The 142,875-nt window shown below is 43.9% G+C and overlaps 10 protein-coding genes, 1 long non-coding RNA gene, 1 other non-coding gene and 8 pseudogenes across 15 annotated transcripts; 15 read left to right on the top strand and 5 right to left on the bottom strand.

Moving 5' to 3' along the window:
• LOC8071302 (UDP-N-acetylglucosamine transferase subunit ALG14 homolog) lies at positions 14,315 to 18,718 on the bottom strand. The gene is made up of 7 exons (XM_002441706.2): positions 18,465 to 18,718; positions 16,935 to 17,033; positions 16,491 to 16,644; positions 15,300 to 15,436; positions 15,058 to 15,207; positions 14,922 to 14,981; positions 14,315 to 14,803 (listed from the first exon to the last, which is right to left on the bottom strand). The coding sequence occupies exons 3-7, from the start codon at positions 16,642 to 16,644 to the stop codon at positions 14,627 to 14,629; spliced, it is 678 nt and encodes a 225-aa protein (XP_002441751.1). The 5' UTR covers positions 16,935 to 17,033; positions 18,465 to 18,718; the 3' UTR covers positions 14,315 to 14,626.
• On the top strand, positions 21,208 to 23,148 carry LOC8071445 (cucumber peeling cupredoxin). Its single transcript, XM_002442678.2, has 2 exons — positions 21,208 to 21,560; positions 22,473 to 23,148. Exons 1-2 carry the CDS (start codon positions 21,323 to 21,325, stop codon positions 22,958 to 22,960), a joined length of 726 nt encoding a protein of 241 aa, XP_002442723.1. The 5' UTR covers positions 21,208 to 21,322; the 3' UTR covers positions 22,961 to 23,148.
• LOC110429665 (chitin-binding lectin 1-like) lies at positions 26,512 to 28,028 on the top strand. Its single transcript, XM_021445958.1, has one exon. The coding sequence runs from the start codon at positions 26,705 to 26,707 to the stop codon at positions 27,842 to 27,844; it is 1,140 nt and encodes a 379-aa protein (XP_021301633.1). The 5' UTR covers positions 26,512 to 26,704; the 3' UTR covers positions 27,845 to 28,028.
• On the top strand, positions 34,714 to 35,694 carry LOC8070391 (chitin-binding lectin 1). The gene has a single exon (XM_002442677.2). It carries the CDS (start codon positions 34,896 to 34,898, stop codon positions 35,523 to 35,525), a length of 630 nt encoding a protein of 209 aa, XP_002442722.2. The 5' UTR covers positions 34,714 to 34,895; the 3' UTR covers positions 35,526 to 35,694.
• LOC8070390 (classical arabinogalactan protein 9) lies at positions 43,575 to 44,765 on the top strand. The gene has a single exon (XM_002442676.2). The coding sequence runs from the start codon at positions 43,877 to 43,879 to the stop codon at positions 44,528 to 44,530; it is 654 nt and encodes a 217-aa protein (XP_002442721.1). The 5' UTR covers positions 43,575 to 43,876; the 3' UTR covers positions 44,531 to 44,765.
• LOC8071444 lies at positions 47,238 to 47,931 on the top strand. The gene has a single exon (XM_002442675.2). The coding sequence runs from the start codon at positions 47,323 to 47,325 to the stop codon at positions 47,806 to 47,808; it is 486 nt and encodes a 161-aa protein (XP_002442720.1). The 5' UTR covers positions 47,238 to 47,322; the 3' UTR covers positions 47,809 to 47,931.
• LOC8071443 (probable inactive serine/threonine-protein kinase bub1) lies at positions 48,071 to 52,072 on the bottom strand. Its single transcript, XM_021445763.1, has 7 exons — positions 51,827 to 52,072; positions 51,565 to 51,709; positions 50,988 to 51,145; positions 50,647 to 50,728; positions 50,497 to 50,551; positions 48,602 to 50,144; positions 48,071 to 48,377 (listed from the first exon to the last, which is right to left on the bottom strand). The coding sequence occupies exons 1-6, from the start codon at positions 52,048 to 52,050 to the stop codon at positions 48,733 to 48,735; spliced, it is 2,076 nt and encodes a 691-aa protein (XP_021301438.1). The 5' UTR covers positions 52,051 to 52,072; the 3' UTR covers positions 48,071 to 48,377; positions 48,602 to 48,732.
• On the bottom strand, positions 52,300 to 56,487 carry LOC8071442 (bifunctional aspartokinase/homoserine dehydrogenase 1). Its single transcript, XM_002441703.2, has 12 exons — positions 56,208 to 56,487; positions 55,971 to 56,121; positions 55,792 to 55,869; positions 55,451 to 55,566; positions 55,268 to 55,321; positions 54,818 to 54,905; positions 54,640 to 54,732; positions 54,457 to 54,497; positions 54,151 to 54,204; positions 53,346 to 53,509; positions 53,016 to 53,085; positions 52,300 to 52,934 (listed from the first exon to the last, which is right to left on the bottom strand). The coding sequence occupies exons 1-12, from the start codon at positions 56,316 to 56,318 to the stop codon at positions 52,800 to 52,802; spliced, it is 1,155 nt and encodes a 384-aa protein (XP_002441748.1). The 5' UTR covers positions 56,319 to 56,487; the 3' UTR covers positions 52,300 to 52,799.
• On the top strand, positions 56,600 to 60,147 carry LOC110429600. 2 transcript variants are annotated; one of them, XR_002446696.1, is made up of 3 exons: positions 56,600 to 56,796; positions 58,767 to 59,345; positions 59,491 to 60,147. It is a non-coding gene; the product is annotated as an uncharacterized LOC110429600 (long non-coding RNA). The 2 variants fall into 2 exon arrangements; XR_002446697.1 differs by having other exon boundaries at positions 56,629 to 56,796; positions 58,767 to 59,331.
• Positions 56,926 to 61,202, bottom strand: LOC8070389 (protein DETOXIFICATION 21). Its single transcript, XM_021445765.1, has 9 exons — positions 61,160 to 61,202; positions 60,719 to 61,090; positions 58,764 to 59,305; positions 58,494 to 58,580; positions 58,251 to 58,307; positions 57,926 to 58,164; positions 57,717 to 57,835; positions 57,535 to 57,621; positions 56,926 to 57,430 (listed from the first exon to the last, which is right to left on the bottom strand). Exons 2-9 carry the CDS (start codon positions 61,082 to 61,084, stop codon positions 57,350 to 57,352), a joined length of 1,578 nt encoding a protein of 525 aa, XP_021301440.1. The 5' UTR covers positions 61,085 to 61,090; positions 61,160 to 61,202; the 3' UTR covers positions 56,926 to 57,349.
• Positions 74,625 to 75,147, top strand: LOC8070388 (annotated as a pseudogene).
• LOC8070387 lies at positions 77,091 to 78,546 on the top strand (annotated as a pseudogene).
• On the top strand, positions 78,677 to 81,129 carry LOC8070386 (annotated as a pseudogene).
• Positions 83,379 to 91,703, top strand: LOC110429737 (annotated as a pseudogene).
• Positions 93,262 to 93,939, top strand: LOC8070385 (annotated as a pseudogene).
• On the top strand, positions 95,668 to 97,635 carry LOC8070383 (annotated as a pseudogene).
• Positions 102,727 to 104,732, top strand: LOC8070381 (annotated as a pseudogene).
• Positions 114,786 to 115,442, top strand: LOC110429735 (annotated as a pseudogene).
• TRNAY-GUA lies at positions 133,829 to 133,917 on the top strand. The gene is given in 2 exon segments: positions 133,829 to 133,865; positions 133,882 to 133,917. It is a non-coding gene; the product is annotated as a tRNA-Tyr (tRNA).
• On the bottom strand, positions 134,935 to 141,295 carry LOC8070380 (nucleobase-ascorbate transporter 2). Of its 3 annotated transcripts, XM_021445838.1 has the most exons (15): positions 141,150 to 141,295; positions 140,781 to 141,025; positions 138,733 to 138,846; positions 138,539 to 138,636; positions 137,743 to 137,919; positions 137,565 to 137,665; positions 137,149 to 137,224; positions 136,789 to 137,033; positions 136,594 to 136,690; positions 136,412 to 136,498; positions 136,217 to 136,275; positions 136,015 to 136,106; positions 135,827 to 135,904; positions 135,516 to 135,676; positions 134,935 to 135,403 (listed from the first exon to the last, which is right to left on the bottom strand). In XM_021445838.1, the coding sequence occupies exons 2-15, from the start codon at positions 140,983 to 140,985 to the stop codon at positions 135,191 to 135,193; spliced, it is 1,803 nt and encodes a 600-aa protein (XP_021301513.1). In that variant the 5' UTR covers positions 140,986 to 141,025; positions 141,150 to 141,295; the 3' UTR covers positions 134,935 to 135,190. The 3 variants fall into 3 exon arrangements, with proteins under 3 accessions (XP_021301513.1, XP_021301514.1, XP_002441746.2); XM_021445839.1 differs by lacking the exons at positions 140,781 to 141,025; positions 141,150 to 141,295 and adding an exon at positions 139,263 to 139,506 and having other exon boundaries at positions 135,191 to 135,403; positions 138,733 to 139,109; XM_002441701.2 differs by lacking the exons at positions 140,781 to 141,025; positions 141,150 to 141,295 and adding an exon at positions 139,263 to 139,506 and having other exon boundaries at positions 135,191 to 135,403.

The raw sequence follows: 142,875 nt of genomic DNA, 5'->3' as shown, positions 1-142,875 counted from the left end.
GGCTGCGCAAGGAGTTGGATGCTGAACGGACGCTGCTGCTGCGCTGCAATCCCGTCTGCAGAAGGCGGAGGCGGAGGCTGAGACGGTCGTTGGGATCTATGCCAACTCACTGGCACAGTTCGGAGGTAGCACCTCTGCCCCTCCGCCCAGCGGCGACGTTGGGGCTAGCCTTGCGTGGTTGAAGTCCCATATCTGCATGCTTCCTGACTTTGTTGGAGGGGCTGTTGATTTTGGGGCTCTGGCTGCGGTTAACTCCTTCGCTCGACTTTTGCGCCGCGGAGGTTGCTCTCACGCGGAGGGTGTCGTCAAGGAAGAATTTGTGGCAGCGGAGGATGTTGGCGAAGGCACCCCCAGCCAGCGCAAATCTGTTCGGAACTTTATCAGTTCCTTCTGGATTAGGTTTGGGCGGGCTGAGGCAAAGAAGATGGCGGAGGCTCGCCGTGCTGAGGTATGTGTGACTTGGTTTCTCTTTTGCATTCTGTTTTACTATGTTGCAACATTTCTTAGTCCTGTTGTTTTGCAGGAGATTGCCAAGAAGAAGGCTAGGGCTGACAAGGCCGGTCCTTCGTGTCCCTCTGGCGAAGTGCGTCCTTCGACTCAGGCTGAGACGGAGGTTCGCGACGCAGGTGTTAAAACTCCGGAGGAATCCGGTGCCAAGGCTTCAGAGCAACCCGAAGCTCCTGCTCCTTCTCCGCCTCAGGTGTGAGGTTTTATAGTTTGTAGGTTTTTTTAGTTTTTTGCGTCTGTTGCGCATGCGACGCTTTTTTGTAAGAAAAGTCGGAGGTCTTGACTTCAATTGTAAATACTTTACTGGTAATGTAATATATCGGGTTGTTTTTGGATAAACGTCTGTTTTACGCTTTTATCCTGCGCAGGTCTCTAGCGGAGGACCTGCGCAGGATTTTTGCGAGACTCCGCTTTCAATTTTCTACAAAGGAATTTATGTTTTTGGCGAGTTGTGGGATTATTGGCGGATTGCTTTCCCTAACATGAGATTGGTGGATATGTTTGAGTTTGTTGGATATGACATTGATGACGAAAGATCTGAATTTATCCGGTCGCTTGCGCGCCGAGGTTCATGGCCTCCGGCTTAGGTTGTGGTTTTTATTTCATGCTTTCTTTGTCGTAGGCTATTTGTATATTTTCTTTCATGACTTGGTTTGATGTGTTTATGCAGTTGTCTTATCCTATCCTTCGCATCTTTGGCGAGGAGGTGGAAGAATCTTTTTGGCTGGAGGATCGTGATGACATGTATGAGCGTTTTCTGCCTGAGCGTGCGGAGGTTTGGGACTTAGCTTTTCACGTATGTTTGTGTCCTTCGCTTGATTTAGTGGTTTTTTTGAACTGGTTTTTCTGCGCAGGTTATTCGTTCCTCTCCCAAACATGACGTTCTTCCTCTGGGTTTTGTCGAAGGAAGCTATGTGACTCCACAAACGTTCAAGAGGGGCGACTTGTATGCGAATGGTTGGTTGATAGATTGGTGGAGAGCTGCGCGACCTTCGCTTGATGTGGACGATTTGGTTGAGTATCTTGCACGAGATTATTGTAGTGATTTTAGGGTTTTTGGTGAATCGTGCGTGAGGTTTGTTCGTGACTCGTAGACGGAGGATTTGTTTTGCTCAAGATTCCTAGAACCTTCGTCTTTTTAGAAGTCGGAGGATGATTTTGTTGGGGCCTTCGACTTTGTGGAGGTTGGAGGATGATTTTGTTTTTTCATTGTAACTGGTGTTTTGTAATGTTTTCTTCATCATTAATAAAGTTTTGAAGCTTGTGAAGATTTTTGTTACAACCTTCGCGCTCATTTTCATTACAACCTTCGTGGTATTCTTCGATGCACGTCACGGCGGTGTTGATCTTGCGAAACTTTGTGTTGCTGTTGCGTGTTTGTTCTTGATGACCGATGTTGCGAAGGCTCTGGTGGTCGTTTCGCGTGCGTAGGATTGTTGCCCCTTCGCCTTAGGACCTTTGACTTTCTTGGTGCGAAGGAGCCTCTGATGAATTGTGCTATTTTTTTCCTTCGCTCAACTCCCGTGGTGTGTTGTCGAGGAGAACCTTCGTGTATATGAGTCGGAGGTTCTGAAAGGATGTTACGAGACTTCGTGCGATACCCTTCAGAGACCTCTGAGTCTGACTTCCATTGCTTCTGTTGTGGCTGTACACGACTTTGTGGTCGATGTTCATCACAACGCCGCAATTCTAGTATTACGAAGCTTCGTGCGATACCAACTTTTGTTGATGCTGTGAGGCTAACTCCTGCTTCCATGGTGGCCTAGGATTTTTCCTCTTTGGCTGCTAGGCTTGCACTCGATGCTTGGGTCTTTGTATAATGATCCTGACTGAGGGTGGGGGAAGGGTTATTCTGGTTTTATAGGCTTTCATGCATTTATTGCATATACTTTGCTAGGTTAAAATTTATTATCGAGTTATTGTTGGTTGTTGTGGTTGTTGGTATTTCTGTACCTGACTGAGGATTATTGTAGTTTTGTTTTATTTTCACACCTTGTGTGTTACGGGTCTGCTTAGATTAGCAGGATACCTTCGACCTTATCTTGGTGAAGATTTTTTTTTGAATGTGCAACCTTCGCCGCCTTTTGGCAGAAATAGTATAGCTCCTGATGCCTGATTGTCCTCAGGTCTTTGTCAGGTTTGAAGGTTTTGCCCCTTCTGGCCGTGTTGTGATGCCTGAGGAGGACATGACTTTTTCACTTTTGGCCATGTCGTCCTTGCTGCCCAGCTCTTGGCTAGGTCTTTTGCTAAGGAGTTCGGTGTTTTACCACCTTTGAGGACGTTCCGAGCTTTCTTAGACTTTGATTGAAAGCTGCGGAGGGTCCTTGTAATCACGTGATGTTTTGTCGAATGGTACAGCCTCGCTGCTGGCTGTTTTTCGACTTTTGAGTTTTGCTTTTGGGGTGAGTTCCTCTTTATATTTTAGAGGTTTTTACATAGGTTCTGCCTCGTCAAAAACCTCACCTCCTAGTAGGAGTACCCCTGTGAGGAAAAGAGTGCAGACCTTGGATTTGCAAAAAAGAAAACAAATTTATCTAAAGACATGGATGTCGCCGCTTATTTTGCAGGGGTTATCCTTACATTCAAATGTAAAACCTTCGTAAATTGTCGACGTTCCACGTGTGGGTGGAGGTTCTACCTTCGGTGTCTTTTAGGTAGAAGGATCCGAACCTTCCCGCTTGCATTGCTGTATAAAGTCCTTCCCACTTGGGTTGTAATTTTCCAGTGTTTGGGTGATCTCCTTTTTTCCTGAGTACCAGGTCCCCATCTTGTATGTTTTTTCGTACTACCTTGCGGTCTCTCTATTTTTTGGTTTCTTGTTGATACCTGGTAATGTTATCCACTGCCTCAAGCCTTATTGATTCTAAGGTTTCCTTGCAGTAGTCTTCATCTTCGGCCAACTGTTGCTTCATAGAACGCAGGCTTTGGTGTTTGATTTCTTCGGGCAACATTGCCTCTTCCCCATACAAGAGCTTGAATGGAGTGAACCCAGTTGTTCTTGAAACTGTGGTGTTATGAGACCACACAACTCTGGGTAGCTCGTTGACCCATTTCCCCTTTCGTAGGCTGAGTAGAGCTTTGGAGATTGCGGAGAATATTATTCTGTTTGCTCTCTCTACTGCCCCGTGTGACTCTGGGTGGTAGACGGATGCGAAGGCAATCTTGGTTCCTATGTGTTGGCAGAATTCCTTGAAATTATCTGAATCAAACTGCTTTTCGTTGTCAACTGTGAGCAGGCTTGGAACTCCGAATCTGCAGACTATGTTCTGCCAGAAAAATTTCCTGATTGTTTCAGAGGTTATGGTTGCCAGTGGCTTAGCTTCGATCCATCTTGTGAAGTATTCGATGGCCACGACGGCGAACTTGTTTCCCCCCTGGGCAGTTGGCATTGGTCCTACCAGGTCCATTCCCCATCTCTGCAACGGCCATGTTGCTGGTATAAGCTGAGTTGGCGCTGAAGGTCCTGACTGAATTGGTGAGAAGGTTTGGCACGCTTTGCACGTCTTCACTATTTCTTCAGCATCTTTGATGTGAGTTGGCCAGTAGAAGCCTTGTCTTAATGCTTTAGCAGATAATGCGCGAGGTCCAATGTGAGATCCGCACATCCCAGAGTGTATCTCTTGCAGGAGCTCTCTGCCCTCGGTTTGCGATATGCATTTTAGCAAAGGTTGGACTACACCTTTCTTGTACAGGGTTCCATCAATGATGGTGTAATTCCTTGCTCTTGCCTCCATCCTCTTGGCTAATGCTTCGTCATCTGCAGGTGTTTTGCCTTTGAGGGAATCAACTACTGCATGCCGCCAATCCTCGCCTTCTGCCAACAGGACTGAGCGGAAAGCTTTCGGCAACGATTCAGTTGCGGGTGCTGCGACGATTTGGTAGAAGGTTCCTTCTGGCAAGGGTGTGCCGTTGGCTGCCGCTTTTGCTAGCTCGTCTGCCTCGTAGTTCTCGGCTCTCGGAACGTACTGCAGAGTGAATCCCTTGAACCTTCTCTCCAGGCTTCTTACGACGGCCAGATATCTTGCCAGCTCCGAGTTGTGTGCTAGGTATTCCTTCTCCACTTGCCCTGCCACCACCTGGGAGTCTGTTTTGATGAGTAGGGTTTTTGCTCCCGAAGCCTTAGCTTTGTTCAGCCCGAGGATGAGCCCTTCATACTCAGCTATGTTGTTTGTTGCTTTGAATTCGAGTCGTACAGCAAACTTTAGTTTGAGTCCAGATGGTGCGATTAAAACGGCTGCTGCTCCTGCTCCTGCTTGACCCCAGGCGCCATCTGTATACAACGTCCACGGCTGGTCGACTACCTTCTCCTCTTCTTTGTTCGAAGGTGTCCAATCTGCCATGAAGTCAGCCAGGGCTTGAGATTTGATGGAGGTTCTGGGGACATAGGTGATGTCAAACTGTGATAGTTCGGCCGCCCATTTTCCTATACGTCCGGAAGCCTCTTTGTTCCTAAGGATATCACCCAATGGCTGTGAAGTGGGTACTTTAATCTCATGGCTTTGGAAGTAATGCTTGAGCTTTCTCGATGCACACAGGACCGCGTACGCGATTTTTTCTATCTCCGTGTATTTCAACTTTGCTCCTGACAGAGCTTCGGATACGTAGTAAACGGGTCTTTGCACCGTTCCCTTACTGTCGCTTGTCTCGTGCACCAGAACACCACTGACAGCGTGCTCGGAGGCAGCCACATACAACAGTAGTGGAGTGTCTGGCTCGGGCACTGTTACCACCAGGTTGGTCGCAATGTAATTCTTGAGCTGCCTGAAGGCCTCTGATTGTTCCGGACCCATTCTGTTTTACCTTCTCCTCTCAGCACTTTGAAGAATGGAAGGCTCCGCTCTGCCGATCTTGAAATGAATCTGTTGAGGGCTGCTATTCGGCCAGTCAGCCTTTGCACTTCTTTCTTGTTTCAAGGTTCTGCCATTGACATGATTGCTTTTGTCTTGTCTGGGTTAGCTCTAATTCCTTCGGAGCTGATGATATATCCCAACATTTTTCCCTTGCTGACCCCGAACACACACTTCTCCGGGTTAAGTTTCAGCCCGGCAGATCTAAGGTTGACAAAGGTTTCCTGCAGGTCCTTGATGTGGTCCTCCTTGCGCTTGCTCATGACGACAACATCGTCGACGTAGGCTATAATGTTTCTCCGTAGCTGACTTCCTAGAACCTTCCCCATCATTCTGGAGAAGGTTGCTCCAGCGTTTTTGAGGCCTTCTGGCATTCTGGTGTAGCAATACGTGCCGAATGGGGTTGTGAAGCTTGCCTTTCCTTCGTCTTCTTTTTTGAGCCAAATTTGGTGGTATCCGGAGAAACAGTCCAGTAGAGAGAATCTCTGACAACCAGCTGCTTTGTCCACAGAGGTATCTATCCTTGGCAAGGGGAAGGAGTCTTTGACACAAGCCTTGTTGAGATCCGTAAAATCTATGCACATTCTCATTTTGCCATTTTTCTTGGGGACCAGGACCACGTTCGCCAACCATTCTGGGTACATGACTTCTCTGATGACCTTTGTGTCCAGAAGTCTTTGTACTTCTGCCTTCGCAGCTAAGGTTCTTTCTTCAGACATTTTCCTTTGTCTCTGCTTCCTCGGCCTCATTCTCGGATCGATATCCAGCGAATGTTCTATGATGTCTCTGCTGACTCCTTGCAGGTCAGCGGCACTCCAGGCGAAGATATCTTGGTTCTTTTGCAACACGTCCAACAATTCGAGTTCCTCCTCTCTACTGAGGGTGGCGGAGATGGTGACCTTCTTATCTGGAACAGCCTCCTGCAGGGGGACACATTTCGTTTCCTCCTGATCAGCCAGGTCTGTTTTCCCCCTTGGCATGTCTGGTGGCTGGGAAGCTTCATGTTGCGTAGAGTCTACGGAGTTTATGTTCCGGAAGGACTTGTAGATTGTTTTCTCTATGTTCCTTGCCTCCTTTTGACTTCCGTGAACCGTTATCACTCCGTGCAGAGCCAGGATTTTCATGCACAGGTATCCCATATGAGCGGCCGCATTGAACTTGTTCAAGAATCCTCGCCTGAATATGGCATTGTATGGGTAGTGCAGGTCTACCACATCGAAGGTAACGTACTCTGTTCTTGCGTTCTCTGATGTGCCGAAGGATACGGGCAAGGCGACCTTCCCCAGAGCATGTATCTGCTTTCCTCCGAACCCGATCAAAGGTGATTCCGAAGGTTGGAGTTGGCTTCTGCTGAGCTTCATTTGGTCGAAGGTTCCAGCAAATATTATGTCTGCGGAACTACCTGAATCCACTAAGATCCTGCTTACTCCCCAACCCGCAACATTCGCTGTTATGACCAACGCATCTGTGTGAGGGTAGCTTTCCAACCTTAGATCTTCCTCGGTGAAGGTTATTGGGGTTCTGGACCAATCGGTGCATCTTACTGGCCCTTGAACTGCAACGTTGTTGACGAGCCGGAGGTGATCTTTCTTCTGCTTCTTTGTCTGGAACTCCATTGAGGACCCTCCAGCTATTGGTAAGATCATTCCAATCGTGGGCAGGGGTGTATGAGGGCCGATCTGATTATCGGGATGGGGTTCGGTTTTTGGTGGGGGTGGAGCTTGGAGTAGCTGCAGCTGGTTTGGGGGGGAGGTAGTGACTGCTGGCAGGGCTGCGGGGTTTCGATGTATGTAATATGTGGAGGTCGTGGAGGAGCATAGTTTGGTGGAAGGTTGTGATCCGCGGGTTGCTGGGCTGGGCGCCAAGCTGGTAGGAAGCTGGGATAGTAAGCGGAGGCTAGCGCGCTGGGCTGAATTGGAGTTGGGTGGCTCTGGCTTGATCCTCCGACATATGAATGGTAGAAGGTTTGAGGGAATGTGTGATTCACCTCCCGAGGTAGAGCGACTGGTGTCGGTGTTTGTGGAGTTGTCCTGCTCTTGATCCTCTCTTGAGTTTCCTTTGCATCCGGGCAATCTCTGGTGGAGTGACCCTTCTCCTCTCCATGGAAGAAACAATATTGCTTCCTCGGCCGCTGACTTTGATTTTTCTGCCATCTTGCGTTCCGACCCCCTCTTCCGGCTTGATTGGGTCTGCGTTCCGGGTTTCGCGTCTCCGCCGGTGGACGGTTGTGTTCTGGCCTGTCATTCTTTGGTTGCTCAATATTCATCATCTGTCCACTAGCCTCTCGCTGTGGCCGGCGTTCATCCTGGCTAAGGCCCTTCTTCTGCGAGTTTCTGTCATTGCCCTGCCTCTTCTGGGAGTTTTGATCTTCCAATCTCTTGCGGTAGTCGTTGTCCGACCTGCAGTATTTTTCGAACTCATGGTACAGCTCGTGCATGGATGCTGGTTTTTCTCTGGCGAAGTGAGCTGCGAAAGGTCCTATGCAGAGTCCTTTGATAGCTGCCTCAATGGCAACCTCTTCCGGCACGCCTGGTGCTTTGGCCTTGGTCTGCACGAATCTTTGGAAGTATTCCCGCAGTGCCTCTCCCTGACTTTGGCGACACTGGAACAGGTCCGTGGAGGTTAGTGATTCAACTGCGAACCCCTGGAAATTTGCTAAAATCTTGTCTCGAAGGTTCTCCCATGAATAGATCGACCCGGGCCTGAGCATCGAGTACCATGCCAAGGCATCTCCTTCGGCCGCAATCACGAAGGATTTCGCCATTACAGTGTCGTTCCCCCCAGCCGAGGCTACAGCTGCCTCGAAACTCATTAGGAATTGGCGGGGGTCAGCTTTTCCGTTGAACTTGGGGAGCGTGATTGGTTTGTAGGTTGCCGGCCAAGGTGAGGTTTGCCATCCTTCGGATAAGGGGGAACGAAGGTCCAATGTGCTCCTCAGCGCGCCACCGTAACTTGTTAGCTGCGCACTTACTGACAGTCCGGCGCCGGGTTGGACAGTGGGTTGGACCGTCGGCTGTGGAGGTTGCATGCTAAGGATCTCCGCCTGCAGGATTGAAAGCTGTTGCCTGATCTCAGCTGCCTGCGCTGCAGTCACTGCTGCCTCTTGGCTGGCGGCGTAGGCGGCAGCGATTCGGTCTCGCTCCTGCTGAAGGTTCTGCAGCTGCGTCTACAGTGTCTGGAGCTCTTGCGCGGCCGTGGGTTGTGCCGGGCCTGCGGCGGGAGAAGGTTCCTGGCTGGGATCCGGCTGCTCGTTTCCCGGCCTTCCCCCTCCACGGTCGCATACGTGCTCCGCACGGCCCTTCTCGGCCTTCCCCTCCTGGGGGGCTCTGCCCGAGGTCTTGCGGTGCTAGTTCTCTTTCCAGCCATCGTAGGTGATCCTTCGGGGCCCCACGGTGGGCGCCAATGTTGGGAAAATGCTCTCCGCACTCCCCAGCAGTACAGTAGATCGAGAACCTTCTCACTCGGTGCCGTGAGAGGCTTGAGCAGTAACGGACAGTGGGCTCAACAGTAGGTGAACCCAGTGAATGCTCTCCCCTCTTTATTAATGACGGCGTCCCCCCTTATATAGGGCTCGGAAACCGACCCAGTGATATTTACAAAAATGCCCCGTGACGGTGGGGGAATATCCCAGCATATTCTCCTATTACAGTCTATTGGCCCTAAGTCATCTGTGTAATTTCACACTATAAAAACCCCACGCGCGTCCTCTGCCTAGAGCTTCAGCTGGTCGGAGGTTCGGATCCTCCGCCCAACCTAGGATCCTTCGCCACTTCGCGTGTCGGAGGTTCCTCGGCTTGCTCGGTCGCCGATCCCTCGACGCGTCTCTGTCAGAGGTTCCTGGGCCTGGACGCGTCGGAGGTTCCTCGCAGCCTTCGCGTCCATCGCCATCCTCGGACTTGGGAGGGTCGGAGGCTGCTCCTCTCTCCGCGCGTGTGCCTTCGCCAGCATCAATCCCTGCGCACATCGTGATGAGACGAGTTACCAATATTAGTCTCTTTTCAGGGTCCTTCGCGGGCAATTGCACGGAGGTTCCCTGGGCGGAGGATAACCTCCGACGCTCCTGAGGTCGGAGGTTCCCGGGCTTAAAGGGCATCCTTAGACGACACCAGGGGAAAGGATGCGGCCATTCCCCAACAAATTAATAAAATTTTATCTAAATATATCCATGTGTGATCTTGTTTTGAAGGATTTGTTATGAGAAATTTAATGGTGTAATCGGAATTTAATTTATATCTTCGGTTTAAAAGTTATGACTTTTTTAAATTCGCCAAAACAATTTTACATGCATGGGTGAGTGGGGCCTAGGTTGATGGGATAGCCTATCATGGCTAAAAGGGATGGGAGTTGTGGCTTAGATGGGTCCTTTTCATAATTTTTAGTTGTAGAGATTTGAAATTGCTTCCAAAACCTCATATACTTCAAGGCTTTTTAAGAACTCAACACTCACTGGAATGATAAAAGTATTTTGATTAGAAAAAAGTTATACAAATGAGGTCTTGACCCTTAATTTTTCTTTTATATTATCATTTGCTAAAGAATCAGAATTATCCTAGTGGCATGTAAACACAAATCTATAGGTGCAAGTTTTATGTTCTAAACTTGTATGTAAGTAAGAGCATCTCCATTATTAAAAAAATATATATGAGTGAGGAGTATGTCATCTCCGGTTGTGAATGCCTTTGTGCATCGACTGAGGTGGACTGATCGATTGGATTGAAGAGAAAAGGGTTTATATACGGCTCGTTTGACACGGCTCAACTTTACGAGTGAAGTTGTTTTTTTACAAAATAGCTTTATGAGCAACTTTTTAGATAAAGCTGAACTGCAATAATTTTAAAAAATTATTTGGCAAAACAGCTTCACATGGTAGACTAAAACAGGTTTAGTCCTTGTTTAGTTCACCCCCAAAACCAAAAAGTTTTCAAGATTCCTCGTCACATCGAATCTTGTGGCACTTGCATGAAGCATTAAATATAGACGAAAACAAAAACTAATTACACAGTTTAGCTGTAAATCACGAGACAAATCTTTTGATCCTAGTTAGTCCATAATTGAATAATATTTGTTACAAACAAACAAAAGTGCTACAGTAGCGAAATCTAAAAAAATTTCGCATCTAAACATGGCCTTGGGATCAATTACTATAATACACTCAACTTTTTCTTTCTCTCTCTCCTCTTCTTCCTATGCATCACAACGGCGGTTGTGACGAGCCACCATGGCGGCGTTCGGAGTGGGTCCACGCCCCCACCCAAGGCGTTCTCTCCTAACGGTTTGCGTTCCTCCCCATATCTCGTGCCTAGCAGCCACTAGCAGTTTCCCTAGCGACCATGCTTGCATTACCTGTGCCCCCGGCAACAGCGACGGCTCGTGCCCCAGTGGCCGCCCTGGTAGCCTCGGGCACCGGCCGCACTTGCGAGCTCTGGTGACCGCAGCTCGGCTTCCCTCCATCCACGACTTTGTGCGACCGCGCCTAGGCAACTCCTAGCCATCCTCACGACTATGCCTCTCGGACACACCCAGTAGCTATTGGTGGCCGTGTTGCCCGTGCCCCGGCGGCCTACGGCTATGCCCGTGCCTGGTGGCGGCGCCACCCACACCTCCCCGCGCATCCCTCCGTGGCTGCAAACCTAAATCGGTGGGCTATGCCCCGACGATCGTGCCCCCAAAGGGCCACGCCCCGACGGTTATGACTCCGATGTGCCACGCCCTCAGCGGCGGCGGCGGCCCCCTCCCCCGAGCATGTGCTCTCTCTCTCTCTCTCTTTGTGCTAGTCTTACGTCTGTCCAATGAAACTGAAATAGACTACTTTTTTTCTAGCTCTATGCTATCCTATTCCTTCATGAGAGAAGGAGAAACAATTTCACCTATAAAACTGTTTTTGAAAAGAGGTGTTTGGCAAAAAAAATACTCACAGCTGTTGTAAGCCATGCCAAATAGGCTTTTGATATAGATGCAGAGGGGTATGGGCGTATGGCAGGCAGGAGTGTGTTGTGTGCGAACGATAAGTCGTATAAGCCTAGCTAGTACACTTAGCCAATTACTAATGTACATCTTGTCATCTCTGGTGCTACTCTCTATAATTAGAAACTGAGGCCTTGTTTATTTCACACCCCAAAATTTTAAACCTATCTCATTGAATGTTTGGGTACATGCATTGAGAATTAAATATAGATTAAAAAATAACTAATTTGACATATTGCAAGTAATTTTTGAGATGAATCTTTGAAGTCTAATTAGTTCATGATTAGACACTAAATGCTACAGTAATACATGTGCTAATGATGAATTAATTAGGCTTAATAAATCTACACATCTGATATAACACAAAACAAGCCCTGACTATTAGGGGGTGTGTTTAGTTCCCTATAGAATCTAAAATGCAAAATGCCAACTATTTTGGAGTGATGAAATACAAAATGCCAAAATTTTCAGAGTCATATTTAGTTCCATCCAAAATATAAAATTTATTGTCCTCATGAGAGCCTTTTGTGACTCATTTTGAGTTTTTTTCCCTCTCGAGGCCAAAATCCAAAATAGAGAATAACCACCTTTTTGCTAGAAAATTTACATGATATTTAGTTCCATTTTACAAAATAATAGAACAAAAACAAAGTTTTTTTCAGAAAAAAGGGAACTAAACACCCCTTAAATGAGAGAAAAGAAGTCTGATAAGCCCTCCATTTAATCGCGTGTCATCGACCGCCATACCCGTACTACCACTGCTGCTGCTGTTGGCAGAATTCGATTGCTGTTGTTGTTGACCCTATACATTGGCATAGATATCGTCAACTAGTAGCTACGTCATCGTGCAGGCTTGTGTTTAATCAATTTCTTCGTTTAATTAGACATGACTGCTGTGTTCTAAAAGTCCACATGAAATGAACTACCAATAATACAAGTCTACCTCTCTCTTTCAAAGTTTCAAGCGGCGCCTGGATATAGGATTATTAATTATAAAGTAAATCTCTTGTGACGTACTTCTAATTTGTGATTACATGTTTATATATTTAACTTAACTCTCCGGTTATTCTAGCACTAGGACAAAATATATATTTACACACGACCAATATGGATCAACACAGTCGGATGGCGGCTCTCGTCTGCCTTGAAGCCACTGTTAATTAGTCAGGAATAACAAAGGCAGCATCAGTAACTCCGAACAAAAGAACAGCTGGCCAACGTACAAAGCGTGACGAGCCTATTGTAAGGGCCTATCGAGCTCACCGGAGGCCCATGAAGCCAGCTCGTGCGCCACCGTTAGATCTAGACGGGGGTGTGGGAAAATCGTCATTGCAGGAGTAGTTGCATATACCTAATCTCATTTAATTTAGATTTCCACACTTATTTGTATTCCTTAATTAGGTCGTGTGACTTATCTTTATTAATCTAACTTGCTAGGTTAGTTGATAGAATTAACCAAGTGTACAAAACTATTTTGCGTTAATTAGAGACAAAAAAAAACACTAAGCAAAAATATAGTGCACATTTAGATAGAACCATGCATATAGGTTTTGATAAGCCTATAGGAGTTGTAGTAGTTGGATGAAGTGGCACATATGTAATTATGGTTGGTGAGTTTAGTACCACCTTGGAAGTTTATAAGGGTGAGAGCAAGTTTATAATCTTTGTCGTTCCAAACTAGCACCTCTAGGTTAACTGAAGTAATGACGAAAGTGTAAAGAGAGGTGTACGTGCATCACAATCTTGTGATTGCATCATCAACTATTCTTGCCCCTAACCTATTTTCATGAACTCCTATTGAAGCGAAACTCATTAAGCCCAAGCTCTTTGGACCAAATGTTCACCAATATTGCACCACCATGCACACTTGAACATTATTAGGATAAGCTTTAGCACACTTGACTCCCCTGTATTTTTTATCCTAACTATGTGGCTAACTCTTGGAAGGTCTTCAATTCTTGAGCCCTACCTTGCCGCACTTGACTCCTTCATGGATCTTTGTCATCAACCATTGGGGATGTCTTCATTCTTCATGCATTGTGCCCTAGCATTGACCCTTGATTCTCCAATCCTTGTGCTAGCCACACATCCTAAGGTTGTCCTCATCTTGCTTCTTCACATCCAGGCCACCAATGCCACCTCCATTGCGGATTGGTGGGAGGTTGTGGCAAAGGTAGTACAAAGGAGCAAAGAAGTGTTTTCGACGGTGTAGCCAGTTATGTAACGTGGAATTTATGGAAAGAAAGGAATCGCTGACTATTCAGCTTTGGCCATGGCCCTACGAGCAAAGGATTTTTTTTAGACAACAGCAAAGGAAGATATTGACCAACCATGGCGTGTTTACAGGTTTCAGTAGTGAAAGGTTCCTTTTGTCTTAGGATGTTTTATTTTCTACTTGTGTTTGGTGCTACCCTCCAAGCAATTTGTGTGGTTCCTATGTGCGACCGTAGGGCTGAACTTTCTGTTGTACTCTTCTCCTTTCTCTAATACTCCTACAAGGTAGAGCTCCTGCCATTTCTCAGTTAAAACAAAATCACGCACACATAAAAAACAGCTCAAAAAAAAAACAATCAAAAATTTTCACAGCCTTTTGAGGCCCAGGTACAGCATGATTAGCCCTCAAGGGCGACACTACGTTGATTTCCCCTTGTGCCAATGCACCACGCTGAAGAAATTTTTGTAATAATGAACTGAAATTTTATCATATAATTCTTCAAGTTCCTGTGTTATGGAGTAATGCACCAGGTAATATTGGTGTGAACTCTGCCCCTGTTAGCCCAAACGTGCAGGAACTATGTCGACGACCTGATCAAAGGTGTAGGAACTAGCCTAGGCCGAGATGTATCTGATAGACTGATACTCAAGCTCACTTTTTTCCCATGCTATGTTTCGAATGCATTCCCAAGTTCGACATGCAAGTTTGGAATGCATTCACCTAAAAATGGTCTGGATAAAACAAATTGTTGGGAGCCAAGATAATAGTCAGCAAAAGAACATATCAAAGAATGTTGAATTCCAAATTGCTGACTAGAATCATCAAATGGGGCCAGGCACAATTATAAACAGATAATCTCTATCGAAACATAAAAAAATAACTTTTAGATTCAGCAATAGCTTGATAAATCCACTCTGATTCTCTTACATTCAGAAAAACCCGGTAACTTGCATTTCCATGCCCGCATATATGAAATGTGGGTGTAAAGCATTTCTTTTTAAGGCAACCACAATTGTATTTGTCGAAGTGTATGTCATTGTATTCTGAATCTCTGAGTTGGAAAAATACTGTATCCCAACGTTATACGGTGCCTTCACATCAAACGACCAGCATAGCATGCTCGAGGATACTCATGCTTCAATTGGGGCCACTGCACAAAGAACTGGTCAGCTATCCGTAGCTTGTACAACAGCAAACCACTCAATGACAGCTTCTTCACTCTTGCAATACTTTCAATGTAGAAAATGGAGGACCATCCCAAACCAAGCACCTACAGAAACACAGCAATCCTAAACTAGTTAGGTACTGGTAGAAAAATTGGCATCAACTAAGCAAACATAGATGTAGGCTGTTCTTTTTAATAACTGAAGCTAGGCTGTGAGGGCTACCTTCAGAAGGAAAGCTGAGATGCATAGAGGAAAGCATGTCCCTGGACCATTGCAAAATATCTGAAGGAGTATCACAAAACATTAGTATTTGAACTCATGCTGCAAATAGCTATCATGGCTTGAACTAGGTACACACCACTTGTGGTCTGATTCTTATTACTAGCCACATAGCATGCAATGTGGCTAGCAATGTTGTTGCGATGGATGTGATATAAGACTGGCCTACTTCACGACTACGATATATCTGCATGAAATGAGCACTCTCGGCAGTCTTCATTCTATCGCTCTGAAAAGGCACTAAATATAATCATATTCCACATTTTAAATAGCCTAGCAAGTTCAATCATTGGTTGATGCAACAGAATAATTGACCTCCACCTGAATAAGTGATTGTTCATAGACCTGTGCCTTTTGAAGACTCATGTTATCAGTAAGTGCAGCCACATAGTACCTTGGTGTGAACCTATCTTTCTGAAGTGTTGTCACAATATTCATCATTTCTGCAGTATGTCCTCCTAACCAAAACACAAAATAATATATGTTTCATCAAGCTACATATCTTACAACCTAGACACTTGATAACTCAAGAAAAACTACCAAATGTTCTGGAAGGAGTGTGCACAGGAGCCCAGTAAAATACTATAAATACTAGTGATATGCTATTTGATAGTGATTCAATGTGTTAAAATAGAATAGAATACAATTTCTCAATGGAAAAAAAGAAAAGCCAAGAGAAAACTGACAGTTTTAAACTTTTAATACTAAGAGATACAAGCGTGTTTTATAATTGTATATTGTAAAATGATCAGATCCTGACAGTTTTAATACTGCTATTAAACAAGCCAATACATGCTAAATAGGGCGAGAAAGAATATGCAACTAAGACAAGATATTGCGACACCGGCGAATTGGGCATTTGCACATGAGCAGAATAAATTGAAGGAAGTCAACCAAAGTGCAAAAAGATTATTAAAAAATGCGCCCTTCTTAGAATAGATACCGGAGCTGAAAAATGTCTAGCAGAGGCTACAAAAAGGGAACTCCTAACTCAGTTCAGGGTCATCAGAGTTGCACAAGGAGCATGATGATTCCTTGTGTTGTAACTAAACATCATATATAAGCTATCTTAGTTGACACATCTTTAGTTTGATCTGTCTTATGAACTTTGCACATGGCAACAAATGTAGGAACCAAGTTTGTATAAATTGTGACAATGCCCTCTAGAAAGCAGAACTGCTGTGGCACAAATGTTCCGGTTGCCTAGGAGCAATAACATTTCTGGACGAAACAAGATTTTTTTCTCACGATCTCTTCGTGACAGTGTACCATGATCAAGTCAGTGAAAAGCAAATTCCCATATACAGGGACCAAGAGTTGGGCTTTCATTACCACAGAAGATCAACTAGCATATGAAGTTGCAGTTATCAACAATTATTCAGTATTGCCACATGTTGGTACTTCATGTATGCGCTTACACCTTTGAGTACTGTTTTATATACCAGGCAACCATATTTAAAACTTGTCCATAAGGTATTTGACAGGCAAGGCAAGACTGCAATACATACTCACCGGAGCCAAGGACAATGAGACAACGCAATCCGGTGGTGCGTGGCCTTGATGCTGGTTGGCCACTCTGCCACAGCACGTAGAAGAAGCGGACTGTGAACACAGAGACAAGTACCGGAAGGGCGTAGCAGGTGGCCACCACGGCGTTGAGATCCATCTGTGTCAAAGTAGCAGAGCATGGAACAAGAAGTTTACACATCTATCTACAATATTTACTTCTTGTTTGGCCTGTGTCACTAAACCAAAGCACGATTATGAAGACATGAAGAATTCATGTCAAATTCAACGCTTCATCTAGCCATTCATGTGAAATTTTAAACAGAAAGAGAGCAAAACCACATTCCATATTCAGTACAGATAACATGTTGGCAGCCATGGTACTCTAGTCAATTGCCATGGTCGATTGCTTAGATTCACAGAATAAAAGCTCAGAGGGGACAAATTCACCTTGCTCAGTGCTTCTTGAATCTCTGCGCTCTTGAAGGTCGCAACTGTTAGGATGAAGGTCCAGACATTGTTGCAGACCCAGCAGGTGTGCAGATGACCCTGCAAAGCAACAAGGAAAGCCATCACAGATCTAGTCTGATAAGGTTTCAAATGTCCAAAATGAAAAGAAATACTGAGTACTGAGCTGGGCAGCTACCAGTCTGAAACTATACATGTACAAGATAGTAATGACAGGAGAAATAATAACAAGAGAACATAGAATGAAAAGCTCCTATTTTTTTTCCATCGCTGGGAGGAATGAATTGGTTCCAAAGTTTAAAATAAAGCTACAAGTTCCCAGCTGCGCAAAATAACTAATTTAATGCGTGACTGAAGTAACACGTTATATTTTTCTGTTTTTCAATCAGCGAATAAATGCACTTATATCAGGTAACAAAGGGAAATCTGTCAAATTTTTAGTAAGAAAATGTTATCCCCATGCATTTGTAGGTGGTACCAGTATTTATTTACTCCATCCGGGAACATGGGACAAACTGGCCCATGCCTTTGAAGGATCCAGATAAGGCCTAGTATCCAGGTGGCCACAAATGGTACTGCCCATATTTCAGATGAATGTATAGTGGAGCTTTCCACAGCAAAACAGCGGAATGAATACAGATGAATTAAATGAATTTCTGCCAGATCGATACTTAAGTAAGGTTGCTAAATATAATAAGACAGCAATCTAAATAAGACCAGTACTCCCACGACTAGTGCAACCAAATGCAGCTCAAAAGAGTTCATTCTTCATCGTGCTGCCCAGTAAGTAAATTTGAAGTTAGGACAAAATGATCCTTTGTAGTGATACTGATACCAACTGTGTCTTTGTAACTTAGGAACTATATCATGGACAACTGATTTAGCATGAAGATGGAAAGTATAATAATAACTGTAAAAACAATATGACAGATGCAAACAACTGGAGTATCAAAATGCACAGCGACACAGATGTGTGAAAAGGAGAAACTGGAATATATTAACAGGCATGTACAACTTATCAAATGGTGCTAGTAATATTACTCCAGTTAATGGCCTAAATTGGTTTACAAAAAGAAGGTGTTTGAGGCTTCAGCTGATTGAATTAGCGATCACCTGCTACTTTACATCAAGACAGAATAATGCAGGTCTGTCCAATGTGCAGCACCAAACAGATCCTACCAATACAAACCAGAAGCCTGTATCTCAGGAATCAGGATTAACCGCAAAATACACAACCATGAATGATAACTAATGACCAAATTCCTGTCATATACACAACATTACCGGTAGAATGATTTACAGCAAACCGGATGTCATTCATTATTTCAGGTATGAGTCAGCATCCAACAGGAATCCTCTCGACCAAACAAACAAACAAACAAACAAACAAAAAGCTCAATCAACGGCGGGCGGTAACCAGGGGCGCACGATTTCTTTTACCTATGAATTACGCGCACGATTTAGCACAGCAGGAAGGGAAGGCAGGACCAACCGACCAAGGGGAGGGAATACCTAGTGTTCTGGTGGTGCTCGTCGCGGGGCAAACTGGCTAGTACAGCAGTCGCAGGGACACCGGGGCTGCAGAGGGCGGACGTCGTGCCGGAGATGGTCGCGAGAGGATGCTGGGCCCCAGGTGGTGCTCGACTGAGCGCAGTCTCCTCCGGCCTCCGGGTTGCGGCGCGGCGCGGCGAGACGTCTCCAGGCGGTGGTGGGCCAAGGGGCGTGCGGGCAAGGGCAATTTAGTCCAGCTTACCTTGTCTCAGCTTCTTGTGGCCAACTTCACGTACGTGGGTACAGCTACATTAGTGAAACAACAGAGAGAAAAGATAGAATATACAATTTAGGCCCGGTTTAGATTTGAGAAGAAAAATTTTTGAGTGTTTATCGGATGTGTCGGAAGGATGTCGGGAGAAGTTTTATAAAAAAAATTACATAGCTCGTCTGGAGACTGCAAGACAAATCTATTAAGCATAATTAATCTGTCATTAGCACATATGAGTTACTGTAGCACTTAAGGCTAATTATGGATTAACTAGGCTTAAAAGATTTGTCTCGCGATTTTCAACGAAACTATACAATTAGTTTTTTTTATCTACATTTAATGTTCCATGCATGTGTCCAAAGATTCGATGAGATGGATGAAAATTTTTTAGGTGGGAAAACTAAACAGGGCCTTACATTAAAAATTATGAAATTTTGGAGATGTATGAAATTATATTAATATGCTTTTAATATATCCTGAATAGTAATGATATATCTTTCCAAATCGTGATATTTTGAATGATATGTATCTAATTATAACCTTAAAAATGCCATGTGGTGTCCATAGGTGATCCACCTAGACATTCTCCAATGTCCTATACATCAACATATATTATTATCTTATTGAATAAATAAAAATTAAAAAGTATGGACTTAATGTTATATAGAAATAGAAATGTTAGACCTAGTCCGCCTTACATATTGCACCTTATCTTCCTTAACATAAATCAACACTTTATCTAACCTTATCCATCCACCCCTGTAGTGTCTCCTCTTAATCTCAAAAGGAATCAATATTAATGTTCTTTAGCTACCTCAAGGTACTGGGCTTTGGTCAGCGTCATCAGTCTTGCCTCCTTTTGGGTGACCTTCTGTTCAAGCTTCATCCCATAGTGATTTATGATGGTCTCGTAATGGATGTCCACGATGTGTTTTGTGCAAGCTCTAGTAGCCACCACATTCGCTCTGCCCTGAAATTACTCCTTGAGTTTGTAGTACTCCTGCCTATAGACACGATGTATCCATTAATTATTTCAAGAAAAATCTAATAAATGCGATGTATTGAGCCATGTAGTGCGAGGAAGACTTAACCAAAACTCCCAAACGACCTGCGCCGCCTTGTTGCTGCATTCCGTGTGACGATGTCAGAGAAGTGAGTCTTACACGGGAGACCTACGATGCTATTGACATGGCAGGCCTTGGTTTCTAAGCATCGTATGTTACAACATACATGAGATCTTTCTAAATTTTTTATCATAGCTTCCACATGTGATGTCATAACGTATCGACAAGTTTCATGATTTTCGGACTTCATTTGTATCTGATATAATTTAAAACTAATTTGTCCACAAGTTCGTGGGCATGTTTCGTGCACAAGATTTTCAAAAATTTAGGCGTGTTTCTGGATACGGCTTCAAACTACACTAAGTAACATGACTGGCATTTTTAAATTCCTTAAATTCCATTATTCGATGCACCTACAGTTTGAACACCCATTTTCTAAAAAAATCAGTTAATTGAAATAAATTAAAGAAATATAGCAAAAATATCGAGAAATATGTAAATTTGAACATTGAGCAGTACTGTATGAAGACTACAGAAAAAGTTTGGAGCTCAAAATAAAAAAAAAAAGAATTTGTCAAGTGTCATGGTTTGACACTTAGCAAAACTCATACTTTACCGAGTGCCTTGGGGCATACTCGACAAAGATAAAGTTTTCCAAGTGTCTAGACGTGGCACTCGGCGAAGAGTCACAACATTTGACGGACGTAGCCTGCCATCACTCTTTGCCGAGGGCCAACTAGACGACACTCGGTAAAGTTTATCTTTGACGAGTGCGCGTCTTGCCGAGAGTCTGACACTCGGCAAAGATTTTCTTTGCCGAGTGTCGCATTTTGCTGAGTGCAAGACACTCGGTAAAGTTGTCTATACCGTGTGTCTGTCTTTGACGAGTGTGACACTAAGACTCCGAGTGCTGGACGGAATGCACTCGCAAAGCTTCCGACACTCGGAAAATGTGGCCTCTCCGGTAGTGTGAAGGTTTTGATTGAAAAATGTTTTAGTAAAAAAAACTGTTCTATTGAAAAAAAAAAACAGTCTGATAGGAATCATCTCCCCAAACGACGTATATTAGCCTCCAGTTGCTTCGCTCATGATACTATACCTGTATAAAAAATAGCATAAATTGGTATTCATTTTTTGAAATTTTCAGATGATGGTAAAACTTTTGACTAAACTGATATATTCAAAACACGAAAAATGTAACTAAAGTGAACCATTGCATATTATTTTTTTTTCTCGTAATATAGATCAGTCAACAGTATTAGTATGGGCCAAATCAGCCGACAGTATCAATAAGCAGGCATTAGCATAGTACACCACCTACTAATCCCGATTATAAAACTCAGTCGCAGTGTTGTTAGCAATAATATATCGAACTAATGGCACACGCGGCAACATGTGCAGCAGCACTAGCCCCTCCCACTCGCGTACAAAAGCTTGGACCAGCTAGCATTCCAAGGACAGCACATCAGCAGTTCAGCACCAGACAAGGAACTCCAAGCTCCACCGACAGCGCTCAAACCCGATCGAGCTACCCAGCGAGATCCATGGCGCGGCTCCTGCCATCCGTGGTAGCCTCCGTGGCCATCACGGCGGCGGCCGTCCTGGTGGCAGGCCTGCCAGCCGCGTTGGCTGCATCACCGGCGGCGGATGATGCGCCGCCGTACAGGAACCACACCGTGGGCGGCACCGACGGGTGGTTCTTCAACGTCAAAACCAACGCCACGTCCGGCAACTACTCCGACTGGGCCGCCGGCGAGACCTTCTACCTTGGCGACTACCTCAGTATGTCTTTCAGCTATTACAGTATTACTGCTCTGTCAATTTAGTACAGAACTTGCTTGTCCATGTACTCTAACTCTACTGTCACTGAAAGCTGAAACCTGCAATGTGCCATGAGACAGGGAAGCCAAGTATTAGCATTCTAGGTCGAATAAGCCATGTCCATCTTAGTGCCTTAATTCCTTATTATCCAAAGTAATTAATGCGATGGTAATTAGATAACATGAACTGCATCAATTGTGCCTTAGTTCGGAGAGGATAGGTTTGAATTTCAAATATTCAGAAGCTGTAGTTTGAATGAAAGTCGTAAGTGGATTCAGAATCCGGGACTCCGCCAGTGACGGATCAATTTAGAACTATGAATAGTTAACAACTACTAGCAGGAAACTACTAGTAGAATTCAGATCTAGATCTGAGTATCAGCTCAGTCTAAGCCCAGAAGAAGCTGCCATGGGAATCTTGTGTTGCCACAAGAGCAGTAGCACGTGCTGATCCACCTCCTTGGAAAGTTGAAAGTTAGTACGTATTATATTAAAGGTCGATTCTTTGATTCAAAACAGCTAAAGAAAGTCATATTTTTTTCCTGAAAACTGTAAGTCTGTTGTCACTCACTAGATTCAAACTAGTAATCTGAAATCTGAATATGAATTAATAGTCCAACAAAACAATCAGTTTTCCCCCCTCCATTTTACAGTAATTGATGTTAATAAAACCGTGGCCTCTTTAAGTTGACTCCACTTCTTCAAAACACTTATATTTTTTAAAAAAATTTTGTCCAAATTGGATCAGAATATTGTACATTCAAGTTCAGATTAGCACAAGAAAAGTGAATAAATTGAACCCATCATTTTTTTCTCTGAAACAAATTGAACCCATCCTGACCATTCTTGCAACCATGATTTCACTTTTTACCAGTTTTCAAGACGAACGACAACTCGTCGGTGGTGCAGACCACCAACGCCACCACGTACGACCTCTGCGACGCCAGCGAAGACCTGGAGCAGACGACGTCCATCTATGGCGGCGGCGGAGGAGGGGGTGGCGGCCTCGAGCAGAACAACACCATAGCGGTCGCTCTCACCTTCGAGGGAACCAACTACTTCTTCTCCGAGGCCGACGGAGGAGCGCAGTGCCAACAGGGGATGCGGTTCGAGATCAAGGTCGAGCACGGCCAGGGCCTGCCGCCCTCTCTTGAGCACCCGCCACCGGCACCCAAAGGTCGCGTCCTCGCGCCGCCGCCGGCGGGGACGGCATTTTCGGGCACCGGTGGGGTTGAGCCTGGCGATGGCGCCGGCGATAATGGCGGCGCAGGCAGGAACGGTGCGTTTAGAGCGGCGCCGGCCAGCCTTCAGTTCTTGGGGTCGGCTCTTGTTGTGTCTCTAGCGGTTTTGACTGCTGCTTGAGTTGAGTAGCGATATATAATTTGGATTTTGTTGGAGCAATAAATTCATTATTTGAAGTGGCTCTGCTGTTTCGGTGTCTGTATTTAAATTAATCATTATGATTAGGTCTTGTTTGATACGTATGTATTTATCTTAATCTACATATATTCAAATAATTTGAAATGGAATTAAACTAAGTTTTATTTCAATCTACTTCAGGCCCTGTTTAGTTTTAGATTTTTTTTGGCAAAATGAGCACTATAATATTTTCGTTTGTATTCGACAAATATTGTCCAATCATAGACTAACTAGGCTCAAAAAGTTCGTATCGCAATTACAGACAAAATGTGTAATTAGTTATTGTTTTTAACTATATTTAATGCTTCATGTAAGTTTTGCAATTTCTTTTGGAAACTCAACAAGGCCTCAAAACATGTAGAGTGAGGTGGATACACATGCATTCAAACAAACAAGGTCTTAGTGAATTTTTTTGTTATTTGTTTAGGGGACTCCATGCTCTTTATTCATTTATGGAGGTGATCATATGAGCTACAAAATGCCATGAGACGGTTCTAGTAGACTAGTAGCTAGAGGGGCGTGTCCATAACTCAAAAGAAAATATGCTTCTGGCTAAGTAGCTAGACGGTGACTTCATATGCCATTGAGTATTTGAGTTCATACTCTGTTGACTTTGTATGTTGCTGAGTTCGTTCCTCAGGACCCACTCGGGCCGAGGAACTCGGGCCACGGGGCCTGCTAGCTCTCAAATCCCCCTGGGCCTGGTGCCCTAGCTTGCATGGACGCTGCTGCCCGAACAATGCCCATAAAAAGGAGACGTGCTAGCCCCATGAAATTCAACAACTCCGTCAACAAGGAGGGAAATTAACACTCGAGCATCACACAGGAACTCGATGAGTCTTCCCTTCTATTATTCGAAGGGTCAAAAGGCTATCGTACCACATAGTCCCCCTAAGTGACTTTGATAGCATCTAGAGCCTCTTTTTTTAGGTTTGGGTAATTAGTGATAATACTTGTTTGTGTTATAAATTAGGACCACAAGATGCTTTGAGCAAAACATTGGTGTCATGGTGAAAGATGGCATGGATGAATGGTGAAGGGCTCAAGATTCAAGACAAAGGTATCTTATAGGATTTTTGTTTCATCGGCCTAGTAGGGTGATTAGAGAAGTTAAATAACCGGATTTAGAATAGATTTTTTTTTGAGATAATGGATAAAATATCCGGCTTCATCTACCAAAAGGTAGAATCAGACCAATTATTACAAAGTCTAAATTTGAGCACACAACCGCTCACACGACTATGGAAACAAAAGAAACTTCTTGACTAAGCAAAACCGACAAATCTATGTGACAGCCAACTATTGGAGCGAAAGAAAACTAAAGCCGACGTCTCTAGGTGTTGCGCTGCATAGATCATTTGATCTTTCAAATCATGCCGCTGCAAGTTCGCCCACTGACGCAGCCAATGCGTGCCCCGAAACAGTACCTGCAAAAAAGATTTTGGTTTGCATTTGTCAAAAACTATTTCATTTCTTGTTATCCATATTGCCCAAAAGAGTGTTGCAGCTGCCATTAATAACAATGTATTATACTTCTTATTTCCCCGTTTTGACCAGTTAACAAATAAATCATCTATATTCAAAGGAGGTACAATCCCAAAAAGTATGTGTATAGAGCGCCACAAAAATTTAGCATAGACACAATCAAAAAAGAGGTGTTGTAACGTTTCCAAGGAATGGCAGACACAACAAGTTTTGTCTCCATGCCAATTCCTCCTTGCCAAGTTATCCTTGGTTAGAATCACTCCTCTTTTCAAATACCACATGAAAATCTTTATTTTCATTGGAAGTTTTGTTTGCCAAATATCTTGTGACACTCTCACCCCATTGTTAATTAAAGCAGCATACATAGACTCGACTGTAAAAAACCCCAGATGCCTTTAGGCCCCAAAAGAACACATCCTTTTCCTACGATAAGCTAAGTTGTTGTAAAGAAGCCACAATTCTATTCCAGTTAGTTAAATTTGCCCCTACTAAATTTCTACGGAAAGAAATATTTAGTGTAGGGGTGTTCAACACTGTTGCAATCGAATCTTGCTTTCTCCTTACAATACTAAATAACGCAGAAAATTTATCCTTAAGGGGTTTATTACCTAGCCAAGTATCCACCCAAAATCTGGTTTGTGACCCATCCTTTACATTAAAATATCCATATCTAAGAAAAGTATCTTTAACATTCATAAGGCTTTTCCAGAAGTGTGAGTCCAGAGGTTTCTTTACACAACTTCCTAAAGTCTTATTTTTAATATACTTGTTTCTTAGTAATTCCTGCCACAACCCATCCTCATTTAAAAGCTTGAACAACCACTTGCTAAGCAAGCATTTATTTTGAACTTCTAAGTTTTGAATCCCAAGACCGCCCTGCTCCTTAGGTTGACACATAATTTCCCATTTAACCAATCTATATTTTCTTTTATGCTGATCGTTTTGCCAGTAAAACCGTGATCTAAAGCAGTCAATCTTTTCCAGAACACCTTTTGGTAGCTCAAAGAAAGACATCATAAATCATAAACATAAACATAGGTAAACTAGATAGTACTGAGTTTATGAGGACCAAACGACCGCCAACCGTTAACATTTTACCTTTCCAACTACTAAGTCTCTTTTCAATTCTCTCTTCAATGTTCTTCCAGTCTTTGTTAAAGAGTTTTTTGAAATGCATAGGCAAACCCAAGTAACGAAAGGGGAATTTCCCAATGACACATCCAAAAAGTTGCGAATAAAACTCTTCGTGATCTTTCGCTTTTCCAAAACAAAAGACCTCACTTTTATGAAAATTAATTTTTAGGCCAGATAGTTGCTCAAAAGTACTGAGCAATAACTTCATATTGACAGCCTTTTCAACATCATGGCTCATAAAAATCACTGTGTCATCTGCATACTGAAGGATGGAAAGTCCATCTTGAATAAGATGGGTGATAACCCCTTCTACCTGGCCATCTTCCTTTGCTCTAGCAATTAGTAAGAGTTTTCTATTAATGCACCACCTCGGTAAAGTCATTCCATGCATTGCACTTAGAAAGAAGTGACGGTTTGAAAGCAATTGAAAAACCTTTTGAAAATAATTTAAAAATGCTAACTATATATATATATGCTAAAGGTGATGGTTGTCCTTGGGGATTAGAGTTAGTACCATTTGAAAAGGTATCGAAAAGAGAAATGATATTAGCTGGGCCCACAGTTTCATCTAGAAAATCCGGGATCGATCAGCGCGCCCCGTTTTCTCCATATTTGCAGCTAGGTTGCGTGGTAGAAAATGTTTTGTTTACCACTAATGAAGAGCGTTCCCGATCTCGTACTGAGAATCAATCACTATACGGAACAATGCATATATATGTGAATCTGAAGGAACGTCAACTTGTGCATTATGTCAACTTGTAACATGTTGCAAGAGGCAAATGGGTGAAGTCCAAAATGTACTGCATATCTTAAAATATAAACTAGCTATAGCTAGGTCTCCTAATGCTAATATGGTCGATCGATCCTAAGGTTCGGTCTTCGGTGGCTATAAATTGTACGTCAATCAAGCTGTTTGTTGCCCATTATCTCCATTTAGATAGCATCTCGTCTTAATTCCCTCCTCATTCTAGCTAAGATAGATAGCTCATTTTGTTCTACATATATAGACCTCTCTCAAGCTTGCTTATTAGTACTAGCTATTTGCTGTTCCATATATCCAAGAAAGGCATGGCTTCAGCTGCTGCCGCTAGCGCAGCTAAGGAGGCCTGCTTGGTCGTCGCCGTGTGCGTCGTGCTGCTGCTCCACTCTTCGGCGGGCCAGCCGCCTCCACCGCATTGCCATTACACGGGGCAGCAGCCACCGCCACCGCCACCGCCACCACCGCCCTCGCCGGTGCCAGCGCCTGTGCCAACGTCTCCGCCGCCGCCGCCGCCCTCGCCCACGGCGACGCCAGTACCAGCGCCCATGCCAACGACGACCCCGCCACCAGTGCCACCACCCACGCCAGCGCCGACGCTGCCTCCACCACCAGTGCCAACAACACCCACGCCAGCGCCAGCGCCGGCACCCGTCAACTGCAGCTACATGTACTGCGCCTCGCAATGTACTCCGATCTGCCAAGCCAACCACGACGCCGGCATCGCCAAGTGCCAGAGCGACCTCGTCACCAACTTCAACGGGTGCTACGCCAGCTGCACTAGCCATGTCTGCCCCGGGGATTCCTGCGTCGACAGCGGCTGCGGCTTCGGCCACTGCCCCTGCGACAACGCCAACGCAACCAGCTGCTGCCAAGGGTGCGGTAGCGCTCTCTCCCCTCAGTACCAGCGATGCCTGAATTTCTATGACAGGGCTGTGGGCTACTGCATGATCTCCTGCCAAGACACCTGCTACAAGAACTGTACATCTGATGCGCAGCCGCCACCGCCACCACCGGTAGTCCCAGCGCCCACGCCGACGCCAATGCCTACACCAGTGCCAGCGCCTATGCCAACGCCGACACCTGCGTCGCCGGCGCCATCACCCATCAGTTGCAACTATAGTGACTGCACCTCGCAATGTTCTCCATCTTGCCAAGCCAGTTATCACCCCAAAAACTGCACGAGCTTGCTCGAAGGCGCCTTCAACGGGTGCTATGAGAGCTGCACCAACCATAGCTGCCCTGGCAAGTCCTGTGTCCATAGTGGCTGCAGCTTCGGCAACTGTTCCTGCGACAACGACAACGCAGTCAGCTGCTGTGAATTTTGCCGTAACAACGCTGTTTCCACGTCACTGGGTAGTCCGTACCAACAGTGTCAGAGTTACAATGAAAGGTATATGGGGAACTGTATGACGAGCTGCCTGGATAGGTGCTCCAAGAACTGTACCTAGGGCGTGTAAGAGATGTGTGAGACGATGAGCGCCGGTTGTTGCATGCATTGTTTCCGCAGGTTTGTGTGCGTTTGGATTTGGATTTCACCGTTGGACAATTCTGTTTCGGTAGAGTTTTTAATCTCTTGTCATCTCATTTTCGAATAATAATATAGTATACATGTGGTGCCTATAGCTAAGTGAATCTTACTCTATGTTCATGTTTATATGCATTTTATTAGATGTACTCACAGTTATAAGCTTCTATAAAAATAGAGCAGCGTGAGCTTTGAAAAATTCTCTGTTTACTGCTCTCCTGTGTTTGTCCGGTGGTCATTTGTGTCACTGTTACAAAAACAAACTGAGGCAGCTCAATTCCCAGCCACACACCTCTACTACGATCTCCATGGGAACCACTAATTTATTAGCTTACAGTTTCAAGCCTCTAACTATCTCCAACAATCATCACCCAAAATACAAGACCCATTTATCCTTTGAGTAACGGTACAGATAGTCTTCTCCAACAACAAGACCTAAAAGACAACACTCTCTTCAAATAGGTCTCGAAGAGAGAAGATAACCAAATTTGGGTTATACCTCTCCCGATACCCAAAATAAGTCTTCTGTATGGGTACTCTGTTGGAGGTTATAGGTATTGTGTTCGAGACTGATTTTGGGTTTAGGTTCTCAAATAGGTCTCCTCTTAGAAACAACCTTAAGAAGGAGGGACACCTTAGTGCTATAAGTGAGACCCATTTCTCTAAACGTACACTACTATTTGGAGAGGCAGCTCTGAAAATTTTTTGGATTTCGGTACTATAGCATTTTCGTTTTTATTTGATAAATATTGTCCAATCATAGACTAACTAGGCTCAAAAGACTCATCTCGTGATTTACAGACAAACTGTGCAATTAGTTTTTATTTTCGTTTATATTTAATACTTCATGCATATGCCATAAGATTTAATGTGACAGAGAATCTTAAAAAGTTTTTGGTTTTTGGGGTGAACTAAACAAGGCCAAAGTAGCCTCCTCCCCTTCCTCATTTTTGGGACAGAAATGTAGCCCGAGAAAGAATGACGACACTACAGGATTCTGAGACTTTGCCGAGTGCTCGGGCACTCGGCAAAGGCCCCTCTCGCACTCGATAAATACTTTGCCGAGCGCCCACTCGGCAAAGACCACTCGGCAAAGAATTAATCGGCAAAGGGATTCTTTGCCGAGTGCCACGTGTTAGGCACTCGGCAAAGGCTCTCCCAAGTATCACATCAGCACTTGGCAATGATAAAAATGAAAAAACCCCAAAAAAATAGGAAATTTTTTTAGGAGGAGGGCTGCCATCAGCTAGCGCACCTCCCCACTTTTTTCAATATTTTTCCAACAAAATTTGCAACTTTGCCGCAGCCGAGATTCGAACACCGAGGACCTTTGTCACAAACACCTTACTCCTTATCCACTGCACTACATCATCATCACTTGTGTCTATATTTTGTTTTAGTTCCTCATATATTATACTAAATCACATATAAATTTATTATATGAGCCTCTAAACGATTTCAAATTAAAAGGTTGTCAATTACAAAGTTTCATAACTTTTTGAGATCTATAATTTTCATTTAGCGAGTTTCTCCATCCGAGGTCGTTTACAAAATTTGAATTTCAAATTTGAGAAATTTAAACGTAGTTTTTGCTTGCAAGATGATTTCAAATCAAAAAGTTATCAACTACAAAGTTTCATAACTTTTCAAGACCTACAAAGTTTATTTAGGCAGTTTTTTCATCTAAGGTAATTTTAGAAATCAAATTTAAAAGTTTTCAAATAAAGACGCAGTTTGGAATGACAAGATAAACTCAAATCAAAAAGTTGTCAACTATAAAATTTCATAACTTGTCAAGATCTTCAAAGTTTATTTTTGTTGTTTGGTCATTTGCTCATCTGACACGGTAATTCTAACATTTTACAAATTTGTGAACAAATTTATTTTCATTTTGTCAAATGAAAAAATGACCAAAATAAATATTATAAATCTTGAGAAGTTATACAACTTTGTAGTTCAAAACTTTTTTATTTGAATTTGTTTAGGGCTTCAAAATTTGATTTGATTTTTTTTGTCGAGTGTCTTTTTGGCACTCGGCAAAGAAGGTCTTTACTGAGTGTCAAAAAAAACACTCGGCAAAGAATGTTCTTTGCCGAGTGCCAAAACAAATCTCGGCAAAGAAGGTCTTTGCCGAGTGTCTGACGTGGCACTCGTCAAAGGGTCGGGCGCATGGCAAAATGCAAGTTTCCTGTAGTGCCAAGGGAAAGCTCCAACAACAACAAAATTGCAAATCTAAAGGAAGTGTTTTGCTCTTATTTTTTTAAGGATGAAAAAAGGCACGCCATTCGTAACATCTTTTTGAAGGTTTAGCGTTAGATTACTTGATTAATTGGGTTCTTGAGTTTCTCTCTATTTGCATGATTTGAGACAATATTATAAATGAAATTACACCAAATCTTTGAAGGTCCTAGCTTGAATTTAATAGGGGAATCAGATCATATCCTTGTTTAGTGGTCATGTCTTGATTTTATTATATCTAGGTTTTGAATAGGGATTACATTCAGCTCCATGACTAGCTAGATCTAGATCTAAAACTATTTCGTTAGTCAATTAGTTTGTGATGAATACCTTAACCTATAGGGTACCCTCACCCCTCTTGGTATATGTGACTTCATATGCTGCCGAGTTCGTATCCCATAGACTTTGTATGTCCTCAAGTTCCCTGGGAATTTTACAGAAATATAATCAATTTATGTTCCAAGGGAAAAAACATAGGGATGGGGGGGGGGGGGGGATCCTGTGTTCCAAAGGGGGCTTCAATGGTAGAAAAAAGTTTTGGTTATCACCAATTAGTGTTCCGATCCTAATCTAGAACAGATGAGAATCAATCACCGCACCAGTGGCCGGCCTACCCATGTATGCCCCATGGGTTAACCCTTGACTGATTCTCCCTCGAGTAAACCATGCGTATATATATATATGCACAAGTTCATTGAACAGTACTGCGTCATCTGAAGCAACGTCAACTTCTGACTTCTGACGCAAACTTGCAACGCGACGACTGGAGCACGATAGAGCTAATAATTAATCCTCTATATATATGTCAACTTGTAACACGTTGCGAGATGCATGCCTTCGTTGAAGTCTCATATGTATAGTCTAGAGACTAGATGTTTATAGTATAAACTAGCTCTATAGCCTATAGCTTGGCTTCTAATTAATGGTCGATGCATGCCTATGTTTAGTGGCTATTAGTCAATTGGCCCATCTCCATCTCCATTTGTAGTAGCATCACCTCGATCGTGTCACGTGTCCTCATATATTCTAGTTCTAGCTAGCTAGCTCCTCATTCGTTCTCGTGTGTGATCGTCTCATTTCAAGTTTTGCTTATTACTGTAGTAGCTAGCTTGCTTCTGGTCCCATCCAAGAAAAGAAATTACAGATATGACTTCGGCTGCTCTGCTAGCTCCCGTGCCGATGCCGATGCCAATGCCGACGCCGGCGCCGGCACCGTCCGGTCAACAATTGCACCTATAGTGACTGCGCCTCGGATTGTAATCCGTTTTGCCCAATGCCCAGCCAATAGCACCGCTGGTATCACAAAGAGTTTGTTTGGCACACCTCACAACAGCTTACCAAACACTTTTTCTCGAAATAGCGTTATAGGTGAAGCTATTTTTCTTCTTCTCTCATAAAGATATGAGTTGGAATAAAGTTAAAAAAATAGCTTATCCTAGCTCTCTCATTCATTTCTTTCTTTCATTGATGAATCTACAGTTAAATGGCTAGGTTTAGGGAAGTAGTTGTACTCTAAAGAGATGAATGGTTTCTATTGTGAATACGGTTGTCTATATTCCACTGGGTAAAGTCACTCCATGCATTGTACTTATAAACAAGTGGGGGTTAAGATGATTTGAAAATGCTAACTAGTATACGCTAAAGGTGATGGTTGCCAACTTGCCATCGGGGAACCAATTTGGAGTTAGCAACATTTGAAAAGGTATCGAAAAAGAGAATAGTATTAGCTCGGCCTGTTTCAAACAGGAAAATCTGGGATCACCCCCTTTATCCACATTTTGTTTTCCTTCATATCATCAAAATTTAGAAGAGAAGCTGGTTCCAGCCGGTACACTGTTGATATTTGCATGTAGCATATTAGAAAATGTTTTTTAGCACTAATCAGTAGCGTTCCTGATCTCGAACTGAGAAACAAACACCATAGCACACTACTACAAAATATTTTTGGAGGCGGGTTATTTGGATTAATGTAGGCAAGTATTGCAACAGCTTCCAATCAAAGGTCACTGTTAATGCAGGATTTACGGAGGCGGTTGAAAATTGAAAGCCCACCGGCGAGGCCGTTTTAGAGCCCATCAGCGAGCCCACCTGCTCCACAAAAGCCTCACCATCGCCGCCTCCCTATGCGACGCCGCACGTCATGCACCACCAGATCCGGTGTCCCCGCACCACACAGATGCAGGATCTGATGTCCTTGCGCCGCGTCCCCAAAGGAGATCTGGCCTCCTCACGCCACTCATCGGGTTTGCTGCACCAGTGCCAGATCTTGAGGAGAAGATTTGCATGGCCTCGTACTAGATCCGTGTCGTCTCTATCCAGACACAGCCACGCCGGAGGATAGCTGCTCTGCTCCCCGCTAGCTAGCTCTGCTCCATGCCAAAGGAGAGCAGTAGTCGCTCGCCGAGTCCGGCCCCATGCCACCACGAGGCATGCCGCTACCGGCCTATGGTGCCACCGCACGCCCTACCGCTGTTGGCCCGGGGCGCCACTGCCTGCGGAGGAAAGAGGAGGAGAGGTAGAAGGAGAAGAGGGAGGAGAGGGAGAGGGAGAGGGAGAGAGAGCGGGCCCTGCGTGTAGGCCACTCGGAGGCTAAGGTTGTGGGAGAGGAAGATGAAGGGAGTGAGTGAAGGAAGAAACCCTAACTTCCTATATTTATATTGAAGATGGCTATCAGGCCTCACCTAGGCCTGTTGGGCCTCGACTTTTGGAGGCGGGCCTCATAATGTGTCCGCCTCCAAAAATCAATTTATGGAGGTGAGCACCTTAAGACGACCGTCTCCAAAAATAGGCTATTTTTAAAGGCGGATGTCAAGGGTCTGCCTCCGTAAATCAATTTTAGTAGGCGGTTGAACTTTTTTAGCACTTCAACGGGGGGATTCTCCCCACCTGATTTTATTGAAATGTAGCACTGGTTACATGATTAAAAAAAGGTTATTACAGGGAGAGGTTTTGGTCAACCAATTCTAGAGTTACATAGGTAGGGCATTCACCAAAGAATCAAATTTTCTGGTCCACTCCTCTATCACTTTCTTGTTCTTCTTGGGCATTCGTATGCGGCAGAGTACTACTTCAGTTTTGCATGAGATGAGAGTTCTGAGATTCAATTCTTCATCCCTGAATACATAGGCATTTCTCCTCTTCCACAATTGGCAGCAACAGAGAATGATAAAGGAGCTATACTGATCATCGGGAAGACCGCTGAATTTTTGAATATTGTGCCAATTTTTGCACTAAAGATTGTCGGAAGGCTGTAGTCCTAGAGCGTTCCATAGCTGAGAAGCCAGGGGGCACTGAAATATTATGTGATCTAGAGTTTCATGAGATGCACCACAAACTGTGCAACTTGGCGAGTCAACAATCTTTTTTCGATAGAGGTTTGATCTGCATTGGATTTGTCCTCTCATCAGCAACCAAAGAATAGCTGCACTCTTGGTGGGGCAGCATTCTTCCAGATGAAGGTGGCTGTCGTATCTTCTTGACCAATGACGGAGCCACCCTAGCGGCGGGGTGGGGCGGCCGCCCCAGCTACCAACGGAACCAGCCACGCGCCCGCCACCCTTGCCGCCCGCTGCAAGGAACCAGCCACGCGCTCGCCGCCACCCTCGCCGGCCGCTGCTAGGCGCCAGCGCGGCACACTGCTCGTCCGCTCACTGCCATCGCTAGGAACGATGGAGGGAGGAGAAGTGGAACTTGGTAGGGGCAGCAGCTTTGTCAGTTATTTATTTTATTTTGCAAATTTGAGGCAACATCTTATGTTGTTCGTCCGCGTTTTTCACAATAACTTTTGTGATTCTAGTTTTTTTGCTATATTTTTTACAATGGTAGTTGATGAATACTGTGCGATTTGTGCCATAAACTTTTTCGTTCATCTTCATGTTAGAACTCGCCCCAGCTATAATTTTTTTCTGGCTCCGTCATTGCTTCTTGTTGCCCCTTAGCTTTGAGCATGCGATAGATGGCCGATGTATCTAGTTTCTCCTTGGAATGGCTGAAGATTGACACTTGTTTGTCTAGCCAATCAGATAGTTGAATTTTGACCATACGGAGGCGGACAAGCGTGACCGCTTCGGTAAATAAAAATGACAATAACCTAGTATTTTAGGAGGTGGTTGGATTTTATGCCTACCTCCGTTAATGGTTGGCACTGTCTTCAAAATCATTTGTGTAGTAGTGGCAATGCCTGGCCCATACCCTTGACTGGTTCTTTCTGAGTACCAACAAACCATGCACAGGTTCACTGAACAGTACTGAAAATGGTTGGCACTGTCTTCAAAATCATTTGTGTAGTAGTGGCAATGCCTGGCCCATACCCTTGACTGGTTCTTTCTGAGTACCAACAAACCATGCACAGGTTCACTGAACAGTACTGAATATGCATGAGTGAATCTGTAGGAACGTCAAAACTTATGCATGTCAACTTAGAACATGTTGCAAGATGCTTTGGTTGAAGTCTCAAATGTACTCTATATGTTATAATATAAACTAGCTATAGCTAGGCTCCTAATGTTAATGGTCGATCGATCTGCAATGCAAAGTTCGGTGCCTATTAATAGCTAGCTAGCACCGAAATGATCCATGATATATAGGCACCAATTGTCAACTGGGCTGTTTTCCCGATCTCCATTTATATATATAGGCAGCATCCCATCTTAATCTTGTCCTCATTCTAGCTAAGCTACCTCACTTTTGTTCTGCATAGGCTTCAAGCTTGCTTATTGCTGTGACATCCAAGAAAGATGTACATGGCTTCACCTGCTGCCGCTAGCGCTGTTAAGGAGGCCTTGGTCGTCGTCGCCGTGTGCGTCGTCCTGCTGCTCCACTCTTCGGCGGGACACCAGCCGCCCAAGTCGCCGCCGCGGCCGCCTGCACGGCCGCGTTGCCATTACACAGGGCCCTCGCCGTCGCCGACTCCGTTGCCAGCACCCACGCCGACGACGCCGACGCCGACGCCGGTGCCAGCACCACCGCCGACGCTGCCACCACCAGCGCCCACGCCAACGCCCGCGCCGGCGCCCGTCAACAACTGCAGCTACAGTGACTGCGCCACGCAGTGTAGTCCGATCTGCTATGCCAACCGCGACGCCGGCATGGCCAAGTGCGAGAGCGACTACGTCACCAACTTGAATGGGTGCTACGACAGCTGCACTAGCCACGTCTGCCCCGGCGACTCCTCCTGCGTCAACAGTGGCTGCGGCTACGGTCACTGCCCCTGCGACAACGCCAACGCAACCAGCTGCTGCCAATCGTGCGGCAGAGGTGTATTGCCCCAGTATTTTAGTTGCCGGAATTACTACGACAGGGCTGTGGAGTACTGCATGAGGGACTGCAATAACACCTGCTACAACAACTGCACCCAGGGCGCGTAGAGTTCTTGGTCTCTTGTCATGATCATGCCCAACAATATATATATAGGGTGTCTAGCTATAAGCGTGTGCCAGTCGATCCTCACTATAGCTAGTCTGAATGTTTCTGTATGTTCATCAGATTTCTACGATCAAATAAAACAAGGTAATGAGCTTTGAGCTCTCTGTTTACTGTTCTTGTGTGTTTGTGCTGCGATCATCAATCAGTGCAAATTGCTGAAGTCTCTGAGACAGCATGCGCTGTTGTGTATGAAAAGGATTGGATCGATAGATATGGTAGGCCAATTAAATATAGCATATAAGTCTTCAGCTATTCCCTCAAAAAAGTCTTCAGCTATTCTTTTTTATGGTTACACAAGATCCAAGTCTTTATGAAGTACTGTACGAACCATCGAACCCTGTATGTATATACTGTACAAGGGGCCTGGCTCTTCTGACTGCTTTGAGGTCACAGTGACTATTTCACTAGCATGTGGGTGGCCCTAGCTAGCTCCATTGAGTTGGGTTTCAGAACAAACCATCCAATTGTGCAGCATCTTCATCTTATATGGATCTTACATAAGTACATGTCGCTGTAGAGGACTTTGGAAAGAGGGAAACTGAAACATTAGAGGTTCCTCCGTTCAACAGGGCCCAATCATCCAGAGCAGAATAATCCAACTCCACAAACCAATACATTACAACCTTCAGAGGATAGGCAGTTCAGAGATTACAAAAAAGCTAACAATCTCTGTTATGCTTGTGGAGAAAAGTATGAGCCTGGCCACCAGGAGGTGTGTTCCAAGGGACAGAAACCTCAAATGAATGCATTGGTAGTGAATGATCTAGGCAAGAAAGAGATCATAGGGGACATGCTCAATCAATTAGCTGTTGAAGATATTCTAACTCCGGATTTTTGCCAATTATCCCTGAAGGACCGAAAACGGCGACCAGAGGGGGGTGAATGAGAGCCGTAAATTTCTTTCGAAAATATTTGGCCGCTGTCCCAAAATCACCGGCAAGCACAAGCACGAACCAAAACTAAAATACTCAAGCCAACTAGTGACGAGAGTATCTAGAGAAATTCTTTGGAACGGTAGGAAGCTAACGCAACAAACGAAACACAAAACGGAGCTCGAACGACCAGCAAACGCGCGAAACGGAAAATCAGAGCCTCCAAAAACCAATGAAAAATCAGAGAAAAATAAGAGAAGGACTGGCCAAAATTTTTATACTGCACAAATATTGAACAGTTCACTGCGCTTGAGTGTCTTTGTTCTCTTGGACCAAACTGAGAGAAAGTGCTAGCTTTCTGAAACTCCTAAACAAAACTCCAACCAAGCAACGATTTCTGCTGCAGCAAAGGACCAATCAGAGAAGGCACAAAAACAAAAACTACCTGCTGCACTTAAAGCCTACGAGGAACTGATAATGCTCAGACAGAAAAACAAGGAACAATAGACACAGCTGATGCTACCGAACAAATCAAACCAAGACAGTGGGTCTGCTCACCGTGATCTAAAAACTTCAAGCACTGGACCATGCAACTGCAAATTGAATCTGCTTCCCTGGAGTCTATTCTACTCTGCAGCACACAGAAATACACGGCATGGGACTGCACACGCCAAGCATCAAGCACAATGGAAAAGCACAACAGGCAGTCATCAGGGCAAGCAGCTTCCTGAACAAAGGCACCGCATGGTGCTAGGAACTCAGACACTGGATCGCTCTAGCTAGTCTCGCAGCTAGCCTTTTCACTCGCTAGAACAGACACGAACAGAAAACTGACGAACAAAGAACAGTCATGGACTTCACCGGTATTCCAGCGACGAGCTCGACCGGAGAACCAACAGCAGTAGACAGAGAGCGAGCACTGCTCTATGGAGCACGCACAGCACCTATGCGCCGGCGCTGGTAGTGCTGCTGTAAAAACTCCACATTTCAGTGCCTCCTGCAACGAAGAACAGAAGCGACGAACAGAAAGGGACGCATCCAAAAATCGACTAGAACTCAGTGAAATCAAAAGGAACCGCTCCCAAATTTGACACAGATGTAATTCAACTCGCAACGAAACTATTCCCCAAAAATCATCGCTTGAGATCAACTCAAACTCTGGGAAAATCAAATCGTGACCAAGAACTAAAAAGGGGAAAACTCAAGAACACAGTGAGAACAAAAATCACAGACAAGATTGAGGAATTCCGGAGGACAACTGGAGGATTTGGGCCTCCATTCCCATACCAAATCTCAGCAGAAAATTACACCATGAAAGATTCAGTTCATAGAGAAAGCAAAAAAGAAAAAACTATAGGGAGGACCTACGAGAGAGAGATGGAGAGAGGTAGAGAGCGGTGGCAGAGGGGGTTAGGGAGATGGGGAAGTCCCCGGTTTATTTATCAGGTATATTACATATTCCCCAAATGTCTCTAGATATTTTTGAGCGAACTAGCTAGCCCCAGGAACATTCTAGTCCAACTCGATATGACCTAAATCCGACGGCCACCGCGCCTTCTCACCGGTAGCCTCGCTCCGAAGCGATCTCACTGATGCCGCCACGTGCCATCCGTCCGCATCGGGACCTCCGTCCGGGTTTTGAGGCCCAAACCCGCGAAACCCGCCGCGAGTAGCGTACTCCATACGCTTCCCCGCCACTCGACACGTGTCACCGCCGTCCTCGACTGGCCGGCCCGCTAAGTCCTCCTGAGCCTCGCTCGACTCGCGTCCGCCGTCTTGACTTGGTCAACACGGTCACTCCCATGTACACTTGCACTTGTCGATGTCCCAGATGTCAGCCACTATGGCTGGTCACCCGGCCTCCTGGTCCGTCAGTCTAAGCCTCACGTCCGTCCTTCACCGCTCCAGGTCCATCAGCACGGCACGTCTCTACTTGACCTTCACCTCGCCGTCGACCACCGCCTCCGAGCTCCACAGCTGAACACCACAAGCCAAGAGACATGTCGCACACATAGCTTTCGCCATGGTAATGTTAGTCACCAACTCAACCTATTCGTGAATCACGTTGACAATAACTCATCACAAAACGTACCAGAAGGGTACTTCTCGACCTTGTGTTCGCAATCCCTCAATGTTGTCAAGTGTGGATACTGACAACAGCATCAAATTGAAATCCATGGTTTACAACAAGCCAACAAGGTCATGCTGATTTTAATTTATTGGATTTAGAGAGTTCTCACAGCTTTGTCAGTTCTCATTTTGTCACTTTGGATAACCTGCATATTATTCCAATTTCTCCCAAAAGAGTCAAGTTACCAAATGGACAGCGGCTTACAGCATCAGCTCAAGTGCAAAATTTACAGTGGTATATTCGAGGACACACACTCTCTAGTGACATGCTTGTACTAGACATGGGTCCTTATGATGCCATCCTTGGTCATGACTATTTGAAACTGCATAGTCCAATAGAATGTGATTGGAATCTCAACACACTGGAATTTTCTCTGCAAGGTCATAAAGTGAAGATTCAGGGATTACCTAACCCTCCTCTCAAGGCAACTCCTATATCAGCAACATGGCTAGTTAATGCTACTAAAGGTAATGACACCTGGATTTTGTGATTGTGGACTCTGAATCACCGGAACACTACCAAGCCAAAGAATCACCCATAACTCCTTCCATCCAAACAATCCTACAGCAATACCATGTTGTTTTCCAAGATCCCAAAACCTTACCACCCATTAGAAGCTATGATCATGCTATTCCTCTGGTCCTGATGCAGTGAATGCTAGGCCCTAGCACTACTCTCCACAACATAAAACAGAAGTAGAAAACCAAGTCAAACAATTGTTGGAAGCTGGGCTTACCACCCACACTCATAGGCCTTTTGCTTCCCCTGTCCTTCTAGTGAAAAAGAAAGATGGATCTTGGAGATTTTGTGTGGATTACATGTGGGCCTGAGGCCAGTCGAGATATTTAGCTTGAGTTGTAAGCCGCATGGCAGCTATTCCAAATCTAACAATATCAATTTGAGATAGAGGAAGCTTTCCTTGCTCGTTCCCCACTCCTTGATCTCCTCACGTCGGCGGTGATTGTCGGCAGCAACAGGGCATGACAGAAGAGAGAGCTAAGAGAGAGAGGTTATGAGATTAGAGAAGAAACACTAACTCCCCATCAACGGATAGAGAAGATACAGCTAAGAGAGAGAGAGAGAGAGAGGTTGTGAGATTAGGGAAGAAACCTAATGAGATCCAAACATTAGGGTATATTAAGTCTCAGGATCAAAGGTTCTTGGCCGAGAGACCCCCCCAATCGACCCTTCTAGGATTGCCCAGGGGCTTGGGGGCTATAGCCATTGGATACACTCACGCGTACCCTTCGGCTAAGGTATTAGGCCGAGCCCGAGCACGCCTGTCACCTTTGCACGGGACTCAAGGGCTCACTCGAGACTCAGGCTCCTGATCGATAGGAGTCTGGACATGATCCTTGGCTCCATCCGATCCCAGCCTGCAATGCTAGCCAAGGCGTGGTGAAAGCCCTAGTTTGGTTTTGGATAATTGATGAAACCCTTGTGCTAACCTCTATACTAAGTGTGTGTAGACTTAATGAGGTTGGTACATGCCAAAGTAATGGAGCAAGTGATGATCAAGTGCTCAACTTGAAAAGAAGAAAGAGAAAAACAAAATCCTATGGAGATGAAGGCAAATGTATTGCTTAGGGTTTTGGTTTTGGTGATCAAAACACCATAGAGGGTGTGATCACATTTAGGATAGATAGCCGTACTATAAAGAGGGGAATTCTTTGGCTAAGCGGTTATCAAGTGCCACTAGGTGTCATTGTTCATGTGCATGCATTTGGAACCTAGTGAGCTAACTTAACTCCTTCGAAGAAAATGATTGTGAAAATGCTAACACACGTGCACATGTTGGTTTACACACTGTGGTGTTGGCACACTTTGAGAAGGAGGTGGAGTTTGAAGGTTAGAGAGAGGATGGGATTCAAGCTCGGCGGGATTTAGCGCTTTTCGAGAAAATAAAGTGCATATTTTCTATTGCGTCGGTGGGAACTTTGGAGAAGTCGCGAGAGTGTTTCTCGCCGGACACTGGCTTCTGGAGCACCGGACGCTGAGTCTGAGCGTCTGGTGCAGACAGTGCCTGGCCCAGCTAGGGTAAGGCACCGGACGACAGGCACCGGACGCAGGCATGAGCGTCCGGTGGTCCGTGTCCGGTGTGAGATCCGTTTTGCAGAGCTCTCTGAGTTTAAGTCCGCTGAGCACCGGACGCAGCTTGGAGCGTCCGGTGGTGTGCGTTCGGTGACCTCGCGTTTTGCAGACCTCTCTGTGTTTAAGATCGGTGTGCACCGGACGCGTCCGGTGCCAACTTGCTCAGCGTCCGGTGCACTGCAGGTGACCGTTAGACTCTGACACGAGATTTCCAAAAAGCAACACATGGCTGACGTTGGAGCACCGAACGCTGGTGTTGAGCGTCCGGTGCCCCTTTAAGAGCGTCCGGTGACCCCGCAGTTTGCTCAGTGAAAGAGCCAACGGCTCTATTTGTTTGAGGGGCTATAAATACGTGTTTGGCAGGCTTGGGGCTCATATTCTTGGCATTCTAACTTACTTTACATCCTTATGAGCCTAAGCAAACACCTCCCACTCATCTCCTTCATAGATTAAACATCTTTGTGAGATTGGGAGTGATTCCAAGTGCATTTGCTTGAGTGATTGCATCTAGTGGCACTTGAGGATCGTTCTAGCTGCGGTTTTCTTATTACTCTTGGTGGTTGCCGCCACCTAGACGGCTTGGAGCAGCGGAGGAGTATTGGCACGAGTTGGTGATTGTTCGTGGCCATCTCCCGGTGATTGTGAGGGGTCTTGTACCTTCCCCGGCGGAAAGCCGAAAGGTAACTCTAGTGGATTGCTCGTGTCATTGAGTTATCTCACTTGTGGGTAGGTTCTTGTGGTGTCCTAGTGAGGACGAGGTTCGTGCTACACCTCTTAGCCACCGAACCACCAAGTGTTGGTCGACACAACGGGGACGTAGCGTGCCGGCAAGCACGTGAACCTCGGGAGAAAAATTGGTGTCTCAATTGTGTTTGATTGGCATTCTCCCGGTGCTTGATTGTTTATATTGGTGATTGGTTCATCCCCTACACGGCGGTATAAATATCTCGTCCTATCTTTACTTACCGCAAACTAGTGTAATTAGTTTAGTTGCTTACTTTGCCTTGTGTAGCTTAGTTCTCTAGTGTAACTTGTAGAGACTTAGTTCTTGTGTGCATAGTGATCATAGCAACTAGAATTGTTGGGTAGGTGGCTTGCAAACACCCCTTTAGAGCTAGAGCAAAAAGCTTCGCTTGGTTTTTACTAACCTTTTGCTCTAGTGAGTTTGTAGAATTTTTAAATAGACTATTCACCCCCCCTCTAGCCATATTAGGACCTTTCACGTGGGCACAACTGCCCCGAGCCACCAAGGCTCAAGGGCTCCCCCGTCGCTACTCCACAAGCGTGACACTGTCATCCGCTCCTCTGACAGGGGTCAGGCACGGGCGTGACGCAAGAAGACAAATCCCTTCACTGGCTTTAGGGGCTCAAGGGCTTCTAAGCTCACGCGCCAGCCCCTCAAGCTGGTTGTCTTCACCACCAAGAAGCCTCCAAAAAGTGCACCTAGTGGAGGCCAGTCCAAACCAACACAATGTGACACTTAGTGTGTCAGAATAGAGCAGGCGGATGACCGTCCAGAGCTTCTTCGGCTCCATGACATCGTCACGGTCCACATGGCATCGCTGCAAGATCCTTCTAGACTACAGTGCATGTAGACCATAGGATCAACTCTAGCAAACCACCTTATACCCGACATACCTCGATATAAGGGGAGGTCATAATCCTAGAGAGGGGAGGAGGATTCCAGACGATCCCAGACAGATTATTTGAGTCCTTAGTGATCAGCTCCTGCTCTGCATTGAGAGCAGAGCAACCGAGAGAAGGGCGCCGAGAGCTTCTCCCCCTCTTCCGAGAGGGAAGGCTCCACCAGCGGTGAAGCTTCCCTAGGATTAGCACCGAGTGATCTCGTACCAAATCCCTCTCTTACACTTTGTTGTAACCCCCCAGATTTTTAGTGCTCTTAAGTATAAGGATCATCAGCTACTGAACGTAGGGTCCTGATAGCCTAAACCAGCATAAATCGTTGCGTCCCCTCTATAGTTATTATATTCTTGAGTCCACCCGAACCACTGGAGGCACACACTGTGACACCCGACGAATATGAATATATGCTTGCTAGGGTTTTGATTTATATGAGCCTAGTAGAAGGTTTGATTTATCCTGAGGGCCTTTTGAAGGCCCGCCTGTGAGAATGGCCTCCAATTTTTGAGGCAAGCCTCTCCATAAATTAGTTTTAGGAAGCAATCAAAATCTAAATGCTTGTGTAAATAAAATATTTACCTTCATAAATACATGTTATGAGATGAGCAATTGTGACCGCCTCTATAAATAAAATAGTTGCCTCCAAAAATCCTCAAGTATTTTGAGAGACGGTCGCATGTCACCGCCTGCATTAACGCTTGGGTAGTGTCTAGCAAAAACATTTTAATAATAGTGCTAAATTTTGTGACTTCGGTAAAGTTATAGGATAAAATTAATTCCCACCTTTCCTCAAAGGAGAAGAGAATAAGCTGGGTACTGGGTATTGATGCTCACATGCATGCTTTGCTTGGTTGGATGGCAGAAAATGTTTTGTTTATCAATAAAGGGTAGCATTAATTCCCAATGTCATAAAGAGAATCAATCACCATGCTTACCCTTGACTGGTTCTTCCTCGAGTACCAATGGAACAAGCCATGCAGAGAAGTTCATTGAAGAGCACTGCATGCGTTTGAGATCTGAACTTTTGTAGGAGCGTCAACTTGTGACGTACACTTGCACTGTAACACGACAACTGGAGCAAGATAGTAGAGCGAGCTAATATGTAATTAATCCTCTTTATCCTATATATGTCAACTATAGTAACATGTTGCAAGATGCCTTCGGTGAAAAGTCTCATTTGTACTCGATCTATCTTAGATAATATAAGTAGCTACTACAGCTATAGTAGGGCTCCTAATATAATGGTCAATGCGCAAGTTTGGTGCCTATAAAGAGCTAGCAAATGATCCATGATACAGGCAGGCACCGAGAGTCAATTGATCGAGTTGTTTGCCCATGCATGCTTAATTAGCTAGTCCCATCCAATAGAGATAGATATTGGCTTAATTCTTCAGCTGTTCAGAAAAAGACCATGCTCCTCACCCTGTGCGTCATGCTGCTGCTCCACTCGTCTTAATTCTGTCCTCATTCTAGCTAAGCTAGCTCATTTTGTGTTCTACATAAGACTCAAGCTTGCTTATTAGTACTAGCTATTTTTGCTGTTCCATCCAAGAAAGGCATGGCTTCAGCTGCTGCCGCTAGCGCTGTTAAGGAGGCCCTGGTCATCGCTGTGTGCGTGGTGCTGCTGCTCCACTCTTCAGCCGGACACCAGCCGCCCAAGTCGCCGCCGCAGCCGCCTGCACGGCCGCACTGCCACTACAAGGGGCCCTCGCCGTCGCCAACTCCGTTGCCCGCACCAACGCCGACGCCGACGCTGCTGCCACCACCAATGCCGACGCTGCCGCCACCAGTGCCGACGCCGACGCCGGCACCGGTGCCACCGCCCTCACCGACGCTGCCACCGGTGCCAGCACCAACGCCGGCACCCGTCAACTGCAGCTACAGTGACTGCACCTCGCAATGTGGTCCGATCTGCCAAGCGAACCACGACGCCGGCGTCGCCAAGTGCCAGAGCGACTTCGTGGCCAACTTCAACGTGTGCTACGACATGTGCACTAGCCACGCCTGCCCCGGCGACTCCTGCGCCAACAGTGGCTGCGGCTTCAGCCACTGCCCCTGCGACAACGCCAACGCAACCAGCTGTTGCCAAGCGTGCGGAAACGGTATATACCCCCAGTACCAGAGTTGCTTGCGTTACTCCGACAAGGCTGTAGGGTACTGCATGATCGACTGCGGCAACAACTGCTACAAGAACTGCACCCAGGGCGCCTAGAGTTCTTGGTCTTGTCATCTAATGTCCAATAATATGGCTCCCGTTCACTTGTTTTATAAACCGTATTTTTTCTGCAAGTCAACAGTGTTTTTTTCTCACAGTAGTTAGCAAGACAAGCGAACAGGCTCGTGGTGTTTAGCAGTCTAGCTAAGTGTGTCAGTCCTCAGTCTAGCTAGTCTGAATGTTTCTGTATGTTCACGTCTCAGCGATCAAATAAAACAAGGTAGATTTTTTAGCTCTCTGTTTAATTTACTGCTCGTGTTGTGATCATCAATAATCAGTGCTGAAGTCTCTGAGACAGCATGCGCTGTCGTGTATGAAAGGATTGGATAGATAGATGTGGTAGGATAATTTAAATACTCCTTCTTTCAGAATAAATAGATTCTTAGAGTTGTCTTAAACCAATCTTTTTAAACTTTGATCGAATTTCTAAAAAAACTGTCAAAATCTATGACATCAAATTATTATCATTAGATATATAGCATAGAATACATTTTCATAATGCGCTCAATTTATGTCATAGGTGTTGCTACTCTTTCATATAAAGTGAGTTAAACTAATTTGACTTACACATATTCTCATAATTCATTTATTCAGGAACAGAGGGAGAGTAACATATAAGTCTTCAGTTCTTTTAAAGTATGAATCCCTATATGCATTTATATACTGTACAAGAGACCTGGCTCTTCTGACTGCTTTGAGGTCACAGTGACTATTTCACTCTAGCATGTGGTGGCCCTAGCTGGCTCTGCAGATTGCTTTGAAGCCACATTGACTATTTCACTCTAGCATTATGGATCTTCAACGGGTTGGGCACCCATAGGCCATAGATTTGTCCTATGTCATAGAGTAATTAATTTCTAGTCTTTTTTATCAAATCAAAGTAGGAAATAATACCGTTTGTGTAAGAAACAATACATCAACGGTATTATGCCGCCAGAGCCAACAACCCTCTCCTTCATGCATTCTTTCTAGAAGAATACTCATTTGATAGAAATGACTACTCATTCCAACTTTTGATGGTTGGTATATATTTAAGAGCGTCTCCGAGAGTACCTGAAAAAAATACTCATGGTTTTCCGACTTTTGCAAAACCTATTGGAAGACAAAAATAAGCTACAACTCCAACGGTTCCCAAAACTAGATTCCAAAACTGAGCCCTAGTACTTGGGCTCCCACTCCCAACTGAGCCCAAACTTGCGGGTTCCAGCGAGTGCGGCAAAGGCAGATGGCAAGGTAGTCCTCCTTGTGCAATGGTGCTGAGAACTCTACTGCATGAAGTGCACCAGCGAGGCAGAGGACGACCAGGTTGAGGACGACGACGGATGCGAGCGAGTCCACTAGCACATCCTGCGTGTCGACGAGCACATAGCCAATGGCGTATGGCCGCCACAAGCAGGATGGCGTGACCCCGACACAACATCTCCGACACACAAAGGGTGGAGTTCGCGTGGGGCACCGCCTAGACGCCAAGGTGAGGAGGGAACAGGTCGCTGCACATATCGATGAGGTGATGAAGAGCGAGGAGGTCTGGAGGAGCGCAACGAGTGGAAGACGATGGCGAAGGAAGCTACTGTTGGTGCCAGCGGGTCCTTGCACAAGAGGAGAGGTACCCTCGTCTAAGAGCTCGTACCCTCATCATGGTGGAGGATCCGCGATTGGGAGGTGGGAGCTTGTGCGGATTTATCCACGAGTTAGGTCATTTTCTTCCTAAGTGCTAAAAGATTACGAGGTTATATTGAGAGGTGTTAGAGATGTATTCTTTTAATCTTGCCAAAAGTCAAAGGATTAGGAGACTTTTTTAGAACTCCCAAAGAGATGCTCTTATCACTCTCCTCGAATAACCGAGAAAGGCAATTGCAAAGCTACTCCTAAGGTGCTGCTCTCCTGAGAAGCCATTCTTAGGTAGGCCTGGGCAAATTACCCGATACCCATTACCCGTACCCGAATTACCCGGATCCGAACCCGAATTACCCGATCCTAAATTCGGATAGCGATTTTGATTACCCGAAATTAGTTTGGGTAATTCGGGTAATATCCCCCGGTACCCGAATATTTGTCTATATCTTTGTATTTATCATGTGTTGATAGTTAAATATTAGAACTTATCAATTTATTAGAATATAATTCTCTTTGTTTGAACAAGTGATAGTAACATATTATTCTCTATAAAATGCTATTGAAATTCTATACAAATTGTTGCTGAAATTATATATAAATTGCTATTGAAATTTTGTATAATGTGTTGTTTTTTGAAAATTCAGGTAAATCGGGAATACCCGAACCCGAACCCGAATTAGTGGGTATCCGAAATTGCGGGTAGTGTTTTTCGGAACTAATATCGGGTAACAATTTTCATTACCCAAATTTTGAATTACCCGAATTACCCAATCCGAAAAAATCGGGTAACCCGAATGCCCAGTCTTATTCTTAGGTACAGGAGTTCCCATCACCAATAGTCACGAACCGCAAAAAAGTACCATTTTTTTTCCGCGACCGTGTCTATGACACGTTTTTCATTAGCAAACAAAGTAGCCATTTTGGTTCAATTAAGCGTATGAAATTCTAGAGATTTTGTGGTTGCTGATGATTTGGTTATTCTAGTTATTAATTCCAGGTGTGACGGTTTGAATTTAACTACAAATTTTGCTAATTTACTATCACACAAAAGGCCACAACCTTAAATAAAACGACTTGCAAACGTCGGATGGAAAACAAGCGGCGCAGATCAGACGCACCAGATCACATTATTTGATTTCCCCTCCTGCCGCCCCACAGATCGAGCCGGTCGGATGGCGAGCGGCGGCGCATACCCCGTGCAGCTCCTCCACCTCCCCGGTGGTGGCGGCGGCGGCGGCCACTGGAGCAACCTCGGCGCCGCCTACGCCGCCGTCACGTTCCTCCGCCCGCAGGGGCAGTCGCTGGTCCTGTACGCGGCGGGCCCCGACGGCCAGCAGACGCGGAGCCGCATCGTGCTGGTGTACCCGATCCTCCCCGGCGACGCCTTCGAGAGGCTGGACGGCGCGACGCTGTCGTGGGCGGAGCCCGAGTCCGGCGCCGAGTTCGCGCTCTGCTTCGCCGACGAGGCCGCGTGCGCCGCCGTCTGCGGGGCCATCTCCGCCTCCCCGTCGTCGACGATGGTGAGCAGCCCCGTCGCGGCGGTCGATGGCATCGCCGAGAGGCTGGCGGGGCTGCGCGTGGCGAGGGACGAGGCCGCGCCGGCGCCCGGCGGGCCGGACATCGCCGCGCGCCTGGCGCAGCTCAGCATCGGCCGCTAGGTTTCAGGCTTTCAGATTGGTCGTCGTCGTCATCTTCTTCTTCAGTCCTCTGATTTTAATGCCTGTTGAAGCTGTACATATTCAATGAAACACTTATCTGCTAAATCTGATGTTTGTCTCTACCTCAAGTCGTCAACTGAACCATTGCAAGATTTTCTTGCTGGGCTTGAACTGCAGCCTAATCATGCTGAGATGGGAGAATCGTCTAAACAATTAAAATGGACATCAGACAATGGGGTTTTTGTGAGCACAATTATGGATATAAGATGAACAGAGCAACATATGCACCCAGGCTTGCTACAATTTCCATCAAATACACAAGTCTCAGTCTTTTCAGCATAAAAAAAAATAGTTTTGAGTCAACATGTAAGCCAAAATCACTATATCGGCGTTATGTGACAGCACAACAGGAATCATCTGGTGGCGTGTAACAAATTACGCTCTCTAACCTTCACTTGAGAAGATAAATTATATTAGTGGCAAGTGGCAACTCCACAAGAAGTGGTACATTGGGCGGTTCTCTGCGGCTGAATAACCTGAGAATCCTAACATTGTGTTGTGATCTCCACCTGTGCCAGGAAAAGCAGTGCAGCTGTAAGGTTTCACACCAACAATTACCAAACCACATAATATTTTCAGAGTAATTGTTAAAGAAATATAACTAGCAAAAAAAAGCAGCAATTTTATAGTTATGTTTTAGACAATTTAATGGCAAAATTAGACACATACCACATATTCAAGATTGATCAGTGTGAACAATAAACACTTGACCACAATTTAAGAAAATGCTCACCATCTATGCACGAAATAAGGGAATTGATTCCATGCTCTTCACATCAGCAAGACTTTCAGGGGGAGAGTTGAAAGGTGAAAGCAGTTGTCCAACTAGCAGTTGAGTTATTCAGTCCACTCTAAGCATGCATCTTACAAGTCTAGTGGCATTCCAAACATATCGTTGATCTCTGCCATGACATCACGAGTGGTGATTGTGGGTTCAAATAGACCATTCTCATACCCAAATTTGCAGGAATTGCTCTGACTGGATTTGCTGGTGGAGTTCTCTTTTAGGTCATCATCAGCTAATATGGAGAAACCGGAAACTGAAGCTACTTTTCCATCTGACTGTGCATTAGTTTTGCTCTTTATTCTTTCACCCTTGAAGTTCAGTGGTTTTCCAAACATGTTGTTTATATCATCCATTGCTTCCTTTAGATTGACAGTTGGATCAACTAACCCATGGTGGCATGCATTTTCCACCTTGGGCTCATCATCAATAGTGGACCCAACAAACCTACGAATGACAGTGTCTTCTCGAATCCCAGAAGTCAAAGGATGAGGACCTTCACGATTCCTTGTTCCTGAATTACCTTGAACTGGACAGAGCAAAGTACTAGTGTCATGAGTAGGCTGCACAGTTCTGGAAATTATGTTAGCACCGCCATAACTTTCCTCGCATTGTTCTTCATCATTTGGCAATATTGCAAACCCTCCAACAAATGGCTTCTGGAAGTCACTTTCGCCTTGATGCTTAGATGACTCAGATAATGGTCTTGGAGGATACCTATTACTCTTGTAGCACATAGCATTCCGGACAGTGCCATTAGCCTCATTTTCATCAACAAAGATTTCAAACCCACTGCTGTCCTGATTTACCTTCATGTTTTCCTTCCCACAGTTCCTGTTTCGCCCTGCGTTTTGGTTGTTGTCATTAGGGCCATCCTCGTCAACAAAAATCTCAAACACACTTGGTTCCTGATTTAACTTCATGTTTTCCTTTCTAGAGTTCCTGTTTTGTGTTCCATTTTGGTCGTTGCCATTAGGACCATCCTCATCAACATAGATCTCAAATCCAATTGTTTGCTGACTTAATTTTGTATGGTCTTGCTTCACACTGTTGTTCTGGAGCATATTTGTATCATTGCCACTAGGTTCATCGCCATCAACAAAGATATCAAATGCACTTCCTTGCTGATTATAATTTGGGTTCTCACGCTTTGATCGCCTCTTGAGAATAGTTTCAGGTTCCAGTGGCTCCATAAACATGCCATTGATGGCATCCAAAGCCTCCTTAGTGTTTGTAGTTGGTTCAACTAGGCCATGGTGACAGGCATCTTCAGTCTCTGATTTCCCAACCAAAGCAGAGCCTATAAACCGTACAACTACAGTATCATCACTATTACAACGGGACAGATTCTTGTTTGCTCCTGAGTTTCCTCTGGAGAGCATACCAACTTTAGCTGGCCCTAATGGAGGATAAGAGCCTAATGAAGGATTAGAACTACTTCCTGACGTTTGCTTTGTATTGGATTTCTGTTCTTTAGAGTTTCTGCTTTCACCTGCAACATGTTACAAAAGTCAGTAAGGTGCCACTGGGAAAATTACCCATTATAATTGTGTGTCAATAAAATGAGAAAATGTGCTTTGAAAAAGAAAGTTCAAGGTGCGGATCTGCAAGAATAAGCATGCTTCTATATTTTGAGAAAGAAATCCCCATTATAGTTTTGTGTCAACTAATCAGAAAATGAGTTTGCAAAGGAAAGTTCTAGCTATGGATTGACAAGAAAAGAATGCTTCTTTTTTTTTGCGGGGAAAGATTGATCAATAAGATTTTAATAGAGATATAAATGTCAAAGGCAACATTGGTTACAATAAGAACTGATATGTGTAACCCTGTCTACACAAGCCTACCTTTGACTTGGTTCATAGATGCAGCGCTAGACCCAGGTTTCCTGGGCATTCTTTCCTGCAGTTAAAGCACATGAATAAAGTAATGGATGTCAACAAACCCAACATTGGCCATGATCTAAACTGAAGTAACAAATGAAATGAGAGTTATACTTTATTTTTCCTCTTGTATGATTCCATGCGAAAACCAAACTGTTCATGTGCTCTGTGCAACTCCCCAATAGGCTCTGCAAGGCTATTAAACATTTCAGTAAGAAACCAGCTTTCCTCTCAAAGGAACTACAAACTGAGATCTATTTACATGAAGTCTTACTTGCAACCCTTCTTATATAATCGACTAAATTGTTCAGTATTGCATAACCGTGCACTACTGTTTTTAACAGAGTTGTTCAGGTTGGCAGTAACCGTTCTAGTGGCAGATGTGTGGTTCCCAGTTAAAAAAAAAGTAAAGAAGTGGGTGGGTTGGGAGTCGGGGTATTAAGAGCTTAGCTTACTTCTGGATTCCCAAACAGTACATCTTCTCTGCATCATTGAACCTCTTGTGCTTCTCATAATATAGTGCATAAGCCATATAGAATGAGGCTCTTTTGAGGCCTATTCCGTTCCTCTCCATCTTCTTGAGCAATGGCTTTGCATCCGTCACGTAGTCCATCTACAGGATTTAGAAATCTAATAAGATCATTTATTATAACAATAACAAGGGCTCCAAAGAGTAATCAAGCTGAATATGGTTTAGTCATTTCCTCAAGAACCACCTTAGCACTGTTTACACTACATATTTCCAGTGAGGCACTGTTTTAGTCGAGGACAACATTCACGCTAGCCGCTAAGATATGATGAGATCTACACTCTACGGTACGACTAGTAGCTAACAAAAAGTAGTATCTTGATGTCAATACATATACATCAGATCTACACTCTACAGTAGGACAGGTGCAGATTCCGGAGTTCGCTCCTAAAACCCACAAATCCCCCAACCGATCGAAGTTATCAACCGTCGTCATCTCTCGATCGATCCCCAGTGAAGCAGAAGAAGTAAGCAGCAACAAAGGAAGATTAAGGATGGCTGACCAGCTGGATCCAGACGCGGAGGTACCGCGGGTCGTCGCGGTAGCGGGCGTCATCCTGGAACTCCTGGGCGCACTTCTGGAGGAACCTGGGCAGCTTCTCCCGCAGCGTCGCCGGCAGCAGCGCCCGCTCCATCTTCCGCAACCCCCTAGCAGACAGCGGGCAGGCGGGCGGATCAGCCGGTCGGTGGGGCGAAGGAAGCGATGCGTGGAGGCAGCAGAGAACAGGCAGAAGGAAGCAAAAGCGGTGGGTGCGGGTGCCGTACCGGAGCCACGGGCGGAGAGGGTCGGAGCCGGAGTAGCTCCGGATGTCGCCCACCACCGACGACAGGAGCTCCTTCTCCTTCGCATCCTCGGTGGCGGCGGCGGCCATCGGCGGATTGGATCGATCGGGTTGATTGGCGGCCTGCCGACAAGACGAGCAGGAGCAACGAGGAGGATTTGTCGTGGTGGTCGGTCGGCTAGGCTTCCTCCCAATTTCAAATTTCATCTCATCTCGCTCCGCGGCCCGCGGGGACGGGTAACGATAACGTGCTCGAGAGAGGTGGGGCCCACCAACCACCATACGGCCCCACCTGCCAGGGCTTTCCCTGCACTGCACCTGTGCGTGGCAGCAGTAGCAACGGCAAAAGCGGCTTCGTATGGCTAATAAGCTATGACAGAAAATACTCTTGACTGATTTGTTGTAAGAAAAAAATACTGCTGAATGACTAACAGATTCGACTGATAAACTCAAAAGAATAACATCTTAAATCCGTGGAATCGCGTACAATGGCACAACCAAGAAAATTTTTTGACAAACTGGCCACGATTTCAGGCTACCTACATACTTGTGCCAGCGTGCACGGCAAAGTGCAGAGTTTCCGATACATCATCCACAATCAGAATTGCTCGAAATCAAAAGTTTACTCTTTCACTATCATCTAGCAGCAACATCAGTCTGACTGCTTAATGTAGAGACCCGCGACATTATTTCACTGAAACAAAGTTTTCCTCTATGTGAACTGTAAAGAGCCCCCACATGGCTGCTCAAAATTCAAATCCTATTCTAATGTCAGACGCGTCTCAGTGGAGCGGCTGAAGGAACCAAATGCACACAGGAGTACACGACTGAAGTGAACAAGCAAAAGCGCACGCTGAGTCCCTGCCTGACGGACACACAGTAGCACCACCGATCAGAGTACCAAAAAGCCCTGGTGCCTTGCAAGAATCAAGATGGTGTTGGATGCCGATCTACGATCATGCCGTTGTCTGGAACAGGTCTTGGAGGTCAATTATATCAGCAAGGACGCCGGCGGCAGTGGTGTCATTGCCAGCTCCTGCGCCCTGGATCACCAGAGGGGAGCTCTGGTAACATCTGCTGTATATCTCCACCTGATCAAATGAACAGTCTGTGGTGACATACAAGGATGACCAAACGAAGGGAGAGAAAAATAAGAGAGAAGGATGCATTACCACATTGTCACTTCCCCTCAATCTACCCAGTGCAGAATCCTTTGGGAGCTCTTTAAGGCCTACTTGGCACCTGCAAACTGGGGTGTTAGACAACAGAAAGATTGAAAACCAGCCAGCACCATGCAAAAAACAAGCACCAGAAAGAAGTTCCAAACAAGTAAACAAGTGGCAGATAACAAGATTTTGGAACAATAACAACAATTGTTTTTTGAAAGATAACAATGACAAAATATGAATAAACCATGTTGCAGCTTCAGGAAACAGATTGAATTTTTATGCTAATGGATATCGCACAGTACTATCACACCAGGGCAAAGGCTGGATGCATACCCTGTGCTTTCAATCTCAGCTACGTAGCGAAGAACGTTTCCTCTCGATGCTGCTGCTTTGACTCTTTCTTCCATGCTCTTGTCAAGTTGCACTAAACCACTCTCAAGGAAGTCCTTTGTGGACACTGCATCAGGTCCTAATTCGCTAGGATATAAACTCTCAACCTGAGGTGAAGAGAAGTACAAAACCTTCAGTGTAACTAAGTCACTAACTATATAGGCATAATATTAATAGTGTAGCTTTGAATAAGAGAAATAAATTAAAAGTAACCATTGATTTTGGCATTAAAAGTACTCAAATTAATAGCTCCCTCATATCATATAAAGTCAAAAGAAAAGCTCCCATGACATATAAATGAATCAAATTGACAGCTACGACAGGAAACAAGTGGTGCAATCGATCAGCTATATGACAACTTTACAAGTTCGGGGGCCATTTAGTCTACTCTTACAGGTTTAGCATATCAGCATACAATTGATGTAACAAATTCAGACAAGTCAATCTATGCTCTGGTATACAGGACACGAGCCTAAGAGATGGCTCCATGTGATGATTTAAAGGAATAGGAGATAGACCTTCCACAAGTACAATATGTAAATAGGATTACTTTGCCCATAAACTACTTGGTTATTGTTAGCATTGAACAGGCAAACTAACAGTGAAGTAGCACACCCATAGCTAAACCAATAACAGTGAAAATATCACCCAGTGTACATAGCACCGTGTCTACATAATAACCCGTGATCAAATATAAAATAATAAGTCTCAACTTCAACTTCTCAATAATTACTACAGACAGGCATACATTGATATTCTCCATGCTTATCTGTTGGCCCAGAAGCCTAGCCAGGATCAATGCCTGCATTCAAAGATGAAGGTATTAAATGTGAATATGAACACTGGACAACACAACCTACCTGAACAGGAGGACCATTTTGTGATAATGGTTATGTTTAAAAGATTTTTCACATCAAATTCTGTAGGACACAAATAATCTCAACATGGCAGCAGTTCATGCAATACAGAACAGTTCACTTAGGAAAGGACAAAAAAAAAAGCAGAAAACAGAATACAATTTATTGAATGCAAAATTGTGAGGTTGGTACCTAACCTTTCTAGCCACATCCATTCCACCAAGATCATCACGTGGATCTGGCAAAACGCAAAAATAAAGACTTTAATAAATACATATTGCAAACAGGCAAAGTAGTAAAACCATGGTTGTTTTCCTTGTGCAAAAAATTTACACATATAGCAATTGCGATGAAAATATATCACAAGATATCTGCAAGACCTGGTTCTGTATAGCCAAGAGACTTGGCATTTTTTACAACTTCACTAAATTTCTTTCCATCCTCAAGCTCACTCATCACATACCCAAGTGTACCTATAAACCCATATGAAGGAAAAAAATTGTGATGTTTTATTTATAAAACTGTCACCATTTACATAAAAGACTAATAATTGCATACCACTCAAACTGCCAACAATACGAGAAACAGGATCTCCAGATGCAATAATACGGGTTACAGAAGCTATCACAGGCAAACCTGCTCCAACCTGAAAGTATAACCTAAGTGAAAGTTAAAACACCATAAAGGAGAGAAAAATGTGAATAGAACTGTCTATATTTATGTCCTAACTCCTATCATGTATATGTCTGTTATCTTCTAATGTCAAGCAAATGTTACGAACCAGTACAAATTAACTCAATGCAAAAATTGAATGATGGAATTGCAGCAATATAACTAACTTCTTTATACACCAGTGCATTCAACGTTTTCAAGGCAAGGTTATGAGATATAAACCATAACAAGAAAACTTTGGTCATGGACAGCACAAGTTAGCACAAATGCAAAGCAGCAGTTTGTACAAATGTACAAACATCAAAACAGAAACAAAACACCAAACACAACACATACAGTAGATTCGAATCTTATCCGACGGAAGTTGGAGACCAACTTCTGAAAATCCTCCTGCAACAGCATCAAATGTATTTGTTAACTAATCAGATAACAACAACTCTTTGTTGAACAACATGAAACAGTGCGATTCTGGCATTAGGAAAGACTATTATCAGACAAGAGTGAGTCAGATAGTATTACATAAGCACCGGTAAGAGGTTTCTTGTTTGCCAATACAATACAGCATCCATGACCCACAGCATCATTCAGCAGACTAACAGTGTCATAAGTTGCAGAACAGTCAACTAGCACCAGACCTGAGAAAAGGTGTGCGATGATGAAATGTGGAATGCGGTCTTAAAATCAGAAATACAATTGAAATTTATCGAAGACAAAACAGACAAAACACCGATGGTGTAAGCTTTTTTTTGGTGCTCTACTGATTGGAACACAAATGAAACTATAAAAGGCAGAAACAAAAGTATACTAGATGAATAGGAAGATCAGTAGTTGTATGTGCAGTTGAGCACAGAATCACGAACCAGTTGTTCTTCCAAGTGTGGTAGCGGCGTCTATGACTTTGCCCCTAGCCTCAGGATTCTTGAACAGCTGACAGTGCCCTGAAATTGCACACCCAAGGACCTATCATTCTACATGTAAACGAAAACGTGCGTACATCAGAAACGGGCAAAATCAAATGGGGGAATCTCTGTCTGTCTACCTTGGGCAAGCAGGGAGGAGAGGGGAGAGCCGGCGGACTTGGCGGCGCAGAGCTGGGTGAGGAGCGCGTCGTCGAGGCCGTTGGAGTGGACATCTTCGGCGACGAGCAGGGAGGAGCTATCGGCGACGCCCACCACCCGGATGGCCACGCCCTATCGACAGCCACAGCCAGTGAATTCAGTGATCGCCGAATCGACCAGACGTACCCGCGGGCGACGGGGAAGGAGAGGAGCGGTACCTGGTTGGCGTGGAGGGGGCGGCAGGAGACGATGTGGCGGAGGAGGTAGCGGCCGACGCCGCCGCAGCCGAGGAGCACCACGGGAAGCACCGACTTCACCGGCGTCGGCATTTGCGCAACTTGGATTCGTTGGGGAGGAAAGCAGGGTCAATCTAGGGACGGCTGAAACCGGGGCACCTCCACTGGCCGTCGAATCCGGCAAGAGCCCCTCCGCCGCCGCTCGCCGTGGCCTGTGACGCGACGGAAAGGGAGAGGTGGTGGAGTGTTCGTGTTGGTGGTACTCGCACTACCGGAGCTGGTGCTTCTCTCACTGACGTGTGGGCCCAAAGTGTGGACCCTGCTGAATCAGCCACCACTAGAAGAGTGGGACCATGGTGTCAGTTTCATAGACTCAGTTGCCCAGCCGGCAGATCGACACGTGACAAGCTTGCCGTCTCTTCCTGCTTGCGGCGGCGGCGGCGGCGGCGGCGGCGGCGGATGAGCCCTAGACACCGGCGGCGGGCGTCGATCTGCAGCCACGGGTGAAATCGAGGAGGGGAGTAGGCAACGCTCCGGCGACGCTTAGCGGACGAGCCGGCGGTTCACCTGGGTTCGTCTCTTCCTCCTATCTCGCATTCGATTTTGCTTGCTCATTGCCTCAAATCACAGTGCTGTGCAGTTGTGAGTTCTACTACAATGCGAAAAATTGATCCGATTCCATTTGAAATGAAGTGCCAGATTGCAAAACTATGCACACCATGCTCGTCCATTTCATTTGGCCAAAATAAGTAGGATTACATATTTGAAGTCAACAAAAGGTAGGTAAACAAGAACAACAGCTCAATGGATTCACATGCCCAACACCAACTAGTTATAAGAAAATTTACAGACACAGTTACAGTTATGGATATCCCAAACCTCAACCACTGCTCTGATTAGAACATTAGCATACGCCCAAAACTGAGCCAAAACTCGCACTTAGCCAACATATGAGGCTCTCTCACATATGGCTTGCCACTGGCAAATAACACAATGTTTTTTTTTTCTTTCCTACTGCTGCTGATAGTGATGGTGGATACAAAATCATAGTATCTGCCAAAGCGACTCAAGGTGCCTAGTAAATGTGTTAACAACCTGCAAAAGCCCAGCTTTGAAGGGCTGGCTCAAGGATTTCTCCTAGAGGCCTGCAGTCTTCTATTCTCTTCCATGTACCATTTCTTTAGTCTCTCTTGAGCAGTCACCACCTGCAGATAGGGGGTTCATAATAATTCAGCATATTGTGCGCCTTCTAGCAGTCCACGTATTTTCAGTGAATATTGCAATTTGTTAAGCACAACACTGAGCAAACCTGTTTTTCCCAGTCAGTCCTTAACGTTATGAAGAGAAGCACAATAGTTTGGACTAGTGTTCCAAGCAGCATTCCGATCCAAATGCCCTGTTGATATGATGAACGGCCAAGGAGAGTGAGGAACACAACTTGAAGCCAAGTTGCACAGGATACAATGGTAAACACCAGACTCTACATCTCACCTTTACATGAAGCCCCACCACATAGCCCAGGACTGCTCCAAGAGGAATGCCAATCAGGTAGTATGACGTAACATTAACATAGGCGACTACACTTTGCCAGCCCGCACCAACAGCGACACCTATAGATGATGAAATGACGTTTTAGTGTCAATAACTCAAGGTTGTACAATGCAGCAGTCTCTGTCATTCAGTAGAACTGATAAGGATACCTGATAGCACTGGTTGAACACTGTTCAACAATATGGAGAAGGCTAGCAGAGGCGAAAGGTCGGCGACTGCTTTAGCTACCGCTTGACTTTCAGTAAATATGTAGGCAAGGCTTCCACGGAAGAAAAGGAAGAGCACAAACAACACAAATCCGATCGAGAAAGAAATGATGACGACATTGTAAATCGCAAACTTGGCCCTCCTTGCGCTTCCAGCTCCAAGCTCATTTGCCACTCGCACTCTGAAGATACATTGCGTTAACTTCAAAATTGTGGAAAGTCAACATAAATAAATAAAGAAATAACTAAAGCTAAAGTGATTATGTACCCTGCTGCAGCCAAAAAGCCAATAGAAACCATCATCTCCCAACCGTTGATATTAAGGCTGCACATTTAGTAAACAGGTACAGCACCCCTTAGTTATGCTGTTTGTGACTACAAAGGGAATATATAGCATGAGCAGTACAATGACATGCAGTTACTATTCTGGTTGTTAATGCCAATTATGAGTGGAAAGACCAAAGTGTGAATAACAGCTATCAAGTGAAGTGTAGAGTGATCTGAATATTACCATATCGAAAGGGCATCCAGTGCAATCTCTGCATTCTTCATGTATCCTGTGAGGAGCACCAATATGGTGTTGTACCACAATTCCAAACTGAAAGGGTAAAACAGAGCATTGATTGAATATATGTATTATTATATCATGGGAATCTTGGTAATTCCAGAAAAAGACTATGATTTCGATGGATACATGCATAGTGTTACTTATTCTGTCATCCAGAGTGTTCTTATCTGAATGAAAATGTATGCGCATACTAAAACATTAATGCTGGCTTACCAGAGCATGACACCAGAAGATAGCGAGAGCTTGATGATGGCACCAAGGTCAGCAAACGCAGCAGACGAGAAGCCTGTCCACGTGAGAGGGCAACCACCAAAGAAGACAAAGGCGAGCTGCCCAAACACGGGGATCCACATGGCGATGACCATGGACCCCATGACACCCGCGAGGCCGAGCTGGAGCCTGACGGCCAGGAGCCAGGACAGGACGAGGTGGAGGCCGAGGTTGAGCACGGCGAGGTAGGTGATGATCATGTTCTTGCTCTGCGCCTGCAGGTACATCTGCAGCGTGAATGCCCAGACGTAGGAGAACATGACGGGGATGTACCACAGCGAGATGGTCCCCGCCACCGCCGAGATCTCCGGGTCCTGGCCCAGCGCCACTAGCAGTGGCTCCGTGAAGAGGTAGACTGGAAGAAGGACGACGGAGCAGGCGAAGAGGATGATCCAGGACCGCTGCAGGTAGATCCCCAGCATGTGGTACTGCTTCGCGCCGTAGGATTGCCCACATAGTGTCTCCAGCGCACTTGCCATGCCCAGCTGCAATGCAGTTCGTCGTCATCATGGTAATGTCGTCACGGTTAGTTACTGAAGCAGATTTTTTTTTTCTTAGATAATGAGTTACTGAAGCAGATAGCAGTAGACTGTTACATTGGTTAGAATAAGGTAACATGTGTATCCTATTGATATGATGTTGTTTTCAGCTGCTGATTATGTTTCTACAGGTTTCTTTTTGGTCGACGGTGACACACAGAGACAGAAAGAAAGAAAAAAGAGGGAGAAGCGTTTGTGCCGGTCAAGAGTTGAAGTCTAACAATGGACCTGCTGGAGGTTTGTCCATCACACTTCCATTTTCTACCATGACTTTGGTGTGCGCCGGACACTGACTTGGCAATCGACGACGGGGACTGGTTGGAATGGGAGTCGTCAGTCAATCGTCGTCGATGCCTGCCTCGCCATTTCCTTCACCCGACGTGCCAAGAAGAAGAAGAAGAAGAAGAAGAACAACAGAGCAAATGGAACACGAACCTGTTGCGATCGATACGAGCTGGTGGCAAATTTGATTCGAGAAGTGATTGTAACTGTTTGTGGCCTGTGGGTTATCTCACGTGGAAGAGCATGAGCCGAGCCCCACTGAATCTGTTATATGTAGTGCTTGTTTTTCTAGGTTGTTCGGTACGAGTTGGTGGCAAAATTTATTCGAATTTGTTAACTGTGGGTCGAGAATACGGATCCATCTTTGAATTGAATGCTGCTCACGGGCCTGGACCACGACGATGCAGCTGGATATGGACTTAACCTCAGTGAAAGGCTACGGCTCATGCATGTAAACTAATCTATAAGTAAGATTGTATATATTAGTTTGCAGGGCCTTTTCTTGTGTCACATCGCACTCGATCGGTGTGTGGTGGTCACTTGCGGGAAAGCTCGTGCGTCGTGCCTAGAAAATTTGTGTTGTCTCGGTGCTCTGGTCCTTGTCCACGTACCGACGCTGCATGTGGATGAAAAACGCAGCAGGCAGGAGGGACCCCTGCTGCCTTGGTTTAGCCTTACACTACACACGTGAATCTCGTTGTTTCGCATCGCTTGCGCACCGGTTTTGGTTTTTCTCGTGTGGTGAACATGACACGAAATGCTCGTGAAAGGCCTGCCTAGCTACTCATGAATCAATTAATTGTGCATAACTTGTTCATTCGGCTGATAAGCCATGATAGAAAGTACTGTTGGCTGAGTTGTTGTAAGAGAAAAACACAGCTGAATGGCTGGCTGATTCGGCTAATAAGCTCAAAGCGAACTTATCAGCCAAATAAACCTCTCTAGCTGGAATCATCATACATCCCTAGTAGGTTCGTAACCGCATGGAATCTAATCTACATCTTGTTGATGTACTATATGCATGGACATGAGTGAACAAGAATGAAATTGTTAGCACGTACGAATGTATACACATACCAGGATGCCGTTGCTGAACCTCATGAGGACGGTGGAGACGAGTGCGTAGGCGGCGAGCTCGGTGGCGCCGATGTGTCCGATGAAGGCCTGGCTGATGACGGTGACGCCGAAGGACGCGAAGCGCGTGAAGATGGACGGCCCCGCCACCACCCACAGCTTCTTGTTCTCCTCCCACGCGCGCCGCCGCAGCGGCAGCGTCGACCACGACGCGTCCTCCGCTGCCACCGCCGCCCTGTCCTCCTCCTCCGCCGCCGCCTTGCTGTCTCCTCCTCCGCCTCCTACTGCCGCCGCCCTTGGCTGCAGCAGAGGCACCTTCGCCTCCTCCGCCGCCTCTCCGCCATTAGCGCCGCCAGTGCTCTTCTCCATGCCGTCGTCGGCGCCCACGACGACTTGTGTGTGTCCGATGGGTCGAGAAGAGGAGACGAAGGAAGAAGGAAGGAAGTTAATGGTTGGGGAGCGGGCGAGGACGACGAATGTTCAAGATGAGGGAAGCCAGCTGTGAACGTTTGCCTTATATAAAGGTCGATGGCGGCAGCGGCAGGCACTGTGTGTTTTTTTTTCGAGGTAGCTGGGTAACCGCGGGAGGGGGATCACGTGTTCGTTAGGTGAGAAGACGAGATTGCCCCTCTAAGAGCATCTCCAACAACTTGGTATTTCAACATGCTATCCTACCAAATTTGCTAAAAGCATAAAAATCTTCTTCCAACAACTCCTTATCTCAACTTGCTAAATTTCTCAAGTTGCTATCCAGAGGTTTCTACTGCCGAGATTTGTCAAGTTGCTATCTCAAGTTGTTATCCCGAGCGCAACTTGTTGGAGACACATATTCTTTTACGAAGTGAGCGGGTCCCATCTGTCATTCTCTATTTTTAGCAAGTGAGAATAGCAACTTATTGGAGACACATCCTTTTTTTCTTTTGCTAAACAAATTAGCAACTTGCTATAACTCAAGATTTGACAAGTGAATTTTACCAAGTTGTTGGAGATGCTCTAAGGACCTGTTTGGATCTCCTTGCTAAATTTTAGCTAGCTAAAATTATTTTAGCTACTCTTGGGTGACTAATGGAACTAAACTATTTTAGCTCCTTTAGTCAATGTGTTTGGAACTTTAGCTACTAAAGTGACTAAAATTTAGCTAACTAAAATTTAGCAAGGCAAACCAAACAGGGTCTAAATTAGGAGCGGCGGCTGCATCATTGTGCTCTATGCTTGCTAGTTAAATTTTCTAAGTACGGGGCCGTTTGGACGATTCTATGGAAAAGCGAGCCTGTACACATGTCTAGCTACTGCTAGTCTTACCCGTTACAAGAATTTGGAGCTAAGCATGCATGTGCTTAGATTGCTGATTGACAAACTTATCTTGTGGGCTGCATGTGCTAGCTAGTTTTATTTTTACCTTACTAGCACGTGAGAGGGAGATAGAGCGCGCGTGCGCCAATTTTGCTGCTCTAGATCTTTAAAGCTAACAAGGTCATGTTTAGCACGGCTTCTTCTCGGCTCCTAAAGCCACTTTTATGTCAGATTAGGGGTAAAATCAAAGGACTTTACTCATAGAGCACATTGGAACATGCTTTGAGGAAGCATAGATGGAGGATGGATCCGATAATTATGGCTTCACCTCGCCCTGATAGGCCCCAACAATTGCTGAGCTTGTTTTGCCCCCATGGAGAAGAAAAGTGTGTGCAGCTGTCAGAGTGTGCAAGCCATCGGGCACACAGACCACCAGAGTACACACAGGCACTAGGGCAACACGAAGGGGAAGGAGGCGGAGCTTGGCAAAGGAGGCCGATAAAGAAGAGCGAGTGTGGACAGTTCCAGTACCGGATCAAGAAGATAAGGATAATAAGGGAAAAAAGAAGAATAACGTTTAAGTCTTTTCATCCGTTTTATTCACTATGAGGAACTATTTTGCCAAATAGGTCATTAAAATGGCTTTAACTCCACCAGTGGATATGTTAACATGATATTGTATCAAATGAAAAAAAAAAGAGATGATGAAAGTTTTATAGCAGTAGAGATAGTTTTATAGTGATAAAATTCTTCTATATTAAAGCATATTCGCTTGAGCTCATCATTGCCGAATCCATCGACCATTCAACAGTATTTTCACTCATAATCTTTCAGCCACTAGCCTAATAGGCTAGCTAGTTGGACTAATTAAACTGCTCTTTTACGTCTTTGTGGCCGCGAGGTGAAGCACGTAGTAGTACTCGTGGAAAACTTGTCTCAGTCTTTTCCACGTATACTAGTGGTAAAAGCGCATCGCTGGCCATTGCCATTTCACAATGGCAGAGCTAGCACAGGCCACAACACGTACGCCGCCACCAACCACTCCGTTCGGGCGCTGTTCACGGGTGACGACTGCCTGCCTGCTGCTGGCCTGCTGCTGCTGACTGGTGGTTAGTCCGTCTACGTGGCCGCGACAACTAACTGTCTTCCGGCCGGAGCTAGCGGCGTTGGCAGTGCCACGTAGACGCTCAGTCGTGCTAGCTCTAGCTAGCTGGTGGCGCAGCTGCAGGGGTCCAGCAGGCCACACCTAGCCATCGACGTTTGTCCTGCAATGCAATGAATTAATGATACGGATAGAACATGCATGCATGCTCCTTTATCCTATGTAGGGATGAAAACGGTACGGATATTTTTCGACCGTATTCGAGATCGAATTCGTTTAGATGAGTTTAGATATGTTCGTATTTGAGTCCGAATATTCAACATTCGATACCGTATCCGTATCCGAATACTTAAATCGTATATTTATGATGTCGACATCCAATCATATCTTATCCGACATGGTTGATATTATCCGTATTCAAATCCGAATCCGACCAAAAATATGAAAACAAATATGATATCAGTAATATCCGTCCGTATCCGATCCGTTTTCATCCCTAATGCTATGGTAGTGGCAGCGTGACATGCACGTAGACACGGGTTACTGACCGCGGGAAAAAAAATTACTAGTGTGGAGATGATGGTTCCCATATACTAGCATAACTTTTGTAGTCCATCCTTAAAATGCTAAACAGGTTGACTAAAAAGGTGACTAAAATAATTTAGCCCCCTCTAGTCAATCAATTATATATGATGTAGAAATATTTATGTTACTATATGGTTAATTATTGTTCTCTTATCAATTATTATATATTGTCTAATGCAGTGATCGACGACGAAGGAGCACGACATCTCCGAAGTGGAGGCCGGCTTGCGCAGACTGAACCAAGAGGTATGGTAGTAACAGACACTACGTGTTCGTAGGGAATAGAATGAGTGTATGACCGGCGGTCGGTGGGTCATCAGTGTGGTCGTGTACTGTTTCGCTATCACCTATGCACCTGAGTTGTAATGGAGAATTAAGATACGAACTCAATTTATGAATATAGGTACCAGAACTGATCGAGCGAGGAAGAGGATCATTGTCCTCCCTCTGCCCTCCATGCATGATTTATTCCTCGCTCTCGCTCATGCACTACCAAAATGGTGGAGTTCTCCTAGTGTTTTTAGTTAGTAATAAAACACTACCACTAGGGAATCCTCACTAGGAGGCATTTACTAGGAAAAGTTCATACTAAATTTTGAATGCTAAAACACTAGGAGAACCCCACATCACTAGAAGAAATTATAAAATCTGGTTGTGATGTCCTCCAAAAACAAGGCCCGAAGTGAATATAAGGGCACTCCCAATACAGAAACCATTATGGTTTCTATAGACATTAATTGCAATGCCACCTAAGCATTTTGCTGATATGACAATGTAGTTATTGAAGAGAGAGGGTAAAAATCATAGAAACTAGATCTAAGTTAGAAACCATGTCTACACAAAATCCAAGACATGAAGTGATATGATTGGCTAAGAATGGAGAGAGAATGAATTGGATATAAAAATTTAGCTCGATCTGCTCCTATAATCTACGATGATGAGTGTGCTCATGATTAATCTACGGGGATCAACTCTACCGAATTTTTTTTCCACTGATTGACAGACTATATATTGTGGATCTAGCTAGCTAGCTAATTAACTAGAGCGTGCATTATTGGGTCCGTTGCGTGCGTAGTGGCGCCCGTGCCGTGCGTCCGTTGGGTTGTCCTGGTGCCATGCAATCAATGGTAGTGACATGCATGCATGGCATGGCAGCAGCAAGCCGGCCGGCCGTGCTCATCAGGCCTCGGCTCATTCATGCTGGGCACATGCATGCATGCACACGCGAAGCAACGTACTCCGTATACATGTAGAGTCACTTAGTATATACGTACGTATAGGTACACATTCTTTCTCGTTTGACTGAAACTGATGAGTGAAGTTGCAAGCATGCATGTTCGTCGGTGTGGGTGGATGGATATATATATATATGCCCGTGCGCTCCATCATCATATCGTCGCTTTTATTATGTGTCCATCGAGTCCGTACGTGCATGAAAGAACGCGAAAGAACGTTTGTACCGGACATGATGCATCAATATAATGCATGCATGTGTAGCCACCAGGCCCTACCTTCATTCGTCCTTCCCAAATTAAGGGCAACCGTACTGGAGAGTGCGGCGGGAGGCAATTTATTTGGGCCAACAAACCTACCTAGTGGTTTTATACTGTATCTCCTTATTCCAAAAGTTGGATGCAACATTATTATTGTTCGATTGGCTGATAAACCGTGGCACTGTTGGCTAATTTATTATGAGAGAAAAATATTGCTGAATGGCTGATAGATTCGGCTGATAAGCCTAAACGAACAACCTTCAGAGCCCGTTGGGTCTGATAGGATAGTCGCCACAGACGGGCAGTGAGAACGACCGAGCGTGGGGCTTTGGTCCTAGCTTAGGCGGCCATAGCGATCACTCTTGGTGATGGTAGATCCGTGCTCTTCTGGACAGATGGATGGCTCAATGGTATGAGTATCTGCAGCGTTGCACCAACGCCATGTTCCTGGGTTTTGACCATACCACTTGGTGCAAAGCAAAATTGGAGGACTGCCGCGCCGCCAAGAGTTCGCTTCTTCTTTTGGCTCATCCTACATGGCTGGTGCTGGACGACGGAGCGTCACTTCCGTCATGGCTTGCAGGCGACAGATACGTGCATTTTTTGTGATCAGAAAACCGAGTCCATGGACCATATCCTCTTGGGTTGTGCCTTCAGTAGAGAGGTTTGGCATCGTTGCTTTCACTGAACACACTTGTATGGCTCTCACTTCGCCCCAACAGGGCACGCCATTCCTTGGTGGCTGGCTACAAGGAGGGGAACGCCGTAAAGGTTTTGATTCCCTCTTCTTCCTGGTGGAGTGGAGGCTTTGGAAGGAGAGAAACAGGAGAACATTCAACGGTGATTTTTTTAACTAGCATTTCCCCTCTAGGAGTTTTTTTTTCCAGGTGATCATTCCTGGTGTGTAACGAACGGGCTCTAAGCTAGAACCACATACTTTCCCAGACGGATGAAGGCCGCAGCAGTAGGCAGTGTCTTGTACATTATCCCCGGTCCTCATCGTTTTAATTTAGGCTTTATTTAGTTCCAAAAGTTAAAATAGACACTGCAACACTTTCGTTTGTATTTGATAAATATTATTTAATTATAGACTAACTAAGGCTCAAAAGATCCGTCTCGCAAACTACAGGTGAACTGTGTAATTAGTTTTTATTTTCGTCTATATTTAATGCTCTATGCACGCGTCTAAAGATTCGATGTGATGGAAATCTAAAAAGTTTTGTAATTTTTTTTTTGAACTAAACAAGACCTTACATACAGCATGAATGCGTTTTGTCTGAGGGTGAAGCAGTACGGTTCCATGCGTGTGTGGTGCATGGGTCGTCGACCATCCATCCATCCAGTACGTGTACGTGGTGCGCGTGAAACAGCCAAGCCAGGGTATATATAGGCTTTGCTGTACATACATATAGCATAGCATATACGATTACGACGTACGACGACAAGGGACGTTTATTTTTGGTGTACACGTACGTGCGTGTGTGCCCACTGCTCCCGTCCCGTCCCGTCCCGTCCCGTCCGTCCACCGACGACCCATGCCGCCGGCCACCTCATCGTCAAAAGCATGCATATTGCTCTCTGTCTGTCTTCTTCTGCCTGGCTTTGTGTGTGCCTATCTAGCAGGGGAAAGAGGATCGGATGCGTTAACGTCGCATGCATGCATGTCCTTGTCGTTGACATAAATGCATATGCGTGTATGTGTACATGTATATAGTACAGTATATGTTGCATGTCTGTCTGGCTTGTTGTAGTATAATATATATGGCCTTTTAATTAGTTCCTCGTCCAAAATTTTTTCACTCATCACATCAAATTTCTAGACACATATAAAGTATTAAACGTAGATGAAAACAACAACTAATTAATTACACACAGTGTTTGATTGTAATTAAATCGTAAAATGAATCTTTTAATTCTAATTAGTTCGTGATTGGACACTAATTACCAAATAAAATAAAAATACTACGGTAGCTAAATCCAAAAACTTTTAGGAACTAATTAAACAAGACCTATATATATATATATATATATATATGGTTGCAACTTTTGTTTGTTTGCCTCACGCGCCGGCGTCGGCGCATCCGCATCGGCTGCGAACGAATGGGCACGGGCGAGACACGCTTATATAAGCCTATAATTAGGTGCCAATGGACTCCATCGACGGCGACGACGACGAGCTGATGGATCGATCAAAGGTAGCGCCTGTGTACTGTATTGTGTGGCCAGTGATGCATGGCTTGCTGGATCCATCCATCACGGGTGTCCATCATAATAATTAATTAATACGTACTCAAGCCCGTTCTAAACTATGACACATTTTAGTTTCTGTTTTAAGTCAAACTTTTCTAACTTTTATTTAACCATACTGTACCAGACTGTTTTCAGTACTAGATATACACTGCTTCTACACTATTTCTACAGACTGTAACGAAAAAGAGATTAATCAAAGATTTCATATATATGCAGGTGATATATATATATGCTCACCTCTGTTAAAAAAAAACAGAGAGCCTCATAAAGGTTGTCCGTCGTCTGAGCCACTTTGGGCCAATATCCTTTCCCATATAAAATTGTTTATTAAAACTAGAAAAAAATGACTTAATTAGGATAAAGTTAAAATGGCCTATAATTTAGAGTGTCTTTGTACTGGTACGCGTACAAAGCACATATCATGTGCGTCACTTTGTAACTCCTACTTCTATCTATATATTCTTCCGCGCGCAACTCATTTTGAATATGTGTACCGAAAACATACCTCTCTAAAGTTAATATAATAGTATTTATTAGTTTAAAATATGAAAAGAAGGTATCTATACATATATGGATTGTTTCCATGTATGTAAGCCCATCCAGCCCACTAAAAATGTTGATTTTGGATTCTGTGTTCTTATACATTCAACATTTTCAGTCTAGGTACCCTCAACATTTCTTCTTACACAATTCAACATTTTCAGAAAACAAGCTTTTTCAATGATTTTATTTATTAATCTCTACAAGAAGCTCCAATGGATCATTGGGTATCTCACAAACACACGGGCAGCTGGGAGAGATTCGTTGAGTTGCACACACTGATCATCGTTGGATGATGCATGCAATCCCTCTTCCATGTCTGAAACTGAAACGTCCTTGAGCTTATCAAAACCTGCTTTTGAACACACTCTGGCATGGCACTATGGCATGCATCCCTGCACCTGCACCATCCTTTGCTGCATGCTTTCATAGACTGCAGAGCACCCTTCAAACAGCTGGCACCCGATGTTGCTCTCCAAGCTACTGAAGTTACCTCTAGAAATGGAATCCATTCATTCAGTTCATAACCCATGCAAGGGAAATAGGGAATACTAAATTCAGGAGACGATATATATGATTACACAGATATCAGATAGACAGTGTTTGGTTGGTGGACAACTAGGATAAAGAAATTCATGAATAGATACCCATGGGAATCTCTATTTCCCAAACATACATCATGGATATCCTTATCCTAATATCCATGATCATTGTATCCCTATCTAATCTCGTCCTCGAACCAAACACACCGTAATAGTCCTAGGTCAAACGATCTAAAATTTGGCTAAATTTATATACTCAAAAGATGCTGTAGAATTGAACTTGATCTGTAGCCTGTAGGAGATGCTGGAGTGTACGGAGCAAATGGTTTGGGATAATGTGTGGAATTTCCATATCGTGCCCCTTAAGCTAGCTCGGTTATGCTGACAATAGTTTGTTTTCCTTAGTGATGATGTAATGAGAGTTGATTTGTGATGGTGATCTGTGATGATGGTGAATAACTGGGGTTGGTCCTACTTGCTCCAATGCAAGCTGGCCTAATAACTGGGACTGATTTCTTCACATCGGTTTTCCCTCAATTGCGTAGTGGTCTATTCTGTAAAAACCGACCAGTGTGTTGATTTCTGCGTGGCTATTCGGTAGTAGTCCTAGCTTAGAAGCCATATTCTCGTCCCATTGTGTAGTGGTCAGCTACATACTATATGTACTAAGTGCGCGGTGATCATTATTGCACAGCATGTTGACAAATGTGACAGTAAATGATTTGCATATGTATGGAATTGTGATAATTGTCTTTGTAGTCACAACTCACAAGTGGAAGAGTGATTTCTGATTCGACTTAGAAAATGCTCCACGTCTGGTAAGGATATAGTGCACGCAAGGGGTGCAAAAAATTCAGTTTGTTGCATTCCGGAGCCATCGGTCTCTCCTCTCCTCAGTCTTCTCCTATCTAACTACCGACTTGTTTGGCTACACTCATTTTTACCTTAATCTATGTGTGTAGGAGTATATTAAAGTAAAATGTAGTTAATCTATTACCCTAATATATATAGTAGATTGATATATATAATCTAAACAACTTATGGCTATGTCTTATGGGTGTCTTGCCGTATATGCCTCCTTCTATACAGGCGCAAGCAACAGAGCAAGTACAGTGTTCACTATACAAGTCACAGGCAGGCAGCCACCAACAACATCCGACGTTGGACAAAAGGGGACACCTGCACGGGAAGCACATGTTCTGAATTAATTCAGCACATGCAATTTTCTGTATCATCATTATATATGTCTGTCAATGGTCATTCTTTGTAAGGCAATAGTCAATTTCTTACCATTGATGGTTGTTTTGAAGGTTGATTCTTGCTCTGCGAAGCACGACTAAGCATTGCAGCATTCTAATCAAGTGCAACACTAGGTTTTGCCAAGAAATGGTTATGTTCGCTGTCATTTTTTTTGACATGATTAATGAATATATATCAATTTACAGTCATAATTGGAATGCAATAACTATTTTTTTATTTAGCTGTACATGATTTAATAATAATCAAAAGAACATGCCTCGTAGCCACTAAATAATTAGTTTAGCACTGCATAAACTATCTTGAAATGACACTGTTTGAGAAAATTGTACCTATAATCATGCTGATGATGTGCTCAATAAAATTCCTTGTTTTACTCTAGCAGCTATTTTCATGAGAGGTTTCGATTCCACTAGAAGCTTAGACCTTTCTAGACTAGATGGATTATTCTTCAAAACTTTTTAAAGAAACACAATTTAATCAAAAATACTAATAAGAGAACGCGCAGGCAGTGGGGATAACCCACACACCGCCCGCAGCCCTGCACTCATTCGTCCTGTACCCCGACTCTCTCTCTCCTCTAGGCGACCAAGAAGGCAACACCATAGATCCACGCCCGACGAGCTCCGGTGGTCCGTGCCCACGTCCCACCACCTCCTCTCGTCCGCACCCACGGCCACACCCCACCGCCTCCCCTACGCGTGGTCATGGTGGATGGCGCGGTGGCCGCGCCAGATCTATCGTCGACGGTGGCGCATCTGCCGGATCCGGCGGTAGCAGGGCTAGGTACGGTAGGCCTCTTCCTCCTACTCCTCCTTCTCTCTCCTATATCAGGCTAGGGTTCCGGCGAGCAGTCCCTTCTTCTTCAACTCTGGTGGGGTAGCTGAGGGGAGGCAGATAGGCCAGGCGGTGGGAATGGTTGATGGGCGGCTTATGGTTGCTGGCGGCAGTAGGGGTTGTTGGGCTAGGTCAGGGCGGGGAGGCTTGTCAGAGTTGGAGAAGATGGCGGTGGTGGGTGGAGGGGAAGAGGGCGGCCGCCAAGGGCGCTAGGGTTAACCCTAGCACCATAGCGCCCGCGGCGGGGCGGTGGCAGGCGGCTGGGGCAAGGGCATTAGAGTCGGCGAACCCTAGATCCGCTTTTTCCCTTCTTTGGCAACTACAGTATTTTCTTTCCTAAATTGGAGTGTGCAATCAATGGTTCAAAAACTGCACATGCAGGGTGTAGTAAATCATGATTTTTTTCCTCAAATGCAGGATACATAGTTATCAATTTAGATGTATTGTACTACGTTTTACATAGTGGATAACAATTTTTATCTTCAATTTGTTTTTCATAAAACTGTATATAAACTGCTGAATCATTTGTCAATTGGTGAATTCTTTGGTTAATGTCTTGTTTAGTTCCAAAATTTTTAGCAAAATGAGTACTGTAGCAATTTGGTTTGCATTTGACAAATATTGTCCAGTCATGGACTAACTAGGCTCAAAAGATTCGTCTCGCAAATTACAGGCAAACTATGTAATTAGTTATTGTTTTTATCTATATTTAATACTCCATACATGTGCCACAAGATTCGATGTGACGGGGAATCTGAGAAATTTTGCAATTTTTTTTGGGAACTAAACAAGGCCTAAAATTACTACAGTTTTGATCTTGTCTCACTCTCCTAGAAAGTATCGTTTTCTCAGAATTTTTTGTACACACTATGTTTCTCATCTCCACATCTTAATTATTTGAACAGGCGCAGCTGCTCCTTAAGAAATTGGTGGTGCAATTGTCGAGGTCAATTATGACAGGTGTGTCTCCCTTTTCAACCCGTCTTTTTCGCTGCTATGCACAAGAAAATTGATAGGATCCATTGTTAAAATCTAATATCTAAGACATACTCTCTCCATTCTAATTTCTAAGATGTTCTGGCTTTTCTAAATATTTAGCTTTTGTTGTACACTTGATTTACACTATGTCTAGATACATAGTAAAAACAATGTGTCTAGAAAATCCAGCAGCGGCACTAGGAGAGGCCACGCCAATTGGCGGACGCCGGAGTAGCAGAGGTGGGCTGCTCCGGCAGTTGGGAGCATGGTCCATGCTGGAAGGTGGGAGCACGGATCCACTGTTGGGGGTGGGGACAGGGCGCTATCGCGCAGATAGGGTGGGGCTTGCTGGATCTGCTGATCGGGGTGGGGCTCGCCGGATCCTCCGCTAGTAGTTGCCCGCTCAGGGTGGGGCTCATTGGATTCATCGCTGCCAGTCACTCGCTCAGGGTGAAGCTTGCCAGATCTGCTCGGAACACACAAGATGCACCTCTGGCTGCACGAGCTCCACCACCGGCCATGAGATGTGGGCATCGCGACCTCCACTGCCAGTTGCATAACGAGGGAGCTAGAGGAGGTAGGGAGAGAGCAAGGTACAAATGCCGCATGGGGGAGACGACCGCTCTACTGAGCGTGGGGGAGACAAAAGTGAGAGACGAGAACTCTAAATGTAACTTCTATACGTGACTATAGTAATAGGCTAGCGGCTGGGCTCCGGGCCTATTTATAGAGATGGGCCATTTAAGAGGCCCGCCTTTGAAAATAGCCTTCATTTTCGGAAAAAGGCCAACCTCAGTAAATCGATTTTAGGTGCCTCCTTAAATTGATTTTATGTAAGATGCGCAATTTTGACCGTCTCTGTAAATTAAATCAATTTTACGAGATGGACAATCTTGATCACCCTCCGTAAACAAAAGGTCCGCCTCCATCAATACTTTGGAATATACAAACACCATGGACAAATTTAAGGTGATGCCAACGTGATGTGGTGATGTTTAAATTTGGAATCATACAAATCCAAATTGAACAGGCTCAGAATATCAAATCAATGGAATTCTGGATCCAAAGTGCATAGGCATATAGAAATTTTAAAATTACTAGGAAATATTGAAACATGTAAGAAACCATAATAAGTGCATTGTACACATGCGCACACACGCACACATAGTTAGCTCAACGGGTGTGGTGTTTTTTTGACTTGCTAGAAATTAATCAACAATCACGTAAAGCGAACATGCATGGAGGAGAATGAGTGCAATTTGTTTTTACCAAAGGAACATGAAATACTTCATAGGCATGAGCGCAAATTGTGCCATCATGGACAGCTGCTGGAAGGCAACAGGCATGGACAAAGGTATTTTTCAGTTAATTGGATAGATAGGTGGTCGAACTGGAGTAAGTGGTGGAAGAAAACACAGGTATTCTACATATGAGGATGAAGAAAGCACTGGTATTCTAGTATGGGCAGGGCCCCAAGGGGATCCAAGATCAACTTGGTGATGCATGAATTCGACTCAAGAGAAAATGCAAACGCAACAACGCCAGCCATCGCTTTGATGTCAAGGTATGATGTTCGATTTGCTTGAAGAGCATTTCTTATGTAGTTGTGTCTGAAACTATTTTATAAATTAATTTGTGTTGAGAAACTTTAATGTATGGATTATTTTTTGTTTTATATATGTATAGGATACACACGCGCACATAAGCGCGCATGCATAAGGGTGTGTGTATGTCATGTATGCTGCTAAAAAGCACGGGCCACACACACACATATGTATGGGCCGGGCCGTGGTTACATGCGCAGTGCCCTGGTTGGGGCCAACAGTGCCCATGCTAGGTATTTGATGATAAATAGAAAAGGCCACCATGTAAATCTAGACTAAACCAGGAGGCAGAGTCTGCTTACGGCGGCCACAGTGGTTGATTGGGAGCCCTTTCCAAAATTGAGGAGATCCTTGGCAGTTAGAAGTAAAGAAACCTTTCCTTTTCGTATACTTGGCTTGAAGCAGTTTGTATATTTGGCGAAGGCTCTTTGGTTGCAGACAATAAAAGCTGACCAAGTGAAATACCAACATATTGTAGTACTGCACAAATAATTTTATGAGGCACTGGCCAAACAATAACCGAGGCATTTTATTTACGCAGTCCATAAAAAAATGTCTGCCTTGGTAAATCAATTTACGAAGGTGGTAAAAATGCCCACCTCAGTAAACCGAGGCATTTATAAGGCATCCTTAGAGCCTATGTAGATCTCCTCAGAGCCTATGTAGATCTCCTTTTCATGTACTTGGCTTGAAGCAATCTGTATATTTGGTGAAGGCTTTTTGGTTGCATTAGAAAAAAAATCTGACAAGGTGAAGTGTCAACCTATTGTACTACAACACAAATGATTTTATGCGGCACCACCAAACATTAACCGAGGCGATCACAAAATTCAATCGCCTCATAAAATGTCCGAGGATTTTCGGAGAAGAATGCTTTTATATTTACGGAGGCGGACACAATTTGTCTGTCTTGCCAAATGCATTTACCTAGGTGGTCATTTTATTTACATAGGCCATAAAAAATGTCCACATCTGTAAATCGATTTACGAAGACAGTAAAAAAATGCCCACCTCAGAAAATCATTTATAGAGGTAGACATTTATAAGGTGTCCACCTCTGTAAACTAGGCCTAGCCCACTACCATCTCAACTATATAAACAAACAATGAAACCCTAGCTCACACTCAGCCACCCTCATGCCTCAGCTGCACCACCCTCAGACCTGTGTGGTGCACGCCCCTCTCCTTCTCCAAACTACTGAGCATACCCCTCCCTCTCCCTCACTCGGCTTTCGGGCACGATAGAGGTGGTGCGGTTGGCACGCCTCTCTGGATTTGTTCTGGTGCTCAGATGTAGCTGGATTTGGGATGCTACCGTGCTCGATGCGTGTTCGTTTGTGGTTTCTTTTGTTTCTCTTTGACCAATCAATTAAAAAGTTTCTTCTTTTTTTGGGGGGTTGTGGCTGATGCAAAATGGAGTGAGCTAACAATGGGTGGTGTGGTGTGTTTGTTGCACGTGATCCTGCTGCAGATGATCCTGGCAGCAATTGAGGGCCTCAGCAGCAAGAACGGGTCGAACAAGTCGGCTATCTCCAAGTACATGGAGGGCAAGTTCGGCAAGCTCCCCTCTCACTGCTGACCGGGCATCTAGCACGCACAAAGGAGCCTGAGAAGCTCATATTCCTCAAGAACAAGTACTTCCATGTTGATGCCCCGGACACACCATCGAAGCGTGGGCACAGCCACCCAACCAAGGTGACATGAACGTGCCGGCGCCGCCACCCAAGTCATCGGTGGCATCGTCCACGGGGATAGGGCACGGTCGTGGGTGCCCACCCAAGGCCAAGAACATGCTGGATGCCACCATGAAGCAGGCCACAGTCTAGATGCCAACCACCCGCGGGCGTCTGCCCAAGAAGGCCAGGACCATAGAAGACAATGCCTCCCTAGCCCGAGCCCCAAGCCCACCCCCGCAGCCGCACCAAGCCCCACCAACAACGGATCCGCCATAAAGGCCAAGGACACTAGCACATGTATTGTGTTAGTGTTGTAGTGAAGATAAACAATGATACACATGATGCTAGTATCAAACACAAAAATTTATCTTCTCATCGGTTATTAACATTGTGAATATATCTCGATGAAGACAGTTTGATGCCATTTTGTTCTGTTATGGTTTTTTCTTACATGATTTTCTCTTAAGTAGTGATCAACCTGCATCATACATTTATTATTATAGTTGAATATATGTGTCTAAAACTATTTTACAATTTATTTTTTGCCAAGAAACTTTTAAGTGCGGATTTTTTCAAAAGCACATGCACGCATAAGCGCGCGCACACACATTGCTTCGAGTAGAGGATGGCCAAACCATGGGCGGTGCAGCGGCCAGGCATCAAACCAAATTAATATGTAGTAAAAGGGGATATTTGGATCTGGTTCCATGCGAATCTGATATGTTTCCATCCTTACTTGCCACGATGGAATGGTGTACGCACAATAGAGGTCCCAACAGTCATCGTGTTAGATGAACCGGCTGTTGTTGGTATTTGAGGTTCCCATGAGAGACACCAAGGACAGCGCACAAGAGGAATGTATGAGGATGAATGAAGAGAAGCAATACATAGATCCCCTTAGAGCCTATGCAGTGAAGAAAATTGTAATGTTGGAATCGTTTGGTGGTTGTGGCTTATGCAAAATGGAGTGAGGTAACAATGTGCGGTGTGGCGTGTTTGTTGCGTGTGTTCCTACTACAGATGATCCTAGTGAGGGCCTTTGCAATAAGAATGGGTTGAACAAGTTGGCCATCTCCAAGTACATGGAGGGCAAGTACAGCAAGATCCACCCACACACGCGTCGCTGACTGGGCACTTGGCGCAAGACCTGAACATGCCAGCGCCGCCACCCAAGTCACCAAGGCATCATCCAGGGGGATGGGTTGTGGTTGCAGGCGCTTGCCTAAGGCCAAGAACCCATTGGATACCACCGTGAAGCAGGCCACGACTGGGATGCCCAAGGACCACGACTGCTTGCCCAAAAAGGCCAAGACCACCAAGGACGGCACGTCCCTGGCCTTGGCCCCCAAGACCACACCCGTACCTGCCCCAACCCCCACCGGCGATGGCTCCACCGTAAAGGCCAGGATCACTATGTATTGTGTCATTGTTGTAGCAAAGATAAACAAAGGCAGAGATGATGCTAGTATCCGATGCACAGATATGTCTTTCTCACCTGTTATTAACATTGTGTATGTATTTGCTGATGAAGACAAATTGATGCCATTATGTTTTATCATTCTATTTCTTACATGATTTTCTGTAAGCAGTGATCAGCCTGCATCATAATATTGATGCTGGGCCTTCAAGAACAGGAAACAACCCTGAAGCAGTGTATCATACATTTATTATCTTGTTGTGTATACTTGTGTGTCTAAAACTATTTTACAATTTAATTTTTGTTAAGAAACTGTAAAGTGTGGAACACACATGCACGCACAAGCACACACACATTGCTTGAGTAGAAGCTGACCAGACCATGGGCGGTGCAATGGCTAGGCATCGGACAAAATTAATATGTGGTAAAAGGTGACTTTGATCCATTTGCATTATTACTTGACGTGATGGAACGGTGTACAAACAACAGGTCCCAATAGGCATCATGCTAGACGAACTGGCTGCTGTTGGCATTTGAGATGTCCATGAGAGATAACAAGGACTGTACACAAAGTGACTTGTACGAGGATAAAGGAAGAGAAGCAATATGTAGATCTCCTCTGAACCTATATATGTGGTGCAGAAACCACAATGTTGGACTTGTTTGGTGCGTGTACCTTGGTGGTTTATTTTGTTTATTTTTGACCAAACAATAAAGAAAAAGTTTCTTCATTTTTGGGGGGGTTGTGGCTGATGCAAAATGGAGTGAGCTAACAACGAGCGGTGTGACGTGTTTGTTGCGCATGTTCCTGCTACAAATGATCATGGCGGCAATCGAGGGCCTCAGTGACAAGAATGGGTTGAACAAGTCAGCCATCTCTAAGAACATGGAGGGCAAGTACGGTGAGCTCCCCCTCCCACACGTGTCCCTGCTGACCGGGCACCTGGAGCGCACGAAGGAGCCCATGGAGCTCATCTTCCTCAAGAACAACTACTTTGACGCCGATGCTCCCGACACGCCGCTGATGCACGTGCGCGGGTGCCTGAACATGCCGCTGCCACCACCCAAGTTGCTGGTAGTTTCATTCACTGGGATAGGGCACTAGTGCGGGTGCCCGCCCAAGGCCAAGAACCTGCTAGACAGCACCGTGAAGCAGGCCACGACCAGGATGCCCAAGGCTTGCGGCCGCCCACCGAAGAAGGCCCAGACCACCAACGAAGGCGAACCCCAACCCTGGCCCCCAAGCCCGCCCTGCACTACACTAACACCCATCAGTGATGGCTCAGCTATAAAGGCGAGGAACACTAAGTATTGTGTTAGTGAAGATAAACAAATATATAGATATGCTAGTATCGAATGCAAAGATTTATCTTTCTCAACAGTTATTAATATTGTATATATATTTGCTGATGAAGACATTTTAACGGCATTCTACTCTGTCATGCTTTTTGCTTACATGATTTTCTATAAGTAGTGACCAGCCTGCATCATAATTGATACTGGGCCTTCAAGGACCGGAAACAATACATTTATTATATAGTTGTGTGTACTTGTGTCAAACTATTCTACAATTTAATTTTTGTCAAGAAACTGTGAAGTGTGGATTTTTCTTGTTTAATATATGTTCTGGACACAAACACACATGCACGCACAAGTGCACACACATACATTGCTTGAGTGGAAGCTAGTTAGACCACGAGCAGGGCAATGACCAAGCATTGGATAAAATTAATATGTGGTAAAAGGTGATATCCGGATCCGATTCCATATGAATCCGATCTATTTCCATCCTTACTTGCCGTGATGGAACGTTGTACGAACAATAGATCCCAACAGTCATCGTGACAGATGAACTGGCTGCTATCGGTATTTGAGGTGCCCATGAGAGGCAGCAAGGATAGTGTACAAAGTGAGTTATACAAGGATAAATGAAGAGAAGCAATATGTAGATCTCCTCAGAGCCTATGCGGTGCAGAAATCACAATGTTGGAATTATTGGATGCGTGTTTGTTGGTGGTTTCTTTCGTTTCTGCTTGACCAAACAATAAAGAAAAGGTTTCTTCACTTTTAAGGGGGTTATGGCTAATGCAAAATGGAGTGAGCTAACAACGAGTAGTGTGGCGTGTTTGTTGCACATATTCCTACTACAGATGATCCTAGCAGCAATCAAGGGCCTTGATGATGTGAATGGGTCGAACAAGTCAGCCATCTCCAAGTACATGGAGGGCAAGCATGGCGAGCTCCTCCCGCACTGCTGAACGGGCACATAATATGCACGAAGGAGCCTAGGTAGCTCATCTTCCTCAAGAACATCTATTTCAGCGCCATCGTGCCTGACGCACCACTGAAGTGTGGGCATGGGTGTCGTCCAAGGCGTGGGACCTGACCATGCTAGCGCCATCACCCAAGTTGCCAGTGACGTCATCCCCGAGAATAGGGTTCGGGTGTGGGTGCCTGCCAAAGGCCAATAACCTGCTGGATGCCACCATGAAGCAGGCCACGGCTAGGATCCCAAGGCCCACAGTCGCCCACCCAAGAAGGCCAAGACCACTGAGGATGGTGCGTCCTCGGCCCTAGCCCCCAAGCCTGCCCCTGCACCCGCACCAAGCCCCACCGGCGACAGCTCCGCTGTAAAGGTGAGGAACACTAAGTATTGCATCAGTGTTGTAGCGAAGATAAACAAAGATAGAGATGATGCTAGTATCGAATGCAAAGACTTATCTTCCTCAGTAGTTATTAACATTGTGAATATATCTTCTGATGAAGATAATTTGACGCCATTCTGTTCTTACTTACATGATTTTCTATAAGCTGTGTCAACCTGCATCATAATTGATATCGGGCCTCAAGAACAGGACACAAACCTAAAGCAGTGCTTCATACATTTATTATATAGTTGTGTATACTTGTGTCTAAAACTATTTTACAATTTAATTTTTGTCCAATGGAGTGAGCTAACAACGGCTGGTGTAGCGTGTGTTCCTGCTACAGATGATTCTAGTGGCGATCGAGGGCCTCGGAGACAAAAACAGGTCGAACAAGTTGGCCATCTCCAAGTACATGGAGGGAAGTATAGCGAGCTCACCCCGCACACGTAGTGCTGTTGACTGTGCACGTGGCGTGCATGAAGGAGTCCGAGGAGCTCATCTTCCTCAATAACAACTACTTCCATGCTGACGCCACTGACGCACCGCCAAAAGCGTGAGCACGGGTGCTCGCCCAAGGCGTGGGACCTGAACATAGCGCCACGACCTAAGTCACCGGCGACATCATCCATGGGGATAGGCCACGGCTGAAGGCACCCGCCCAAGGTCAAGAACCCGCTAGACGCCGCCGTGAAGCAGGCCCATGGTCAGGATGCTCAGGGCCCGTGGACACACGCCTAAGAAGGCCGGCCAAGACCATCGCGGAGGGCACATCCCAGGGGCCGGCACCAAGCTCGCCCCCACACCCGCACCAACGCCACTGGTGATGGCTCCACCGTAAAGGCCAAGAACACTAACGACACATGTATTGTGTAAGTGTTGTAGTGAAGATAAACAAATATAGAGATGCCTGCTAGTATTGAACGCACAAATTTATCTTCCTCACCAGTTATTAGCATTGTGAATATATCTGCTATGAAGACAATTTGACGCCATTTTGTTCTGTCATGCATTTTGCTTATATGATTTTCTATAAGCAATGCTCAGCCTGCATCATAATTGATACCAGATCTTCAAGAATAGGAAACAACTATGAAGTAGTGCATCATACATTTATTATATAGTTGTGTATACTTGTGTCTAAAACTATTTTATAATTTATTTTTTCAAGAAACTTTAAAGTGTGGATTAACTTTTTGTTTTATATATGTTCAGGACATAAATGCACATGCACACACAAGTGCACACACACATTGCTCGAGTAGAGGTTGGTTAGACCATGGGTGGTGCAATGGCTAGGCGTTGGACCAAATTAAAATATGGTAAAAGGTGATATTCGGATCCGGTTCCATGTGAATCCTAACCATTTCCATCCTTACTTGCCCTGATGGAATGGTGTATGCAGAATAGAGGTCCCAACAGTGATCATGTCCGATGAACCGGCTACTGTCAACATTTGAGGTGCGCATGAGAGACAACAATGATAGTGCATAAAATGAGTTGTACGAGGATGAATGAAGAGATGCAATATGTAGATCTCCTCAGAGCCTATGCGGTGCAGAAACCACAATGTTGGATTTGTTCGATGCATGTTCCTTGGTGGTTTCTTTGGTTTCTTTCTGACAAAAAATAAAAAAAACTTTCTTCTTTTTTTTGGGGGGTTGTGGCTGATGCAAAATGGAGTGAGCTAACAACGGGTAGTGTGGTGTGTTTTTTGCGTGTGTTCCTGCTGCAGATGAGATCCTAGTGGTGATCGAGGGCCTTAGTGACAAGAATGGGTTGAACAAGTTGCCCACCTCCATGTACATGGACGTCAAGTACGGTGAGCTCCCTTCGCACACACGTCGCTGCTGATCATGCATCTTGCACGCATGAAGGAGTCCACGAAACTCATCTTCCTCAAGAACAACTACTTCCGTGCCGACGCCCCTAACGCTCCATCAAAGCGCTGGCGCGGGACCTAAACATATTGGTGTTGCTGCCAAGTCGCCGGCATCGTCGTCCATGAGCGTCCGCACAAGGCCAAGACCCCGCTGGACGCCACCGTGAACCAGGCCACAGTCGGAACCCAAGGCCCGTGGCCGCCCGCCCAAGAATGCCAGGACCATCGAGGATGACACCTCTCTAGCCCCGGGCCCTGCACCCACCCCGCACCCGCACCAATCCCCGCAAACACTAACACATGTATTGTGTTAGTGTTGTAGTAGCGAAGTTAAACAAAGATAGAGATGATGCTAGTATCGAAAGCAAAGATTTATCTTTCTCACCAATTATTAACATTGTGAATATATCTGCTCATGATGAAAGTTTAACACCATTCTGTTCTATCTTTCTTTTTTGCTTACATGATTTTCTATAAGCATCAGCCTGCATCATAATTGATACGGGCCTTCAAGAATAGAAACAACCCTGAAGCAGTGCATCATAAATTTATTATATTGTTGTATATATTTATGTCTAAAACTATTTTACAATCTAATTTTTTCAAGAAACTTTAAAGTGCGGATTTTTTTCTATTTTATATATGTTTACGACACGAACGTACATGCATGCACAAGCACGCACACACACATTGCTCGAGTAGAGGCTGGTCAGACCACAGGCGGTGCGACAGCCAGGTGTCGGACCAAATTAACATCTGGTAGTGGTCAGCTACATTCTATATGTACCATCTAAGTGTGGTGATCATTATTGCACAGCATGTTGACAAATGTGACAGTAAAGTATATGCATATGTATGGAATTGTGATAATTGTCTTTGTAGTTATAAGTGGAAGAAGTCAGGATAAAAAAATGCTCCATCGGTCTCTCCTCTCCTCTGTCTTCCCCTGTCGAACTACGGACTTGTTTGGCTACACTCATATTTACCTTAATCCACGTGTGTAGGAGTATGTTAAAGTGAAAAATAGTTAATCTGTTACCGTAATATATATAGTAGATTGATATACATAAGCTAAACAAGTTATGGCTATGTCTTATGGGTCTCCTGCCATATGCCTCCTTCTATACAGGTGCAAGCAAAGGAGCAAGTACAGTTCACATACAAGTCACCAGGCAGGCAGCCACCAACACATATGCGACGTTGGACGAAACCAGTCAAAAGGGGACACCTGCACGGGAAGCACTAGTTCTGAATTCAGTACATGCAAATTTCTGTATCATCATATTATATATGCCTGTCTGGTCATTCTTTCTAAGGCAATAGTCAATTTCTTACCATTAATGGTTGTTTTGTAGGTTGCATTCCTGCTCCGTGAAGCACAACTAAGGGTTGCAGAATCCTAATCAAATGCAAACACAGGTTCTGCCAAGAAATATTATGTTTGCTGTCATCTTTTTGACATGATTAATGAATGTATGCCAATTTTTACAGTCGTAGTTGGAATGCAATAACTATTTTTTATTTAGTAGCACTTGGTTTAATAATAATAATCAAAAGAACATGCCTCATAGGCACTAAATAATTAGTTTAGTACTGCATAAACTATCCTGAAGTGAAATGTTTGAGAAAATTGTGTCTATAATCTTGCTGATGATGTGCTCAATAAAATTCTTTGATTTACTCTAGCTGCTATTTTCACGAGGTTTCGATTTCACTAGAAGCTTAGACCATGGATTATTCTTCAAAACTTTTTAGAGAATGATAATTTAATCAAAAATACTAATAAGAGAATGCACAGGCAGTGGTTATAACCCACACACCGGCCTGCACACCGCCGCAGCCCCGCACCCCACTCGTCATGTACCCCGTCTCTCTCTCTCTCTCTCCTCCAAATGACCAAGGAGGCGGCGCGACAGATCTGCGCCCGCGGATATACCTGGGCAACGGGCCGGCCCGGCCTGGCCCGACACGACACCGGGCCGGCCCGACACGTTGCCTAACGGGCCGAGGGGGCCCGTCGTGCCCTGCGGGCCGTGCCTTACCGGCCTGCGGGCTTGACCTCCGGCCCAGGCACGGGCCCGTGGGCCATTTTGCGTACCGGGCGGGCCCGTCAGGCCGGGCCAGCCCATAGCCCGTTGAACAATAACATATCAATAAACACAGATTTAAAAGCATATTTCAAACACATTCATCAATTCATCACTTCATCAGTATAAAGAACACATTCAAATACATATGACAGATGTAGAGAATAGATTTAGATATTAAAATGAGTTATTTTATACAATGTTGTTATTTGACGGACCGGGCCGTGCCGGCCCGCGGGCCTGAAGTGCGGCCCAAGCACGGCCTGCAGCCCCGTGCCGTGCCAGCCCGAGCCCAATGACTTTCGGGCCGGGCCGGGCTAGGGCCGGGCCAAAATGACGGGCTTCGGGCCGTGCTCACGGGCTCGGGCTGCATGCCCAGGTATACCCGCGGAGCTCCGGTGGCCCGTGCCTGCATCCCACGCCTCCTCTCATCCGCGCCCACGTTCGCACCCCACCGCCTCCCCCTGCGCACGGCCATGGTAGATGTCGCAGCGGTAGCGCCAGATTTGTTAGCGGCGGTGGCGGATCCGTCGGATCCAGTGGTGATGGGGCCAGGTATGGTAGGTCTCCTCCTCCTCCTCCTCCTCCTCTCTCCCCTCTCTCCTCTAGCTCTCCTCTCTCTCCTCTCTCCTTCTCGGCCTAGGTCTACTCTTCTCCAACTCCGGTGGGGTATAGATGGCTAGCAGAGGGGAGGCAGGTAGGCCAGGCGGTGGGATTGGTTGATGGACGACTTATGGTAGCTGGCGATAGCTTGGGCGGTCGGGCTAGGTCGGGGCGGGGGGAGGCTCGCTGGAGCTAGAGAAGATGACGGTGGCGAGGGGGAGAGGAAGAGGGCGGTGGGGCGATGGCAGGTGGTTGGGGCGAGGGCGTCGGAGTCGGCGAACCTTAGATCTACTTTTTTTTGCCTTCTTTGGCAACTACAGTATTTTGTTTCCCAAATTGGAGTGTGCATTCAGATGGTAAAAAAACTGCACAGGCAGGGTGTAGTAAATCATGATTTTTTTTCTCAAATGCAGGATACATAGCTACCAATTTAGATGTATCGTACTACCGTTTTGCATAATGGATAACAATTTTTATCTTCAGTTTGTTTTTTTTTGTAAAACTGTGTCTAAACTGCTGAATCATTTGTACATTGGTGAATTCTTTTGTTCAAATATATTACTACAGTTTTGATCTTGTCTCACTCTCCTAGAAAGTATCGTTTTCTCAGATTTTTTTGTACATACTATGTTTCTCATCTCCACATCTTAATTATTTGAACAGGCGCAGCTGCTCCTTAAGGAAATGGTGGTGCAATCATCTAGGTCCATAAGGACAGGTGTGTCTTCTTTTGAACCTGTCTTTTTTGCTGCTATGCACAAGAAAATTGATAGGATCTGTGTAAAATCTACAGTAATATCTAATACATACTCTCCACATTCTAAATTCTAAGACGTTTGGCTTTTCTAGATATGTAGCTTTTGTGGTACACTTTGGTCTTCACTATGTCTAAATACATAGTAAAAACAATGTGTCTAGAAAATCCAGCAGCGACGGTAGGAGAGGCCACGCTGATTGGCGGATGCTAGAGTAGTATAGGTGGGCCACGTCGGTAGTCGGGAGAATGGTCTATGCCGACAGGTGGGAGCATGGATCTGCCGCCTCCGGATCTGCCGTTGGGGGTGGGACGGGGCGCAGTTGCGTGGATCCGCTGCTCTAGGGTGGGCTCTCTAAATCTACTGATTAGGAGCAGGGCTCATTGGATCCTCTGCTAGCAGTTGCCTGCTTAGGGTGGGGCTCGTCATTGGATTCACCGCTGTCAGCTGCCTACTCCTAGTGGGGCTCGGTAGATCACCGCTACCAGCTTCCGTCTTGGGGTGGGGCTCACCGGATCTGCCGCTGCCAATCGCCCCCTCAGGGTAGGGCTTGTTGGATCTACGCGGGACACGCGAGCTGCACCTCCAGCTACACGAGCTCTGCCACCGGCCATGCATGAGATGCAGGCATCGCGACCTCCACTGCCGGTAGCATGACAAGGGAGCGAGTGGAGGCAGGGAGAGAGCAAGGTAGAGATGATGCATGGAGGAGACAGCCACTCTGCTGAGCATGGGGGAGATAGAAGTGAGAGACAAGAACCCTAAGTGTAACTTTTATATGTGACTTTAGTAATGGGCTGGCAGTTGGGCTCCGGGCCTATTTACAGATACATGCCATTTAGGAGGTCCGCCTCCGAAAATGGCCTCTATTTTCGGAAAGAGGGCAACCTCCATAAATTGATTTTAGGTGCCTCCTTAAATTAATTTTACATAAGATGGGCAAATTTGACCGCCTCTGTATATCAATTTTTATTAGACAATCTTGATCGCCTTCTTAAAGAAAAGGTCCACCTAATACTTTGGAATATACAAACACGCACATAGGATCTATAACACTAACCTGCTCGAAAATAGTTATAGACATGAGCTTGGCGAAGTTCTAGATTAAAGTGATTGGTCTGAAATGTTTTGCCTACCTCGCATTTGCTTGTCGCTACAGTAGTATAATCTTCTTGATGCTCCTTCTCAAGCAATACACCACGCAGATGTTTATCTTATAGTCATGGTTGACTATTGAACAGAACCTTTGAGTTGGATTTGGATAGTAGCATAGCAATCCAACTACACCAACGAGTCAATGACTAGAGTAACCTCTTGCCTATAGCACCTTAAGGATGAATGGCCATGAAAGACTGCCTAACACCTTCGAGATGTACACCATGGTCAGTACCTTCAGGATTTTCCCTTTTGGTGAGTGAAGCTCTGCTACATGCTAGATGAATAATAGTAAAATGCATGCTGTGTCCTCAAACTATTGTCTCCAAATGTTATGTTAGGGGCATATTTGAGAGAATCTTTTAAAAAAGGACTAAAAATAAAAAAGACGACAGTACAATCTGCTTGAAGCTGCCTAGGGCCTTGAGGCTCTCCTGCCCTTCTTGGACAAGGAGGTTACTTACCATGAAGTAATGAGCATGAATCCTAAGTGGATGATGGTACCACTGTTTTCAAACAGTATCATCATTTCTCTCAGAAGAATAGAGAAGTCGGTGCTAAGGAAGGCATTTGTCGACCAGAAGCAACCATTCCTGCACAAGCTAACATTTTTGTCTCCGAGCATAATTAGAAGCAGTTCCCTGTCACCATCACGGCAGCAAGAAGTTGTGGATGATCAAGGTGCAATGTGACCTGGCATTAGCATTCTAGGCTAGGCATGCATCCTATATATAAAGGTGATGCCAACGTGATGTGATGATGTTTCGATTTGGATTTGTATATGTATCGAATCTATGGAATTTTGAATCCAAAGCGCATAGGCATATAGAAATTTTAAAATTATTACAAAATATTGAAACATGTAAGAAACCATAATAAGTGCATTGTACACACACGCACATGCGCACGCACACCCACACATAGTTAGATCAACTGTTGTGGTGTTTTTTCACTTGCTAGAAATTAATCAATAGTTAGGTAAAGCAAAGATGGAGGAGAATGGCTGAAATTTTGCTTTCCCAAAGGGACATGAAATACTTCATGGGCATAAGTGCAAACCGTGCCACCATGGACAGCTACTGGAAGGCAACAGGCAAGGACAAAGGTGTTTTTCAATTAATTGGATAGATGCTACTTCTGGAGGTGGTGGAACTGGAGTCAGTGGGGGAAGAAAACACAGGTATTCCACATATGAGGATGAAGAAAGTAGTGGTATTCTAGTATGGGCAGGGCCCCAAGGGGATCCAAGACCAACTAGGTGATGCACAAATTACGACTCAAGAGAAAATGCAAACACACCAACGCCAGCCATCGCTTCGATGTCAAGGTACGTAACTTGAAGAACATTTCTTATATAGTTGTGTCTGAAACTATTTTACAAATTAATTTGTGTTGAGAAATTTTAATGTGTGGACCTTTTTTGTTTATATATGTATAGGACACACGCACACATACGTGCACCTATACGCCGGTAAAAAGCACGTGCCACGCGCACATACACACACATTGTATGGGCTGGGTTGGAGTTTTAAGCGTTGTGCCCTCGTCGTCCTGAGGCTAACAGTGCCTATGCCAGACATTTGATGATAAATAGAAAAGGCCATCACGTAAATCCAGGCTAAAGCAAGAGGCAGTCTGCTTACAACGGCTGCAACGGTTAATTAGGAGCCCTTTCCAAAACTGAAAAGATCCTTGGCAGTTAGAATTAAAGAAACCTTTCCTTTTCATACACTTGGCTTGAACCGATTTGTATATTTGGTGAAGGCTCTAGTTGCAGCCAATAAGATCTGACAAAGTGAAGTGCCAACCTATTGGACTTCTACACAAATGATTTTACGAGGCACTGGCCAAACATTAACCAAGTCATTTCATTTTACAAAGGCAGAAAAAATGCCCACCTCGGCAAATCATTTATGGAGCCAGACATTTATATGGTGTCCACCTCGGTAAATCAGGCCCAGCAGCCTGCTAATCCAGAGCAGCTCACTACCATCTTGACTATATAAACAAACACATACTGAAGCTATAGCTCACACCCAGCCACCCTCATGCCTCACCTGCGCCACCCCTAGCCCTGAGCGGCACACTGTCCCTCTCCTTCTCCCCACTACTGAGCGCGCCCCTCCCTCTCCCTCGCTTGACTCTCTAGCACGACAGAGGCGACATGATGGGCACGACTCTCCGAATTCATTTTGGTGCTCAGATGTAGCTAGATGCAGGATGTTGTTGTGCTCAATGCGTGTTCCTTGGTGGTTAATTTTGTTTCTAGTTGACCAAAAAATAAAAAAAAGTTCCTTTTTTTTGTGGTTGTGGCAGATGCAAAATGGAGTGAGATAACAACGGACAGTGTGGCGTGTTTGTTGCGTGTGTTCCAGCTGCATTTGATCCTGGCAGCGATCGAGGGCCTCGGTGATAAGAACGGGTACGTCGAACAAGTCAGCCATCTCCAAGTTCATGGAGGGTAGGTACGGCGAGCTCCCCCGCGCACACATCGCTGCTCGTCGTGCACCTAGCACGCATTAAGGAGGTCGGGGAGCTCATCTTCCTTAAGAACACCTACTTCCACGCTGACGCAATCAACGCGCCACAAAAGCATGGGCGCAGGCGCCCGCCCAAGGCGTAGGACCCAAACGTGCCGGCACCACCGCCCAAGTCGCTGGCAGCATCGTCCGCGGGGATGGCATGCGGCCACGGGCACTCGCCCAATGCCAAGAACCCGCTGGATGGTGCTATGAAGTAGGCCATGGCCGGGATGCCCAAGGCCCACGGGTGACCTCCCATGAAGGCCGGGACCACTGAGGATGGCGCGTCCCTGGCCTGCCCCCAAGCCCACCCCCTGCACCCGCACCACCCCCACCGAGATAATGCTAGTATAAAGATTTATCTTTTTCACCAATTATTAACATTACGAATATATTTACTGATGAAGATAGATTGACGTCATTCTGTTCTTTCATGCTTTTTGCTTACATGATTTTCTCTAAGTAGTGATCAGCCTGCATCATAATTGATATCTAGTCTTCAGGATGAGGAAACAACTCTGAAGTAGTGCATCATACATTTCTTATATACTTGTGTCAAACAATTTTACAATTTAATTTTGGCCAAGAAAGTTTAAAGTGCGGGTTTTTTTGTTTTATATATGTTTAGGACCCAAACGGACATCTACGTGCAAGTGCGCGCACGCACAAACACACATTGCTAGAGTAGAGGTTGGTCAGTCCAAATTAAAGTGTGACATGCAAGTCTGATCCATTTCCATCCTTGCCGTGATTGACCAGTGTATGCACAACAGAGATCCCAACAGTCATCGTGTCAGACAAACCGGCTACTATAGGCATTTGAGGTGCCCATGAGAGACAACAAGGACAATGCACAAAGTAGTTGTACGAGGATGAATGAAGAGAAGCAACATGTAGATCTCCTCAGAGCCTATGCTTTGATGTCAAGGTATGATGTTCGATCTGCTTGAAGAATATTTCTTATATAGTTGTGTGTGAAACTATTTTACAAATTAATTTGTATTTATAAACTTTAATGTGTGGACTATTTTTTGTTTTATTTATGTATAGGATACACACGCGCAAAAAGGTGTGTGTCCTGTACGCCACTAAAAAGCATGGGCTGCACATACACACATATGTGTATGGGCCAGGCTGGTGTTTTAAGTGCCGTGCCCTCGTCGGCCTGAGGCTAACAGTGCCCATGAATACATTTGATGATAAATAGAAAAGGCCACCGCATAAATCAGGACTAAAACCTCTCAAAAAAATCAGGACTAAAAAGGAGGCAGTCTGCTTACGGCAGCCACAACGGTTAATTTGGAGCCCTTTCCAAAATTCAGAAGATCCATGGCTGTTAGAATTAGAGAAGCCTTTCCTTTTCATATACTTGGCTTGAAGCAATCTGTGTATTTGGTGAAGGCTCTTTGGTACCAATTGGTTGCAGCCAATAAGATCTGACAAAGCGAAGTGTCAACCTTTTGTACTACTACACAAATGATTTTATGAGGCACTAGCCAAACCTTGATCGAGGCATTTTATTTACGGAGTCCATAAAAAATGTTTGCCTCGGTAAATCTATGTACGAAGGTGGTAAAAGATGCCCACCTCAGTAAATTAATTATGGAGGCGGGCATTTAAGTGTCCACTCTTTGTAAATCATGCCCAACCCGCTAACCTACCGCAGGCCACTACCATCTTGACTATATAAACAAACACGTACTGAAACACTCAGCCACCCTCATGCCCCACTGCGCCACCCGCAGCCTCGAGCGGCACATCGTCCCTCTCCCTCGCCACTACTGAGTGCGCCCCTCCCTCTTCCTCGCCCGGCTAGCTCTCTGGCACGACGGAGGCAGCATGGCAGGCATGGCTCTCCAAATTCATTCAGGTGCTTGGATGTAGCTGGATTCAGGATGCTCCGCACTCGATGCGTGTTCCTTGGTGGTTAATTTTGTTTCTGTTGACCAAAAAATAATAAAAAAGTTTCTTCTTTTTTTTGTGGTTGTGGCCATGCAAAATGGAGTGGGATAACAACGGGCAGTGTGGCATGTTTGTTGTGCGTGTTCCAGTTCTACATGATCCTTGCAGCGATCGAGGGCCTCAGCGACTAGAATGGAACAATTCAGCCATCTCCAAGTACATGGAGGGCAAGTACAGCGAGCTCTCCCTACGCACCCATCGCTGCTGACTATGCACCTAGTGTGCATGGAGTCCGGGGAGCTCATCTTCCTCAAGAAAAACTACTTCTGCGCCGCCACCCTCGACGCGCTGCCAAAGCATGGGCTCGGGCGCCTGTTCAAGGCACAGGACCCAAATGCGCCGGCGCCACCACCCAAGTCGCCGGCAGCGTCGTCCATGGGCGCTCGCTCGAGGCCAAGAACCTGCTAGACGCCACCATAATGCAGGCCATGGCCGGGATGCCTAAGGCTCGTGGGCGCCCGCCCAAGAAGGTCAGGACCTCCGAGGATGGCGCATCCCTGGCCTTTCCCCCAAGCCTGCCCCCGCACTTGCACCAACCCCCACCGGCAATGGCTCCGTCGTAAAGGCTAGGAACAATAACACATGTATTGTGTTAGTGTTGTAGCCAAGATAAACAAAGATAGATGATGCTAGCATCAAACACAAAGATTTATCATTCGCACCAGTTGTTAACACTGTGAATATACCTGCTAATGAAGATAGTTTGACGCCATTATGTTCTATCATGCTTTTTGCTTACATGATTTTCTCTTTAAGAAGTGATCAGCGTGCATCATACATTTATTATATAGTTATATATTTGTGTCTAAAACTATTTTACAATTTAATTTTTGTCAAGAAACTTTTAAGTGTGGTTTATTTTTTTTGTTTTATATATGTTTAGGGCACCAACGCGCATGCACGTACAAGCGTGCACACACACATTGCTCGAGTAGTGGCTGGTCAAGCTATAGGCGATGCGACGGCCAGGCGTTAGACTAAATTAATAGGTGGTAAAAGGTGATATCCGGATCTGATTCCATGTGAATTCGAACCATTTCCATCCTTGTCGTGATGGAAAGATTGCGCACAACAAAGGTCCCATCAGTCATCGTGTTAGTTGAATCGGCTATTGTTAGCATTTGAGATGCCCATGAGAGACACCATTGACAATACACAAAGTGTGTTGTATGAGGATGAACGAAGAGAAGCAATAGGTAGATCTCCTCAGAGCCTATGCGGTGCAGAAAATTGCAATGTTGTAATTGTTCAATGTGTGTTCCTTTGTGGTTTCTTTCGTTTTTGTTCGACCAAAAACTAAAGAAAAAGTTTCTTCTTTTTTGGGGGGTTATGGCTCATGCAAAATGGAGTGAGCTTACAATGGGCCGTGTGGCGTGTTTGTTGCACGTGTTCTTGCTGCAGATGATCCTGGTGGCAATCAAGGGCCTAGGCGATAAGAACGGGTCAAACAAGTCGACCATCTCCAATACATCATGGGCAAGTACGGTGAGCTCCCCCCACGCACATGTTGTTGCTAACCGAGCACCTGGCACCAGACCTAAATGTGTCGGTGCCTCTGCCCAAGTCACCGGAGGCATCGTCCACGGGGATGGGGTGTGGTCGCGAGTGCTTGCCTAAGGCCATGAACCCGCTGGATGCCACCGTGAAGTAGGCCACGACCGGGATGCCCAAGGATCATGGCCGCCCGACCATGAAGGCCAATACCACCAAGGACGACGTGTCCCCGTCCTCGTCCCCCAAGCCCGCACCTGCACCCGCACCCACACCAACCCCTGCTTGCAATGGCTGCGCTGTAAAGGCCTAAATCACTAAGTATTGTACGTGTCAGTGTTGCAGCGAAGATAAATAAAGATATAGATGATTCTAGTATCGAACGAAAAGATTTGTCTTTCTCTCCACTTATTAACATTGTTATATATTTGCTGATGAAGATAGTTTGATGCTATTATGTTCCGCCATGCGTTTTGCTTACATGAGTTTCTATAAGCGGTGATCAACCTGCATCATAATTGATATCAGGCCATCAAGAACTAGAAACAACCCTGAAGTGGTCTATCATACATTTATTATATAGTTGTGTATACCGGTTTATAAAACTATTTTACAATTTAATTTTTGTCAAGAAACTGTAAAGTGTGGATTTTTTGTTTAATATATGTTCTGGACACAAACACACATGCATGCACAAGCGCACACACATATTTCTCGAGTAGAAGCTGAAGTGACACCCCTACCGTGCCCCTGAAGCGTGGGAACTGAACGTGCCGGCACAGCCACCAAGTCGCTGGTGGCATGGTACGCGAGGTTGGGGCATGGTTGTGGGTGCCCACCCAATGCCAAGAACCCGCTGTACGCCACCAAGAACATGCCCCCGCGGCCGCCCACCCAAGAAGGCTAGGACCACAAAGGACGGCACGTCCCCAGCCCTAGCTCCCAAGCCCACCCTTGCACCCACACCAACCCCCGCCAGCGAGGCTCCGCCATAAAGGTGAGGAATACTAAGTATTGTGTTAGTGTTGTAGCAAAGATAAACAAAGATAGATATGATGCTAGTATCGAACACAAAGATTTATCTTTCCCACCAGATATTAACATTATGAATATATCGGCGAATGAAGGCAATTTGATATCATTCTGTTCTATCATGCTTTTTTCTTAGATGATTTTCTATAAGCAGTGATCACCTTGCATGATAATTGATATCGGGCCTTCAAGAACAGGAAACAACCCTGAAGCAGTGCATCATACAATTATTATATAGTTGTGTATTTTGTGTGTAAAATTATTTTAGAATTTATGTTTTGTAACAAAAACTACGGAGTGTGAATTTTTTGTTTCATATATGTTTTGGACACAAATGCACATGTGCCCACAAGCACACACACATTGCTCGAGTAGAAGCACGCAGACGACCAGCATTGCAGCGGCGAGGCATCAGACAAAATTAATATGTGGTAAAAGACTAAAAGGTGATATCCGTATCCGATTCCATGTGAATCCATTCCATTTCCATCCTTTTCCATGATGGAATGGTGTACGAACATGTCGCAACAGTCATCATGTCAGACAAACTTACTGTTGTCAGCATTTGAGGTGGCCATGAGAGACAGCAAAGACATTGCACAAAGTGAGTTGTACGAGGATAAAGGAAGAGAAGCAATATGTAGATTTCCTTAGAGCCTATGTTGTCTCTATGTGGTGTAGAAATCACATTGTTGGAATTGTTCGATTTGGAATTGTTTGATGCGTTTGACCACACAAAGAAAAAGTTTCTTCATTTTTTGGGGGTTGTGGCTGATGCAAAATGGAGTGAGCTAACAATGAGTCATGTGGCGTGTTTGTTGCGCGTGTTCTTGCTATAGATGATCCTGGCGGCAATCGATGGTCTCGACGACAAGAATGGGTTGAACAAGTCGGCCATCTCTAAGTACATGGAAGGCATGTACGACAAGCTCCACCCGCACATGTGTTGCTACTGACCGGGCACCTGGCGTGCATTAATTAAAAGAGCCCGGGGAGCTCATCTTCCAGAAGAACAACTAATTCGGCACCGACACCTCCGATGCGCTGCTGAAGCGCTGGCACGGGCGCTCGCCCAAGGCATGGACCTGAACGTGCCGGCGCCACTGCCCAAGTGGTCGGTGGCGTTGTCCGCAGAAATAGGACACGGGTGCCGGCGCCCGCCCAAGGCCAAGAACTTGCTGGACGCCACTGTGAAGCAGGCCATGACTGGGATGCCCATGGCACGTGGCCACCCACCCAAGAAGGCTAGGACCACCAAGTATGCTGCGTCCCCAGCCCTGGCCCCCAAAACCACCCCCGCACATGCACCAACCCCCGCCAGTGATGGCTCTGCCATAAAGGCAAAGAACACTAAGTATTGTGTTAGTGTTATAGCGAAGATAAACAAAGATAGAGATGATGCTAGTATAGAAGACAAAGATATATCTTTCTTACTAGTTATTAACATTATGAATGTATTTGCTGATGATGACAGTTTGACGCCATTCTTCTTTGTCATGCTTTTTTTGCTTACATAATTTTCTATAAGTAGTGATTAGCCTGTCTCATAATTGATACTAGGCCTTCAATAACAGGAAACAACCCTGAAGCAGTGCATCTTACATTTATTATATAGTTGTGTATACTTGTGTCTAAAACTATTTTACAATTTAATTTTTGTCAAGTTTGCATTTTATTGTTTTATATATATACAGAAAATAAACACACAGGCACGCATAAGCGTGCGCATGCACACAAACACATACACACACATTGCACGAGTAGCGGCCGGTCAGACCACAGGCCCGTGAGACTGTTAGGCATCTTACAAAATTAATATGCGGTAAAAGGTGATTTCTGGATCTGATTCCATGTGAATGCGAACCATTTATATCCTTACTTGCCGTGCTGGAATGGTGTACGCACAACAGATGTCCCATCAGTCATCATGTCAAACGAACTGGCTGCTATCAGCATTTGAGGTGCCCACATGAGAGACAACAAGGACAGTGCACAAAGTGAGTTGTATGAGGATGAATGATGGGAAACGATATGTAGATCCCCTTAGAGCCTACGCAGTGCAGAAATCACACTGTTGGGATTGTTCGATGTGTGTTCCTTGGTGGTTCATTTCGTTTCTGTTCGACCAAAAAATAAAGAAAAAGTTCCTTCTTTTTTTTGGGGGGGGGGTTGTGGTTGATGCAAAATGGAGTGAGCTAACAATATTAATGGGCAGTGTGCCATGTTTGTTGTGGGTAAGTCGAACAAGTCAGCCATCTCCAAGGACATGGAGGGCAAGTACGGCAAGCTCCTTGTACATGCGTTGCTGCTGACCATGCACCTGGCACGCATGAAGGAGTCCAGGTAGCTCATCTTTCTCAAGAACAACTACTTTCGCACCAACACCACTGATGCACCATTGAAGCGCGGGCACAGGCACCTGCCCAAGGCACGACATCTAAACATGCTGGCGCCACTGCCCAAGTCACCGGTGTCATGATCCACCGGATGGGGCACGGCCATGGGCGCCCACCCAAGGCCAAGAACCCGCTGGGTGCCACCGTGAAGAAGGCCATGGCCGTGATGCCCAAGGCCCACAGTCGCCCGCCTAAGAAGGCTAGGACCATTGTGGAAGGCGCGACCCCGAGCCTGGCCCCCAAGCCCGCCCTCACACCCGCACCAACCCCCATCGGCGATGGCTTTGCCATAAAGGCCAGGAAGCGAAGATAAACAAAGATAAAGATAATGCTAGTATTGAACACAAAGATTTATCTTCCTCACCACTTATTAACATTGCGAATGTATCTGCTGATGAAGATAGTTTGATGACATACTATTGTATCATGCTTTTTGCTTACATGATTTTATGTGAGTGATCAACCTGTCGTAATTGATATCGGGCCTTCAAGAACAGGAAACAACCCTAAAGTAGTGCATCATCCATTTATTATATAGTTGTGTATACTTGTGTCTAAAACTATTTTACAATTTATTTTTTGCCAAGAACAACTACTTCTGCACCGACTCCCCTTTCGCGCCACCGCGTGGGAGCGGGCGCCCGCCCAAGGCTTGGGACATGAATGTACCCGCCGCCGCCCAAGTCACCAGTGGCATCGTCCACAGGGATGAGGCGTGGCCACGAGCGCTCGCCCAAAACCAAGAACCCACTAGATGCCAACCTGAAGCAACCCACGGCTGGGAGGCCCAAGGCCCGTGGCCGCCCGCCCAAGAAGGCCAGGACCACAAAGATAGAGATGATGCTAGTATTGAATGCACAAATTTTTGTTTCTCACCAGTTATTAACATTGTTGATATATCCGCTGATGAAGATAGTTTGATGCCATTCTGTTCTATCATGCTTTTTGCTTACATGATTTTCTGTATGCATTGATCAGCCTACATCATAATTGATATTGGGCCTTCAAGAATAAGAAACAACCCAGAAGCAGTGCATCATACATTTATTACATAGTTGTGTATACTTGTGTGTCTAAAACTATTTTACAATTTATTTTTTGTTGGATTTTTTGTTTTATATATGTTTAGGACACAAATGCAAATGCACGCACAAGCATGCACACACAGATTGCCCGGGTAGAGGCTAGTCAAACCATGCACGGTACGACGGCCAGGCGTCGGTCAAAATTAATATGTGAAGGTGATATCTGGATCCAATTCCATGCAAATCTGATCTATTTCTATCCTTACGTGTTGTGATGGAATGGTGTATGCATAACATAGGTCCCAGATGTCATTGTGTGAGACGAACTGGCTGTTGTCGACATTTGAGGAGCCCTTGAGAGACAGCAAGGATAGTGCACAAAGTGAGTTGTGTGAGGATGAATGAAGAGAAGCAATATATAGATCTCCTCAGAGGACATGCGGTGCAGAAATCACAATGTTAGAATTGTTCGATGCGTGTTCCTTGGTGGTTTCTTTTGTTTCTGTTCGATCAAAAAAGAAAGAAAATATTTCTTCTTTTTGGGTGGGGGGTTGGCCTGATGCAAAATGGAGTGAGCTAGCAACGGCCAGTGTGGCGTGTTTGTTGTGTGTGTTCCTGCTGCAGATGATCCTGGTGGTGATCGAGGGCCTCGGCGACAAGAACGGGTCAAACAAGTTGGCCATCTCCAGTACATGGAGGGCAAGTGCAGCGAGCTACCCCCACACACGCATTGCTGCTTACCGTGCACCTAGCGCGCATGAAGGAGTCTGGAGAGCTCATCTTCCTCAACACTACTTCTGTGCCGATGCCCTTGACGCACCGGCGAAGCGCTGGCGCAGGTGCCACCCAAGGTGCGGGAACTGAACGTACCAGCGCCGCTGCCCAAGTCGCGTGTGGCATCGTCCATGGGGATGGGGTGTGGCCACGGGCGCGCGCCCAAGGCTAGGAACCCATTGGACGCCACCGTGATGCAGGCAACGGCTGGGATGCCCATGGCCCGAGCCTGCACGCCCAAGAAGGCTAGGACCATCATGAATGGCGCATCCCCAAGCCTAGCCCCAAGCACGTGGGCTTAGAACACGTTCTGCTTCTTGAGATTTAACATGGCACACACTATAAATTTGGAAGGAAACAAGCAAAACTTTTGAACACCTCACCGGGAATCTATAGGGTAGATAGAGTCTGTAGATGGCACCTATATACCAGATCTATGTTCTCCTTTTTTTCATGTTGATGGTTGGTGGACCCAATTTATGGTTTATATACCTTGTGTGCTTAAAGTAATAAATGGCCAAGGTTATTTATTTCCTATATATGTTCATATGTCCAATTTAATTAAAATTTTATATTTTGCCTATGTAAGTTTGCATCTACATATTGCATTAGCAGTTCTTTCTTGTATTCCTTAACCCTTATGCAGCACTTTCACAATGGTGCATGTTTCACCACAAGAGGGCCTAAAGGGTTGTAGACACATGGGAAAAGCATTTCAGTAGTGCAAGGGAGGAGATTATGTGCATGAGTTTTGGAGGGTTTTACCTAGATCTTTGAAACATGTCTACGAAAATGAGGGAGAAGAAGGAATGAAATTGGTGGCGAGACTAGTAAGTATTATCTTGTTTCACTATATATGATGATATTAATTCTTCACAATGCAGCAGCTCCTAGAGTTGTTCTAGAGCCTTGTCCAAGAATGCAGGAGGATCTAAATGTGTTACTATAATTAAAGAACTATAGTACCATTGAATCAATGACCAATTCAATTAATTGTAGCAAACTATTGGAGTATATGTAATGGTCATGGTCTTGTGCAGTGCATCGATTTTGGTAAGCTGAGCATAGCTTCAACTGACATCAAAATGATCATGGTCATGTGTGTGGTGCATTTTGTTGATGTCTGTTGAAGCTGTGATCATGGTCATGTGCTTGGTGTATTTTGATGTCTCTTGAAGCTATTACCATGGTCATGTTGATGGTGCATTTGATTTTGGTATATGTAGTTGTATGAACAGAAAATGTTAGCTTAAACTAACTAGAACAGAATCAATTAGTAAATCAATTAGCCTTTTTAGTTTGTAGCCTAATTTCCTCCATTTCCAATAGTGGTGGGTTTAATGAATATGTTGTTTTCTTAAACACTGTCGTCTTGCCTGGTAAGTTACTACTCATGTGCCACAAGCAGCAATTCAGGTTTTTTTCCACTGGTGTTTCTGATGTTATAAATGTTTGGAAGGGTCATTCAATTTTAATCATTGTTTTCATGGACCTTCATTAATACTGTGTAAAGAAATTTTCTGCAAAATCTTCTAGGAGTGCACCAATAGGACATGATACTGTGTTGAGACTACATTAAATACTGGATAACTGATGGGTAATTTGACGTGCTTCATTTTTGTTGGAAATCCAGAATAAAAAGGTTGTGTCTAACTTATCTGTAGGAACTACACATAGGAATTTGGGATGAACGCAAAGTTTTTGGAACCCGTATTGAAAATCTGGAAGACAGCATTTTTGGTGACAACCCTGCTATATTAGATAACAATGGGAATAAGAATAATTCAAATTTGCTCTAACCCATTAAATTCCAAAGTTGCAAGGAGAGATTCCAGTACAATACTAAAAGTGAGTTGCCTGTTATCTTTGTAACTCTCCTTTTTGGGTGGAAATATAAGAATTGGATATGAGAGTATTAACTTATTGAATTCTTTTATAGAAACTGACTGTGGTGGTATGCCTGAAAAGATTGTGTGGTGGTATGCCTGAAAAGATTGTGACTGCATACTAATCTATGCTTGATCAACATTTCGATAAAAACAACTTTGAATAAATGTAAGTGTACTTTCCACTCAAAAAAGTTAAGAGTACATTAGTGTTGTGGAGAAGATAAACAGAGATAGAGATGATGCTAGAGCCAAAGGTACGGATTTATCTTGCTCGCTAGTTATTAACATTGTGAATATATCTGCTGATGAAGAAAGTTTGACACCATTCTTATCTGTTTTGTATTTTTTGGCTTGCAGGTTTTTTCATAAGGTGATCAACCTACATCATCATTGATTTTGACCTTTGAGAATAGGAAACAACCCTGAAGTAGTGCACTGTACAACTTGAATGTGTAGATGTGGTGAGGATATCCCTAATGAATCCATTAAAAGTAGCTCTCATCGAACAGGTCTTTTGAGCTAGCACACATTTCATTATCTTACAAATGTTGCATATTGTTTACATTTGCCTCATCCATTTCAAAAATATCTTTCTTGTTTCTGTAACATATGTTCAAGCTAGAAGTTCTTTGCAGCTAGTTGCAAGTAAGAATTATTCTTTATGCTCTATTAATGCTCAATTAAATTGGTTTATTAGGTCACAAAGAAATGTTGCATACTCTGGGATTGATAAGTTTTCTTCTTCTGATGCTTACCTTTCTTGTAGAAGACTTTTTGTAATCTGCTTGAAGCTCTGGGTTCCATTCTTTATCTTTGTTCTGTTGTGGGCTATTCTACACATGAGTGGATTGTTTTATGATATATGGCAGCACATGGACAGATGCATAATGAAGGACTAAGACGACTCAAGTACCTATACCCTCTAGCATAGTTTTCCTTTATGATGAAAGGTAGGCCAAACATGGTTCTTTTTTGTGTGTGTGTTGCACATTTATGCCAACGGATCCATTCTGGGCGAGCTCTGGTGGCCCATGACTGCGTCCCATAGCCTCCTCACATCCACGCCCATGCCCCACCGCCTCCACCTGTGCGTGGCAATGGTGGATGTCATGGTGGTGGTGCCAGATTTAGCGGCAGCGGTGGATCCGCCAGATCCGGTGGTAGTGGGACCAGGTATGGTAGGCCTTCTCTCTCTCTCTCTCTCTCTCTCTCTCTCTCTCCTCTCTCCTCTCTCCTCCTAGATTGGGCTAGGGTTCCAACGAGCAATCCCTTCTTCTCCAAATCCGGTGGGTATAAAATGGCTAACCGAGGGGAGGCAGGTAGTCCAAGCAGTGGAAATGGTCGATGGGCGGCTTAGGGGAGCTACCGGCAGTAGGGCGGTCAGGCCATATTGGGGCGGGAGAGCGAGGCTCACCGGAGCTAGAGAAGATGGCGGCGGGCGAGCTCGCCAGAGCTGGAGAAGATGGAGGGGGGAGAGGGCGGCTGCCAAGGGCACTTGGGTTCGCAGTAGCTCTAGCGCGAGCTAGGTCGAGTGCCTGCGGCGGGGCGGTGGTTGGCGGCGGGGGCAAGGGCGTCAGAGTCCATGAACTCTAGATATGTTTCTTTTTCCTTTTTTGGCAACTACAATATTTTGTTTCCAAAATTGGAGTGTGCAGCCGGATGGTTCAAAAACTGCACGTGCAGGCTATAGTAAATCATGAGTTTTTTTCTCGAATGCATATACATAGCTATCAATTTAGATGTACCGTACTACCGTTATGCATAATGGATAACAATTTTTATCTTCAGTTTGTTTTTAACTGTGCCTAAACTGCTGAATCATTTGTCAATTGGTGAACTCTTTGGTTAAAATTACAACAGTTTTGATCCGGTCTCACTCTCCTAGAAAGTATTTTTTTTGTCAGATTTTCTTGTACATATTATGTTTCTCATCTCCGCATCTTAATTATTTGAACAGGCGCAGCTGCTCCTTAAGAAATTAATTGGTGGTGCAATCGTCTAGGTCGATTAGGACAGGTATGTCTCCTTTTGAAGCCGTCTTCTTTTGCTGCTATGCACAAGAAAATTGATAGGATCTGTTGTAAAGTCTAATATCTAATACATACTCTCTCCGTTCTAAATTCTGTGACGTTTGACTTTTCTAGATATTTGCTTTTATTATGCGCTTAGATTTACACTATGTCTAGATACATAGTAAAAGCAATGTGTAGAAAATCAGGTAGTGGCAGTAGGGGAGGCCACGGTGGCCAGGCCACGCCAGTAGTCAGTGTCAGGAGCACGGTCCACGCCTACAGGTGGGAGCACGGATCCGCCGCTCTCTGAGTCCACCATTGTGGGTGGGGAAGGGGCGCTGCCGTGCGGATCCACTGCTTTGGGGTGGGGCTCGCTGGATCTGCCAATCGGGGAGTTACTCGTCAGATCTGCCACTACCAGTTTCCTACTAGGGGTGGGGCTCGCAGGATTCGCTGCTGCTATCTTCCCACTCTGGGTGGGGCTTGGTAGATTTCCACTGCCAGCTGCCCGCTTGGGGTGGGGTTCGCCGGATCCACTGCTGCTAGTTGCCCGCTCAGGATGGGACTTACTGGATCTGCCTGGGACACGCAAGCTCCACCTCCAGCTGCACGAGCTCCACCACCAACAATAAGATGCGGGTGTCGCGACCTCCACCGCTAGTAGCATGATAAGGGAGAGAGTGGAGGCAGGGAGAAAGCAAGGTGGAGATGACGCACCGAGGAGATGGCCGCTCTGCTGAGCATGGGGAGACAAAAGTGAGAGACAAGAACCCTATGTATAGCTTTTATATCTGAAAATAGTGATGGGCTATCGGTAGGGCTATGGGCCTATTTTAGAGGTCCACCTCCGAAAATGGCCTCTATTTTTGGAAAGAGGCTGGCCTCCATAAATTGATTTTTGGCGCCTCCTTAAATTTATTTTACAAGACCGGCATTTTTTACTGTCTCTGTAAATCGATTTTATGAGATGGACAATCTTGATTGCCTCTGTAGACAAAATGTCTGTCTCCATAAAATACCTTGGAATATGCAAACACTAACCTGTTCAAAAGTAGTTTGGACATGAGCTTGGCGAAGTTGTAGATGAAAGTGATTGGTCTCCCTCGCATTTGCTTGTTTCCACAAGAGTATAATCTTCTTGAAGCTCCTTCTCAAGCAATACACCATGCAGATGTTTATCTAATAATAGTCATGGTTGACTATTGAGAGGTTGATTTGGATAGTAGCGCTGCAATCCAACTACGCGAACAAGTTAACAACTAGAGTAACCTCTTGCCTATAGCACCTCAAGGAGGAATGGCCACGAAAGAGTGCCTAACACCTTCGAGATCACAACCAGAATATTATTTTTCTCCTAGTGAGGTGGGCTTGTCCTAGTGTCTTGGCATTTAAAATTTAGTTTAAATATTTTCCTACTAAATACCTCCTAGTGAGATTCTCATATGCTATGACTAGTGATAGTGTTTTATTACTACTTAAAAACACTAGGATAATTCCACTATTTTGATAGTGGATGTACACCATGGTCAGTACCTTTAGGAATTTCCCTTTTCACGAGTGAAGCTCAGCTACACGCTAGATGAATTTGTATTGGTCTAGGATTGAATAATATTTGATGAAGGCTCTCTGGTTGCAGCCAACAAGAACTGACAAGTGCAGTGCCAACCTATTGGTTTGCAGTTTGTACATGAGCATGGAAAAGTTATGGATTAAAGTGAATGGCCTGAAGTATTTTTGCCTCCATCGCATTCACTTGTTTCAATGGCAGTACAATTTGCTTGAAGCTGCCTCTCAAATAGTATAAATAAATGAGAGTCAAGAAGACAATATAAATCCGCCTAGGGCCTTGATCGAGGCTCGCGTGCCCTTCTTGGACAAGGAGGTTACCAATGAAGTAATGAGCATTAATCCTAAGTGGCTAATGGTACCACTGTTTTCAAACAGTATCACCAATTCTCTCAGAAGAATAGAGAAGTCGATCGGTACTTAGGAAGGCATTTGTCGACCAGAAGCAACCATTCCTGCCCAAGGTAAGAAACATGTAAGAAACGATAATAAGTGCATTGTACACACACGCACATGCGCACACACACCCACACATAGTTAGCTCAACTGATCTGGTGTTTTTTCACTTGCTAGAAATTAATCAATAGTTAGGTAAAGCGAAGATGGAGGAGAATGAGGGCAATTTGTTTTAACGAAAGGGACATGAAACACTTCATGGGCATGAGCGCAAACCGTGCCACCAAGGACAGCTATTGGAAGGCAATAGGCAAGGGCAAAGTATTTTTCAATTAATTGGATAGATGTTGCTTCTGGAGGTGGTGGAACTGGAGTCAGTGGGGGAAGAAAACACAAGTATTCTACTTATGAGGATGAAGAAAGCACTGGTATTCTAGTATGGTCAGGGTCCTAAGGGGATTATTATCCAAGACCAAACTGGGTGATGCTCGAATTCTGACTCTAGAGAAAATGCAAATACACAACAACGCCAGCTGTTGCTTCGATGTCAAGGTACGACGTTCGATCTGCTTGAAGAACAATTCATATAATTGTGTCTGAAACTAGTTTACAAATTAATTTATGTTGAGAAACTTTAATGTGTGGATTGCTTTTTGTTTTATATATGTTTAGGAGACACACACCGATGTGCACGCACACAGATGTGTGTCCTGTATGCTGCTCAAAATCACGGGCCACGCGCGCGCGCGCGCACACACACACACATGTGTATGGGCCAAGATGGGGTTTTAAGCTCCGTGCCCTGGTCAGCCTGAGGCCAACAGTGCCCATGCCAGACATTTGATGATAAATAAGGCCTTGTTTACTTCCACCTAAAATCCCAAAATTTTTCAAGATTCCCCGTCACATCGAATCTTTAGACACATGCATGGAGTATTAAATATCGATAAAAATAAAAACTAATTGCACAGTTTGGTCGAAATTGACGAGACGAATATTTTAAAACTAGTTAGTCTGTGATTAGACAATAATTATCACAAACAAACGAAAGTGCTACAGTATCGCGAAATTTTTCTTTTCACGAACTAAACAAGGCCTAAATAGAAAAGGTCACCACGTAAATCATGACTAAAACAGGAGGCAATCTGCTTATGGTGGTCGCAACGGTTAATTGGGAGCCCTTTCCAAAATTAAGAAGATCCTTGGCAGTTAGAATTAAAGAAGCCTTTTCTTTTTCATATACTTGGCTTGAAGGCTCTTTGGTTGCAGCCAATAAGATCTGACAAAGTGAAGTGCGGACCTATTGCACTACTCCACAAATGATTTTATGAGGCAATGACCAAACATTAATTGAGGCATTTTATCTACGAAATCCATAAAAAATGTCCGCCTCAGAAAATCGATTTGCGAAGGTGGTAAAAAATACCCATCTCAGTAAATTATTTATGGAGACAGGCATTTATTAGTCGTCCACCTCTATAAATCAGGCCAGACTACTAATCCACACCATTGTCATCTTGACTATATAAACAAACACTGAAACCCTAGCTCACACTTAGCCACCATCATGACTCAGCTGTGCTACCCTCAGCCTCGAGTGGCACACCGTCCCTCTCTTTCTCCCGACTACCAAACACACTCCTCCGCCACCCTCGCTCGTCTCTCTAACACAACGAAAGCGGCATGGTGGGCACGGCTCTCTAAAATTGTCTAGTGCTCAAACTTAGCAGGATTCAGGATGCTGCCATGCTCGATGTGTGTTCCTTGGTGGTTTCTGTTCTAATTGACAAAAAAGGTTTCTTTTTATGTGTAGTTGTGGCTGATGCAAAATGGAGTGAGCTAACAATGGGCGTTGTGGCGTGTTTGTAGCGCGTGTTCCTGCTGCAGATGGCCCTAGCAGCGATCGAGGGCCTCGGTGACAAGAATGGGTCGAACAAGTTGGCCATCTGCACGTATATGGAGGGCAAGTATGGCGAGCTCCCTCCGCGCACGTGTCGCTGCTGACTGCGCACCTAGCACACATGATGGAGTCCCAGGAGCTCATCTTCCTCAAGAACAACTACTTTTGTCCAACGCCCTCGACGCACCGCTGAAGTGTGGGAGCGGACGCATGCCCAAGGTGCAGGACATGAATGTGCCGGTGCCACTGCCCAAGTCATCAGCATCGTCATCTGTGGGGATAGGGCATGACCAGGAAACCAATGGACACTGCCGTGAAGCAGGCCACGGTCGGAATGCCCAAGAACAACTAAGGATGGCGCGTCCTCGACCTCAGCCCCCATATTCTGCTGCCACACTCGCACCAACCCCCATCGGCGACAGATCCACCATAAAGGCTAGTGTTTAGCAAAGATACACAAAGATAGAGATGATGCTACTATTGAACGTAAAGATTTATCTTTCTCACAAGTTATCAACATTGTGAATATATATTTACTGATGATCTCATAATATCACCTTAGTGAGCTCAACTTGGACCACCTTCTCATTAGGTCCTCTAAAGCCAACATGACATCATGCAAAAAGTGAAAGCGATAAGATTACAAATAGATGAGTTCTAGAGGGTTATACCAAGCTCATTGAAATATTTTTATGAAAATGGGGAGAAGAAAAGAAACTTGTGGTGAGACTAGTAAGTTTTATCTGCTGTTGGTAAACAGTTTGAGACCATTCTTCTCTGCTATGCTTTTTGCTTACATGATTTTTGGTAAGCAGTGATCAGTGCATCTTGCATCATAATTGATACTTGGCCTTCAAGAACAGGACACAACCCTGAAGCAGTGCATCATACATTTATTGTATAGTTGTGTATTCTTGTGTCCAAAATCATTTTACAATTTAAATTTTATCAAGAAACTGTGCAGAAGAGTTTTTTTGTTTTATATATGTTCAGGACACAAACACACACGCTTGAGCGTGCGCGCGTGCACACACACACACACACACTGCTTGAGTAGAGGCTGAACATGCCATTCAACATAGACAATGACTGGGTGGTGCCCTTGTCATAAATAGCCTAACCCACTACAACGTACAGCTGCTATGATGCAGGGTTCAAATTACCAAAGCTTCCTTGTAGGTAAGCTTCGACTTTCCATACACCATAAAAGTCCAGAAATTTTGCATCGTAAAGGTCCAACCTATTCAGGTATTCCCTATTCCAAAGTTAATGAGATGGACATTTCTGAATTATAATCAAAGGCAAGTGCTAGAGCTATAATAAATTCAATTTGATTAAAAGCTTGTATTCATATCATGTATAAATAAGTTAGATAGCAACAATGTCATGCAAAAAGGATCCTGATATTCTTAGAATATCTCCTTAGTAAGCTCAACTTGGAACACCTTCTCATTAGGATCTCTGAAGCCAATATGACATCATGCAAAAAGTAAAAGGGATAAGATTATACATGGATGAGTTTGGGAGGGTTCTACCCAACTCATTGAAACATGTCTATGAAAATGTGGAGAAGGAAAGAAACCTATGGTGACACTAGTAAGTTTTATCAACCTATGGGACCCACTTAAATTTTTTGCGTCAGATGGAGTGACGCTGTGCAGGGTTTTAGCGTCAGATATTATGACGTTAAATATGGATATCTACCGCGTCAGACAGTGAATCGGTAAATATAGATTTAGCGTCAGTTGATCTGTAAACAATATTTAGCGTCAGATCATCCAACGATAAAAAAAAGATTTAGCGTCGGATATCTGACGCTAAAAAAGTGTTGTGGTGTAGTGTGTTATGCTTTTTGCTTACGTGATTTTCTGTAAGCAGTCATCAGCGCAGCCTACATCATTATTGATACTTGGCCTTCAATAACAAGAAACAACCCTGAAGTAGTGCATCTTACATTTATTGTACAGTTGTGTATACTTGTGTCTAAAATTATTTTACAATTTAATTTTTATCATGAAACTTTAAAGTGCGGAGTATTTTTTTTGTTTTATATACTTGTGTCTAAAACCATTTTACACTCAAGCTTGAGCGCGCGCACACACACACACACACTCACATTGCTCAAGTCGAGGTTGAACATGCCATTGAACATAGGCAACGATTGGGTAGTGCCCTTGTCACAAATAGCCTAACCCACTGCAACATACAGCTTGTATGATGAAGGGTTGAAATTACCAAAGCTTCCTTGTAGGTAAGCTTAGACTTTCCATACACATCATAAGTCCAGACATTTTGACGGTAAAGGTCCAACCTAGTCAGGTATTCCATATTCAATATTGTCAAGGACACAAACATTTCTGAATTATAATGAAAGGCAAGTGCGAGAAGCATAAGAAATCCAATTTGATTAAAAGCTTTTATTCATATCATGTATAATAGCAATAATGTCATGCAAAAGGATCCTGATAATCTTGGAGTATCTCCTTAGTGAGCTCAACTTGGAACACCTTCTCATTAGGATCTCTAAAGCCAACATGACATCATGCAAAAAGTCAAAGGGATAAGATTATACAGGAATGAGTTTTGGCAAATTCTACCAAGCTCATTGAAACATGTATGAAAATGGGGAGAAGGAAAGAAACTTGTCGTGAGACTAAGTTTTATCTGCTGATGATGAACAGTTTCACACCATTCTTGTGTGTTATGCTTTTTGCTTACACGATTTTCTGTAAGCAGTGATCAGCGCAACCTGCATCATAATTGATACTTGGCCTTCAAGAATATATAGGAAACAACAATGAAGCAGTGCATCATACATTTATTCTATATATAGTTGTGTATACTTGTGTCTAAAACCATTTTACAATTTAAATTTTATCAAGAAACTTTAAAGTGCAGAGTCTTTTTTGTTTTATATATGTTGAGGACACAAACACACATGCTTGAGCGTGCCCACGCACACACACACACAATGCTTGAGTAGAGACTGAACATGCCATTCAATATAGGCAACGACTGGGTGGTGTTGTCTCAAATAGCCTAACACACTGCAACATACACCTGCTATGATGTAGGGTTCAAATTACCAAAGCTTCCTTGTAGGTAAGTTTAGACTTTCCGTACACCTTACAAGTCCACACATTTTGATGGTAAAGGTCCAACCTATTCAGGTATTCCCTATTCAATAGTTAAGGACACAAACATTTCTGAATTATAATCAAAGGCAAGTGCGAGAGCTATAAGAAATCCAATTTGATTAAAAGCTTATATTCATATCATGTATAAATAAGTTAGATAGCAATAATCTCATGCAAAAGGATCCTGATAGAATATCTCCTTAGTAAGGTCAACTTGGAACACCTTCTCATTAGGATCTCTGAAGCCAATATGACATCATGCAAAAAGTGAAAGGGAAAAGATTATACATGGATGAGTTCTGGTGGGTTCTACCTAGCTCATTGAAACATGTCTATAAAAATAGGGAAAAGGAAAGAAACTTGTGGTGAAACTAGTAAGTTTTATCTGCTGATGTTGAACAGTTTGACACCATTCTTGGCTGTTATGTTTTTTGCTTACATGATTTTCTGTAAGCAGTGATCAGCGCAGCCTGCATCATAGTTGATACTTGGCCTTCAATAACAAGAAAACAACCCTGAAGCAGTGCATCATACATTTATTGTATAGTTGTGTATTTCTTTGTTTTATGTATGTTCAGGACACAAACACACATACTTGAGTGCGCGCACACACACACACACACACACACACACACACACACACATTGCTCGAGTGGAGGCTAAACATGCCATTCAACATAGGCAATGATTGGGTGGTGCCCTTGTCACAACTAGCCTAACCCACTGCGACATACAACTTCTATGATGCAGGGTTCAAATTACTAAAGCTTCCTTGTAGGTAAGCTTAGACTTTCCATACACCTTACAAGTCCAGACATTTTGACGGTAAAGGTCCAACCTATTCAGGTATTCCATATTCAATAGTCAAGGACACAAACATTTCAGAATTATAATGAAAGGTAAGTGTGAGAGCTATAAGAAATCCAAATTGATTGAAAGCTTTTTTTTCATATCATGTATAATAGCAATAATGTCATGCAAAAGGATCCTGATAATCTCGAAATATCTCCTTAGTGAGCTCAACTTGGAACATCTTCTCATTAGGATCCCTGAAGAAAATATGACATCACGCAAAAAGTGAAAGGGATAAGATTATACATGGATGGGTTCTGGAGGGTTCTACCAAAGTTTATTGAAACATATTTATGAAAATGGGGAGAAGGAAAGAAACTTGTTGTGAGACTATAAGTTTTATCTGCTGATGATGAATAGTTTGACACCATTCTTGTGTGTTGTGCTTTTTGCTTGCATGATTTTCTGTAAGTAGTGATCAGAGCAGCCTGCATCATACATTTATTCTATATATAGCTGTGTATACTTGTGTCTAAAACCATTTTACAATTTAAATTTTAACAAGAAACTTTAATGTGCAGAGTAAGTGTGTTCTCTACTAGTGTGTTCTCATTGGCCAAGGTATTCTAGTCACGGTTAGTGATTCTAACCTGAACTAAATCGTCGGGCCAAATTCTGGTCTAGACTAAAGCGAAAAAGGAAAGTGTGTTCTCTACTAGTGTTAGGTTTCTTAAAATCAACTCCCTCCTCCTTGCACTAGAGAATGCGGATTATCAGTGGCTCCTCTATGTACTGACACATGTTGCATCATGTTTTACCAAAGACGCTCTAACTATTAGAGAATCAACATGCCGTCTAGGGGGGCTGATGCAGCCCATCCAGCCTCCTGAATCTACCCCTGTTGTCATCAAACACTTCTGCAGCGAGCTCCTATCCAAGCCAGAACCCTAGCTCCCTTTCATTTCCCTCTCTTATCTGTATTGCCGCCCTTCCCTTTGCTCCCATGTGTACCTCTTGGCGCCGCCATCGCTCAAGCATGAGAGCCATACGAGCTCGACGTTGTTGGAAGCTAGCTCCAGCCTATTGAATATGGCACCCAATTTGGAGAGCCCACATACGGCAGTGTGGGCATGCAGTGGCCCCTTTGAGATATGCCATACGCCACCGACGTAAAGCAGGTTCCCTACAACCATTCGTCTAACCCTTGTCTCTCCCACTTATCGCAGATCCGCATGAGCACGTTCACTTTTCTCTTTCGGATCTAGCATACGCGCAGATAGGCAGAGCTCGTCGACCTTCGCATACCGCATACATGCTTATCATTCACAAGGCTCCTATGAGCAAGAGGCTAGGGAGGCTGGGTTCCTCACTTGAGGTATGTGTGAGGCTTCTGCTCGCCTTCCTCCAGATCTGGCTACCACCTCCCATCCGTATCTACATCTAGATCCGGCACCTCCCCCCCCCCCCCCCCCGATTTGGCATGATGGAGGCCACAAGTGCTTCCTTGCATGTCAAGAGGTTCATGGGGGAGGCCACCAGTGAGTCTCCTTTCAGCTGACAGCATTTGTAGCGGTGGTTGCAAGCGAACCTCCAAATGCTCCCCTTTCCTGACCAATTTCATTGCTAATAACCCTCACTTGGGCTACATATATGGTGGTAATATGGTTAGTTAATTAATCAACCAGGTGAAAAAAATAGCACTTGTAAAACTCTGTTTCATCGACATCACCATTGTTTGTAGTCAATAATGCAGACAAAATTTGAAAACTACGAATACAGCCCAATGTTTTCTCCATATTTTTATATTATGTCGGTAGTGGTGGCAAGCTCCTGCAAAGCGTCACAAACAAAGCTCTCCTATCGAGTAAGTGTTCTTCAATAAGATGCACATGATATGCATGGTAAACCAAAGTATGTACAGAATATAATATTGAACTTGGGTCTTTATTTTGTTAGAAAAATTGACCACCCTATTATACAAGATAATGAGTGACGACTGGTGAAGAGAGAAGTAGAAGACCTGCTTTGGGCCATGGCAAAGATGGGGGGTTTGAGGACTACATCAAAACCCTCAAGGCATACCTGCACGGGAAGCACAAGTTCTGAATTAATCCAGCACATGCAATTTTCTGTGTCATCATTATACATGTCTGTCAATGGTCATTCTTTGTAAGGCAATAGTCAATTTGTTACCATTGATAGTTGTTTTGCAGGTTGCATTCCTGCTCCATGAAGCACGACTAAGGGTTGCAGCATCCTAATCGATCAAGTGCAACACTAGGTTTTTCCAAGAAATGGTTATGTTGGTTGTCATTTTTTTACAAGATTAATGAATGTATGTCATTTTTTACAGTCACAATTGGAATGCAATAAATATTTTTTATTTAGTAATACTTGACTTACTAATAATCAAAAGAACATGCCTCATTGGGACTAAATAATTAATTTAGGACTACATAAACTATCTTGAAATGAAACTATTTGAGAAAATTGTATCTATAATCATGCTGATGTGCTCAATAAAATTCTTTGGTTTACTCTAGCAGCTATTCTCATAAGGTTTAAATTCCACTAGATGCTTAGACCTTTCTAGACTTGGATTATTCTTCAAAACATTTTAAAGATGATAATTTATTCAAAAATACTAATAAGAGAAAGCGTAGGCGGTGGGGATAATGCCTCCACACTGGCCTGCACACCGCCTGCAGCCCCGCACACCCTTGTCCTCACCCGCACTCACTCGTCCCCACCCTATCTCTCTCTCTCCCTCTCTTTCTCCCCTCTAGGAAACTATGGCGGCGATGTGACGGATCTGCGCCCGGTGAGCTCTGGCGGTCCATGCATGCATCCCACCGCCTTATCGCGTCCGCGCTCATGCCCCACCGCCTCCCCCTACACGCGGCCCTGGCAGATGTCGCGATGGCGGTGGATCAGCAGGGCCAGGTAGGCCTCCTCCTCCTCCTCCTCTCTCTCTCTCTGTCCCCTCTTCTTTCTCTCCTCCTGGTTCGGGCTAGGGTTTAAGCAAGCAGTCCCTTCTTCTCCAACTCCGTTGGGGTATAGAATGGCCAGCCAGGGGAGGCAGGTAAGGCCAGGTGGTGGGAATGGTCGATGCGCGGCTTAGGGAGCTGGCGGCAGCAAGGGCAGTCTGGCAATGTTGGAGTGGGGGAGGCTCGCTAGAGCTGAGAAGATGGAGGTGGGGGAGGGGAAGAGCGAGAGCACCAAGGGCACTAGGGTTCACCAGAGCTTTGATGAACCCTACCACCCGTGGTAGGGTGGTGGCTGGTGGTGGGGGCGAGGCCGTTGGAGTCGGCGAACCCTAGATCTATTTTTTTTCCTGTTTTGGCAACTCTAATATTTTCTTTCCCAATTCGAGTGTGTGGTCGGATGATTCAAGTAAAATTCTAATTTAATAGATCGAATGCAATGCAATGGAAAGCAAATGATGAGTTTTTTCTCAAATGCAGGATACATAGCTGTCAATTTAGATTACCGCACTACCGTTATGCATAATGGATAACATTTATCTTCAGTTTGTTTTTTGTAGAGCTGTGGCTAAACTGCTGAATACATTTGTCAATTGGTGAATTCTTTAGTTAAAATTACTACAATTTTGATCTTGTCTCACTCACCAAGGAAGTATCTTTTTCTCTCAGATTTTTTGTACTTATTATGTTTTTCTTATCTACGCATCTTAATTATTTTGAACAGGCGTCGCCGCTCCTTAAGAAATTGGTGGTGCAATCGTGTCTTGGTCGTTTAGGACAGGTGTGTCTCCTTTTGAACATGTCTTCTACTGCTATGCACAAGAAAATTGATAGGATCTGTTGCAAAATTCTAATATCTAATACAAACTCTCTCTCTCTCTTCTAAATTCGAAGACGTTTGGGCATTTCTACATATGTAGCTTTTGTTGTACACTAGGTTTATGCTATACTTAGGTACATAGTAAAAGCAATGTGTCTAGAAATACAACAACTAGCGACAGCAGGAGAGGCCATGCTGACTTGCGGATGCCAGAGCAACGCAGATGGGCTGCGTTGGTAGTCAGGAGTACGGTCCACAACAGCCGGTAGGAGCACGGATCCACTGCTCTCCAGATCTGCCATTGGGGGTGCGGATCCGCTGCTCCGCAGTGGGGCTCGCTGGATCCACCACTCGACCAGGGGTGTGCTCGCCAAATCCGCCGCTACCTATTGCCTGCTCGGGGATGGGGCTCGGCAGATCGCCCCTGCCAGCTGCCTGCTTGGGTTGGGGCTCACCAGATCTGCTGCTGCCAGTTGTCTACTTGTGGTGGGGCTCGGTAGATCTGCTCGCGACACACAAGCTCCACCTCCAGCCGCACAAGCTCTGCCACCGGCCACGAGATGTGGGCATCATGACCTCCACCGCCGGTAGCACGATGAAGGAGAGAGCAAGGTGGAGATGGTGTGGGGGAGACGGCCGCTTTGCTTAGTATGGTGGAGACAGAAGTGAGAGATAAGAAACCTAAGTGTAACTTTTATGTGTGACTGTATAATGGCCTGGGAGCTAGGCTCCGGGCCTATTTATAGAGGCGGGCCATAAGAGGTCTGGCTCTGAAAAATGGCCTCCGTTTTTGGAAGGAGGGCCGCCTTCATAAATTGATTTAGGTGCCTCCTTAAATTGATTTTACGAGACGAGCAATTTTGACCGCCTCTGATTTTTACAAGACAGACAATCTTGGTTGCCTTCGTAAACAAAATGTTCACCTCCATAAATAGTTTGGAATATACAAACACACACACACACACACATATCTATAACACTAACCTATTCGAAAATAGTTTGGACATTAGCTTGGCAAAGTTGTAGATTAAAGTGATTGGTCTGAAATTTTGCCTCCCTCGCATTTGCTTGTTTCCACAGTAGTATAATCTTCTTGAAGCTCCTTCTCAAGCAATACACCATACATATGTTTATCTGATAGTCATGGTTGACTATTGAGTAGGGCCTTTGAGGTAGATTTGGATAGTAGCATTGCAATCCAACTACACCAATGAGTCAATGTCTAGAGTAACCTCTTGCGTATAGCACCTCAAGGACGAATGGCCATGAAAGAGTGCCTAACACCTTCGAGATGTACACCATGGTCAGTACCTTTAGGATTATCCCTTTTGCTGAGTGAAGCTCTACTACACATTAGATGAATTTGTATTGGTCTAGGATTGAATAATATTTGGTGAAGGCTCTTTGGTTGCAGCCAATAAGAACTGACAAGTGCAGTGCCAACATGAGTATGGGAAAGTTATGGATTAAAGTGATTGGCCTCAAGTATTTTTGCCTCCGGCGCATTCACTTGTTTCATTGGCAGTGCAATTTGCTTGAAGCTGCCTCTCATGAGCACAAACCATGCCACCATGGACAGCTACTGGAAGGCAACAGGCAAGGACAAAGGTGCTTTTCAATTAATTGGATAGATGCTGCTTCTAGAGGCGGTCGAACTGGACTCAGTGGGGGAAGAAAACACATGTATTCTACATACGGATGAAGAAATCACTGGTATTCTAGTATGGGCAGGGCTGCAATGGGATCCAAGACCAATTTGGTGATGCACGAATTCTGACTTAAGAGAAAATGCAAACACAACAACGCTAGCCATTGCTTTGATGTCAAGGTACGACATTTGATCTGCTTGAAGAGCATTTCTTATATAGTTGTGTAACTATTTTACAAATTAATTTATGTTGATAAACTTTAATGTTTGGACTTTTCTGTTTTATATACGTCTAGGACACACACACACACTGGTGTGCGCACATAGATGTGTGTCCTGTACATCGCTAAAAAGCATGGGCCACGCGCGCCCACACACACACATGTATGGGCCAGGCCGTGGTTTTAAGCATCGTGCCCTGGTCGGCCTGAGGTCAATAGTGCCCCTGCCAGGCATTTAATGTTAAATAGAAATGGCCACCACATAAATCAGACTGGGAGCCCTTTCCAGAACTGAGAAGATCCTTGGCAGTTAGAATTAAAGAAACCTTTCCTTTTCATATACTATGCTTGAAGCAATCTGTATATTTGTTCAAGCATCTTTGGTTGCCGCCAATAAGATCTTAAAAAGTGAAGTGCCAACCTATTGCACTAATACACAAATGATTTTACGAGGCATTGACCAAATATTAACTGAGGCATTTTATTTACAGAGTCCATAAAAAATGTCCACCTTGGTAAATCAATTTACGAAGGCAGTAAAACATGCCTACCTCAATAAATCATTTATGGAGGCGGGCATTTATAAGGCATCCACCTCTATAAATCACACCCAGCCCACTAACTCACAGCAGCCCAATACCATCTCGACTATATAAACAAACATTGAAAGCCTAGCTCATAGTTAGCCACCCTCATGCCTCAGCTGCACCACCCTTAGCCCCAAGCGGCACATCGTACCTCTCCTTCTCCCCACTACCGAGCACGCCCCTCCCTCTCCCTGGCTCGGCTCTCCGGCACGACAGATGGGGTGCGGCGGACACGACTCTCCAAATTCGTTCTGGTGCTCGAATGTAGCTGGATTCAGGATGCCGCCATGCTCGATGCGTGTTTCATGGTGGTTAATTTCGTTCCTATTCGATCAAAAAATAAAAAAGTTTCTTCATTTTTTGGGGGTTGTGGCTGATGCAAAATGGAGTGAGATAACAACGGACCGTGTGGCGTGTTTGTTGCGCGTGTTCCTGCTGCATATGATCCTAGTGGCAATCATGGGCCTCGGCGACAACAACAGGTCGAACAAGTTGGCTATCTCCAAGTACATGCAGGGCAAGTACGGTGAGCTCACCCCGCGCACGCGTCGCTGCTGGCCCTGCACCTAGTGTGCATGAAGGAATCTGGGGAGCTCATACACTACTTCCGTGTCGGCCCTTGATGTGCCACCGATGCATGGACACGGACGCTTGCCCAAGGCACGGGACCCAAACATACCGGCCTGCGCCACCGCCCAAGTCGTTGGCAGCGTCGTCCGCAAGGAGGGGCGTGGCTGCAGGTGCCCGCCCAAGGCCAAGAACCCTCTGGACACCACCGTGAAGTAGGCCACGGCCGGGATGTCCAAGGCCCGCAGCCACCCACCCAAGAAGGGCAGGACCACTGAGGGTGGCGTGTCCCCACCCCAACCCTAGCCCCCAAGCGAAGATAAAGGCTAGTGTTGTAGCGAAGATAAACAAATGTTCTGTCATGCCTTTTGCTTACATGATTTTTAAGCATTGATCAGCCTGTATTATAATTGATACCTACCTCTCAAGAACAGGAAACAACACTCTGAAGTAGAGCATCATATATTTATTATAATGTTGTGTATACTTATGTCTAAAACTATTTTACAATTTAATTTTTGTCAAGAATCTTTAAAGTGTGGATTATTTTTTTGTTTTATATATGTTCAAGACACAACACACATGCCCGTGCAAGCGTGCACACAATGTGCTCGGGTAGAGGCTAGTCAGACCACATGCGCTGCAACGTCTAGATGTCGGACCAAATAAAAATGTGGTAAAATGTGACATCCGGATCTTCCATGCAAATCTGACCGCATCCATCCTCACTTGCCATGGTGGACGAGTGTACGCACAAGAGAGGTCCCAATAGTCATTCTGTCAGACGAAATGGATGTTGTAGGCATTTGAGGTGCCCATGAGAGATAGCAAGCACAGTGCACAAAGTAAGTTATATGAGGATGAATGAAGAGAAGAAATATGTAGATCTCCTCAGAGCCTATGCTTCGATGTCAAGGTACGACGTTCGATTTGCTTGAAGAACATTTCTTATATAGTTGTGTCTGAAATTATTTTATAAATTAAATTGTGTTGAGAAACTTTAATGTGTGGATCGCGCCACATACACGCGCGTGCACACAGATGTGTTTGTCCTGTATGCCTCTAAAAAGCATGGGACACACACACATGTATGGGCCAGAGGCTGGGGTTTTAAGCGTTGTGCCCTGGTCGGCCTGAGGCCAACAGTGCCCATGCCAAGCATTTGATGATAAATAGAAAAGGCCACCAGGTAAATCAGGACTAAAATAGGGGGTGGCTAGCAATAGATAGATATATTCTGTGAGTGGAGAGGGAAGCCACCATCATGTGAGTGACAAAGTTAGGAGAGGAATGCTCACGGTGGCTTATGCGCTATAGACTTAAGAGCGAAGAGTAACACCGCTAGCGGACTTTGTAATATTATATTCTGTAGGTAGAGAGGGAGACCACCATCATGTGAGCATTCAAAGTTGGGAGAGGAATGCTTTATGGTAGGATTATATGCTATAGACTTAAGAGCGAATGCAACATCGAATGAAGAGTAACGCCTGCTAGCGGAATTTGTAGATACAAGGGATTGTATCCATGGGCTTAGAAGGAAGACATCGCCAAGTGAATGTGAAAGTTAGAAAAGGGAGCGCTGCTAGTGATAAATTTGTGTTTAGTGGGTGTAGAAGGGACCACCTTCACGTGAATGCCGAAGTTGGATGAGGAGTGCTCATTATGAGATTATGTGTTACAAATTTAATGGGAAGCCATTGTCATGAAAAAGGAGGACCTGCTACCAGTTCATGTGGAACAGGTGATTGTATCTATAGGCTTAGAGGAAGGACAACACGAGTGAATGTCAAAGTTAGAAAAGAGCTCTGCTAGCCATGGATTTGTGTTTAGTAGGCATAGAGGGGACCACCTTCACCTGAACACAAAAGTTAGGTCTGGGATTATCATGATAGGATTGTGTGCTACAAACTTAAGAAGTTAATGTCATGTGAAGAGGAGGGTCCACTAACAGCTTTTGTAGATACAAGGGGTTGCATCTATGGACTTAGAGGGAAGACACTATCACACGGATAGGAAAGCGAGGACTGCTAATGATAGATTTGTGTTCAGTTGGTGTAGAAGGGACCATATTCATGTGAATGCCAAAGTTGGGTTATGAGTGCTCAGGATGGGATTATGTGTTACAAATTTAGTGGGAAGCCATCATCATGAAAAAAAGTAGGGCCTGCTAGCAGTTTCTATGGATACAGGGGATTGAATCTATCGGCTTAGAGGTTAGACACCACGCATGAATGTCAAAGTTAGAAATGAGGGGTTGCTAGGTATATATTTGTGTTTAATGGGCGTAGAGGGGGCCACATTCCTGAGTAACCAAGGTAATATTTGGTTGCTACAGAATCTTCTATGGTATTTCAGAACCCACACATCTGCAGTAGTGAGGCTTATTAGCAGCAGTTTGCTGGGATTTTCAGCTTACAATAATACCAAAGAACCAGTTGTTGGAGAACACCCAATCGATGAATTTCACCTGAGAGCCAGCTTACTCCTACGAAGATAAACAAAACAAATTTGTTATTGGTACGGTACTCCCTGCAGCTGGGTTAAACAGGTTGGATTTGAAGTCTAGGATGGCCTTGGAACTTTCAGCAAACTTGATCGGCCTATTCAGTAAACATGCTTGGCGTCAATTTTCTTTTTTTTGTCTGTGAGCATGATTAGAAGTATACCAGTATATATTTGGGAAGTTTAGTTTTGACAGCACCCTCCCCTAAACAAACATCTGCCCAGAATCTGGTCCTTTCCGCATCCCCAACAAACATAGCTCTCCCTGTTTCAAACTAGAGCTAGCTTGACTGAGTGAACCCGGTCCTGGTCAAAATTGGTAAGCACCTCTACTCTTTATCTGAACATACTTTTATTGTTCGTTTTTTTTTGCTCAGTACACTAATGCATATACTCTGCTCTCCATTTTCAGTTCTATATATCCACTTTGTAAGAAGGCCAACATTCGTTACTCTTGTCTCTAGGAACCCAACACCACCAAACTCTTTAGGTCAGGCAAGCACTTCCCATTTTAACGCATGATATTTCTTTGTTCCGCAACCCCTGCTAAAAAAATCTCCTTCTCAATGAGTCCAGTTGTTTGTGTGTCCCCTCATGTAAGTAGTAGAACCCCATCATGTTCATTGGGATACTAGTGAGATGGGTATTTACCAAGATAGATTTGCCTCTATAAGATAGGTGACAACACTGCCAGGTTTGAAAGTCCACTCGCCACTTTACTGACTGGTCCAATTGGGATGGTGCCACACTTGTTTGAAAGTCCACACTGCCAGGTTTGAATGATACGTGATGTTGTTTCAATTTGGATTTGTGTATGTATCAAATATATGGAATTCTGAATCCACGTGCATAGGCATATAGAAAATTTATAATTAATACGAAATATTGAAACATGTAAGAAACGATCATAAGTGAGTTGTACACACACACGTGCCCACACACACATATTTAGCTCAACTGTTGTGGTCTTTTTCACTTGCTCAAAATCAATAGTTAGGTAAAGCGAAGACGGGGAGAAGGAGTGCAATTTGTTTTTACCAAAGAGACATGAAATACTTGATGGGCATGTGCACCAACCGTGACACCATGGAAAGCTACTGGAAAGCAACAGGCAAGGACAAAGGTGTTTCTCAATTAATTGGATAGATGCTGCTTCTGGAGGTGGTGGAACTGGAGACAGTGGGGAAGAAAACACCAGTATTCTAGTATGGGTAGGGCCCCATGGGGATCCAAGACCAACTAGGTGATGCATGAATTCTGACTCGAGAGAAAATGCAAACACAATAATGCCAGCCATTGCTCCAATGTTAAGGAACGACGTTCGAGCTGCTTGAAGAATATTTCTAATAAAGTGGTGTCTAAAACTATTTTACAATTTAATTTGTGTCAAGAAACTTTAATGTGTGGAATATTTTTTGTTATATATATATGTATAGGACATAAGCACACACACAAATGGCCATACTTGTGTGTCCTATACACTGCTAAAAAGCACCGCCGGCACACACACACACACATGTATTGGACCGGGCCGTGCTTTTTAGTGTTATGCCCATGTAAGTTTGCATCTACATATTGCATTAGCAATTCTTTCTTGTATTCCTTAACCCTTATGCAGCACTTTCACAATGGTGCATTTTTCACCGCAAGAGGGCCAAAAGGGTTGTAGACACATGGGAAAAGCAGTTCAGTAGTGCAACAGAGGATAAGAAAATATCATTCCTATTTCTATCAAATGATATCTTGCAAAACAGTAAGCGCAAGGGAGGAGATTATGTGCATGAGTTCTGGAGGGTTTTACCCGGATCGTTGAAACATGTCTATGAAAATGGGGGAGAAGAAGGAATGAAACTGGTGGTGAGACTAATAAGTATTATCTTGTTTCACTATGACGAGATAAATTCTTCACAGTGCAGCAGCTCCTAGAGTTGTTCTAGAGCCTTGTCCAAGAATGCAGGAGGATCTAAATGTTTTAGTACAATTAAAGTACTATAGTACCATTGAATCAATGACCAATTCAGTTTAGTTGTAGCAAACTATTCAGTTTTGTGCATGGTGTATCGATTTCGGGAAGGTGAGCATAGCTTCAAAAGACATCAAAATGATCATGGTCATGTGTGTGGTGCATTTTGATGTGTCTGTTGGTGCATTTTGATGTTTGCTGAAGCTATGATCATGGTCATGTGCATGGTCTGTTGAAGCAATGATCATGGTCATGTGCATGGTGCATTCGATTTTGGTATTTATAATTGTATGAACAGAAAATGTGCTTAAACTAACTAGAGCAGAATCAATTAGTAAATCAATTAGCATTTTTAGTTTGTTGCCTAATTTCCTCCATTTCGTCCAATAGCATTGGGTTTAATTAATATATTGTTTTCTTAAAACTGTCTTGCTTGGTAAGTTGCTACTCATCTGCCAGAAGCAGTGATTCAGGTTTTTTCCCACTGGTGTTTCTGATGTTATAAATGTTTGGAAGGGTCATTAAATTTTAAACATAGTTTGCATGGACCTTCATTAATACTATGCAAAGAAATTTTCTGCAAAATCTACTAGGATAATGTGCACTAATCAGACATGATACTTTATTGAAACTAGATTACATACTGGATAACTGATGGCTAATTTGATTTGGTTCATTTTTTTTTTTGGAAATCCAGAATAAAAAGATTGTTTATAACTTATCTGTAGGAATTACATATAGGAATTTGGGATGAATGCAAAGTTTTTGGAACCCGTATTGAAAATCTGAAAGACACCACTTTTTGGTGACAACCCTGCTATGTTTGATAACAATGGGAATAAGAATAATTCAAATCCTAGCTCTAACCCCTCAAATTCCAAAGTTGCAAGGAAGGATTCCAGTACAATACTAAAAGTGAGTTGCTTGTTATCCTTGTAACTCTCTTTTTTGGGTAGAAACATAAGAATTGGATATTAGAGTATTAACTTGTTGAATTCTTCTATAGAAACTGACTGTTGGTGGTATGCCTGAAAAGATTGTGACTGCATACCAATATGTGCTTGATCAACATTTCGATGAAGACAACTTTGAACAAGTGTAAGTATACTTCCCTCTAAAAAAAGTTAAGAGTAGAATGTTTTATGACATTCAAGAACAGGAAACAACCTTGAAGCAGTGCATTGTACAACTTGAAATTGTAGATGTGGTGAGGATACCTTTGATGAATCAATTAAAAGAAGCTCTCTTTGAGCAGGTCTTAGCACTCTTTTCGTTATCTTCTAAATGTTTTTTCTCATTACATATGCCTCGTCCTTTTTCAAAACTATCTTTCTTATTTCTATAATAGTAGTCAATGTCAGATGTTCTGCTCTAGAATGTTGGCTTCTCCTTAACTTGCTCTAGCTGTGCTTCTTGTTGCTGCAGAAGCCAATAAGGCAGGGCTGCTTGTAATTGATGCAGGTAGGGGAACTCCTTCTTGCTCACCATGCAGTACCTCCAGCATCGTTTGCAGCAACCAAGCACCAGCACCAAGCTTTCATTTGATGAAATGTCTGATGGTACACATGAGCTAGACGATGAAAAGTACATTGTTGTTGCAACTATCAACCTCTACCCTCCCTATGGGTAGTGCTAGGCATAGCTGCAGGTCCAACTTTGTGCTCCTCGCACTACTTCCACCAGAGACACACTTCTGCTAGAATGGTTCATTTGACCATGTTGTTGGTAAGTCATTTGAAGAAGGTAAATGCAAAAAAAGTCTTTTAAATGTCATGATAAATGTTTGTTGGATTGGTTGGATAGCTTGGCATCGCCAAAAAAATGCAGAAGGACCCAAGGATCTATTCAAATTCATAGCAATATGTTTCAAACAGACCTTGAAATGATCTTATTAATTTAAGAATCTTGACAACTATATAACTACTACCACAACATTATTAACCACCTAGTCCACATCCCATACAAGAAAATAAAAGCCTGAAGCATATAGGAAACTAAGCTTTGACTGTACCAGCTCACTACTAAACCAAATAGACACACTTCTTTGCTATAGATCTGATTTCCCCTCGAGCATCTGCTCCCATCAATATTGTTTTCCCACATTCATGTGCAGGGACATTTATTATCACCAAGGTTTCCCAATTTGTGCTTGATCCACATTTTGATTAAGACACATCTCTAAACAAATGTAAGAGTATTGTTACTTATGGAGAAGATAACGAAAGATATAGAAGATGTTGGTAACAAAGGTAAGGATTTATCTCGCTTACTAGTTATTAAAATTATGGGTATCTGATGAAGATTGTTTCACACCATTCTTATCAGTTCTTCTTTCTTCGATTGAATGGTTTTTTTAAGGTGATCAACCTGCATCATCGTTGATTTCTGACATTCAAGAAAAGGAAACAACCTTGAAGCAGTGCATTGTACAACTTGAAAGTGTACATGTGGTCAGGATACCCTTGATGAATCAAACAAGCTCTAATTGAGCAGGTCTTGAGCTACCACTCTTTTCATTATCTTCCAAATGTTTTGTCTCAGTATCTATGCCTCATCCTTTTTCAAAACTGTCTTTCTTGTTTCTATAATAGGAGTCTATGTTAGATTAACTGCTCTAGCATACTGGTTTCCCCTTCAGTTGCTCTAGCTGTGCTTCTCATTGGTGTAGAGGCCAATAAGGCAGGGCACTTGCAGTTGATGCAGGTGAGGAACTTCTTCTTGCTCACCATGTAGTACCTCCAGCACCGCATTTACAGCGACCAAGGAACAGCACCAACCTTTCATCCAAAGAAATGTCTGATGATACACATGAGCTAGATGAGTCATTGTTGTTGCCACTATCAACTTCGGTGCCCTGCCATGTCAGTGATCCATGGGAGAGCCCCCTCAACCAATCAAGAGCAAGCTTGTGGATTGCTTGATCAACGGTAGAGATGATACTTCGCAAGGATCCATGGGTCCACTTGTCATACACTCCATGCCTCATTCTTGCACGTGTTGCCTAAAAACCGACATGTGCTGCAATTGTAACTGACTTAGGGAGTGAATGAGCATTGGAGGATCAAGAGGCGATATCCAAGGGCCGGGCAGTGCCACCCTAAGGCTAGTCGGTGCCCTAGGTCCCCCCTACTTACAAATACCCCCCATGCCTCTCTAAACTATAAATAGAGGGCTATAGCTCATGTTATAACTTGGCCCCATTTAGCTACCTTTGTTGTAGAAGCTTTCCAAGTTCCCTAGCTCTCTATCTTAGCTTAGGCTTAGAGTTGAATAGTCTAGAAGAGGAGTAGAGTGGAGTCAAGGAGCTTCTAAGTCTCTATAGTACTATAGTTCCTTTTGTATTATTTACTTTCTGCATTTATTATTCAGTATTTACTTTCACTTATTTACTTTATAGTACTTGCATTGTTTGCTTTTTGCATTCTAGTAGTTTAGTCATTAGTGTTAGGTGATTAGTGGCTTAGGTGATGGCTTGTTTGTGCATAATTAGTAGCATAGGTTATCATTTGGTTAGTAGTTGTGTATTAGTACCAGTTCCACCATCTGGTTAGGGTTCTTTGCTCTCATTTCACTGGAGCTTGATCGAAGTAGTATACCAATAGATTAAGCATTGTGTTTAGGCTATAGATTACTTGTGGATATGGCTAGGTCAACGAATAGGCTGCAAGTGGTGATAGCCTTTTCCATCCTCTATATCCCCACAATGTTTAGGCTTAGTTCTTAAATCATAAGGCTCTTGGCAGACCTTGTCTATTTAACTCTCTCCTAGTTGGTAGGTGAGCTATGCCTCGAAGTGCTATCATACCTCTCCTCGCTACTTGTGTAGCTTAGCTATTAGAAAAGATAAAGACTCCTCACTCTCCCCGTTAGCTATCTCTTAGAGTAGCTTTACCTTTAGTAGTAGTTCGTCTAGGTAGATCAACCCCTTCCTACACTAACGTTCACCCATCTAGGATATAAACCTAAGGAACCTCATGCATAGATTTTGTGCTATATAGATTCTTTCCTCCAGCCTTCTTATGGAAAAAATATGAATTTGACACTCGATACTCACCGAGTGAAGTGCTACTACGATAGTTCTGTGTGCTTGTGGAATATTCCAATTCAACAACCACCAAGCTTTCATCTAATGAAATGTCTGATGATATACATGAGCGCTAGATGACGATAAGTCATTGTCGTTGCAACTATCAACCTCCCTTCACTATAGGTAGTATCAGGCGTAGCTGCACGTCCAACTATGTGCACCTCACACTATTGCAACCAGAGACGCACTTCTGCAAGAATGTTGTATTTGACCATGTTGGTAAGTGGTCTTTTGAAGACGGTAAATGCAAAAAAAAACTCTTTTAAATGTCAGGACATGTTTGTTGGATTGGTTTGATAGGTTGGCATCACTAAATAATTGTAGAAGAACCCAAGGATCTATACAAATTCATAGTAATGTGTTACAAACAAACCTTGAGAAGAACTTAATAATTAGAGAATCTTGATGATAATAATAATTATAACCAGAACATTAAGAACCAACTAGTCCACAACCCATACAAGAACATAAAAATCCTAAAACATATAGGAAATTAAGCTTTGACTCTACTAGCACCCTACTAAACCAAATAGGTACAGTAGCAAGAGTTGAACATGTGGCTTCTTTATTCTCACAACTACATTGTGGATCTAGAATGCTTGACCACAAGCTTGTAACAAATAAGACGAGGCCGAACAAACCTTGCCATTGATATGGTTTATGAAACTTTTGAAAAGCAGTAGGTGGGGTTTGAACCAAGAAATGTAACAAATCTTCTGGGATCTAGTGGTGATACACACCCGCACATGCACCACACACACAAACGCAAGATCTAGTGGATCAATCACATTCTAAACTCACAAAGAGCTGCACAACCACCTAGATTAATAAGTCAAGAAATAACAATTATTATAAGTTAATAAATTACTATTTACACGAGTAAGGAATCATGCATTATTCACCTCTTGGTGGTTCCATGTGGTGAGGGGAAGAAGCAGCTTCACCATAATAAATATTAGTAGCAGTGACATGGACAAAATGAACAGGTATATCTGAAGAGTTGAACATGTGGCTTCTTTATGCTCACAACAGCTGCATTGCGGATCTAGCATGCTTGACCACTAGCTTGTAACAAAAAAGATGACATGATCAAGAAACCTAGCCATTGAGATGGTTTATGAAACATTAATTTGAAGAGCAGTTGGTGGGGTTTGAACATAAAAATGGAACAAATCTTCTAAGACTAATGGTGACATACACCCGTGCGTGGATGGCATACACATAGACACATGTAGGCGCACATGCGTGCACGAACACAAGACCTAGGGGATCGATCACATTCTAAACCCATTAAGAGCACAACAAGCATCCAAATTCATAAGTCAAGGAACAACAATTATTATAATTGAGTTAAGAAACTAATAATTATATGAGTAAGGAATCAAGCATTATTCACCTTTTGGTGGTTCCATGTGGTGAGGGGAAGAAGCCACGTCACCATCATCAATGTTGGTAAGAGTGACATGGCAAAAACAAATAGGTACAATAGTATGAGTTGAACTTGTGGCTTCTTTATACTCATAGCAGCTGCAATGTGGATCTGGTATGCTTGATTACTAGCTTGTAACAAATAAGATGAGGTGGTAAAGAAACCTTTGCCATTGAGATGGTGTATGACACTTTTGAATAGTAGTTGGTGGCATTTGAACCTAAAACTAGAACAAATCTTCTATGATCTAGTGGTGATACACACCCTCACGTGCACAACAAACACATAGACACACGCTCATGCGTGCTTGCACAAACACATGACCTAGTGGATCGATCACATTCTAAACTCACTAAGAGCTCCATAACCATACAGATTTATAAGTCAAGAAACAAAAATTAATGTTATTAAGTTAAGAAACTACTAATTATACGAGTAAGGATTCATGCATTATTCACCTCTTTGTGGTTCCATATGGTGAGGGGAAGAAGTAGCGTCACCATCATCAATGTTGGTTGGAGTGATGTGGCAAAAACCAATAGGTACAACAATATGAGTTGAACCTATGGCTTCATTATGTTAGTAGCAGTTGCATTGTGGATCTGGCATGCTTGATCACTAGCTTGTAAAAAATAAGATGAGGTGATCAAGAAACCTTGCCATTGTGATGGTGAATCAAACTTTTGAAGAGCAGTTGGTGTGGTTTGAACCCAAAAATAGAACAAATCTTCGAGGATCTAGTGGTGATACACATCCACGCATGCACAACACACACACACACACACACACACACACACACACACACACACATATATATATATATATATATATATATATATATATATATATATATATATATATATATATATATATATATATATATATATATATATAGAGAGAGAGAGAGAGAGAGACAAGCCCACTCATGCATGCACAAACACATGACCTAGTGGATTGGTCACATTCTAAACTCACTAAGAGCTCCACAACCATACAGATCCATAAGTCAAGAAACAACAATTATTATAATTAAGTTAAGAAATTACTTATTATGCGAGTAAGGAATCATGCATTATTCACCTCTTGGTGGTTCCATGTGGTGACGGTCACCATCAACAATATTGGTAGGAGTGACATGGCAAAAATGAATAGGTACATCATTAGGAATTGAACCTATGGCTTTGTTTCGCTCACTACAGTGTGATCAAGAAACCTTGCCATTGAGATGGTTTATGAAACTTTTGAAGAGCAGTTGGTGGGGTTTGAACCTGAAAATAGAACAAATCTTCCAGGATCTAGTGGTGATACACACCTGCATGTGCACAACACACACACATTGATCACATTCTGAACTCATGAAGAGCTCCACAACCATCCAGATTCATAAGCCAAGAAACAACAACTATTATAAGTTGAGAAACTACTAATTATGCGAGTAAGGATTCAAGCATTATTCACCTCTTGGTGGTTCCATGTGGTGAGGCAAGAAGTAGCGCCATCATCATCAATGTTGAATGACGTGGCAAAAACCAACAGGTAGAATCTGTGGCTTCTTTATGCTCACAATAGCTGCATTGTGGATTTAGCATGCTTGACCACTGGCTTGTAACAAATAAGATGAGGCAATCAAGAAACCTTGACATTGATAAGATTGATGAAATTTTTTAGGAGCAGTTGGTGGGGTTTGAACATGAAAAATAGAACAAATCTTCCATGATCTAGTGGTCATACACACGTGCTCAAATGCAAGATCTAGTGGACTGATCAAATTACAAACTCATTAAGAGCTCCTCCTGCTTCAAGTGTCCAATATAATGGACTGATCACCAACTTATGCTACTTGTGTGAATTGCTCAAGAGTCTGGTATTGTGATCACATGTTGATATCTTCTAGTGATCTAGTCACCACAACTAAGATCGCAGCTACACATCTAGGCCTAGAAACTAGATGATAACTCCATATAACACACATAAGAGGTAATATGATCATAATTAAGATAGGTATCTCGAGTATAAGTAATAACTTTGTAAACTTAGATATCATCAATATGTTGCTATACCTTCTAGACTAATCTACGTGATGCCTTGAAGCTCTGGATGATCAGCTGCATGGACAGGGAGATTAATTGGTAGGATTAATCCTTCCACGAAGATGAAGTATTTAGGATTGCTTCACAATGCCACTAGTGGTTCTTTATCTACAGCCTTGGCATCATATAGCCTTGTAGTGGTAGAGTGTCCATCACATTAGAGGAGGAACTGTTGAAGCATTGGAGACCATGCTGTAGGATTATGAGGATGCTACGCTAGCTAGAAAATAAAAGTTTTGTCCTTATAAAATAGGATCTACTGCTAGTTATAGATCACGAGATTACCACTAGACGTGTAGGTGCAGCGGAAGTCACTCGATGTAGTCGTGCGCGTCACAGTAGTGTTGTGCAGTTGCGGGGCCGTCTGTCCGTCCCTCTCGTGCGGTTCATCCTTGTGCTCCAGATGCAGCACCTCCGAGGTATCCACACGTACAGGGAGGAAGCCTCGCGCCTCCGGACTGCTAGGTCTGTGAGGAGCAACAGGCGCGGACATAGGTGAGCGGCGGTAGCTACCAAATTGTGTGGGATTAAACCTAGCCGCACCCCACCCTCTCTTTATATAGGCGTCCCTGATGTGCTCCCGAGTTGGAGGCCCATTAGTAACCCTAAGCCCTATCTAGTTTGGGTCCAATTTGAATTAGGCTTCCAGACCCTTAAGCGTGTGACCCTATGGGTTTACGCACACATAGACATGGCCCGAGTACTCCTACTCAACCATTATTTGATAGCAGCCTCTAGCAACGCGTGTCAACTCCTATGCATACGCAAAGATCATATCAGACGAACCACCATAAACCATATACTTGTTATTCCCTTGCCACATGATATTTGGTCCAACTCATAGGTTAACACTTAACCCAAGCATGGCCATGCATTTCTTGATCTAATCATTAGAGTGATCTAGTGATATCTCTCTTACACAGAGAGGGGCAAATTCCATCTTGATTGTCTATGTCTTACAGTATGTTTTCTAACAAACCCAAAAACCACCTTTATAACTACCCAATTACGGAGTAGCATTTGATAGTCCCTGAGTAGGTCGTTTTACATCTTGAATACATACAATAATCTTAGGTCTAAGGACATAACATACATATATAAATAGAGATAATAATAACATCTCATGTCGAGTCAGTCTAGCCCCATGTCATACATATGCCCACATTATTAGTTCGACATCTCTATGTCTATGACTTGTGAAACATAGTCATCAGCTAATACATGTGCTGATCTAATATTCATGTGTGTCCTCACACAAACTCCGATCAGGGACAACTTAAGAATAACCATACAAGTAAAAGAGTTTCACAAACAATTCACATAATTGCCAATCGATACAAGTTGTCTTTAAGTGGATATTCATAGAACACATAATATATATCATAGATACAATCGCAATATCATCATCTTTATGATAACCTCTAGAGTATATTCCCAACACATGCTACGTATTGGCTTAGGGTTCTTGTGGAATGTTATCAGGCGCGCATTATTGTCCATCAAAGTGGTGTAATGGATGCTTAAAACATTGTAGATTGTGATGGCTGGTTGCAATTGTGCATGTAGCATATTTGAGGATTCAAAAATTTATGACTTTGTCTTGTTGTATTATATGGGGCTAATTCCTTGTATTGTGTTGGTTTTTTCTATTCCTTGTGTCTTAATGAGTCCAAACACTATGTTAAAAAAGCACATCACAGATGTGCCATTAGACACATCACAAACATGAAGCGCACCTATAATAACTCATCTGCAATAAGGTCAGTAGACGTGTGTTACCAAAACACGTCTATGATAAGGTACACACGTTTGTAATAGGAGTCATCATAGGAGCCTATTGTCAAAATGCGTCTATGATGACCCCTATCACAAACCCGCATAACCAACACATGTCTGTGACAACCTCTTATCACAAACACACATAACCAACATGCACCTGTGATAATGAATTAAAAAATATAAAATATAAATCCTCAATGCCATGCTCTGGAATGTCTGTTATTACATACTAGCATGCAAACATGACATCCAAATGACAACAATTAATAAACGTATAGTACCACTGTACTATCTAGTGTATCAAACACTATCATACTTAACCTAGAACATTTTAGTACAATAGAGATGCATGCAGTTAGTAGGAATCCACATAAGAACTAGGTATACAGAAAATGCATACTCAAACAAATTAACAGATCAAACATAGTCTAGAATAACCTTATATTTGTAGTCGACAAACACATTGTAGACTAGAATAACCTTATATGCATTTGCGGATTAACTAGCATTCTTCCCTTCTTATCTAGTTCTATGAACTACCATAAGAGTTTATTTGTAGTCGATCAAATTAAAGCATCATTTTTTGGTGTGAAACAGAAGCTAGACTACCTGATGACTTACATAGAAATATCGTAAGTGCTAATTTAGAAAAGATAAAGGCCTGTTTGGATCCTATGAATTGCAACCAATATCTACCTTCCAGTGGCATGCCATTTTTACAGTCACTACAAATTCAGTACAATTTTGACTCAAATAGAGAAGTTAAGTCACAATAAATTCAGTACAAAATTTGACTCATACCTACTTTCATGAGCAAGGAAAAATTCAGAATATTACTAGCTAGGCAGCTTGCAAAAATGCTATTCAGTCTGAGAAATTTGCAATCGGTAGTTCCCTTCAACTATCACTATTTTGTATGTGCCAGAGTCATGGTAATTAGCAATTAGCAAGCATCACATCTATACCCATGCTTTAACTGAAGCATTTGAGGAAAGACATTATTAATCAAGTCTTACCCTTGGAAAAAGACAGTACTAATCGATTCCAAAATTGACAGAAGCATGATATTCAATTACAAATTAGGAAACCTACTTCCTACTTGAACTAATAAGAAGCTAAGCCATTTGTAAAATAAACAAATTTCCTTGGTACACAGGTAAATTCACAAAAGAATATATTAACAAAATGAACGAGTAGGTGAGCAGATCTGCACAAATTAAAGCAGTTCCAAATCCTAACTAATCTTACCTAAAGCTAAGAGAGAGGCCACCAAAATCAGGGCAGGGCAGGGCAGACAAGGCAGACAGCAAAACTGAGATAAGAGGAGGAGACACAGGATACCTCCATATTGGGGCGAGCCTCCCATGGATGAGGGAGAGTGTGGCGATGCATCAGAGCTACTCCTCGTGAGCGACATCCACCTCCCCGCTGTGCACCTGGTCGATGAGCACCTGCAGCGTTGCTGCCTCTGACGGTCGCTTGGCTTCTATGACTGGGGACGCCTTCGTGGACGAGCTTGCCCTCTGTAGACTCCACCTCTACCAGCCGCAGTCGCGGGGCACGAGGGAGGGGGCCATCGGTCCTTGCTGGATTTGGAAGAGGGAGGCAACGCTGGCTAGATCTGGGTGGAGGGAGGCGGCGTCGGTTGGATCTCGGTAGAGGGAGCAGGCGAAAGAGGAGACATGAGAGGGGTGGCAGCGGCGGACAGACACAAGGAGAGAGAGAGAGAGAGAGAGAGAGAGAGAGAGAGAGAGAGAGAGAGAGGTGTCCGTGGCAGAGGGGGCTTGCTCCCAATCAATGAGAAACGAGGGAGGGGATGGGGTGGGGAGACAATGGTGAGATCCTAAAGTTTCATTGCCAGTGAGTAGCGACGGTGGTGGCTAACCCTAGCACGGGAGAAGAGTGGGAAGGAGAGGATGGAGCGTGGCGAGTCAGAGATAGATGTGACACGAGCCTTAGGAGAGGGGAGGGGTCGATGGACGTGAGTCTTGGAGTTAAGTAGATTTCATCTTTTTTCAGGTCCGAGATAAAAGACAACAAACGTGGATAGCACTGGACGTGTTTCAAACATAAAAACCATACTATAGACATGTCTATGGATATTTACAAACATGCCTTCGGGACATGTATTTGTAGTAAATGCTTATTATAAACGCGTGTTGACCCCACCAGACCGATGACCCCTGCCAGCGACTATTATAAACGTGTGTTGGGAACGCACGTCTGTGAACTCATATGACAGACACACGTTGGTATAGCGTTTATAGAGGGCCCTATAATAGATCAATATTACAATTTTTTACATAGGCCCCACATAGTGGAATGTCATAGACATACTTTGCTGGGACCTTGGTTCATACACGCGGGATGACACATATGGGACCTCCCGTTGAATGCACACCGTTAATTACAATTCTTGACTTTTATGTTCTTTTCCTTATGCCCTAATTGACATTTTGCAACGATTTAAAATTGTCTAGAATTAAATAGCACTAAGACCAAATTATTACAGGAGAAAAAAGTATTTATAAAATTAAATAAAACATGATATATGTTATATAAAAATGTGCCATTCATTTCAGGAAGAAATCCACTTTAAGTCCCTCAACTTTTATAAAAGTCCGTTTTTCATCCCTAAACTTCAAAACCGGGCAAAATATATCTCTCAATCTTTGAAACCGTGCATATTACGTCCATGACGTGGTTATGAGCGGTTTTGAAGACAGTTTTGTCTTTTTTATTTATTAATTTTGGCTGAATCTTTGTAAAATCATAGTAAATTACATAAAAAATTATAAAATAGTAAATCTGATTTTGTTGGACTCCAGATAAGTAGATCTACACACGAAACATATAATATGGTATGCTTTAGTACAAGGTTTTTATTGTAGCTTTAGATCTGTGTTTTTCTATAATTAATTAGAATATTTCATAGCTACAGTTCATATGGTTTAATTGTGTGAATTTTTTATGTTAGACTAATTAAAAAATAGACAGACTTCAAAAAAGGAATGGCTCTTTTCCGCCGGTGAATGAATAAACTAATCAAAATATATGCCAGGCCACACAGCTCAAGCGGGGCGTTGATTTTCATTGCCTGGGCGACGCGCACGTATAAATAATGCAACACTAACCAGCCTTGGTTACACTCGAAATCCAAAACCTTTTCACCAGAGAACTAAATGAGGCCTCGTCTGAGGCTCGAACCAAACAAGCTCATACTACCCATTGGACACCCTTAATTGACATTTTATTAGTAAATTAAAATTTCCTACAGCTGAGACCTACTCCCTCCATACTAAATTGTAAGTCATTCCAAGAATCTTGGAGAGTCAAAATATTTTCACGTTTGATTAAAATTATAGTGAAAAATACTAAGATTTGTAACGTAAAGTGAGTATAATATGAAAATATAATTAAGAAAGAATCCAATGATACTTAGTTGGTATCATAATAATAAATATTTTATTATATAAATTTGGTCAAACTTAGAAAAATTTGATTTTCCAAGATTCTTGGAATGACTTATAATTTGGGATAGAGAAAGTAACTATATTAGACGAGGAAAGTGTACATCTAAAAACCAAGCTAAGCATATGTCTTTTTTTTTGCGGCATTCATGCGCCGTGTGCATAGTGTTTAATTTTTCTGCAAAATAACTTTTGAAACGCGCTTGGTTCAATTAGTGTTTGAAATCATTTCTTCCAAATTATATTTACAAAAAGTTTTTAAAGCTAAAACTAACCCTGAGCCTGAACTCCAGCAGGTGGCACAACATATTTTTTCCAGGTCCAGCCGGCCCCTTCCCTTCCTCTCATCCCATCCCTCCCTAGTCCCTACGACGAACTTCCTAGCTATAGGAGCTGGCCCTTCCATCAATACGGCGATCCAAGTGTAAAAATAACATGATCCTGCTTGTTGGAGTTGGAGATTTCCTCTCACGTATGCTTTGATTCCGAGACCAATGACAAATTACTCAGTCATTGAACAGTAATTATCAACATTATCTAGAAATTAGATGCTTGGACCCAAATAACCAAACCTTAGTTTAGCTCACCGGCCAACATGCCACTAAAAAAGGTCCATCTTAAAATAAAAACAACCGGAATAAAACTGGTTAAGAAGAGACAATAAATAAATTTGGTTGATCGCTATACATTGGAATTGAAGAACTTCAAAGTTGACGTCTCAAGATACTGCCCCGTTGAAACCAGCTCATTTTGTAGAGCTTCACACCGCTGCAATTGTGCCCACTGTCGAAGCCAATAAGTTCCCTTAAAATAAAAGAACCTACAAAAAAGATTTTGGTCTTTTTTTTGTTAAAAATCACCTTGTTTCTCGTTAACCACATAGTCCAGTTAAACGCCACTACTGCTGTCAGTAACAATGAGTTTAGGTTTTTATTATCCCTCTTGAACCATCTATTAAAAACGTCAAGTAAACTTATAGGGGGAGATATACCAAACAAGACCAAAATACTAACGGGACTAGATAATAAACAACAAATATTTTCAAGCCTTCCTTTTTTTTCTCAAACAAGCATCTTGCCAGTATTTTATTAAGCAAAGGTGAAACATGAGATTTACAGATAGTGAGTGAACTCTTGCTAGCGAGACACAAGCAGGAACAGCCTTCCTCAACACTTGTACTTTTCGATCCACACTCTATCACAAGTTTACGTGCAGGGTTCCAGAAAAGTTTGACCAATAAAGTAGCTGTTAACGATGCAGCAATTTAAAAGGTACGAGGAAACAAGGAGTTCCATCATCAATCAAGTTTGGAAGATACTTAACAAACAAAAGCATACAAATAAATAAGACTTAAGTGGATTCTTTTCAGAAACCGACCTTAGCTCAGTTGGTAGAGCGGAGGACTGTAGTAGTTGGTGCAGATAAATCCTTAGGTCGCTGGTTCGAATCCGGCAGGTCGGATATTTTTTTTTTTTATCTTTTGCCTTTTGGGCCAGTGATATTTTTGGTTAGTACATTTCATCAGCTGACGCAGCATATCCGCCCCCAACTCTTTTTTTTTTGGCCTTTTGGGCTAGTGATATTTGGTTTTTGCTCTTTTTTTTTTCCTTTTTGGAGGCTAGTGATATTTGCATGCCTACTATAGTACATTTCATCAGCTGACACAGCATATCCCCCGCCTCCCAATCCTTTTTTTTTTTTTTGCCTTTTGGGCTAGTGTATTTCGGTGATATTTGCATGCCTACTAATCAGCTGACGCGCAGCATATTTTTCACAAAGGCTATTTACGAGTTTGAACTTTATTTTTGCCATCTTAAATTATAAGACGTTTGAATTTTTTTACCTCAAATTTGATTACTCGTCTTACTAAAAAAATTATGCAAGTATAGTCAAATTTAAGTAAGTTTTGAAGAACTTTTATTAATAAACCAAGCCACGATAAAATAAGTGATATTTTGCACAAACTTTTGAATAAGACGAGTGGTCAAATTTGGTGTCAAAAAAAGTCAAACATGTTATAATTTTGAATGGATTGAGTAGTTAATTACCCCAATGTAAAGAACACGTGATTAAGTTTGCTATATCAACTATATTTAAGAGCAATGTAGAATCAGTGTTCATCAACTACATATATAATGTTTCATTGTACACTGTAAACAAATAAATAAAATTAGTGTTCAAACTTTCATAGGGCGCTTGGTTTGAGGAATGAAGTTGTTCGTCATCTTCCCACTCCTCACTTTTTTATGTTTGATTTGTATAATGGAATGAGTTAATCGATCATCATCATCTCATTTTCACAAACTAATAATTAATATGGGTATAATAAGCAAAATGGAGTCGTTGCAACAAGGTTGAGAAATAAACTAATGTTGCACTATATCATCTAGAATGTAATGGTTTCTCAAACTAAAGACGCCCTTAGAAACCGGAGAGTGCATTTCACTAGTCACCAAAACAGTACACACACCGCCCCCGTGATACATGGATGTTCTACTCATATTATAATTGGTACAAGAGCACATGTAACAAATCGGAAAACAATGTATGTAGAAAAAGGCAAAACATCTTATAATTTGAAACCGATAGAGTATATGCTTTCTTCTACCTCCACTAGCCCTAGCTCCTTTTCTTCTCTAACATCTATGGAAGCCAAACCATAATTACATTGATATTGGTAGCTAGACTCACTCTACGGTTGGCTTCAGTCTTTCCCTAGAATCCTACTGCTGACTCACGACGCCGGGAAGAAGCGGTTGAGACTGAACGGCAGATTGTAGAACTCCACAGTCCGGCTGTCACCACGGAACGTCCGGAACCTCGCCCACCATGGCATCCCACGGTCCCTGTCTCCATTCCTCACCCGCAGGGTGTTGTCTAGCACCATCGAGACGATGAACCCGACGGTGGCCGGCGACGAGAAGACGGTGTTGATGAGGTCGTTGAACTGCATGTCGCGTGCACGAAAACAGTTAAGAAAGTCTAGTTCAGATTCAGACTTCAGAGATCAAACTTTTCAGCTGAGCTGAGAGAAGGATCACTGATCACTGATCACATACCCATCCAGCTCTAGTGTGCGCCGGTTCACGCTGATAGCTCGTCGTGAACTGGTGGAAGTAGTTTGGGATGGAGATGCCGAGGTAGAGCGAGACGCCAAGGACGAAGAGGTTGCGCGTCGAGTTCATGTTTGTGAACTGCATGAAGGAGAGCCCCACAGCACCTGATGAGAACACCAAATTAACAGAGATGAATTGAAGTGGTTGGTTTAATTTGGAGAGCTGAAATCTGGTGAAGTAGAAAACTTAATGACAAAACAATCTATGGAGCTATTTCCTTTTGAAATATGAAAGTAAAGCGATCGAGTACGTACCAACATAGCCAAACAATACACAGTACATGGCAGCAAACAGTGTGAATGGAATCGAGGCGAACAACGCTCCAAATCGCCCTGAAAGATATTATATAACACAACACGTGTTCAACAACAGAGAAATTAAAGATTGGTACATCGTCGTTTTATTTTACTGTGCTGGAAGAAGATCATGATATTCTACTTACCTAGGATGGAGAAGAAGATCATGAAAGCAGCAGAGATCTGGACCACTCTTCTGCTGCCAATCCTTGTTGATCCTAGGAGACCAACGTTCTCCCTGTATTGAGCAAAGTAAAGTGATATACACGATGTTGAGCATGGCATTGGCATGACATTGTAAAATTGGGTCATGCAAACTTGGCGTGACAAATAAGAAGAAACACTCACACAGAGACGGTAGAGCCGCTCACAGTACCAAATAGCCCGTCCAATAGCAGCCCAATTCCCTGATTTTTTCCCACATATTTACATCAGAAGAAAGAGGAGAGAAAATAAATATTTGGTCTTCTTCTCAACAGAGGAATTGCCAGCTAGATATTTTCTCATTGTTTCCTAGCTAACATATGGCAAGAACTAACTAACCTGGCATCCAATGCCCCTGCTCATGACAAATGGTGGTGGGGGCGTTGCACTAGCCAACCGGGCAGCAGCCTGAAATGCTGCGGTAGACTGCATTTCTCAAAATAATTTTCAGACAAATCAGCATGATGTCGATCAACTAACTGAACATTACATGGTACAATGGACAATGGAGTGTTAATTACCTCTATCAAGGACACCACCACAGCAGCCATCATACCGAACGAATGGTCTGCACTGAAAGTCGGCGGACCCCACTGCAGCGGGTATGGAAGCCTAATCCTGAGAAAATGTTCAGACAAGTATATATAAATTCCTTAAGTCTGAAATGATGAGATGAAACTATATAGAACAGTCAGAGGAGGCATCAATCTACAGACCATGGTGCAGTTGTGATGAGATTGGCATGGTCAGTTCGGCAGTTGAGCTGAGTGAGCACCGGACTATGCTTGTATGCTCCGCTCACAGTGAGGATTTGGGCATATAACCACACAAGTGCAACGGAGATGAGCACTGAGAACCTCTCGAATATTGGGAAATTGCACATTTGTACATGCTTCAAATATTGAGAAAGTGCAACAAACAGGACGAGCATCGGAAGACCGATTTCCACACAGCTTGCAATCTGAGAACATCAAATATATTATATTAGGAAAAAGTATAACAAAGCATAAGAGCAAATTGTCAGTGTCAACAACATGATGACCCAGCAAAGAATAAGCACTAGTAAGAGTTTTTACCACTGGGAATCCTCTTTCAAAAAGGCCAATCCCTACCAGTGCAACAACTGGAACCATCCCAAGTGGACTGAAGAACCTGCAACAGTGACATCAAAACAAAATCTTAAGATTCCTATCGTCAGTCCAAAGGTTGCTTACATATCCCATCACTTTTCCTGAAAGTGATGCCCACTTCTCAAATTGAGAACCAAAAGTAGATCATCAAAGGCCCAGTGCTAGCATAAATAACAGCAAATAACCTACTGATCGGTCATACGGCCCCAATGTCCACATATATCAAGCCAAAAGTTGCACATACAAGTGACTACTTCCCATATATGCTAAGAAGACAGAATTAGTAGTACATGACAGGAACAGACAAGTATTTGAACATTAGATCACATGACACATAAACTGAATGAATGACTCGTCTGTACCTGCAGCATAACCCCCACAACTGGCTGTAGCCAAGTACTATTTGAATGCAGGAGGATATTATCTGGGCCCCCTGTATGGCTCTCATGGCTACTTTGAACCTCTGCAACAAGAGAAAACATGTGAGATGAATACTAATACACTAATCAGTTAGAAGAACAGTAAACATTGCATGCTTACTGTGTGGTCATCAGAAATTTGCATCAGCGAGGGATCACTGATAATTGATATGACTGGGATTACAAATGCATATGATCCACCAATAACCGTAGGCAGGCGAGTTCCAAACAGAGTTTGAAGCAGTGTATTTATGCCAGTCACAAACAGCACTGTCTGTACCACAATTGCCTTGTCATGCTGGAAGCAAACAAGTGGACAAACAATCAGGATATATTCTACATATCATTGAAAAACAGTACATATATAAAGGATCGCAAAAAAAGGAAAAACAGTACATAAAGAGGTCATTATCCAAAAAGATGAATTCTGGACACACGCAAGTCATGCAGTAGTACTAGTGTGAACACATTACCATGGCACAAGGCTAACGTATCTCTGAAAATCGAAGATGCTAGATGGAACAGGAGATATATTAGTTTTAAACATAAAAGCTATCAGTTCTATAACAATAAGTACAACCAATACCATGTTCTATAACATTACCATGGCACAAGGTTAACATATCTCTGAAAATGGAAGTTTGGAAGATGCGAGATAGAACAGGGATGTATTAGTTTTAAACATAAAAGCTATCAGTTCTATAACATTAAGTACTACCAATACCATGTTCTTTAACATTACCATGTGAAATGAAAATAATAACACTACCAATACCAGTAACCCTTATTCCAAGCTAACCATAGAATTTTCAAATTATTTTTGAACATAAACACCATTACACCAATCTGGCACAAAACAATCAGATAGCGTATCATCTATTCACAGCGACAAAGCTGAACAATGAAAGGATTCTTACCGCATTTCCTCCCATGAGGGGAACCAGCAAGGTGGGGATCATCACTGCCGTCCCCAAGCAAAGGATGAAATGCTGGAAACCCAGCATAATACACCCTCCTGCGCCCATCAAACAGATTACATAGATTTAGTGCCATAAAGACATAACGCAGCTAGATGAATGAATCATGCAAGCTTAGACACCAGAGTACTTACCCCAGGATGGGTTGGAGTCTACACAGTACTCCATTCCAGCCAGCTGATCCATGATGGGAGGGTGGGTAATCTCCTCTGGCTTCATGTTAGCCATCTCCATGGGAGACACCTCCTCTGCTATGTCAACGATGATCAATACCAACCAAAGCAGGAAAAGAAAACAGCTTCAGAATTTATTCCATAGGGAAGTTTAGTGAGGTATGACAGCAGTAAAGTTGCAAGCTTTAGTGAGTTCTGGCCCTAGAGGATCCGATGCCGTAGGAATTCATTCCTCAGAAAAAAAGAAAGACCCACTCTTTTCCCACAAAGCTATGCTTTCAGATTCACAACAATCCGGAAGAGTTGCAAAATAATCCTAACCTTCCTCAAACATGAAACTGAAATTGCGAAAACATGTCAATGAATGATCAAGAACTTAATCAGGGTATACTATCCAGAGAGGACAAATGGACAATAAACCCTCAATGCTGATGAATTCACCAGCACAAGAGACCCAAGAAACCAACAAAATCACAGCAGGAAATACTCACCAAAAACCATCTCGGTTCTCGAACATGTAAGAGAGCTGCATATCAATGTTCACCAAAGCAGCATGCTGACGATACTACAAAATGCTTTGAGAAATAGGCAAAGCATCAAGGGAAAATTCCCCATTGTGAATGCTACTGAATGCTGCAAATGCTCTCAGATCCACAACTGTGTCAAAGGAAGGCAGGAAGGTGCTGGATTTATAGGCCTTGGGGGCTGCAGTAACAGAAACAACTAATTCTTGCTCTCAAAATCAGAGAGAGAGAGAGAGAAGTATAGCAGTATACATGCACTCTTTTCTTATTTGCATGCACTTCATGTCATTGCTCTCTCTCTCTCTCTCTCTCTCTCCAGACTGAGTCTCTCCACAAGATGTGCCACTGCAAGTGGGCCCACACCAATGTAACGTTAAGATTTAGAAGCTTTCTATCTCTAAGGTTGTTGCGCAGTGATGCAATAGCAAACCAGTAGCTTTCTATGTTTCACTAGATTGTTTAATACGGTAATAGTTGTAAGTATGTGCTGCTAAGAGTGGGGCCCATCTACTAATAATGTTTCCCTAATAATTTTATATCTATAACATTGTTTGGCAGTGATACACAGACAAAGATGTTGCTTGGTTTTCATTGTCTTATGAAGCACAATCTTTAAGATACAAAGCTAGCTACTTTATAACTCAGACAATCTTAGAGATGAAATGTGTTATTTTACATATCATTGCTTTGCTATGGTAAACAATCTTAGAGATTGAAAGCTAATATAATACTAGTCACATTTAGATACCAACTTTCTATCTCTAAGATATGAAACCTTGCCTTGTGTGTGAGTGGAGAGGGTGGGGGCGTTGGGAGGGTTTCTCCTAATTTTTTATTCTTCTTAATATGAAGATGCTCTATCTATAAGATAGATAGTACCATGATAATGAATTATGTGCCTTTATGATTGGGGCCCATCTACTGGTAACATTCAAATAGTAGCCTTCTATCTCTATGATTTTCTAGTGCTCTAGTAGTAAAAAAATATTATTATGTAACAATGCAAAGTAAGGCTCATATACTAGTAGCATTTATGAAATAGCTGCCTATCTGATCTGAGATTATTTGCAGTGTGATATCAATGAGTTGTGCCACTGACCATCTACAAGTAAAGTTTGAAAATCATGTTAGATATGATTATTCAGCAGTGAGGCAATGACAACCAAGCAACAACTTTCTATCTCTAAGATATATTTTTTGGCAGTGTGATAACTATTAATTATATCCTACCACAAGTAGGGCCCATCTATTAGTAGTACTATTCACATGCCAGCTTTATATCTCTTAGATTTGTTTGGCACTAGTGACACAATAACAACTAAGAAAAACTATTATATCTCTAAGATTGTTCCGCGGTGTGACAAATGGGAGATATGTGCCACAAATAGAAGCTATAAGAATCTTGAAGTTTTGAATCAATAAACAACAATTATTATAGATTAACAAACCACTAATTATGCGAGTAAGGAATCATGCATTATTCACCTCTCGGTGGTTCCATGTAGTGAGGGGAAGAATCGGCATCATCACCATCAACGTGGGTAGGAGTGATGTGGCAAAAACCAACAGGTACAACAGTAGGAGTTGAACCTTTAGCTTCTTTATGCCCACAACAGCTGCAACGTGGATCTGGCATGTTTGACCACCAGCTTGTAATAAATAAGATGAGGCGGTCAAGAAACCTTGCCATTGAGAAGGTTTCTTTTGAAGAGCAATTGCTAGGTTTGAAGCTGAAACAATAGAACAAATCTAGATCAATTCGAGGCACTCTTTATTATCTTATCAATATGTTTAGAAAGTGAATAGATCCAACTTCATTCCATGGAAGAATTTTGCTGAATCTTAGAAACTTACCAAATATGTGTCGATCTATCTCAAATTTGCAGGGCGAAACTTAGTAATTGTTGTTGTAGACCGTAATCTTCGAACGCCCACTAGTTGACGAACACAAACAGGCCTAGATGGGAACAGGAATTGCGAAATAAGCACAAGCGAAAGGATTATGGGGGTACAAAATATCACTATTCATCCTTCCCAACAAAGCCGCTTGAGGGCAGTATTTATAGGCTCCAGCGGCCATTATAGAGGACAGTTTTGCCCTTGTACCTCTTATAGATTCGCGGCATATTCTACACGTCCAAGGGCAATCCGGTCATACAGTTACACCGTCCCTAGCTAATACCCGGTGGCATTCATGAGTGGGGGGACCACCTAGACTGGACCATCCTTGCTTCTGACCACTACCTCCTTCCATCCCCTCTTCGCTCTCGGCTGAGGGAGGGACAAAGGAAGTGTCCTCGCCTCCATCATGCACCCCACTTTCCACCAAGACGAAACCTGGTGAGCTCCTGCAAACAACGATAACCAAGGTACACCTTAGCGAAAAGATACATGATCCCTTGGATGGTGAATAGAGGCACACCTATGGAAGAGAAGTGTCGAAAAGTGCCTCAACACAAGAAGCTGGGTAAAAAAGGGTCCTTATAGCTTTACAACACCACAACATTTCTTGATGTGATGGAGGTGGCATGGCCTTGGAACTCATGACCAATAGCTTGTTTTTACTTTGTGAGAAACATTGATGGATTGACACAAGGATGATCTGCAATGCACAAGATGTATCAAAAGCACGATTCTGGGATTCGACAGAAATGGGCCGAAATTCGGTGGAATTCATCCATTTTGGATAGGCCCGAGAAAAAATGGTACCGGGCAAAATAATTCGGCCTAGTTTAAATTTTCGGCCCAACCCAAGGTCCCTAGCAGCCCACATAAACCCTCCATACATATAAAAGCACAAACGCAGCAGTAGTAACCCTAGAATTTTATTTTTCCTCCCTCCCCATCGTCTAGACGGCGGCAGGCCGGCGGCTCGCCTAGCGCGCATGCTCGCGACCATGTGAAGGCGCGGCGTCGGATCTCCCGTTCGAGTGCTCTCCTTCCCCATCGTCTCCCCTTCCACTCCTCTCCTCTCCTACAGCCATATCCTGAATCCTTCCCAATCCCTAATCTCCAATCATCCATTGCTGCTGTAGTGGTTCATTCTGGGCATGTGGTGCCATGCAAACCAAATCCCCATGCTACTGGTAGCAGCGGCATCAGCCAGATGAGGGCCAGTGGCCGTGCAAGCACTGCTGCTGTAGTTGATCGTTTTTAATTGATTTCTCTGTTCTGTTCTGTTTTCTTAAAAAAAATCGGACCAAATTTGTCAAAAATTCGGTCAAAATTCGTGCAAATACGAAATGTTTGACTGGTCAACTTAACTGAAAACCGATCCGAATTTTCCGAATTTCGTTAATTTCGGTGACCACCGAAATTTTTAGCATTTTGAATCCCAAAACCTTGATCAAAAGTGAGATTGTGAAGGGCAAGTGTGGCATCATAAGGAGAAGGGATGACACAACTTACCATGTGTGGCATCCACACGCTATATACAAAATAGGGCTACAACTATAGCTTTTTCCAAGCAACATGCTGAATGACCCTCAACATCAAGCTCTCAACTAGTTTGGTTAGGGTTTAGAATTTGGAGGGTGGCTTTTTCATGTGGGTGTTTCACTGAAGTGCATAAGATTATATG

Source organism: Sorghum bicolor, chromosome 8, assembly GCF_000003195.3.
Source record: "Sorghum bicolor cultivar BTx623 chromosome 8, Sorghum_bicolor_NCBIv3, whole genome shotgun sequence".
Taxonomy (NCBI): Eukaryota; Viridiplantae; Streptophyta; class Magnoliopsida; order Poales; family Poaceae; genus Sorghum; species Sorghum bicolor.
The sequence above is the reverse complement of the archived record's forward strand: the minus strand, read 5'-3'. Positions and strand labels throughout refer to the sequence as shown.

Bases quoted from the DNA above. Each gene is read 5' to 3' on its own strand.
- LOC8071302 (XM_002441706.2), bottom strand. From the start codon at position 16,644: ATGGATCTCAACGCCGTGGTGGCCACCTGCTACGCCCTTCCGGTACTT. The intron at 15,437-16,490 runs GTGAGTATGTAT...TGTTTTGGTTAG, and splicing joins TCTCATTGTCCTTGGCTCCG to GAGGACATACTGCAGAAATG. The intron at 14,804-14,921 runs GTAGCCCTCACA...GTGTTTCTGTAG, and splicing joins TCTCAGCTTTCCTTCTGAAG to GTGCTTGGTTTGGGATGGTC.
- LOC8071445 (XM_002442678.2), top strand. From the start codon at position 21,323: ATGGCGCGGCTCCTGCCATCCGTGGTAGCCTCCGTGGCCATCACGGCG. The intron at 21,561-22,472 runs GTATGTCTTTCA...ACTTTTTACCAG, and splicing joins CTACCTTGGCGACTACCTCA to TTTTCAAGACGAACGACAAC.
- LOC110429665 (XM_021445958.1), top strand. From the start codon at position 26,705: ATGGCTTCAGCTGCTGCCGCTAGCGCAGCTAAGGAGGCCTGCTTGGTC.
- LOC8070391 (XM_002442677.2), top strand. From the start codon at position 34,896: ATGTACATGGCTTCACCTGCTGCCGCTAGCGCTGTTAAGGAGGCCTTG.
- LOC8070390 (XM_002442676.2), top strand. From the start codon at position 43,877: ATGGCTTCAGCTGCTGCCGCTAGCGCTGTTAAGGAGGCCCTGGTCATC.
- LOC8071444 (XM_002442675.2), top strand. From the start codon at position 47,323: ATGGCGAGCGGCGGCGCATACCCCGTGCAGCTCCTCCACCTCCCCGGT.
- LOC8071443 (XM_021445763.1), bottom strand. From the start codon at position 52,050: ATGAAATTTGAAATTGGGAGGAAGCCTAGCCGACCGACCACCACGACA. The intron at 51,710-51,826 runs GTACGGCACCCG...GCTGTCTGCTAG, and splicing joins CCTCTCCGCCCGTGGCTCCG to GGGGTTGCGGAAGATGGAGC. The intron at 50,145-50,496 runs GTAGGCTTGTGT...AACATGTTGCAG, and splicing joins ATCTATGAACCAAGTCAAAG to GTGAAAGCAGAAACTCTAAA.
- LOC8071442 (XM_002441703.2), bottom strand. From the start codon at position 56,318: ATGCCGACGCCGGTGAAGTCGGTGCTTCCCGTGGTGCTCCTCGGCTGC. The intron at 55,870-55,970 runs GTAGACAGACAG...GTGCAATTTCAG, and splicing joins CTCCTCCCTGCTTGCCCAAG to GGCACTGTCAGCTGTTCAAG. The intron at 52,935-53,015 runs GTAATGCATCCT...TCATTTGATCAG, and splicing joins TGAGGGGAAGTGACAATGTG to GTGGAGATATACAGCAGATG.
- LOC8070389 (XM_021445765.1), bottom strand. From the start codon at position 61,084: ATGGAGAAGAGCACTGGCGGCGCTAATGGCGGAGAGGCGGCGGAGGAG. The intron at 58,581-58,763 runs GTAAGCCAGCAT...TTACCCTTTCAG, and splicing joins TCTTCTGGTGTCATGCTCTG to TTTGGAATTGTGGTACAACA. The intron at 57,431-57,534 runs GTTTGCTCAGTG...CCCTATCTGCAG, and splicing joins GGACTGACTGGGAAAAACAG to GTGGTGACTGCTCAAGAGAG.
- LOC8070380 (XM_021445838.1), bottom strand. From the start codon at position 140,985: ATGGCAAGGTTTCTTGACCGCCTCATCTTATTTATTACAAGCTGGTGG. The intron at 137,034-137,148 runs GTAAAAACTCTT...TGATGTTCTCAG, and splicing joins TTGAAAGAGGATTCCCAGTG to ATTGCAAGCTGTGTGGAAAT. The intron at 136,276-136,411 runs GTTAGTTAGTTC...GGAAAAAATCAG, and splicing joins GCAGGGGCATTGGATGCCAG to GGAATTGGGCTGCTATTGGA.